This window comes from Mustelus asterias, chromosome 11 (assembly GCF_964213995.1).
Source record: "Mustelus asterias chromosome 11, sMusAst1.hap1.1, whole genome shotgun sequence".
NCBI classification, from domain to species: Eukaryota; Metazoa; Chordata; class Chondrichthyes; order Carcharhiniformes; family Triakidae; genus Mustelus; species Mustelus asterias.
In genome coordinates, this window is record NC_135811.1 from 91,004,723 (window position 1) to 91,148,901 (window position 144,179).

The 144,179-nt window shown below is 46.0% G+C and overlaps 5 protein-coding genes and 1 long non-coding RNA gene across 9 annotated transcripts in view; all 6 read left to right on the plus strand.

Annotated features, from left to right (window-relative positions):
* LOC144500967 (uncharacterized) overlaps positions 1 to 14,448 on the plus strand; it is a 40,276-nt gene extending 25,828 nt beyond the window's left edge. The window contains exon 3 of the long non-coding RNA XR_013499020.1: positions 13,869 to 14,448. This is a non-coding gene — a long non-coding RNA (uncharacterized LOC144500967). The remainder of the gene's footprint in view (positions 1 to 13,868) is intronic.
* LOC144500966 (galactoside alpha-(1,2)-fucosyltransferase 2-like) lies at positions 9,486 to 10,528 on the plus strand. Its single transcript, XM_078224466.1, has one exon. It carries the CDS (start codon positions 9,556 to 9,558, stop codon positions 10,468 to 10,470), a length of 915 nt encoding a protein of 304 aa, XP_078080592.1. The 5' UTR covers positions 9,486 to 9,555; the 3' UTR covers positions 10,471 to 10,528.
* A 7,681-nt stretch (positions 14,449 to 22,129) lies between the features above and the next one.
* On the plus strand, positions 22,130 to 31,415 carry LOC144500666 (galactoside alpha-(1,2)-fucosyltransferase 2-like). Its single transcript, XM_078223964.1, has 2 exons — positions 22,130 to 22,314; positions 27,039 to 31,415. Exon 2 carries the CDS (start codon positions 27,100 to 27,102, stop codon positions 28,168 to 28,170), a length of 1,071 nt encoding a protein of 356 aa, XP_078080090.1. The 5' UTR covers positions 22,130 to 22,314; positions 27,039 to 27,099; the 3' UTR covers positions 28,171 to 31,415.
* Positions 31,416 to 43,106: 11,691 nt separating this feature from the next.
* LOC144500660 (galactoside alpha-(1,2)-fucosyltransferase 2-like) lies at positions 43,107 to 49,576 on the plus strand. 2 transcript variants are annotated; one of them, XM_078223956.1, is made up of 2 exons: positions 43,107 to 43,243; positions 47,072 to 49,576. In XM_078223956.1, the coding sequence occupies exon 2, from the start codon at positions 47,133 to 47,135 to the stop codon at positions 48,198 to 48,200; it is 1,068 nt and encodes a 355-aa protein (XP_078080082.1). In that variant the 5' UTR covers positions 43,107 to 43,243; positions 47,072 to 47,132; the 3' UTR covers positions 48,201 to 49,576. The 2 variants fall into 2 exon arrangements, with proteins under 2 accessions (XP_078080082.1, XP_078080081.1); XM_078223955.1 differs by having other exon boundaries at positions 43,117 to 43,218; positions 47,072 to 48,260.
* On the plus strand, positions 43,164 to 99,075 carry LOC144500659 (galactoside alpha-(1,2)-fucosyltransferase 2-like). 2 transcript variants are annotated; one of them, XM_078223954.1, is made up of 3 exons: positions 43,164 to 43,243; positions 76,058 to 76,408; positions 96,571 to 99,075. In XM_078223954.1, the coding sequence occupies exon 3, from the start codon at positions 96,631 to 96,633 to the stop codon at positions 97,705 to 97,707; it is 1,077 nt and encodes a 358-aa protein (XP_078080080.1). In that variant the 5' UTR covers positions 43,164 to 43,243; positions 76,058 to 76,408; positions 96,571 to 96,630; the 3' UTR covers positions 97,708 to 99,075. The 2 variants fall into 2 exon arrangements, with proteins under 2 accessions (XP_078080080.1, XP_078080079.1); XM_078223953.1 differs by having other exon boundaries at positions 76,058 to 76,301.
* Positions 99,076 to 133,638: 34,563 nt separating this feature from the next.
* LOC144500661 (galactoside alpha-(1,2)-fucosyltransferase 2-like) overlaps positions 133,639 to 144,179 on the plus strand; it is a 16,472-nt gene continuing 5,931 nt past the window's right edge. For both annotated transcript variants that reach the window (XM_078223957.1, XM_078223958.1), the window contains exon 1: positions 133,639 to 133,785. The gene's annotated coding sequence lies outside the window, so the exon portion shown is untranslated. The remainder of the gene's footprint in view (positions 133,786 to 144,179) is intronic.

Sequence of the window (144,179 nt, forward strand, 5' to 3'; positions counted from 1 at the left end):
AACGCCTTTTATTGGAGCCCATTTTAAACAAGACCTGAAGAAAGTATGGCTGAAAGCACAGTGGATACTTTGAAACACAAAAATACATATTGTATCATTTAACTCAAAACTTGGAATAGAACTCAATTCATGTTAACAGATATAATTTTGTAAACTGGATCTCAGAAGCAGAGGATGGTCAAAATTGTGCTCAAGGCGAAAATACTTTTCTGCAGGTCTTCATAAATGTTGAGAGGCTTTACTGAGGTGACAGTGAAAGCAATGTAATCTTGAGTAATTTTAAGATGTTGCAGTTAAATAGTTTCAGTCAATGTAAGAGAATATGAAAGGTCACTGACAAGGTTAAAGATGGATTCCTTAATGATTAAAGCTGACTCTCAGCGTTTTATGTTAAAACAAAAGCAACTGTTGGCACTTTTTAAAAAAAAGTTACAAATATTTAAAAATAACCTAGCATCATCTATTGTGGGCACAAAGCAAATGACAGTGATGAATGAATATCAGTATGTATTATTGAAACCTTGTGTGGTTGATCACGCAAACGCTTCTCCAACTTAGCTTAATTAGATTTTAGATAAAGTACATAGCTTCCAATTTATATAATGGAAAGTGCCCAGAGAACATAGATTTCTCTAGAATTAAACTTACCTGAGGTGGTGGGTGAGGGGCTGGTGGAGGGTAATATTAGCAGCTGCTGTTTGGGACTACCATAATCCTCACTGCTCAGAGTCACTTGAGATTTTCTCTGGTTTCCCCTATGGGTTTTAAAAGGATCCTCCCTCTCTCTCCCTGGATCACTGACAGCCTGTTTGTTTCGCTTCTTCTTATTTTTAGATCTAGTTCTGAAGGCTACCGGACTAGTGTACCTTTCCGAGACAGGGCTTTCATTGGTAGGACGGCTTTTGGGTTCAACAGGGGGCTGTTGTGGTGTGTATTTAGGTGGGGTCGGAGTCTGCACGGTAGGGGTCTGAGTCTGAGCAGGGGCGGGTAGTCGGAGGGGAATAGGGCGGCGGGAGTTGAGACTGGGCTACAGATTGAGTCGGTATTGGTGGGTACGTTGATTGGGGTGGAACTGGGGGAGCAGTCGGGACCCGAGGCTGACTTCCCCAATCCTCCTCCTCTTGTTCATCCGTTTTGGTATTTTGGAGCAACATTGGCATGCCAGACATGTCAGGAGGTACCTCCGGTTTTTTATCTTTCCTTTGTTCGGCTTGCTGGTCTAATCCTTTATCTCGGTCTCATCTTCCCCTTTCCAATCTCTCTTGTTCTGCTCCATCTCTTTTGTTCCTCTCATACGTCTCACATTCCCACTTCAACATTTCCCAAGTTTTGGGCATTATCCTCCCCCAGTTGACCAGCTTTGATTTATCGGTTAATTCATCAGCTCTCTAATAGTGCTGACCCGATGGGACAAATGCCTTCTTCTGCACTGTAGGGATTCTAGGTCTAGTGCAGCCTGCTCTCTGGTTGGCACCTTACTTCCTAAGAAACTATTCAAAAAACATTCTATGGTTTTCTCATCTAGACTACTCGATGTTTCCAGTCTATATGTCGATTAAAATTCCCCATGGTTATTTTTGTGCTATTTTGGCAAGTTCCCATTATTTCTTCCTTTGTTTTCCCTCGACCCATGTGATATTGTTAGGTGGCCTGTACAGGATTCCCACTTCTTGCCATTATCATTTCTCATCTCTATTCCACATCCTTGTTTTCCGAATTTAGGCAATCCCTCTCTATTATGCTAATACCGTAATTAATTTACAGAATCACCCTCCATCTTTTTCTAACTTCATTTCCTTCCTAACTGTCATGAATATTCAGCTCCCAATCTATATCATCCTGCAACCAATGGGGGAATTTTCCCGTCCCGCCCGCCACGGGAATCATAGCTAAGATGGTCATAATCAGACCATGCTAAGATCCATTGACCAGAAATTCCTGCCTGACTTCAATGGACCTTTCCATGGTCCACCCCCCACCTGCTAGAATTCCAGTGGCGAGCGGAATGGGAGTATTCCAACCCAAATCTCTGTCATTGCTATTAGATTGTATTAATTTATTTCTCTTTGCTCTAACAGTTCTGTGATGTGCAGGTTAGGTGGATTAGCCATGGTAAATGTGCAGAGTTACTAGGCTAGGATGGGGGTTGGGCCTCGTGAGGATACTTTTTCAGAAGGTCAGTGCAGACCCAATGGGCTGAACGTCCTCCTGAAATGTAGGGATTCTGTGGTTCTTTGGTTCATCTGTTTCACTTTGAGTGCTACCTTTAGTTTTGTCCTTTTCTTATCTTCGTAACCTCGACCTTATTTACTCTTAGATTTGTATTATCTGTCCCTTTCTGTCACCTTATGGTTAGCCTTCCCATATTAATGCCTTTCTCTTTTGCCTTTTCACTACCCTTTGATTTACCACGTCTTTCCAAATTAGTTATCATGCTCCCCAATTTTTAGCTTAAAGCCCTCTGTACACCCCTAGTTATGCAGCTCACTCGAACATTGGTCCCAGCATGGTTCAGGTAACTAACTGGGACCCAGTTCCCCCACACCAATCTCTGAGCCACATGTTCATTTCTTTAATTTTAATTACCCAGTCAATTTGCACCTTTGACATTCTGCTGTTTAAGTTGGTGCTTGGATACACCTACCCTCTGTGCAGAACTCTTTCTTTGGTATCGACACAGATCATAATCACTGGATACTGCCCTGCCCTCAGCAAGTTCCTCTTCAGCCCAGAGCAAATATCCTGAACTGTGGCACAGTGCAGTGAACATAGGTAGCACAGTGGTGATGCGCGATAAATCACACGGGAGGCTGGATGTACCCGGGAAATAAAGGCTTTTATTACCAACAATAACGGAGCTACTATATACAATATACAATCCCAGACTAAAGGGTCACCAGGCAGAGCAGTGACCTTTATACCTCTCCCGGAAGGCGGAGCCAACTGGAGTGTACTATAGGACTATATTACCAGGTAGAACAGCCCAACCCTAAGGCCAACAGTAACATATCTACAGACTCATAGTGCTGGCCAAACCATGGCTCAGCACTCCTGGTGGTAACCAAAAATGGTTCACCACAAGTGGTTAGCACTGCTGCTTCACGGTAGCACAGTGGTTAGCACTGCTGCTTCACAGCTCCAGGGACCTGGGTTCGATTCCCGGCTTGGGTCACTGTCTGTGTGGAGTTTGCACATTCTCCTCGTGTCTGCGTGGGTTTCCTCCGGGTGGTCCGGTTTCCTCCCACAGTCCAAAGATGTGCGGGTTAGGTTGATTGGCCATGCTAAATTGCTCCTTAGTGTCCTGAGATGCGTAGTTAGAGGGATTAGTGGGTAAAATATATAGGGATATGGGGATAGGGCCTGGGTGGGATTGTGGTCGGTGCAGACTCGATGGGCCAAATGGCCTCTTTCTGTACTGTAGGGTTTCTATGATTCTATGTTAGCTTGCCAGACAGATACTCCCGAGTACAGAGAACAGTGTATATCCTGCTGACTGTGCGATCTCATGACCACATTTCTCATTGCTCCCCCATGTGAAAGGCATCCTTCGCCATGGTGCCATGGTCAGTCTGCTCATCCATCTTGCAGTCCTTCTCCTCATCCATAATGGGCAGAAGCATCCCGGACCTGCTGTGCAAAGTCAGGGGCTGACGTTCCTCCATCATTACATGCTGGCTCCCTTTACCTGCCTATGTGTCAGTCATATCCACCTGTCCCTGGCCATTGGCCAACGTTAAGGTTCTGTTTAATCTAAGGGGAATGACTGCCTCCTGAACAAAGTAGGATGTGGAGTGAATATGGTCTCCCCTGTTCTCCTTCTCCTTCTTCTTTGTCTCCTTTCTCTTTTGCCCAAAAGAGGGACTGGAGATCCAAGGAGGTAGATCGCTGCAGACATAGATACCCTCTCAGGCACTTACTGCAGAGACACCTGAACATAATCTCTGCATTAGGAGCATGCTGGCTTGCTTCAGAGTGTTGTATGTAGCCTCATGGCTCTCATTTAAGACCCCCTGACCTGATATGGGATGGGTGAAAAGGGTCATGGATCATGAATGGGGAGGGTACCCCTATCATTGAGCAGTCATCTGGTGGTGTGGCTGGAAGCCAAATCTGGTGGGTATTGCAGACTGTTGCAAGAGAAAAACATCATAGAATCATAAAATCCCTATAGTGCAGATTGAGGCCATTCGGACCTTTAAGCCTGCACCAGCAGCAATCCCACTCAGGCCCTATTCCCGTAACCCTACTTTCTTACCCTGCTAGTCCACCTGACACTAAGGGCAATTTAGCATGGCCAATCAACATAACTCGCACATCTTTGGACTGTGGGTGGAAAATGGAGCACTCGGAGGAAATCCACACAGACACGGGGAGAATGTGTAAACTCCATACAGTCACCCAAGGCCTGAATTGAACATTTAAATTTATTTATCAGTGTCAAAAGTAGGCTTACATTAACACTGCAAAGTTACTTCTACATTCAGATTTCCTGAACTTAGGTCATCCCTCTCTAGCTTACGTTTTAAGTTTACTTATTAGAGTCACAAGTTGGCTTGCACTAACACAGCAATGAAGCTACTGTGAAACTCACCGCGTCGCCATACTCCGGCACCTGTTCGGGTATATTGAGGGAGAATTTAGCATGAGCAATGCACTTAACAAGCATGTCTTTTGGACTGTGGGAGGAAACTGGAGCACCCGGAGAAAACCCATGCTGGCACAGGGAGAACGTGCAGACTCCACACAGTGACCCAAACTAGGAATCGAACCCGGGTCCCTGGCGCTGTGAGGCAGCAGTGCTAACCACTGTGCCACCATACTTTTCCTGGATATATCCACGATCCTGCCATCATGAATTTTACCAAAATGAATTTGCCAAAATGAATTTTTTGGTCTGGTTACTCACCAACTGCACATCAACAGACTGGTAGCTCTTGCAGTGGCAGTATCAGTCCAGTGAACATGGGGAGACCCTTAACGTCAACATATGTGTAGTGTCAGGATACACACTATTCTGACAAGCTCACATGCCCTTTCATCCTGGAGAGAAGAGGATAAATTCCCATCTATCCTCCTGGAGAAAATCCCTGTTACCAGAGCTATCAAATCTGGAACTGTGCAAGGCTGTGAGGTTCAGGTCATGTCACCTGCTAAACATATCGACAAAGTGGTTCTCCCCAAGTTTTCATGTGATAACTAGCATGATGTTAAATATTTGTATCTCATCTGTCCACTTGCCTTGTATCTTTTATGGGAGGAGATGGTCTAGTGGTATAATTGCTAGACTATTAATACAGAAATTCAACTAACTTTCTGAGGACCTGAGTTCAAATCCGCCACGGCAGTTGGTGGAATTTGAATTCAATGAAAATACCTGGAATTAAGAATCTATTGATGACCATGAAACCATTGCCGATTGTCAGAAAAACCCATCTAGTTCACTAATGTCCTTTAGGGAACAAAATCTGCTGTCCTTACCCAGTCTGGCCTACATGTGACTTCAGACCACAGCAATGTGGCTGTCTCTCAACTGCCCTGTGAAATGGCCCAGCAAGCCACTGAGATCGAGGGCAACTAGGGATGGGCAATAAATGCTGGCCCAGCCAGCGATGCCCATGTCCCACAAATGAATAAATAAAAACTATGTTGTTTTTGCCCTCTGTTTCATCAAAACTGAGTCCTATGCATTTCTCAAGAGTGATGTGCACATGCCGGCATTGAACAAAGGACAAAGAACAATACAGCACAGGAACAGGCCCTTCGGCCCTCCAAGCCCGTGCCGCTCCCTGGTCCAAACTAGACCATTCTTTTGTATCCCTCCATTCCCACTCCGTTCACATGGCTATCTAGATAAGTCTTAAATGTTCCCAGTGTGTCCGCCTCCACCACCTTGCCTGGCAGCGCATTCCAGGCCCCCACCACCCTCTGTGTAAAATATGTCCTTCTGATATCTGTGTTAAACCACCCCCCCCTCACCTTGAACCTATGACCCCCTGTGAACGTCACCACCGACCTGGGGAAAAGCTTCCCACCGTTCACCCTATCTATGCCTTTCATAATTTTATACACCTCTATTAAGTCTCCCCTCATCCTCCGACTTTCCAGGGAGAACAACCCCAGTTTACCCAATCTCACCTCATAACTAAGCCCCTCCATACCAGGCAACATCCTGGTAAACCTCCTCTGTACTCTCTCCAAAGCCTCCACGTCCTTCTGGTAGTGTGGCGACCAGAACAGGACGCAGTATTCCAAATGCGGCCGAACCAAAGTTCTATACATCTGTAACATCAGACCCCAACTTTTATACTCTATGCCCCGTCCTATAAAGGCAAGCATGCCATATGCCTTCTTCACCACCTTCTCCACCTGTGACGTCACCTTCAAGGATCTGTGGACTTGCACACCCAGGTCCCTCTGCGTGTCTACACCCTTTATGGTTCTGCCATTTATCGTATGGCTCCTCCCGACATTATTTCTACCAAAATGCATCACTTCACATTTATCAGGATTGAACTCCATCTGCCATTTCTTTGCCCAAATTTCCAGCCTATCTATATCCTTCTGTAGCCTCTGACAATGCTCCTCACTATCTGCAAATCCTGCCAATTTTGTGTCGTCCGCAAACTTACTGATCACCCCAGTTACACCTTCTTCCAGATCATTTATATAAATCACAAACAGCAGAGGTCCCAATACAGAGCCCTGCGGAACACCACTAGTCACAGGCCTCCAACCGGAAAAAGACCCTTCCACTACCACCCTCTGTCTTCTGTGACCAAGCCAGTTCTCCACCCATCTAGCCACCTCCCCCTTTATCCCATGAGATCCAACCTTTTGCGCCAGCCTACCATGAGGGACTTTGTCAAACGCTTTACTAAAGTCCATATAGACGACATCCACGGCCCTTCCCTCGTCAACCATTCTAGTCACTTCTTCACAAAACTCCACCAGGTTAGTGAGGCATGACCTCCCTCTCACAAAACCATGCTGACTATCGTTAATGAGTTTATTCCTTTCTAAATGCGCATACATCCTATCTCTAAGAATCTTCTCCAACAACTTCCCCACCACGGACGTCAAGCTCACCGACCTATAATTTCCCGGGTTATCCTTCCTACCCTTCTTAAATAACGGGACCACATTAGCTATCCTCCAATCTTCTGGGACCTCACCTGTGTCTAGTGACGAGACAAAGATTTGCGTCAGAGGCCCAACGATTTCATCTCTCGTCTCCCTGAGCAGCCTTGGATAGATTCCATCAGGCCCTGGGGATTTGTCAGTCTTTATATTCTCTAACAAACCTAACACTTCCTTCCTTGTAATGGAGATTTTCTCCAATGGTTCAACACTCCCCTCCGAGACACTCCCAGTCAACACATCCCTCTCCTTTGTGAATATCGACGCAAAGTATTCATTTAGGATCTCCCCTACTTCTTTGGGCTCCAAGCATAATTCCCCACTTTTGTACCTGAGAGGTCCAATTTTTTCCCTGACAACCCTTTTGTTCCTAATGTATGAATAAAATGCCTTGGGATTCTCCTTAATCCTGTCTGCCAAGGACTTTTTGCCCTTCTAATTCCCCGTTTGAGTTCTTTCCTACTTTCTTTGTACTCCTCCGGAGCTCCCTCCGTTTATAGCTGCTTGGACCTAACATACGCCTCTCTTTTCTTTTTGACCAGTCCCTCAATTTCCCTGGTTATCCACGGTTCTCGAATCCTACCCTCCCTATCCTTCTTTTTTACAGGCACATGCCTGTCCTGTAGCCCTAACAACAGTTCCTTAAAAGACTCCCACATGCCAGATGTGGATTTACCCTCAAACAGCCTCTCCCAATCAACAGCTGCCAATTTCTGCCTAATCCCACTAAAGTTAGCCTTCCCCCAATCCAACACCTTACTCTTGGGACACCACTCATCCTTTTCCATCACTATCCTAAAGCTAACAGAATTGTGGCCACTATTTGCCACATGTTCCCCTACCGAAACTTTGAAGACCTGACCTATCTACATATTGTTCCAAAGAACCCTCCTGTACACATTTTACGAATTCCTCCCCATTCAGAGTCCCAGCTCTCAGCGATTTCCAGTCTATACCAGGGAAATTGAAGTCTCCCACTACAACAACCCTATTTTAACTGCACCTATCCAGTATCTCCTGACATATCCGTTCTTCCACTTCCCTTGGGCTGTTGGGGGGCCTGTAGTACACCCCCAACATAGTGACTGCGCCCTTCCTGTTTCTAAGCTCCACCCAGAGTGACTCGTTACACGACCCCTCTGAATTGTGCTCCCTCTGCACCGCTGTAATATGCTCTCCAACTAATACTGCTACTCCCCCACCTCTTTTGGCCCCTCCTCTGTCTCGCCTAAAACACTTGTACCCCGGAATATTCAGTGCCAGTCCCGTCCCTCTTTCAACCAAGTCTCTGTCACCGCAACCACATCCAAATTCCTTGTGAGCATTAAGGCCCTAAGTTCGTCTGTCTTACCTGCTACGCTCCTTGCATTGAAGTATAAGCACTCCAGACCTCCAGGCCCAGTGAGGTCATCCTCCCCCAGAGTGCTCTTCTTCTTTGCCAGCCTTGTCCCAGCCCCAAGCTCGTCCCCAGCCTCTACACTTGTAGACCTAATATTTTGATCCCCACCCCCTGCCATACTAGTTTAAACCCCCCCGAACTGCACAAGCAAAACTCCTAGCCAGGATATTCGTGCCCTTCCAACTTAGTTGTGACCCGTCCTTCTTGTACAGGTGCCATCCGCTCCTGAAAACTTCCCATTGATCTAGGAAAATGATATGAAGCCCTCCCTCCTGGACCAGTCCTTTAGCCAAGCATTCAATTGTACTAACCCCCTATTCTTAGCCTCACTGGCACGAGGCATTGGGAGCAGCCCAGAGATGGCCACCCTGGAGGCCCTACTTTTTAGTCTATTTCCCAACTCCCTGAATTGCTCTCGTAGGATCCCCCTGCTCTTCCTATCTACGTCATTTGCACCAATTGGACTGGGGTGGGCACAGTAAGAAGTCTCACAATACCAGGTTAAAGTCCAACAGGTTTATTTGGTATCATGAGCTTTCAGAGCTCTGCTCCTTCATCAGGTGACTGGAGTGGAGTGGAGTAAGTGGGACTTACCTGGTCTGGCACCTGGTTAGCACAGCTCCTACTCACCTGATGAAGGAGAAGCACTCCGAAAGCTCACGATACCAAATAAACCTGCTGGACTTTAACCTGGTGTTGTGAGACTCCTTACTGTTTCTCATGAGTAGCTGTGTAAAAAGAAATAATCCAGCAGCAAATTTTGAAGATTTGTTTGTTATAATAATGAGATATTTCTGGACTTTCAGGAACCCTACCTGAATTGAGGAAATCCATCACAAGGTGAAGAGTCTGCGGAGATGATTCATTTAAACAAAATCTGTGTTTGGCCGAAGAAGAAAAAGCTGCTTCTTCTTCCACTATGGATCTGCTCAATATTATTTGTTGCCATATTCTACAGATTTCAGATAAGATATGCTATCATAACAGCCAGATATCTTCAGTTGTTTGAAAATATAACCATGACATTGCAATGTGAAACAGCGAAAGACTCTGAAAGGGTGAAGGTTTCTTCAAAGGGATTTTGGTCAATGAACTCGATTGGACGACTTGGCAACCAGATGGGGGAGTACGCAACATTGTACGCATTGGCAAAATTGAATGGGCACCAAGCGTACATCTTGCCCGCCATGGCCAATTACCTGTCTCCAATCTTCAAAATTACTCTTCCAACCCTCCATGACAGTGTGAGACATAGAATTAATTGGAAGAATTATGGTCTCAATGACTGGATGGAAGATCAGTACCGCAGTATCCCAGGAGATTATGTTATGCTCTCAGGATACCCGTGTTCCTGGACCTTCTATCATCACATCCGAGAAGAAATTCTCCGTGAGTTCACCTTTCATGCCTTCATCAAAGACCAGGCCAATGCATTCCTGAGACGCATTGGAGGGGAGCGAAAGAATGTGACATATGTTGGTGTGCATGTTCGAAGGGGAGATTACATACATGTCATGCCAGATGTGTGGAAAGGAGTCATAGCTGATAAGAAATATTTAGACACAGCAATGGCTTACTTCCGAAATAAATACAAAAACGTCATCTTTGCAGTGACAAGTAACGGAATGCATTGGTGTAAGCGGAACATCGATAATTCCAAAGGAGATGTTTTCTTTTCAGATGATCCAAAGCAATCCAGTCCGGCTAATGACTTTGCTATCCTTGCTCATTGTAACCACACTATAATGACAGTAGGGACATTTGGTTATTGGGCTGGTTACCTGGCAGGTGGGGAGACAATTTACCTCGCAAACTTCACTCTGCCAGAATCACCATTTCTAAAGTTATTTAAGTACGAAACGGCTTTCTTACCTCAGTGGATTGGAATTCCTGCTGACCTCTCACCTCTTCTGACCAAACAAACTTCAAATTAGCTCAAGAGCTACATGTCCTACAGTCTTCAAAGCTCATTAAATTTACATGGTTTCTTTTTGACTAATTTTTCAAAGTCCAGTTTCTGGAGAGTAACCAAGGCTAATTTCAGAAATTAAATGTCCAGAGTGTCCACTGGAAGTTCAATTATGGAGTGGCATGGTGGCTCCGTGGTTAGCACTGCTGCCTCACAGCACCAGGGACCTGGGTTCGATTCCTGGCTTGAGTCACAGTCTGTGTGGAGTTTGCACGTTCTCCCCGTTTCTGCGTTGGGTTTCCTCCGGGTGCACCTGTTTTCTGCCACAGTCCAAAGATGTGCAGGTTAGATGCATTGGCCATGCTAAATTCTCCCTCAGTATACCCGAACAGGCGCCGGAGTGTGGTGACTAGGGATTTTCACAGTAACTTCTTTGCAGTGTTAATGTAAGCCTACTTGTGACTAATAACAAACTTTACTTTATTTTTAAATTACTTTTTGCAGTACTTCTCTTGTCAAAGTTGGTGAATGAACAGCATTGAAGGGTTATCGAGTATCTAACTACAATATATAAAGTTCACATTTGACTGGACAGTACAGCAATGAAACGTACCGTCAAAAACATCTCTATGTTAAGGATTTTCTCTTCGAGGTACTGAATATAAATTTCACTTAATTGTTTGGTGTCAAGAAGGAGTTCGATATTGCACTTGGGGCTACAGGAGTGGAAGGACATGGGGGGAAAGCAGGAACAGGTTGGACGGTCAGCCATGTTCAAAATGAATGGCAGATCAGGCTTGAAGGGCCAAATGGCCTACTCCTGCTTCCATTTTCTTTATTTCTATGACTTCATTAATTTATTTCTGTTACATGTAAGAATGTGAGGTTGCCAAACCTAATTATCTCACCGTTATTATCAACAAGACAATATCTCCAGAATAGCACAACATGGTTCCCTCTGCTCTTTAATATAGAAATAATGCCAGTGATCGCAATATTTATTAATACAGAAGCAAAATACTGCAGATGCTGGATAATTGAAATTAAAACCCATAATGACTCAGGTGGCCCAACTGGAAAGGAACATATTTTATTACAGAATGCAAAGTAAAACCACTGCTGTGGTGTACATACACTAGTCCCTGCCTGGGACTACAGTTCAGCAGGCCCAGTCCTGGGCTTGCCTTATAAAAGGCTCAGGTAATGAGTTCCAACTGGACAGGCTACTGCCTGTTGCCAGGGGAACTCATACTTAATGAGCCCCACAGGGAGATCAATCAGTGATTCCACGATGAACCTTGTTGGGGGTTATCACAAAATGGCACGGTGGCACGGTGGTTAGCATTGCTGCATCACAGTGCCAGGAACCCAGGTTCAATTCCAGCCCTGGGTGACTGTCTGCGTGGGATTCCTCTCGGTTCTCCAGTTTCCTCCCACAATCCAAAGATGAACAGGTGAATTGGCCATGCTTAACTGCCCTTGAGTGTCCCAAGGTGCAGTTAGGGGGATTAGCCATGGTACATATGTGGGGTTATGAGAATGGAGTGGAGGAAAGGGCCTGGGTAATGTACTCTTTCAGGAAGAGTCTGTGTGGACTCAATGGGATGAAGGGCCTTCATCTGCAGTGTAGGGATTTGATAAAACTGAAAATGACACCAAGCCTACGATGACCAGCATTTTCTGTTTTTTATCATTTTTATGAACCTTTCCAATTGTGCCCTGAATTATCCGAAGCCTACAGCCTTCTCCTCCAACCCTTGGGTGGAGAACTGGCAGATGGATTATTAAACTGAATGGAATATTGGCCTTCAGATCTGTCACTGGCCGTAATAGATGGAAAACTAGAATACAAGAGGCTGGAAACCATGCAACATTTGCCAAAGTCTTAGTCTGACCACACTTGGAGCATTGAGTTTTGGGCACCTCACCTTATGAAGGGTATATTAACTTTGGGGCTGTGCAGTGTAGATTTGCTGAAATGCTATCTGGATCCACAAGTGTTAAATGACAAGGAGACACTGAACCATTGAAATGAGAAGATTAGGTGTTGATTTGACTGACATGTTCAGGATATGATGAGGAACTGATTGGGTTCCGTGAAAAATCATTTCTGCTGTTTGAGGAACCCAGGGCCTGGTGACTTAAGGTAAATGTTATCAGAACATCATAGAATCCTACAGTGTAGAAGGAGGCTATTCAGCCCATCGAGTCTGCACTGACCACAATCCCACCCAGGCCCCATCCCCATAACTCCATGCATTTACCCTGCTAATCCCCCTGACACTAAGGGGCAATTTACCCTGGCCAATCCACATAACCTGCACATCTTTGGACTGTGGGAGGAAACCGGAGCACCCGAAGGAAATCCACGCTGACGCAGGGAGAATGTGCAGATTCTGCACAGACAGTGACCCAAGGCCGGAATTGAACCCGAGTCCCCGGCTCTGTGAGGCAGCAGTACTAACCACTGTGCCACCGTGCCGTCCACCATATTAGAATCAAGGACAGGATTTTCCACTCAATCTTTCGCAAAATGGTGGCCGGCCATTGGCCAGTGGCAGAAACTTCTAGATCCTGCTGGCGTGAAGTGCCAGAGAATTCCAGCTGAGGTGTTTCAGGAGTGAAGTCAGGTAAAACCTCTCCGTGTAAAGGGTGGTACGGTTTTCGACATCTCTTATGCAAATGGTAGTTGTTGCTGTATTTACTTTTGTTTCGAATCAGAATTTGATGGATTTCTATTAAGCAAAGGAATATGGGATAAAGTCAGGTTTATGGGCCGGAATTTTAGCGCCTCAGCCGCCCCAAAATTGGGGCAATTTGATTTGATTTGATTTATTATTGTCACATGTATTAACATAAAGTGAAAAATATTATTTCTTGCGCGCTCTACAGACAAAACATACTGTTCATAGAGAAGGAAACAAGAGAGTGCAGAATGTAGTGTTACAGTCATAGCTAGGATGTAGAGAAAGATCAACTGAATGCAAGGTAGGTCCATTCAAAAGTCTGACAGCAGCAGGGAAGAAGCTGTTCTTGAGTCGGTTGATACGTGACCTCAGACTTTTGTATCTTTTTCCCGAAGGAAGAAGGTGGAAGAGAGAATGTCTGGTGTGCGTGGGGTCCTTAATTATGCCGCTGCTTTGCCAAGGCATTGGCAAGTGTATGAATTAGTTCACCAATCAGGTCTCAATGGATGGTGGAGCAAGCTGAAGGGACTAAACGTTCTCTCCTGTTCTTATTATGGAACTAAATAGAATTAAAGTTTGGGCTGTTCTTTTAATGGGCAGATGATTATTTTTTCCTCCAAAAAATCGGTATATCAGGTATAGAAAATGGAATAATAGTTTCAAAGGTGAATGTTGATCAAGAACACTGCTGTGATTTAACAATATCATGTATACATTACTGATATATTTGTCTTAGCATTGAGAAGAGAAACTCGGATGCTTCTGTAATCAGACGTTACAAGGAAGGAGTAGAACAAACGAGGCCTATTGAAGATATGGCGAGGCCAGGACGTTTCTGTCAATTCGATCTGAATGGTCATTTTCAAATTGACTTGTCAAATAGCTTTTACAAGTGTGGCAAGAATTCATGTACAATAAATGACAAGAAACAATATTCATTTTTGCCCCAGGTAATGACACTCGTACATGTAAAGCTCCTACCTCACAAACAACTGAAGAGAAAACATGAGACATCGATCCATAGTTGTTGTTAGATAATGGTAACATTTTTATTTGAATTAGTGCTGGCAAAAAGTCATTCACATTTCGACACCAACCTGCACATTGGGTTTGTACAGCCTTTATGTTCAATTGCTGATTGCTTAATAATGTTAAACTGTTTACTTCCAGTTTCTATAAATGAGCAGAGGTGTTATTTAAGTGATGTTCCATGAAAATTATTGAATGAACCGGTTGTAATGACCCAGGCTGGAGTGTGAAATTCAGATTTACGTGTAACTTAATTCATGAATTATTGGTAATGTTTTAAACTACTGGCACATGTTCTGTGATAATAATTTCCTATAAATAAATAAATCTCCAAATGAATATTAATGGATGTTAATAAAGTTTATTTAAGTCTACAAATATTCCTGTTGGTCCAGTGTATGGCACTGTCACAATTCTGGATTAACTTGAGAAGAAAGAACTCCTCGATGAATTCAGGAGGGTTTTGTCACAGCGGTTATGAATAGTTATAGGCTGCAGTTTAACAGGAATGTTTTGCGTGTTCTTTGGTGAAAAGGAAAACTTGGGAATCCACGTTACATTCCCCACAGGTCGAAATAATTATCCTTCTCAAATTCTCTTACCAGCAGCCAGTATTGAGGCAACAAATATTGTGTACTGTAAGAGCTCTCAACATGAGAGAATATTTTGTTCTCAAGCATGTATCAGTCTGCTTCTTGGGTTGGCCATTAGGTGGGTCACGATAAAAACATGCAGAGCCAGTTTAACAGAAAATAATTTCCGTTTATACATTCGATGCATCTGTTGACCAGAAACCTTTGGCTTGATTAATGTACACCACCTTAGATCAAGTTTTTGGTGAGCAGTGAAATGGGGCCAGTTAGTTACCCTCTCTGAGTTACCCTCTCAGATCCTATTGCATTCCCACTGTCCCCAATGTTAGCCTGCTCCTTTGAACAGGCCAATTAGACATCTGCTTGATGCCAATGTCCTTGCCAAGACCCTGGGGGGATTTCTCCCATCCCGCCCTCCATGGGAATCATAGCGGGTGGGGGGCGGACCAGACAAAGGCCCATTGACTTTGGGCGGGATTCTCCAGTTTTGGGGCAAGCGTGGCCGCAGAATCCCACCCCCTGTCTGCAAACTTTAGTGGCTTGGGAACAATAACAGTTTTTCTGTCAAGGTGATGGATCATGAGCCAAATTTTGAACTAATTCACAGGTTTAATAAATTGCTGGCCTTTATCTCAGAACACCCAAAGTGCTGCAGTTGTACAGCCGGAATTGAACCTGGGTCCCTGGCGCTATGAGGTAGCAGTGCTAACCACCATGCCACTGTGCTGCTCTTTAGTGCAACATAGAATTTGTTCACAATAAAATCTGGGGACACGTCTTGACCAGAATTGGCTAACCTTGCCCACAGCTGGGATTCTCCAGTCCCACTGCTGTGAATGGAGATTTGGCTGAACGCTAAATTCTCCGTTCTCGCTGGCAAGACTGGCTAATGGGACCGGAGACTTCAGCCAATTTCTGGCGCAGAGCTGATGACGCCTGAAATCCAGCAGCCGGAGATGCGCAGAGGCAGTGGCGCCCAGTAAGAAGCCACTACACGGCCTCTGCTTATGTCTCCAAGCCGGGAGAATCGCCCCCTACATCATTCATGAGTAAAATGTTAGAACCCCGAGACATTTGGTAAAACTCAATGTAATCAGGCAGAGTCAACATGGTTTTGTGAAAGGGAAATAATGTTTAGCCAAGTTATTGGACTTCTTTGGGGAAGTAACAAGTGCGGAGGGAGTACAACATCGGAAAATTCTGGTCCTTGTGTGCTTAATGATGGGAGAAATCCAATTTCAACATAAATTTGAGAAAGCTATGCCATCTCATCTGATCATAAAATTACTGCATGCAAACCGAGGCACCTTTGGAGTGTGGGACGAAACTGGAGCACCCGGAGGAAACTCACGCAAATATGAGGGAATGCGCAAACTCCACACAGTTGGTCACCTGAGTTCGGAATTGCACCCTGGTCCCTGGTGCTATGAGGTAGCAGTGCTAACCACTGTGCCACCATGCTGCTCCTTAGCACAACTTTCATATCTTGCCTGAAATAAGCAATTAATTTGAGTCAAATGTCGTTGCCGATTATGTATCTTCTTTTGTCAATTTAGTTTCAGAAGCTTTGCCAACGCTTAATTAGATTTGTGATATCATTGATCTCATGTTCTGGATGGGATGAAAAATGAATATGCTTTGTTAAAAGAGCTATGGCATCAGTGTGGGAAAATGTGGATGTAGCAGAGGGATCTTTGTCATATGTTTCTTTTTATCTTTGTTTTAAAGTGTAAAATACATATTGGTATCTCTCAGCATCTTACTTTAGCTGAATGGTTTACTCAGCCACTGATGCATGAAATATTTACAATGTTGCTCATAGCCATTGTTCGCTTTTCTGGAACTGAGCAGGACAATGGATTTCCGATTTCCTGGTTTCATGTCACCTTGGAAAGCAACTGAAGGACACGTGAAGAATTATTGAAATAATTGCGCGGTTAAAATTGAAATTGGTTGGGCTTCGGGCAAAATCCTTTCAGAAATTGATTCATTCCAACTGAGAGACAAACACGTCTTTCCAGTGTCTAGAATTTTATCCTTTAAGGTCTACTTTTCCATTACTAGACATATCTCTTCTTTAATGTGAAAACTGGCAGGAAAACAAGCAGGTCTATTATTTGTGCCTTGTGATGGTTTCTAGTTGACACCAACGAATGGAACGCATGCCTGCAGATGGAGAAAATTTAGTAAACATTCTTATAGTAATTATCATCTGGGTTTTAATAATATGTCTGCCAATTATTCTTTCCACAGTTCATGTTCTTATGCTTCATATTGTCAGAGGTTCATTGGTCAGAACTTTACTTTGCTTGGGGATTGACCTGGAAGTGCGTAACATTGTGCAATTAGACGTCAAAATTAGGACTCAGGCATGAGTCCCACTTTTTATTCATTTGTGGGATATGGACCTCGCTGGCTGGCCAGCATTTATTGCCCTTCCCTAATTGCCCTTGAACTGAGTGGCTTGCTAGGGCCATTTCAGAGGGCAGTTAAGAGTCAACCACATTGCTTGGCTCTGGAGTCACATGTAGGCCAGACCAAGTAAGGATGACAGATTTCCTTCCCTAAAGGACATTAGTGAACCAGATGGGTTTTCCCGACAATAGTTTCATGGTCATCAGTAGATTCTTAATTCCAGATTTTTAAAAAAATTCAAATTTCACCATCTGCCGTGGCAGGATTCGAACCTAGAACATTAGCTGAGTTCCTGGATTAATATTCTAGTGATAATACCACTCGGCCATCGCCTCCCCAGAATAGTTTGAAGTTTATTTATTAGTGTCACAAGTAGGCTTACATTAACACTGCAATGAAGTTACTGTGAAAATCCTCTAGTCACTATTTGAGGAAAAACATTTTCACCCAGAGGGTGGATGGGAATCTGGAACTCACTGACTGCCTGAAAGGGCGTCAGAGACAGGAACCCTCACAACATTTAAGAAGCATTTAGATGAGCACTTGAAATGCCATAGCGTACAAGGGTACGACCAAGTGCTGGAAAATGGGATCAGAATAGATAGGTGCTTGTTGGCTAGCACAGGCAAGGTTGGCTGAAGGGCCTCTCTGTTCAGAAATGTGTACAGAGTATGAATTTTAATCTGTGATGTTGATACAAAGTGGTAGCAGAAGATAAAAAGACATTTGCAAACGTACCGTGCATTGTAGCTCTCTCCCCTGTAGTTCAGGAGTTAATAAAAAGGAGCGATCATTTGGGCGGCACGGTAGCACAGTGGTTAGCACTACTGCTTCACAGCTCCAGGGACCTGGGTTCAATTCCTGGCTTGGGTCACTGTCTGTGTGGAGTTTGCACATTCTCCTTGTGTCTGTGTGGGTTTCCTCCGGGTGCTCCAGTTTCCTCCCACGGTCCAAAGATGTGTGGGTTAGGTTGATTGGCCATGCTAAAATTGCCCTTAGTGTCCTGAGATGCATAGGTTAGAGGGACTACCAGGTAAATATATGGGGGTAGGGCCTGGGTGGGATTGTGGTCAGTGCAGACTTGATGGGCCGAATGGTCTCTTTCTGTGCTGTAGAGTTTCTATGATCTATGATTTCCTTTTCAGTTTATTATCATATTTTTTTAAAAATCATCTATTTCCTATTCTATTCACAGCATGGTTGGTGTTTCAGTGTTTTGCTGTTGTTTTGCCTGTTCCACAAGCCGTCTCCCTTTGAATTTTATTTTGTGTCTACAGAATGAGAAGTTAATGAAGATGTTTGGGTTTGACATGTTTGACTTCATAACAAACCTTGGGGATTTTTGATCTGATGGTACCCTAATGTTTAGTTAAGTTCTTTTTTGTGTTCATGGCTCATGTCTCAAACAAATTGTGAACAGTATTTTGATTGCAGCTTTCTCTAAATAAAGCAAATTGGTCAAACTTTTTCATTGTACGAATGATGAGTCAGATTATGTGTGAATATACAGCATTCTACCCTTTCAACCTCTTGGGGTTTACCATTGACCAGCCATATAAATACTGTGGTTACAAAAGTGGGTCAGAAGCTGGGGATTCAATGGCAAATAACTCACATCCTGACTCCCCAAAGCCTGTGTATCATCTACAAGGCACAAGTCAGGAGTGTGATGGAATACTCTCCATTTGCCTGAATGAGTGCAGCTCCAACAACACTCAAGAAGCTTGATACCAATGCAACTTGCTTGGTTAACACCACATCCACAAACCAACACAGAGTGGCAGCAGTGTGTACCATCTACAAAGTACAGCAACTTACCAAGGTTCCTTAGACGGTACCTTCCAAGTCCACGACCACAACCATCTGGAAGGACAAAGGCAGCAGATACTTCCGAGCACCACTGCCTAGAAATTCCTCTCCAAACCACTCACCATCCTGATTTTGAAATGTATAGTCATTCCTTCAATTTCATTGTTTAAAAATATGGGAACACCCTACCTAATGATACTGTGGGTGTATGTACACCACATTGACTGCATTAGAGTCATAGAGGTTTACAGCATGGAAACAGGCTCTTCGGCCCAACTTGTCCATACTGCTCTTTTTTTTTAAACCCCTAAGCTAATCGCAATTGCCCGCATTTGGACCATATCCATCTATACCCATCTTATCCATGTAACTATCTAAATGCTTTTTAAAAGGCAAAATTGTACTCGCCTCTACTACTACCTCTGGCAGCTTGTTCCAGGCACTCACCACCCTCTGTGTGAAAAAATTGCCCCTCTGGACACTTTTGTATCTCTCCCCTCTCACCTTAAACCTATGCCCTCTAGTTTTAGACTCTCCTACTTTTGGGAAAAGATATTGACTATCTAACTGATCTGTGCCTCTCATTATTTTATAGACCTCTATAAGGTCACTCCTCAGCCTCCTAAGCTCCAGAAAAAAAAGTCCCAGTCTATCCAGCCTCTCCTTATAACCCAAACAATAAAATCCCGGTAGCATCCTAGTAAATCTTTTCTGCACTCTTTCTAGTTTAATAATATCCTTTTTATAATAGGGTGACCAGAACTGCACAGAGTATTCCAAGTGTGGCCTTACCAACGTCTTGTACAACTTCAACAAGACGTCCCAACTCCAAGCATGCCGACTGCATTAGTTCAAGAATGCAGCTCATCACCACCTTTTCAAGGGTAGTTAGGGATAGTCAATAAATGCTGGCCTAGTCAGCAATGCCCACATCCCATGAAAATATTAAAGACAAATTAATGGTAAGTAATATCCCTTGCTATGCTTGCTAAGCAATTGTATATGTCTTCAAAGTGAATGGAAAATCCACCTCAACGGTGAGGCTACTCTTGTGATTAACCGAATCAGTTGTGTTTCATTTGTTTGCAGTATCTATTGAATGATCACTGTTTAAACTGCCATATTACTGCAGTAACTCAATCCTTCAGATCTATTCATGTGTTATGTACTGGAGTTGAAGAAGATTTAATTGGTTTATTAATGAAGTCGACAGAGTTTCACTGTTGATTATTCTTACTTTGTGAAAAATTTGTTTATTTCTAATTTCACAAAAACAAATTATTGCCAAAAATTGTGTGTTTAAGTCACTTGCTCTGTCATTATTAGTTGGTAGAAGTTGAAAGAAATGGGAAACTGACAGCTGGATGTCTTCCTGTATCCCTGTCACTGGTAATTGGAGTGTGGGAGGTTTACGATGGGAGGTATTACAGCTGAATCACATCCTGTGCTCACCTGATGTTCATACACTTCAACATTACTGATAGGGAGCCCTGACCATTTTCCCTTCACAAACGCCAGCGTAAGGCCAGTCATTGGATTGCATTTCCCAAATCCTGGCTGAGACTACCGGACTCAGTATTTTGACTTGATTTAAGAAAGATCCAGCCTGTTTTCAGTGGCAGGAAAAATCTTTAACATCCTTCAGCTGTCATTTCCAATGCAGTCCTCAAGTGTTCCTCCCTTTGCTGGAGCAGGAAATTGTGCTTGTTTCCTGGCAAAGAAAATGGCCTGGATTTTGTTGTCGTAGAGTTATAGGGCGGCACTTTATAGCCTCGCTTGTCACGAAACCGTAAAACCCTGCCTGAGGTCAACGGACCTTTCTATTGTCCACCCCTCGCCCGCTACGATTCTGGGCAGGGCAGTAAAATTCCAACCATGGGGTCATAAGGGGGACTTTTCCCATCCCACCCACCACAGGAATTGTAGCAGGCGGGGGACGGACCATGCAAAGGTCCATTGACTCAGGTAGGATTTTCCAGTTTTGGGGCGAGCGCGATCGAAAAATCCCACCCATAGCATCATACAGTGCAGAAAAGGTCCTTTGGCCCACCACATCTGCACCGACAATATCTACCACTACAGGCACGCTAATCCCATTTTCCTGCACTTGCCCCATATCCTTGGATATTATGATATTTCAAGTGCTCATCCAAATATTTTTTAAAGGTTGTAAGGTTTCCGGCCTCCACTACCTTCCCCAGGCAGTGCATGCCAGATTCTCACCACCCTCTGAGTGAAAATGTTTTTTTTATCAAATCCCTTCCTCATATCAATGACAGCAGAACTACCAACAATTACAATCATTATTCCAGCAAATTTAGAATTTCGATTTGAGAGATCAGGCTCCTTCTAAGTTTGTGTAGTAAAGGTTCCCTCAGACTGCAATATCCCTGTGATCATGGACTGACAGGGACTTCCATTTGAACACTTTTGGGCTCGCTGTGGAATCATAGAATCATTGAATTCCCCATAGTGCAGAAGGAGGCCATTCGGCCCATCAAGTCTGCACCAACCACAATCCCACCCATGCCCTATTCCCGTAACCCCACGTATTTACCTTGCTAATCCCTCTGACACTGAGGGGCAATGTAGCATGGCCAATCAAATTAACCCACACATCTTTGGAGTGTGTGAGGAAACCGGAGCACCCGGAGGAAACCCGGGCAGACATGGTGAGAATGTACAAACTGTACACAGACAGTGACCCGAGGCTGGAATTGAACCTGGTCCCTGGTGCTGTGAGGCAGAGTGCTAACCACTGTGCCGCCCCAAAATAATTTGAATAAGAAACCTTATTCAAATCCTAGTTGAATCAGGTGTAACCGCGTTTTTGAAAGATGTAATAACTTCCCAATTATTGTGAAACATTATTGTGAAACACACTTGCTGGTGATGAAAAGCTCATTCATATTTGTGAAATATTAAATTTTCCACGATTAAAATTTTTAGAAGCACTTATGGTCTGTTTAGTTTAGCTTCTATCTGAGAATATTGATCTTGCCAACCTGAAAAGTTAGCTTGAAATTGCCTTTAAGTCCTTTCAACTTCCTGCTTTTACCTTGCAAAAACAATACTCCATGCTCATTGGCTGCCTACCTGCTTGCTGGTGTCTCTGTTGCTTCAAATTAAAGCATTTCCTTGAATTAGAGCCAGACTAAAGCTGCTGCCAGGGGAGGTAAAACCAGTTTTGTACATCTGGCTGGCGAAAAGCAGCAGTGGGTGAAAGAGGGAAGAGAAAACTCGCACTCGGAGACAATAAGGAACATCGGCAACGACAGAGAAAACCTGGAAAGGAAATTTAAGGAATGAAGGTGCGAAGAGAATAAAATAATTGAGGTGAGCAATGCTACAAATAGAAGTGAAGGAATAACATTAAGTTTTGAATGTGGGGAAAGAGGGAAAACATAACTTTTGCAATTCGCAGGCTTTGAGAAAATTAATGTGCTAAAAAAACATTTACTGCATTAAAGTTAAAGTTTATTTCTTAATGGCACAAGTTGGCTTACATTGACACTGCAATGAAGTTACTGTCAAAATCCCCTAGTCGCCACACCCCAGCACCTGTTCGGGTACACTGAGGGAGAATTTAGTATGGCCAATGCACCTAACCAGCACGTCTTTCAGACTGTGGGAGGAAACCGGAGCACCCGGAGGAAACCCACACAGATATGGGGGGAACGTGCAGACTTCGCACAGACAGTGACCCAAGCCAGGAATCAAACCGGGGTCCCTGGCGCTGTGAGATAGCAGTGCTAACCACTGTGCCACCGTAATTGCCAAAGTTGACATTAGTGCCTTAATTTTGATTGATCTATATTACACGGTTTCCAAATATATTGTCCTCCTCTCTTCCTACAGAACCATAGGATCCTTACAGTGCAGAAGGAGGTCATTCGGCCCATCAGGTTTGCACCAATTCTCTGAAAGAGCATCTTACCCAGGTCCCCGCACCGCACCTCACTCCTCTGCCGGGGAGAACATGCAAACTCCATGCACACAGTCACCCAAGGCCAGAATCTAACCTTGGTGTCTGGCGCTATGAGGCTGCAATGTTAACCACTGTGCCACTGTGCCACCCCAATAGCAACTCCTTATGCTGGAATTTGTTTGCATTACACCAATTAAGTTCAACGTATCTCTCCTTCGTAAGTACATATTACTCACACTCAGACTCTTATTTCCTTTTATTCTATTTTTAAATCTTTACTTTGTTGAGCTTCCCATTCTTCACTATTACCATTCAGGCACAACAATTGTTCAAAGAATGGGTTTGTCTGTTTAGACCAATTTATCAGATCTTACACTGACAAATTAACACTGCCAGAACCATTTTCCAACCACATTGGTTTGCTACCCGACACAGACTGAATCATTTTATAACTGCCCACATACAAAGCTCAAAGTTGCCAATAATCATAGAATTATAGAATCCCTACAGTACAGAATGAGGTCATTCGGCCCATCAAGTCTATACCGCCCACAATCCCACCCCGGCCCTATTCCCGTAACACTGCACATTTACTCTGTTAATCCCCCTGACATTAGGGTCAGTTTAGCATGACCAATCAACCTAACCCGCACATCTTTGGACTGTGGGAGGAAACTGGAACTCCTGGAGGAAACCCACGCAGACACGGGGAGACAGTGCAAACTCCACACAGGCAGTGACCTGAGGTCGGAATTGACCCGGGTCCCTGATGCTGTGAGGCAGCAGTGCTAACCACTGTGCCGCCTGACAATAATTTTACTCCTGAAGTTCTTTTTAATAATGAAGGTTCATTATGATTTAAGTGGTGGTTTTAGTGCGATGGTATTGCTCAATAGCAAAGAAGTCACACCAACGCTTTAAGCTGGAGATGGAAAGCAGCTTAAATCCAGGAATGTGTTAAGTGAGGGAATTTGGTGCAGTGAGAGGGATGGGGTGCTGTCCGACCTTTTACAGAAATGGAGTAACCTGAATGGAAACCGGAGACATTGCAACATGACTGCTGAATCGCAGAGGCATTTATAATGTATGCAGATAGACGGCTCACCAACATCTTATCAAGGAAATTAGGGATGGGTGATAAATACTGTGCCAACCAACAACACCTACATCCCTTGAATGAATAAAGAAGGCTAGACACATGCAGTTGATGTTCCGCAGCCTATACAGACAGATTCATCCTCAATCTTTCCCTTACCTATAACATTCGGAAGTGACATCACAATTGCTGGAGTTTAGAAGAATGACGGGTGGGGAGGGGGGGATCTCATGCAAATCCATTAAAATTCAAGCAGGATTCCTCAGAGTAAATGCAAGGAGGATGTTCCCGATGGTGGGGGTGTCCAAAACCAGGGGTCATAGTCTGAGGATACAGGGTGGAATGTTCAGGACAGAGATGAGGAGAAATTTCTTCACCCAGAGAGTGGTCAGCCCATGGAATTCACTACCTAATAAATTAATCGAGGCCAAAACATTCAAGGTTTTCAAGAAACAGTTAGATATAGCGCTTGAGTTGAAGGGGATCAAAGGATAATGGGGGGAAAGTGGGATCAGGCTGTTGAGTTGGATGGTCAGCCATGGTCAAAATGAACGGTGAAGTAGGCTTAAAGGGCCAAATGGCCTCCTCCTGCTCCTATTTCCTGCCATGGAGAGTCTGATATGGATGTACTATTTTGGATTGGTTGATCCATGTTGAAAATGAGGGAGTTCCTTTCAGCTAAAGCCAAGCCTCACAATATCCTCCTTATTGTTCTGACCAGCAGGGTGTGTATATACAAATATATGATAGATGAGCACAAGAATTAGGAGCAGGAATCTGCCACTCAGCCCCTCTAATGGCTCTGCCATTTCATTAGAGCATGCCTGACCTGCTTGCAACTTCCGCTCCTCATTTCTGCCTACCCCTGATAAATGTTCACCCCCTTGCTGATCAAGAATCTATCTATCTCTGCCTTAAAAATATTCAATGAGTATTCCAATGACTCATGACCCTTTGAGAGAACAAAAAGTCTCCTCATCCCTGTATTAAATGGGCGACTCCTTACAGCTTATTCTCCAGCTGTTCACACCCCGGTACTCAGCCAAATCTCCATTCACTGCAGCGGGACCTGAGAATCCAAGCCAAGGGCAAGGTCGGAGAATACACCCCTTATTTTTAAACAGTCACGTCCTGCACTAGATTCTCCACCAAGAGGAGAGATCCTTTCCACAACCACCCTATCAAACTATGATAGGAATGTTTATGTTTCATTCAAGCCCCCTCTCAACTCTGCCAAACTCCAGCAGATACAAGCCGAGGCTATCCAACCTTCCCTCATAAAACAAGCCATCCATACCAATACCCTATATCTTTGAAACATACCGCGCCGTACTTTTGTATTCAATTCCCCTTGCAATAAATGAAATGCTCCATTAGCTTTCCTAATTACTTGTTTTATCTGCATACTGATCATTTGCAATTCATGCACTAGGACATCCAGGTCCCTCTGCATCTTGAAGCTCGGCAATCTCTCATCATTTGATAATAAGCTTATTTTTCATTATTCCGACCAAAGTGGAAAAACTTCACATTTGTTCACATTATACTCTATTTGCTGAATCTTTGCCCACACACTTAACTTTTCTATATCCCTCTGTAGTCTCATTATATCCGCTTCAAAACTTACTTTCCTACCTTTTGTTGTGTCATCAGCAAATTGAGTAACAATACCATCAGTCCCTTCCTATAAGTAATTTATATAAATTATATAATACTAAGGCCCCAGCACTGATCTCTGTGGCACACCAATCATTAGATCCCACCACGATATACCCATTTGTGGCCACCCTCTGTTTCCAATCCAAGACCAATGCTCATTTTGTTAACTCTTTTCTTTTTGGAACAGCCATAGAAACTTTTACCACCTGTCACTATATTTCCAGCCTTCTTTCTCTCAGACTCTAATATTTATCTCATTAATATTTTAGTCATTCTTTGGTGTTTTTTATATTCTATCCAATCTTCTGGCCTGCACCCATCTTTGTGCAATTATTGCTTTTTCATAGAATAATAGAATTCCTACAGTGCAGAAAGAGGCCATTTGGCCTGTCAAGCCTGCACCAACAGCAATCCCACTCAGGCCCTCTCCCTGTAACCCCACATAATTACCCTGCTAATTCCCCTAACCTACACACCTTGGGACACTAAGGGACAATTTAGCATGGCCAATCAACCTAACCTGTACACCTTTGGACTGTGAGAGGAAACTGGAGCATCTGGAGGAAACCCACGGGGGGAATGTACAAACTCCATACAGACAGTGACCCGAGGGCGGAATCGAACTCGGGTCCCTGGTGCTGTGAGGCTGCAGTGCTAACTACTGTGCCACCGTGCTGCTCTGTTTATATTGGTGGGTATTGCAGACTGTAGCAAGCCAAAAGCTTTGTGGGTCGTGCCAGGATGGCGGGCATTCACCCACATGCAGTTCTTGGATTTGTCGATCAGCAGCTGCATGTCAACAGGCTGGTAGCTCTTGCCATGGCAGTATCAAAATCACATGTGTGCTCCATCGAGAAACCTGCCATTCTGGCGAGCTCACATGCCCTTTCACCCTGCTCTCCCCTCCTCATGGAGAATGGGATAAAGTTCCCCTCCTCTACTGTAGAATGTCTCTGTTACCAACTCACCAAATCTGGAACTGTGCAAGGCTGTGCGATTCAGTCCATGTCGCATGCTAAACATATCAACAAAGTAGCATGGTGGCACAGTGATTAGCACTGCTGCCTCACAGCGCCAGGGACCTGGGTTCGATTCCCAGCTTGGGTACCTGTCTGTGCGGCGTTTGCACTTTCTCCCTGTTCTCTGGTTTCCTGCCACAGACCAAAAGGTGTATTGGCCATGCTAAATTCTCCCTCAGTGTACCCGATGAGGCGCCGGAGTGTGGTGACGAGGGGATTTTCACAGTAACTTCATTGCAGTGTTTATGTATGCCTACTTGTGACACTAATAAATAAAAATAGTTCTAAATGTGATGCCAGTCATGATGTTAAATTTTCAATCCTCACCTGTCCCATGATGTTATATTGATACTTTCAGAAACTCTGCCTGAATTGAGGAAATCAGAATCGTAGAACCACAACGTGAAGAAGCTGCAGAGATGGTCCATTTAAGCAAAGTTTGTGCTTGGCGAAGCAAGAGATTGCTGGTGTTGTCCCTCTTTTTCTGTTCAATAATATTCGTTGCCATAATCTTCAGAGCTCAGTTAAGATATGGTGTGGCCAGCAAATACCTTCAGTTTATTCAAAACGTAACCATGACACTGCAATGTGAAACAGAGAAAGACTCTGAAAGTGTGAAGCCTCCTGCAAAGGGAATTTGGTCAATGAACTCGATTGGACGACTTGGCAACCAGATGGGGGAGTATGCAACATTGTACGCATTAGCAAAATTGAATGGGCGCCAAGCGTCCATCTTGCCTGCCATGGCCAATTACCTGTCTCCAATCTTCAAAATTACCCTACCAACCCTCCGTGACAGTGTGAGAAATAGGATTCATTGGCAGGGTTATGGTCTCCATGACTGGATGGAGGATCAGTACCGCAGTATCCCAGGAGATTATGTTATGCTCTCAGGATATCCGTGTTCCTGGACCTTTTATCATCACATCCGAGAAGAAATTCTCCGTGAGTTCACCTTTCATGACTTCATCAAAGACCAGGCCAATGCATTCCTTAGACGCATTGGAGGGGAGCGAAAGAATGTTACATATGTCGGTGTGCATGTTCGAAGGGGAGATTACATACATGTCATGCCAGATGTGTGGAAAGGAGTCATAGCTGATAAGAAATATTTAGACACTGCAATGGCTTACTTCCGAAATAAATACAAAAATGTTGTCTTTGCAGTGACGAGTAACGGGATGGATTGGAGTAAACAGAACATCAACAATTCCAAAGGAGACGTTTTCTTTTCAGATGATCCAAAGCAATCCAGTCCGGCTAATGACATTGCTATCCTTGCTCATTGTAACCACACTATAATGACAGTAGGGACATTTGGTTATTGGGCTGGTTACCTGGCAGGTGGGGAGACAATTTACCTCGCAAACTTCACTCTGCCAGAATCACCATTTCTAAAGTTATTTAAGTACGAAGCGGCTTTCTTACCTCAGTGGATTGGAATTCCTGCTGACCTCTCACCTCTTCTGCCCAAACAAACTTCAAATTAGCTCATTGGCTACATGTCCTACAGTCTTCAAAGCTCAGTTTGTGTTAAATTAATTTTCCAATCTTGAAAGTACTCTGGAGAGTAATGTATGCTAATTTGTGAAATGGAAGTGTCCAAAATGTCCACTGGAAGTTATGATTGAGGAAACCCTGTTGTAGCACCCCTACCACTTGACTAGAAGCTCTGGGTAGAAGTCTAATGTCAGGACTTGTTGGCCCATGGAAAGAGCGTTCAACACAGTTCAACGGGCTGATAATCAGGTAGGGAATCCTCCACCACTTTCCCCACAATTCCCCAAAATGTGTAAAAACAGTTTGGGGGGATCTTTCCCGTCCCACCCACCATGGGAATCGTAGCAGGTTGGGGGGCAGAGGGGGGGATCATGCAATGGTCCATTGACCTCGGGTGGAATTTTCCGCTTTTGGGACGAGAGCAGTCGGAAAATCCTGCTCTATGGGTGTAAAGATACGTGTGAGAGAGAGAGGCTGGAAGTTATATTGATTTTTAAAGTATTAGTTTTGTCAAAATCACTGCCAGACCCCCCTCAAACCCAAGCACGAAACCTTCCTCTTTCCAAATAATTTTTAAATGCTGTTGAATAGCACCCGATTAGCACTGCCAGTTATATTGGGCCAATGGAAACTGACTAATGTTCCCACTGGCAGCAGCACTTCGTATATTTATTGGAGAATCACAGTCATTATTCTATTTCTGTTATGTGTAAGAATGTGAGTCTGCCAAACGTAATTTTCTCACCATCATTATCAACAAGACAATGGCCGGAATTCTCTGACCGTGTCCGCAGCTGGGGGTGGCACAGTGGTTGCCACTGCTGCCTCACAGTGCCAGAAACCCAGGTTCAATTCCAGCCTTGGGTGACTGTCTGTGTGGAGTTTGCACATTCTCCTCGTGTCTGCGTGGGTTTCCTCCAGGTGCTCCGGTTTCCTCCCACAGTCCGAAGATGTGCGGGTTAGGTGCATTGGCCGTGCTAAATTGCCCCTTAGTGTCAGGGTAAATATGTGGGGTTGCAAGGATAGGGCCTGGGTGGGATTGTTGTCGGTGTAATCTCGATGGGCCAAATGGCGTCCTTCTGCACTATAGGGATTCTATGATTCTCTGATTCTCCAGTCCCGCTGCTATGAATGATAGATTTGGCTAAGCGCCCAATTCTCCACACTCAATGGCAGAGTGTACGACATCGGATAATCCAGAATAGTACAGCATGTTTTCCATGCCCTTTGATAGAGAAAGAACATTTGTGATCACAATATCTATTAATACGGAAACAAAATACTGCGGATGCTGGAAATCTGACATTCAAACAGAAAATGTCACTGAACCTGTTACGTTTTCAGTTTTTATAATGTTTATTAACATTTATGATTTTTAAAATCTGTTTACGGGATACTGGCATTGTTGGCTGGGCCAGCATTTATTGCTCATCCCCAGTTGCCCTTGGAGGCCATTTGAGAGTCAACCACATTGCTGTGCCTCTGGAGTCACATGTAGGCCAGACCAGGTAAGGATGGCAGATTTCCTTCCCTAAAGGACATTGGTGAACCAGATGGGCTTTTATTACAATTGACAATGGTTTCATCAATAAACTTTTAATTCCAAATTTATGGAATTCAAAGTTCACCGTCTGCCATGGTGGGATTTAAACCTGGGTCCCCAGATCTTGTCCTGGATCTCTGAATTTCTGGACTAATGATAATACCACTGCGCCACCACCTGCCTGATTGTATCCTGAAGTATCCAAATCTCACAACCTTGCAACAATTCACTTCATCTTTGTCATCTGGGCGGGAAACAGGAAGAGCAGATTATTAAGCTGAATGGAATGCTTGCCTTCAGAACTGCTAATGCATCACTGACCTGAAATTAAAAATAAACTAGAATACAATGGGTTTAAAGTCATGCTACAGATGCACTAAGCCCTTGTTAGATCATACTTGGAGCACTGTGTTGAGTTCTGGACACCTCATCTTTTAAGGATTTGGAGGGAGTGCAGAGTAGATTTACCAGTCTTCTATCTGGACTAATTGGGGGCACAATGGCACAGTGGTTAGCGCTGCTGCCTCATAGCACCAGGGACCCGGGTTCGGTTCCCAGCTAGGGTCGCTATCTGTGTGGAGTTTGCACATCCTTCCCGTGACTGCGTGGCTTTCCTCTGGGTGCTCAGCAGTCCTCCCACGAGTCTGAAAGGCGTGCTGGTGAGGTGCATTGGCCATGCTAAATTCTCCCTTGGTGTACCCGTACAGAGTGTGGTGGCTAGGGGATTTTCACAGTAACTTCATTGCAGTGTTACATAAGCTTATTTGTGGAACTAATAAATAAATTAAAAATAAAACTCCCAAGGGGAGATTGAAGAAACGGGGGCATTGTATAACCTAGAATTGAGTAAGGGGCGGTTTGAATTAAGTTTTCAGGATAACGTGGGTAACTGGGTTGAGAGAGAAACTATTTGTGCTTGATGAATCTAGGGCCAGGGGGACATAACCTTAATGTTAGAACCAGATATTTCAGGGGTGAAGTTAAGAAAAACTCTATATGTAAAGGGTGGTAAGGGTTTGGAACTTTCTTATGCAAACGGTAGTTGTTGCTGGGTTTACTTTCATTTTAAATCAGAGTTTGATGGGTTTCTGTTAAGCAAATGAATATGGAGCAAAGTCAGGTTGACGGAACTAATTTACAAACCGGGTCTCATCGGATAGTTCACTGAACAATTTCTCCCGTTCCAGCTATGGAACTAAATAGGAATAACATTTGGGCTGTTTCTATAATGGGCAGGTGATTCCTCCCCGCCTCCGCACAGGTCGAGTAAAGCTCCGATCACACAAACAACTGAAGAGAAAACTTGAGACATTGAACCACAGTTGTTTCTAGGTAATGACAACATTTTTGTTTTAATTATCGTTGGCAAAAATCGCTCATGGTTGGACATCCCCACCTGCACATGAAGTTTGTTCTTCCATTAACCGCAGTCTTAATGTTCAATAGTGCCCGGCACAATTGCTGATTGCTTAATAATGCTGAACTGTTTATTTTCTGTTTCGATAAATGAGCAGAGGTGTTATTTCAAAATGTTCCATGAAAATTATTGAATGAACCAGTTGTAATGACCCAGGCTGGAATATGAAATTCAGACCTACGTGCAATTTAATTCATGAACTATCACTAACGTTTTAAATTACTGGCACATGTTCTGTGGAAATAATTTGCTATGAATAAATACATTTCTGATTGAATATTAATGGATACTAATAATGTTTAATTAAGTCTACAACTATTCCTGTCGGGGTGCATGACTCTGTCACAGTTCCAGGTTGACTTGAGAAGAACTCCCCGCTGAATTCAGGAGGGTATTTTCACAGCGATTACGAATAGTGACAGGCTGGAGTTTAACAGGAACATTGTGAAGGTTCTTTGGTGAAAATGGCAACTTGGGAATCCAATTCCCACATGTCAAAATAATTATCCTCCTCCAATTCTCTTACCAGCAGCCAATATAAGGGTGGTAAATATAAGTCATCTCAACATTAGAGGTTAGGGACCAAAATCTCCCAAGCACCACCCCCCCCCCCCCTCCCCCCGCCCCACCGGTTCAATGGCGGGTTTGAGGAGAATTGGGCGGGAGTTTTACACCGGCATGAGTTTCCCTACAGGCTCTTCCACTGATGCCCACCATGGCGAATTGAGAAATCTGCTGGGGGCCAGCGTGAAATCATTTGCATTCCCCTAATTGGATGCCAATAAAGACCCAAATACCCACGCCTGATTCCCCGTGACACCAGTGGGAAAACACGCGCAAAACACATTTGGAACAACGTGGCGTGCAGATGCCAGGAGCTGCCTTCCGGGTTCAGGATGGAAGCCAACGGCAACCCCGGTATTCCACAGCAGTGGGTGAAGGGGTGCATCTACAGATGGGCCTTACAGATTTGGTGTCCTGGACGGGGTCCATTTTCCATCTTCAGAATATGCCTGGAGATCTGTCTTCTGTTTCAGGAGGTCGAGCCCTGTACTGTAAGGCGGCAGGGTGGCACAGTGGTTAGCACCGCTGCCTCACAGCTCCAGGGACTTGGGTTCGATTCCCGGCTTGGGTCACTGTCTGTGTGGAGTTGCACATTCTCCCCGTGTCAGCATAGGTCTCCTCCAGGTGCTCCGGTTTCCTCCCACAGTCCAAAGATGTGCAAGTTAGGTGGATTGGCCATGCTAAATTACCCCTTAGTGTCCCGGGATGCGTAGGTCAGAGGGATTAGTGGGGTAAATATGTGGGACAACTGGGATAGGGTCTAGGTGAGGTTGTTGTCAGTGCAGACTCGATGGACTGAATAGACTCCTTCTGCACTGTAGGTATTCTATGAAGGATTCTAAGATGGATTCTAAGATCCCCGAAATCCATATTTATTTTCAGAAGGTCCAACGTCTTCATTCGAGCGTGGGTCAGTGATATTAGGTGCCTTTTCAATATGGCACCCGGATTGGATGGCAAACCACACGCCATCGGGTCTGGCCCATCATGGAGTACAGTGCCAAACAGGTGGCATGGTGACACAGTGGTTAGCACTGCTGCCTCACAGCGCCAGGGACCCAGGTTTGATTCCTGGCTTGAGTCACTCTGTGTGTGGAGTTTGCACATTCTCCGTGTGTCTGCATGGGTTTCCTCCAGGTGCTCCGGTTTCCTCCCATGGTTCGAAAGATGTGCTGGTTAGGTGCATTGGCCACACTAAGTTCCCCCTCAGTGTACCCGAACAGGCGCCGGAGTGTGGCAACTAGGGGATTTTCACAGTATCTTCATTGCAGTGTTAATGTAAGCCTACTCGTGATACTAATAAATAAACTTTACTTTAACACTCAGTGGCACAATTATTGAGGTCGGGGCTGGAAGATTTGGTACGCTTCCCTACCATCCTTTGCAGGGAGAAACATTCCAGGTTCCTAAATCTGCCACAGGACTTAATCCCCAGATAGAGAAATTCTGAACAATATTTTGTTCCCAGGCATTTATCAGTCTGACTTCTTGGATTGGTCATTGGTTGAGTTTTGCATGTTTGGATGAAAGCATACAAACATGTAGAACCGGTTGATCGAAAAATCCTCTCTGTTGATATATGCAACTCGATTGCGGAACAAAAATGTAGGGCATGACTTTAACTCCCACCACCTGGTGGGAATCAAATGTTTGTCGACAGTTAAAATTAGATCAATCAGTTATCCTTTCTGACCCTGCTGCATTCCCGTTGTCCCCAAAGTGAACCCCCTCTTCTGAACAGGCAAACAAGACACCCATATGATGCCAATGTTCTTGTCAAGACTTATTCTGCAAAATTGAGTCAGATAGTTTCTCCGCCATGCCAAAATTCTAGAAGGTGGACCATGAGCCAAAATCTGAAATTGTACGCAGGTTCAGGACATAACCAAAGGCACAATAAATTGCTGGCCTTTAATCTCAGGGTTGCCAAAATAATGCAGTTGAGACTCAGCAGTCTCATCGCGCCACACAAATGCCAGGCAATGACCATTACCAATAAGAGGCACTCTAACCACCGCCCCTTCACATTCAATAGTGTTACTATCACTGAATCCCATACTGTCAACATCCTTGGGGTTACCATTGACCCGAAACTCAACTGGATTTACCACATAAACACAGTGGTTACAAGAGTATGTATGGCATAAATATGTAAGGATATGGGGATAGGGCCTGGGTGGGATTGTGGTCGGTGCAGACTCGATGGGCCGAATGGCCTCTTTCTGTGCTGTAGGGTTTCTAAGATTCTAAGATTCTAAGTAGGTCAGAAGCTAGAAATACTGCGGTGAGTAACTCACCTCCTGACTCCCCAAAGCCTATCCACCATCTACAAGGCGCAGGTCAGGAGTGTGATGGAATACTCCCCACTTGCCGGGATGGGTGCAGCTCCAACAACAGTCAAGAAGCTTTGCACCATCCAGGACAAAGCAGCCCACTTGATTGGCACCACATCCACAAACATTTACTCCCTCCACCACCGACGCTCAGTAGCAGCAGTGCACACTATCTATAAGATGTACTGCAACAATTCACCAAAGATCCTTAGATAGCACCTTCCAAACCCACAACCGCTTCCATCTAGAAGGACAAGGACAGCAGATACATGGGAAGACCACCACCTGCAATTCCCCTCCAAGCCACTCACCACCCTGACCTGGAAATATATCACTGTTCCTTCGCAGTCGCTGGGTCAAAATCCTGGAATTCCCTCCCTAACGGCATTGTGGGTCAACCCGCAGAACATGGACTGCAGCGATTCAAGAAGGCGGCTCACCACCTCCTTCTCAAGGGCAACAAAGGATGGGCAATAAATGCTGGCCCAGCCAGCGATGCCTGTGTCTCACGAATGAATTAAAAAAAAGATGGTGTTTCCCATCATTTCTGGCTGTGGCCAATATCAAATTAAATGTCAAATTTCTCAATTCTCTAATTCCAAAGATGTTGATGTTGTTTCATTTTTTATGACATTTCAGATTGTATCTTAATCCCGCGCTTGTGCAATCAATCTTCATTTTGCTTTCTGTCCAATTTTTAAAATGTGAATTACATTGCAGGCTTATATTTTTTTATTTGTCCTTGGGATCTGGGTGACACTGGCTGGGGCAGCATTTATTGTCCATCTCTAATTGTCCTTGAACTGCGTGACTTATTAGGGCATTTCAGAGGGCATTTTAAGAATCAACCACATTGCTGTGGCTCTGGAGTTATGAAGGCCAGACTAGGTAGAACAACAGATTTCCTTCCCTAAAGGGACATTGCTGAACCAGATGGGTTTTTCCAACAATCGACATTAGTCATCATTTAGACTTTTAATTGCAGATTTTTATTGAATTCAAATTTTACCATCTGCATTGATGGGATTTGAACCTGGGTCCCCAGAACATTGCCCTTTGGATTATTAGTCTTTCCCTGCATTGCTGTCTGTGAGAATTCATCCATGTGATTTGCTCTTTAGCCTGTTTGACGACATAATGGGTGTGATTTTCCTGGCCCGCCGCACTGCTCGAGCAGTGCAGTGGGTGGGGAAATGTCAGGGAGGGGCCTATAACCGGAGTTACAGAGTTAGGTCCAGCCGATCGTGACTTTCCCAAGTCATTTTTTTAAGATGTAATCATCATTGGGAGATTGGCGCATGCCCAGTGGCCCACTCAGCACACTGATACTAGCCTCCCGGGCGGGATTTGGCTCCACTCCCCCTTTACTAATGTAATTTTGCACTGGCGTGACGCAGTAGTGGATGGCCTGCTGGGATTCCGGTGGACATCTGTTTTAATCAGCATTCATGAGGTCCCAATAAATGCAAATAAATGCAAATGCCGTTCATAACAACTCCAAGTAGGGGTGGCACAGTGGCTAGCACTGCTGCCTCACTGCACCAGGGACCCAGGTTGGATTCCCAGCTTGGGTCACTCTCTATGTGGAGTTTGCGCGTTATCCCCGTGTCTGCATGGGTTTTCTCTGGGCGCTCCGATTTCCTCCCACAGTCCAAAGATGTGTGGGTTAGGTGGATTGACCCCTTAGTGTCAGGGGGCTAGCCAGGGTAAATACATGGGGTTATGGGGATAGGGCATGGATGAGATTGTGGTCGGTGCAGACTCGATGGGCCAATTGGCCTCCCTTTGCACTGTATGGTTCTATGATTCTATGATAACACCAGTCAGGGTGGGAAGACCGACCTACCATTGGCCGAATTGCATCGTGGTCTGACATTGATGGCTTTCTGATTTTCTGGCTCCGTTTGTGACTGGGAAAGTCATGATCGGTTGGACATAACTCTGTGGGGGGAATTTTACCATTTTGAGCCTAAGTACTGAATCTGGGCGTCAAATAGATCCACGCCTGGAATCCTCTTTGCAGCGCGCCCATATGCGTTTTGCCGGCTCCGGCCCGATCCGTGCCGTGGGCGGGGCTTAGCGCTGGCGGACCGATTGGAGCTCTGAACTGCGCATGCGTAGTTCGAAAAAAATCTGACAGAGTGCGCCCGGGCTTGAGCATAAATGCAGAAAGCGGAGACAGCGGCTCTCTGACGTTCATGCTCTGGTCAGGGGGGTGAGGGGGGGACGGGGGGGGGGCACGGTGGGAGGGGAGGGGGTGTGACCGATCATCCCCTGGGGGGTGAGGGGAGGGTGTGTGATCGATCATCCCCTGGGGGGGCAGGGGGGGAGGAGGGGAGGGGGTGTGAAGGCGCATCCTCTGGTCGGGGGGGAGTCGGCTGCCAGTCTGCGGCCGATGCCTCCTGCTGGAGTGGACATGCGGCCATGCCATCCCACAAAACCTTCAGGATGAAGCGATTCCTCGCTAAGAAAATGAAACAGAACCGGCCGATTCCACAGTGGCTAATTCCACAGTGTAAAGGCATGCACCATCACTGGTACACTACCAGCCGCAGCCATCTCTCCCGCTCTCTTGCCCCTGCAGGGAAGATTAATCTGTGGCTGGTAGTGTGCCAGTGATGGTGCCAGGAGGCATCAGCTGCAGACTGGCAGCCGACACCCCCCCCCCCCCAACCAGAGGATGAAACGCCACACCCCCTCTCCTCCTCCCCCAGGGGATGAAACGTCACACCCCCTCTCCTCCTCCCCCAGGGGATGAAACGCCACACCCCCTCTCCTCCTCCCCCAGGGGATGAAACGTCACACCCCCTCTCCCCCACCCCCCCGAAAGGATGAGAAGTCACACCCCCTCCCCTCCCACCCCCCCCCCCCCCCCGAGAGGGTGAGATGTCACACACCCTCTCCTCCTCCCACCGCCCTCCCACCCCGACCAGAGAATGACCTGGGTCAGGGAGCCGTTGCAGTCTCTGACCCCACTCTTCGGAGGCTGCAGCGGCGACTTCAGACTTTCATTTTGCAGGTCGGTAACAGCACGGACGCGGATCGGGCCAGAAGACGGTAAAGTGGGATTTGGCGGTAGAGTTGGGCGCGCGGTTCATTTAGTCGATTTAAATGCATGCAAAAGCATCTAAATTGTCGGGCCGCCCGATTTGGGTGCGTGCCGGACCCGCGCCCGAATCGGGTGTCGGTAAAGCCGCGATCTGCTCGGATTCGGGTGCAGATCGCGTTAAAGGTCCGATGCCCAACTTTACTGCGGGCGCGAAGTTTTGGTAAAATCAGGCCCTGTAACTCCGGTTATCGGCCCCTCGCTGACATTTCCCGGCCCATTGTACTACTCGAGCAGTGCAGTGGGCTGGGAAAATCGCACCCATTATGTCGTCAAACAGGCTAAAGAGCAAATCACATGGATGAATTCTCACAGACAGCAATGCAGGGAAAGACTAATAATCCAAAGGGTAATGCTCTGGGGATCCAGGTTTAAATCCTATCAACGCAGATGGTGAAATTTGAATTGAGTAAAAATCTGGAATTAAAAGTTGTTAAATGCTAGGATATTCCAAAATCCAGAAGGGAACTTGGGAATGCCTGCTCTCAACTGTAATTTGCGCTCTGGTATAATGTGAGGAAAGATGTGAAAACCAATGAAGAATGCCCCAGATTCTTTTGTGATGATTTTAAACAAAATAAATGTCTATTGAATCGTAAAACACACGAGAAAATAAACTAAAAATACACTGAACTACATTAGTAGCTATCCACAATGTACTTAAATTTAACCAGTTTCAAAGGAGGGATTTTCCACTTCCTTTTTAGGTGAGCAGGAAGACCGGAGAATCCAATGGGATCCCTAAAACGGCTTTTACACTGGCTCAATTTCCCATTGAGATTTTCTCCACTCTGCCAATGACATAATGGGAGTCCCACCACGAAAGATTGGGAACTTCATTAACATGCATTAACATAGAGTGGGCCTCCCTGCTGTATCGTCCCCTCTTGTAGGGAATTTGCCCCTCCCCCTGCCAGCATGATGTCACATTGGCGGGGTCTACAACAGGTCTTGACAATGGAGAGCTGGCGAACAGAACATGCCGGGGGGCGCACAGGTATGTACAACCATGGGGGAGACACTCATGCCTGAATAGTACTCTGGCAGTGCCAGGAGGAAGCAGCAGGGAGTAGTGCCCTGTGGTGGGGGGCTCTTTTCCTGCCCAAGGTAACACTGAGAAAATTGAAAAATTCCGCCCTAGGTTCTCTACCCCTGCCACGTCACAATGTTACGCTGTACCCCAGGATTGGACTGATCAACTGGCTGAATAGAAACAAGTGGGGTAGCATGGTGGCACAGTGGTTAGCACTGCTGCCTCACATCACCAGGGACCCGGGTTCGATTCCCAGCTTGGGTCACTGTCTGTGTGTAGTTTGCACATTCTCCGCGTGTCTGCGTGGGTTTCCTCCGGGTTTTCCAATTTCCTCCCACAGTCCAAAGATGTGTGGGGTGGGTGGATTGGCCATGATAAATTGCCCCTTAGTATCAGGGGGACTAGCTAGAGTAAATGCATGGGTTTATGGGGATAGGGCCTGGGGGGATTGTGGTCGGTGCAGACTTGATGGGCCGAATGGCCTCCTTCTGCACTGTAGGATACTCTGATTCTATGAAGTCCCAAAATTATCATCAGCATCTTTAGCAATATTGCTTCCTGATGGCCAATTGCATAAACCTCTCTCTTAATCAGTGGGTTCATTTAATTTGGACACCCAAAATATTCACATTGATTACTTTAAATGTAGATCAAAGTGTCTGACTTTTCACTCCATCCTTCGGGTGAAATTAGAGATATCAGTTAGTGACTAGTTATTTTAATCAATGATTCAGAGCTCTATATTACAAATGCTGAATATAGTTTTTCTATGACGGGGATTCTGTCATTTTGAACAATTATAGGGTCCAATTCTCCCATTGCGGCCACAACCTTTCTGGTGGGTCGGGTCAGGAGATGGCGTGTCGGCCATTTCGCGGGTTCCCTACGAGCTTTTACGACCCTCGTGCATCTCCCAACCAGAAGAAAATGGTGCTTCCAGGAACGCACAGAAATCCGGCAGCAAGTGAAATAAGTCATTTGAATATGTTTAACATATATTTTAATTGTGTGTTAAATGCGATTATCAGGCCTGGCACAGAACTTGCCGGGCCCGATAGCATCTCCCACCCTGCCAGGAGTACTTCATTCCGGCGGGATTTAGAATGCCTCCTCACGTTCGGGGAACTAGCGGGAGACCCCGCCGGAGTGCCCCCCCCCCCCCCAAGAGGGGTCAGGCAGCAGGGGTGGTGCCCCCTGGGCACTGCCCAAGGGGCAAAGTGCCCATGTCCACCGGGCATCGGGCAGTGCCAAGGGCGCGGGGCCTATTGTGGGCGAGACCTAGGGAGTGATTGGTGGGGATGGGGTCCCGCTGCCACTCTGCATTGGGATCGGTCTGGGCTGGAGGGAGGTCAGCGATTGGGGCGGGCTGGTGTGGGGGTGGTTTGCCGGGAGGGCCTGCCTCCTGGGGGAGGGTCTGACCCTGGGGAGGAGGGTGTAGAGACGCAGAGGGACCTGGGTGTGCAAGTCCACAGATCTTTGAAGGTGACGTCACAGGTGGAGAAGGTGGTGAAGAAGGCATATGGCATGCTTGCCTTTATAGGACGGGGCATAGAGTATAAAAGTTGGGGTCTGATGTTGCAGATGTATAGAACATTGGTTCGGCCGCATTTGGAATACTGCGTCCAGTTCTGGTCGCCACACTACCAGAAGGACGTGGAGGCTTTGGAGAGAGTACAGAGGAGGTTTACCAGGATGTTGCCTGGTATGGAGGGGCTTGGTTATGAGGAGAGATTGGGGAAACTGGGGTTGTTCTCCTTGGAAAGACGGAGGATGAGGGGAGACTTAATAGAGGTGTATAAAATTATGAAAGGCATAGATAGGGTGAACGGTGGGAAGCTTTTCCCCGGGTCGGTGGTGACGTTCACGAGGGGTCATAGGTTCAAGGTGAAGGGGGGGAGGTTTAACACAGATATCAGAAGGACATATTTCACACAGAGGGTCGTGGGGGCCTGGAATGTGTTGCCGGGCAAGGTGGTGGAGGCGGACACACTGGGAACGTTTAAGACTTATCTAGACAGCTATATGAACGGAGTGGGAATGGAGGGATACAAAAGAGTGATCTAGTTTGGACCAGGGAGCGGCGCGGGCTAATTGTTCCTGGTTTCTCGTTTCAAGGCTTCATTCTACGATCATCTTGCTGGTGCCAGTACAGAGTGATACTGCGGATAGTTGGGAACCTGTCTCGGGGGCAGGGGATTCATATGGTGTTCGTGGAAGTGGAAATGACTAGGGTTGGGAAGCATTTTCCGATCGGGGCCATTGTGATCTCCTGGACTCGTTTCGATCGCCTCAGGGGGTCGGAGAGGAATTTCCCAGATTTTTTTTTCCCCATATTGGCCCTGGGGTTTTTCACTCTGGGTTTTCGCCTCTCCCTGGAGATCACATGGTCTGGAATGGGGGGGTGGGGGTAAGTTAATAGGTTGTAATGAACAAAGCATCGTAGCTGTGAGGGACAGCTCGGTGGATAGGATATTGGTATGTAGATAGGCTGGAAAATTGGGTGGGGATCCTGGATTCAGGATTCAATCCTGGACTGGGGAGCGGCGCGGGCTTGGAGGGCCGAAGGGCCTGTTCCTGTGCTGTATTGTTCTTTGTTCTTTGTTCTATACCCATTATGAGCGATTTCCAGTTCTCTCTGGAATTTACGCCCCTGCCAGTGATCCTGTGCATGGAGAATCTGGACTCAAGATTCCATGATGTGGAGATGCCGGCGTTGGACTGGGGTAAACACAGTAAGAGTTTTAACAACACCAGGTTAAAGTCCAACAGGTTTATTTGGTAGCAAATGCCATTAGCTTTCGGAACGCTGCTCCTTCGTCAGATGGAATGGAAATCTGCCACTCCATCTGACGAAGGAGCAGCGCTCCGAAAGCTAATGGCATTTGCTACCAAATAAACATGTTAGACTTTAACCTGGTGTTGTTAAAACTCTTGCTCAAGCTTCCAGACATCATATCTCTTTAACATATTAAAAATATTCAAGTAAAGACACGTTCATTAGTTTGTGAGATAGATGCATGAAATAAAATTGTGACTATATATTTTACTTCGCCTCAATCTATGATTTTTACCTTTACCTAAAACAATTTACAGTTCAATAATGGTTTACGTGGAAACTGGAGTTGGTGCACCTCATGCAGCCAGCGGGACCTTATGGCCCAGTTGTTGTCAACAGGGTTTCCCATTGAATGCACCCCTCACCACCAAGAAATACACAGCTGAGCTGCGCCATTGGCGGGATCCGGGTGACGTAACTGCCAGCAAGATTTTGGCGAATGGTTAAAAAGCACATCAGAGACTCGGAATCCTGTGGCAAATAACTCACCTCCAATGCTTTTCCATAATCTTCAAGACACAAGTCAGGAGTGTGATGAAATACCCTCCATTTGCCTGGATGAATGCAGTTCCAACAACACTCAAGAGGCTTAATGCCATCCAGTACAAAGCATCACATCCGCAAACAATCACTCCCTCCACCACCGACGCACAGTGGCAGCAATGCGTACCATCTGCAGGATGCATTGCAGGAATGCTCCAAAGGCTCCTTAGAGAGCATCTTCCAAAGTCATGACCTCTGTCATCTAGAAGGGCAAGGGCAGCAGACACTTGGGAACACCACTATCTGGAAATTCTTCTCCAATGCACTCGCCATCCTGATTTGGAAATTTATCGCGATTCCTTCACCGTCACTGGGTAAAAATCCAGGAACTCCCTCCCTAACAGCACTGTTTTTATATACATATATATATATATATACACCACAGCGGCTGCAATGGTCCAAGAATGCACCTCATGACCACCTTACAATCAAGGATGGGCAATAGATGGACGCATCCCATGAATGAATAAAAAAGTTGTAAGTAATGTTATTTGCTGTACTCACTAAACAATAATATATCTTTCTTGAGGAAAGAAAATCCACTTTGTCTGTAAAGTTGCTGCTGTTATTTATCTACAATCAGATTTTTTAATATATATTTGGAATATCTATTGAATGATCACTGTTTAAACTGCAATATTACTGTTGTAACCCAACACTTCTCTGATATTCCCAGGTCTACTCACGTGTTAGGTACTGGAGTTGAAAGTAGATTTAATTGGTATACTAATGAGGTCGACAGAGTTTCACTGTTTTACAGAAGGGCCATTATATTATTCTTCCTGGGTGAAATATTTGTGCATTTCTAATGTTAAAATCATTTTAAAGAAACAAATTATTGCCAAGAATTGTGTGTTTAATTCACTTGCTCTATTAATCCCCAACTCTTCCTCTCTTTGCTGGAGCAGAAAACTGCACTTCTTTCTTGACAAAGAAAATGGCCTGGATTCTGTTGTGGTAAGAAGAGTGAAACGGCCAACAACCACCATCATTCTTCCAGCAAATTTAGAATTTCTATTTGAGAGATCAGGCCCCTTTTAAAGTTGTTGTGCAGTAAAGGTTCCGTCAGGCTGCAATATCCCTGCGATCAGGCACTGATAGGAATTTCCACTTGAACGCTTTTGGGCTCGCTGTAGACACCTTATTCAAATCCTAGTTAAATCAGGTGAAACTGCGTTTTTGAAAGATGTAATAACTTCACAATTATTGTGAAACACACTTACTGGTAATGAAAAGCTCATTTCATATTTGTGAGGTGTCAAATTTTTCGTGATTAAAATTTTTAGAAGCATTCACGGTTTGTTTAGTTTAGCTTCTATCTGAGAATAGTCCTGCATTGATTGTGCCAACCTGAAAAGTTAGTTTGAAATTGGCTTCAAGCCTTTTAACTTCCTGCTTTTACCTTGCAAAAAACAACACTCCATGCTCATTGGCTGCCAACCTGCTTGCTGGTGTCTCTGTTGCTTCAAATTAAAGCATTTCCTTGAATTTGAGCCACACTAAGACTAAAGCTGCTGCCAGTGTAGGTAAAACCAGTTTCATACATCTGGCTGGCGAAAAGCAGCAGTGGAGTCAAACAGGGAAAGAAAAACTCTCAGACGGAGATGATAAGGAACATTGACAAAGGCAGAGAAAACCTGGGAAGGAAATCAAAGGAATGAAGGTGAAAAGAGGATAACGTAATTGAGGTGAGTAACGCTGCAAATACAAGTGAAGGAATAACAAAGTTTTGAATGTGGGTAAAGAGGGAAAATATAACTTTTGCAATTCGCAGGCTTTGAGAAAATCAATGTGCTAAAAAAAAATTACTGCATTAATCGCCAAAGTTGACTTTAGTGCGCTAATTTCGATTGATCAATTTTTGACATTTTAAAATTTCGTACTTCACTTTATTGTTAACATATGCCTTCTGCTGGCACATGTTTGCAATGCAGTAACCTTGCTCAATGTATTTCTCCTTCCTAACTTCATTTCACTCATGCTCATTTTTATTTGATTTTCTTGTTCTCTATTTCTAAATCCTTACTTTGTGGCACAATTCTCACCATTACTAGTCAGGGACAACGACTGTTCAAAAGATGGCTTGGTCTTTTCAGGCAAAGGCGTTGGTTTCATTTCTGAGGGATTAACAGCGCCAGAAGCATTTTCCAAACAAATGAGTTTGTTCTTCTACACAGGCTGTGTCAATTTATAATCGCCTACATACGAGTTCAAGGCTCAAAGTTGCCAATGATTTTACTTCTTAGCTTTGTTGTAATAAAGCAGGATCTTTATGATTTCAGTGGTGGTTTTTGTGTGATGGGATTGTTTTACAGCAAGTAAGTGGCACAACGCTGTGAGATAGAGTACAGCGAGACCAAATGCTTAAATCCAGAAGCTAACTTAGTGAGGGAATCTTCTGTTGTGAGCGAGGAGGTGCTGTCTGGTCTATTACAGAAAAAGAGTGGTCTGTGAGGGAGCGGGAAACTTTGTGATGTGAGTACTGAATCGCAGGGTCAGCTATAGAAACGTAGAAACATTGACAGTAAAAGCAGGAGAAGGCCATTCGGTCCTTTAAGCCTGCTCATGGCCTATCATCAAAATCCTGATCCTGTCTTCCCCCTCATATCCCTTGATCCCTTTAGGCCACAGGGTGGGATTTTACTGCCTTGCTCGTCCCGAAATAATAAAATCCTGCCCGAGGTCAACGGACCTTCCCACTCTTCTCTCCTTCAAACTGAATGTAAAATTCATCATATCATGATTGCTCCTACCAAGAGGTGCCTTCACTGTGAGATCATGAATTAATCCGATCTCATTGCACAATATTAGGTTTAGTATAGCCTACTCTCTGGTTGTTACTAGAGTGTGCTGCTCCGAGAATCTCTTCAGAAAGCATCTCATGAATTTTTTATCTAGATTACCTTTCCCCATCTGATTTTTCCACTCTATATGAAGGTTAAAATCCCCCAGGATTATCACCGCACCTTTTTGACAAATTTCCATTATTTCTTCCTTTATTCCCAGTCGTACCATGTGCTTACTGTTAGGGTGACTATGCACTACTCTCACAAGTGACCTCTTGCCTGGATCATTTCTCATATCTATCTAAACTGCTTCAGAATGCTGGTTTTCCGAACATAGTAAGAAGTTTAACAACACCAGGTTAAAGTCCAACAGGTTTATTTGGTAGCAAAAGCCACACTCCATGCAAAAGCTGTTACTCCATGGTAGCTCCATGCTACCATGCTCCATGCTACTCCATGGTAGCAAAAGCTTTTGCTACCAAATAAACCTGTTGGACTTTAACCTGGTGTTGTTAAACTTCTTACTGTGTTTACCCCAGTCCAATGCCGGCATCTCCACATCATGATTTCCGAACATAGGCCATTCCTGTCTATTATGTTAATATACAGATTCCCACCCCTGCACCATGTCTTAACTTCCTATCGATCTTAAATGTCACATACCCTTCAATATTCAAGCCCCAATCTATGTCACCTGGCAGCCATTTCTCTGTCATGGTTATCAGATTGTCCTTATTCATTTCTATTTGCTTTGGCATTCCATCTGTTTTATTTTGATTTCTATGTACATTCAGCCTTTAGTTTTGTCCTTTTATTACTTTTGTAACCTTTAGCCTTATCTGCTGAATTATTCTTGGATTTGTATTATCTGTCCCCTCATGCCACCTCCTGCTTTTCCTTACTAATATTAACACCCTTCTCTCTTGCTTTGTCTCAGCACCATTTGATTTACCACATCTTCCTACATTTGATCCCTCGCCCCCTCTATTTCTTTATAAAACCCCATCTATATTCCTAGTTATGTGACTCACTCGTACACTGGTCACAGCACACTTCAAATGTAAACCGTCACAATGGCCCAGCCCCACATTCCCCACCACTAGTGCCAGTGCTGAACAGGAGCCCACATTCGCCGCACCAGACTTTAAGCCATGCAGATCTCTCTAATTTTATATACTCCATGCCAATTGGCATGTGGCTCAGGTACAAATCCAGAGATTACTACCTTTGAGGTTCTGCTTTTTAATTTAGTTCCTCGTTTGTCACACTCGCTACGTCAAATCTCTTTCCTATTTACAGCTGTGGTGTTAGCACCAAAATGGACCACAACAACTGGATTCTCTGTCGTCCACTGCAAGTTCCTCACCAGCCCTGAGCAGATGTCTGGCACCCGGCAGGTGACATAGCCATCTGGAGACTTGCTCTTTGCTGTGGAGAACTGTGTCAATTCCTGCTGACTATGCTGTCTTCTGTCACTCTCACATTCCTCTTCACCCTCCCGGCTTGAATGGCCTCTTTGCCAATATTGCCGTTCATCCAATATGCAGTCCGTTTCCTCATCCGCACAGGTAGCAAGCACTTTGTACCTGTTGGACAAAGTCAGAGATTGAGCTCTTCCCTCAATACCCCTTTGCCAGCCTGACTCATAGTAACGGAGCGGCATGGTGACGCAGTGGTTAGCACTGCTGCCTCACAGCGCCAGGGACCCAGGTTCAATTCCGGCTTCAGGTCACTGTCTGTGCGGAATTTGCACGTTCTCCCCGTGGTTTCCTCCGGGTGCTCCGGTTTTCTCCCACAGTCCAAGATGTGTGGGTTAGGTTGATTGGCCATGCTAAATTGACCCTAGTGTCAGGGGATTACTAGGGTAAATGTGCAAGGTTACGGGAATAGGGCCTGGGTGGGATTGTGGTCGGTACAGACCTGATGGGCCGAATGGCCTCCTTCTGTAATGTAGGAATTCTATGAACCATTGACCAATTCTAAAGTTTTGCCTAATCTAAAGGGACAATTGCTCCCTGGAACAAAGAGAAATATGTGGTGCATCCAGCCTCCCCTTTCCTCCTTCTGCTTCTTTTTTTACCTTCCTTTTTTGCCAAGAGGAAGTGATTGGGCCACCATAGTTTCAAAGCAAGCAGCACATTGAAAACATGGAGACGCTCTTGGTTCTTTATTGCAGAGAGACCCCAGCAAAATCTCTGCTTTGGGAGCATAACGGTTTGCTCCATAGTATTGCAAGTACCTCCATGGATCTCATTGCTGGCCCTCTGGCCTCACATGGGAGGAGGGAGGGGGAGGGGTTGAAAGGACTATGAGTGGGGAGGGTACACCTGTCATTCTGCAGTGATTTGGTAGTGTGGCTGGGAGGCCTGAAGGTGGTGGGTATTGCAGACTCTTGCAAGATAAAAACAATGTGAGTGCTGCCAGGATAGTGGGCATTCACCAAGATGCAGTTCTTGGTATTGTTTCTCACCAACTGCACATCAACAGACTGCAGGCTCTTGCCATGGTGATATCAGTCCTATTAACATAGAGAGGCCCTCAATGACCCTATTCTGGTGGGCTCACATGCTCTTTCAGCCTGGTCTTGCCTCCTCAGGGAAAAGTGGATTAATACCACTCTCTCCTGATGCCAAATCTGGAACTATGCGAGGCTGTGTTACTCAGTTCATGTCAGGCGCTAATCATATCAACAAAATAATACCCATTTGTCCTATGTATATATACTTTCAGAAACTCCATCTGAATTGAAGAAATCAGAATCAAAGGATCACAACGTGAAGAATTTGTGGAGATGGCTCAATTAAGCAAAGTTTGCCTTTGGAAAAGCAAGAAAGTGTTGTCCTTTTCACTGTTCTGTTCAATAACATTAGCTGCCATAATCTACAGATATCAGTCAAAATACGGTATAACAGCCAGGTATCTTCAATTTTTTGAAAATGTAAACATGACATTGCAATGTGAAACAGCGAATGAGTCTAAAAGGGTGAGGAATTCGTTGACAGGAATTTGGACATTTAAATCTGATGGGCGACTTGGCAACCAGATGGGGGAGTACGCAACACTGTACGCATTGGCAAAATTGAATGGGCACCAAGCATACATCTTGCCTGCCATGTTCAATTACCTGGCCCCAATTTTCAAAATTACCCTTCCAACCCTCCATGATGATGTGAGAAACAGAATAGCATGGAATGAATATCATCTCAATGACTGGATGGAGGATCAGTACCTCAATATTCCAGGAGATTGTGTTTTGCTCTCAGGATACCCGTGTTCCTGGACCTTGTATCATCACATCCGAGAAGAAATTCTCCGTGAGTTCACCTTTCATGCCTTCATCAAAGACCAGGCCAATGCATTCCTGAGACGCATTGGAGGGGAGCGAAAGAATGTGACATATGTCGGTGTGCATGTTCGAAGGGGAGATTACATACATGTCATGCCAGATATGTGGAAAGGAGTCATAGCTGATAAGAAATATTTAGACACAGCAATGGCTTACTTCCGAAATAAATACAAAAATGTTGTCTTTGCAGTGACGAGTAACGGGATGGATTGGTGTAAACAGAACATTGATAATTCCAAAGGAGATGTTTTCTTTTCAGATGATCCAAAGCAATCCAGCCCGGCTAATGACATTGCTATCCTTGCTCATTGTAACCACACTATAATGACAGTAGGGACATTTGGTTATTGGGCTGGTTACCTGGCAGGTGGGGAGACAATTTACCTCACAAACTTCACTCTGCCAGAATCACCATTTCTAAAGATATTTAAGTACGAAGCGGCTTTCTTACCTCAGTGGATTGGAATTCCTGCTGACCTCTCACCTCTTCTGCCCAAACAAACTTCAAATTAGCTCAAGAGCTACAAGTCCTATAGTCTTCAAAGCTCATTCATTTTATATGGTTTGTGTTTAATTACTTTGCCAATCCCGAAAATACCAAAGTTAACTCCTGGAGAGTAACCAAGGTTAAGTTCAGAAATCAAAGCGTCCAAAATGTCCACTGGAAGTTGCACTAAATTTTGCACTAATTCTCTTGCCTGGTATATATTGTTCAGTTGCAATTCTGCTTGTGGGGTTAATGAACGAACAGCATTTCATGATATGTAGTTCATATTTGACTAGACAATACAGCAGTGGAATGTACAGTCAAACACATTTGGATGTTAAGGATGTTCTCTTCAGGAAAGAGAATGCAAATTTAACTCCATTGTCAAATGACATTATCTCCAGAATAGGACAAGTAAGGTTCTGCACACTATTATGGAAAGAATGGTTCAAATCACAATATTTATTCACGCAATGTTAAAATACTGCAGGTGCTGGAGTTCTGAAATTAAACCAGAAAATGTTACCGAACCTTCTCTGTCCAGCATTTTCTGATTTTATAACCTAGATGTGGAGATGCCGGCGTGGGACTGGGCTGGGCACAATCAGTTAAAGTCCAGCAGGTTTATCTGGAATCACGAGCTTTTGGAGTGCTGTTCCTTCCTCAGGTGAGTCTCACACACTTGGGGAAGGAGCAGCTCCAGAAGCTCATGATTCCAAATATACCTGTTGGACTTTAAACTGGTGTTGTGGGACTTCTTAATGATTTTATAACAGTTAGGAAATTTTCCTATTGAGTTCTTAATTATCGAAAACATACAGCTTAGCACCAATTCACTTGTAGAGAAATTACTTCACCTTTGTCACTCGGATGGAAAACTGGCAGGGTGGATTATTAACCTGTATGGAATGCTGGCTTTCAGATCTGTGAATGCAACACATTGCCTTATTATCTAGAAAACTAGAATTCAAGGGATTTGAAGTCATGCTCCAGCTATGCAAATCCGAGGCCAGAAATTACAGGGCCCATTCACCGTGAGAGGGCAATAATAGGATTTGCGCCAGGGAAATTTCAGAATGAGATCTTTCCTAACCCCCCTCGCCCACCCCAGTGATGACACCATCATGCCCCAATGAGGTCATGAACCTGATTACCATCAATTTAAATAGATTTAACACCTTATCTTCCGGGTTCGTCAGATGCTCCGTGATATCATGTAGGCGGGAATCATTACTGCTCTCCAGCAGTCAAGATGACAGTGCCGGGGGGGCGGATTCCAGTGCAGGTGTGTGGTCAGGGACATGGCAGGACAGTGCCCTGGACTACCACCTGGCATCTTGGCAGTGCCAACCTGGCAGTGCCATCTAGTAGTGCCAGGTTGGCCATGGCATGGGGCAGGACCTGGGGGCAAGGCAATTACTGGGTTGGGGGGGGTGGGGGGGAGTGGAATCTGCCAGAGAATATTAATGGTGGAAGGGAGATTGTTGGGAAACATTGATGCGGGGGTTGGGGGTCCAAGGGCGTCCTGTCTGTTAAAGTTGAGATTGGGGCTTCTTTTAAAAGGGGCACCCCGATTTCTGTGGAGCTGGCTTCACCCCTCAGGCATGATGGCACAAAACACGGCCCCCTTTTTTTTGACAAAGTGTCAGAAGAATTGGAGATCAAACCTGACCATTTCTCAGGGAAGAAACATGCCGGTTTTCATCAGAGTCTGACACTCTGCCATTTTTAGGCAAATTTCTGCCTCTAGTCTGACCACACTTGGAGCACTGTGGTTATTCCTGGGCACCACATCTTATGAGGAATGTATTCACCTTGGAGGAAGTGCAGAGCAGATTTACTAGAATGCTCACTGGACTCCCAAGGGGAGACTGAGCACATGAGGGTGATGTACCCTAGAACTGAGAAGATTAAGGGGATATTTGATTTTAGTGTTCAGGATATTATGGGTAGCTGATTGGGTTTAGAGAGAAAATATTTCTGCTGTTTGAAGGGACATGGCTTAAATATTCGAACCAGTTATTTCTGGGGGGATGTTAGGAAAAACCTATACATGTAAAGAATAGGATAGGCTTGGAACTCGCTTCAGCAAATGGTAGTTGGGGCTGGGTATATTTGCAATTTAAATCTGATTTTGATGGATTTCTGTTAAGCAAATGTATTAAGGGATAAGGGGCAAAGTCAGGTTTATGGAATTAGTTCAAAAATCAGCTCTTATTGGATGGTGGAACAAGCTCGAGGGATTAAATGGTTTTCTCCTGTTTCTATATTCCTGTTATGGAACTAATTAGAAATAAAGATTGGGCTGTTTCTATAATGCATGGATAATTTTCCTTCCAAAATCGGTTTATCAGGTATAGAAAGTGAATCATATTTTCAAAAATCAACATTGACCAAGACCACAAACAAAATCTAAATACTGCAGATGCTGGAAATCTGAAACGGAACCAGAAAATGCTGGAGAAGCTCAGCAGGTCCGGCAGCATCTGTGGAGATACAGTAAGTAGTCTCACATCTCACCTGATGAAGGAGCGGCGCTCCGAAAGCTCGTGCTACCAAATAAACCTATTGGACTTTAACCTGGTGTTGTGAGACTATCTACTGTGCCCACCTCTGTCCAATGCCGGCAACTCCACATCTGTGGGGTAGAAATAGAATTAACGTTTTCAGTCCGTATGACTCTCCTTGTTTAAGATCACTGTCCAATAATTGCAGGTGGTGAAATCTAAAGCTAATCTTTACCCTCAGCAGTTTCATTCACAAGAAGCCCAGCAGCATGACAGACTCATCAGGTTTCTTCCACTGTGACTTTGTATAGGTGTCATTGCTGGTACCTTGGCACACTTGTGCACTCTGCTTCAACAATATCAGGTGTACAATAATTATATATTCGTCCTATCATTGAGACGAGGAACCCGGAAGATTCTGTGATCAGATGTTACAAAGGAGGAGTGGCACAAATGAAGCCCATTGAGGATACGGGTAGCTCATGATTTTTCTGTCCATTCGATCTGAACAGTGATTTTAAAATTGACTTATGTAACAGCTTTTTAAATATGTTCAGTTATACGAACATGACAAGAATTGACAGATGAAAAGTAACCAAAGAGACCATCAAGGCTTTTGTCACAAATAATTACTGTCGTACAAGTAAAGCTTCCGTCACACAAACAGCTGAAGATAAAATTTGACACAGTGATCCACAGTAGTTTTTATAACGGTAACATTTTAATTTTAATTAGCATTGGCAAAAATCCCTCATGGTTGGACAATCACCTGCATATTAGGTTTGTGCTTTCATCAATTGCAGACTTTATGTTCAATAACATAATGTCTGGTACAATTTCTGATTGATTAATAATGTTCAATCGTTTATTTACTGCTTCTATAAGTGTGCAAAGATGTTATTTAAATAATGTTCCATGAAAATTATTGAATGAACCGGTTGTAATGATCCAGGGTGGAATGTGAAATTCAGACCTACGTGCAATTTAATTCATAAATTATTGGTAATGTTTTAAATTACTGGCAGATGTTCTGTGGAGATCACTTCCTAGAAAGAAATAACTTTCTGTTTGAATATGTTACCTGTTATTCAATTGTACAACTATTCCTGCTTGCATGTGTGACACTGTCACAGTTCTTGATTGATTTGAGAAGAACTCGTCGATGAATTCGGGAGGGTATTGTCACAGCGATTATGAATAGTGACAGGCTGCAGTTTAACAGGAACATTGTGAAGATTCTTTGTTGAAAATGACAACTTGGGAATCCACATTACAATCCCCACATGATGAAATAAATATGTTTCTCAAATTCTCTCACCAGCAGCCAATATTGAGGCAACAAATGTTGTTCAGTAAGAGCTCTCAACATTAGACAATATTTTGCTCCCCAGCATTTATCAACCTGGCTTCTTGGATCGGTCATTGGTTGAGTCATGATCATACAATCCCTGCAGTGCAGAAGGAGGCCATTCAGCCCTTTGAGCCTGCACCAACAGCAATCCCACCCAGGCCCTTTCCCGTGATCCCACGTATTTCATAGAATCAAAGAATCCCTACAGTGCAGAAGGAGGCCATTCAGTCCATCTAGTCTACACTGACCACAATTCCACCCAGGCCCTATACTCTTGACCCCTGCTAGAACTCCTCACACTATAGGGCAATTTACCATGGCCGACCAACCAAACCTGCACATCTTTGGACAGTGGAAAGAAACCAGAGCACCTGGAGGCAACCCACGCAGACACGGGAGAATGTGCAAACTCCACACAGACAGTCACCCGAGGCTGGATTCGAACCCAGGTCACTGGTGCTTTGAGGCAGTAGTGCTAACCACTGTGCCACGGTGCTGCCCATGAAAACATGCAGAAGCTGTCAACCTAAAAATTTTCTCTGTTTACACATGCAAGTCAACTGTTGAACAAAATATCCCCTGGGAGTCCCAAAAGAGCTTCTATGCTGACGTGTTTCCGCAATTGATTCCCACTCACCCTCCCCCACTACCCCGCCAATGACGTAACAGGTATCCAGGCGTTGAATGTCAGGATCTTATTCGAATACATTTAAATATCATTATTAGGCCTTTTGGCCTGAAAATCTCCCCATGTTATTTATTTTTTTATTCATTCGTGGGACATGGGCGTCGCTGGCTGGCCAGCATTTATTGCCCATCCCTAGTTGCCCTTGAGAAGTTGGTGGTGAGCTGCCATCTTGAATCGCTGCAGTCTACATGCTGTGAGTTGACCCACAATGCTGTTAGGGAGGGAATTCCAGGATTTTGACCCAGCGACTGCGAAGGAACGGCCGATATATTTCTGAAGTGGGGCAATAAGATTAGTGAGATATTTCAGATCAGTACACATTAAGGCACGGACAGAACTAGCAGCATTCAGTTAAATGACTTTACAATAAACAAACCAGAAGCAATTTACACATATGAGATGCAGAGATTGATTCAAATAAGTGATTGTGATCGCAAAATATAAATGCTGAGATTTTTAATGTATTATTACTGATTTTAAGGAGTATTGTTCACTTTGGTGAAAAAGCATTTTACCACAAGGCATCCTGGTAAAAGTCATTAGGGTGAAGCCATACTTAAATAGAATATTTGAACCTTGGAAATATACAAGTCTTATCAGTTAAAGTTTCGGATGGGAAAACAGTTAGAACACTTAATCACATTTGATGAATAGGACTCATTCACGGTCCAGAAACGATGGACTGGTGCCCAGATGTGATGTCACGAGTTTGTTTGGTTGGACAGTAGACTTTAAGGGAACCTGTGAGAATGTTAATTTGAACTCTGGGCTGAGCGTCTTCGGTTTCTAGGCAACCAGGATGTGAGGATCAGCCATGACAGGAGTTAGCTTCCGGATTTCACGGACTAATAAAATACCATTATGTTGAGGAGTGGAATGCAATTGGCCAGAGGTATTTGACAGGCATCACTCTTGATTTATGTATTTTGAAGATGATTGATTTAAAGTTATTGTAAGGCAGGAATGATTGATAAGAAAAATCTGTAATTGATTTGTTTATTGATTATATTGTTAGAATCATTGGAGAGGTTTTAATGCTCTATGTCAGAGCTGATTCACCTTTTTTGATGATTTCCCAGTGGCCGCTGGTTTAATAAAGTTATGTCTTTATACAGAAAACGCTGACATCGTGAGACTGAGTTTTCTTGACAGTCCTGGTCACTGCAGGGTACCCTACCAACAATTTCCAAGTCAGGATGGTGAGTGGCTTGGAGGGAACTTGCTGATAGTGGTAATAGTTCCCCTCCAAGCCACTCACTGTTCATTGTCCATTGTTAAATTTTCCATTGACATTGGCATGAGGGCATGCTGACTGAATCAGGAAATGGCCCCCACAGTGTAGAAGCAGAACCCACTGGAGGAACATGGGTGAATACAGCTCCCAAAGGGAAGAGGGTCAAGTCCGTGCACTGCTCCCTGACATTGCTCGGGCACTGCATGCTCCCACACCATCCCCCCCGTCCCCCACTCCCTGGGACCTGCCATCTGGCACTATGCAATGCCGTGGCAATGCCCGGGCAGTGCTGAGGGAGGAGATGAAGTTTCATGGGGTACGACCTGGGGGAGGGTTGCTCATACTTGGGGGAGTGGTTGAGTGTGTGTGGAGGAGGGTTCTGTGTGAGTGAGGCAGTTCCATGGTGAGGTGGAAGGAGTCCTGTAGTTAGGATGATATCCCAAAGATGTGCTGGGGAATCCCTCTCAGAAATTCCCAGGTAGGTATTTGCAATTGTCCAGAAGTGTTAACATCCCTGGGCAAATGCACTGAACCGAGACCTATCTGAAAAAGTGAGTTAAAATATTCATTTTGGAAGGTTCCACCAGGGTTACGCGAATAGAAACAGGAGAATTAAAACATCTTCTAACTTCTGCATAATGATTTTAGTTACCCCGACTCAATGACTTTCCTGCTACCATCAATCGTTTGAGTTGATCTTTCCCTACACCCTAACTATGACTGTAACACTACATTCTGGACTCTCTCCTTTCCTTCTCTATGAACAGTATGCTTAGTCTGTATAGCCCCTGCAAGAAACAATACTTTTCACTGTATACTAATACATGTGACAATAATAAAGCAAATCAAATCAAATCAGGCTGACCCAGCATGGGACACTTCCCACATCCGCGATCTGGCTGGACCCCAATCCCACCCCACTCCCTCAATATGGCTAGACCCTCCCCACTCCCCCGACATGATGCCCACCACCCATCCCCCCACTGCCAATCACCCCCATCTCCCTCAATGTCTGACCCCCCAACACCCCAGTTGCCCAGACCAACACCCTTGACATGGCCTGACCTCCTGACCCTGCTGGGCCCCTCCAACCTGACCCAACCCCACACCCTCCCATGTCCAAAGCTCTCCTCCTGATATTTCAGCACCCACCATCCTCCTGCTAAGTTCTGATACCCTCTCCCCGCTCCCCCCCTCCACCAATGTCCAAATCCTCCACAATGTATGATCCCCTCCACCCCGCATCTAACCCCCCACCAACACAGCCTTCCCTTCCCCACCAAAAACCACAACCCCTCCCAGTGTCCGACCCCCACCCCTCCAATGCCCAATTCCCCCAATGACTTACCCCTCCCCGATGCCTAACCCCCTGCCAATGTTTTACCCCTGATGTCTGACCCCCACTTCCCAGATGTCCAAACGGTCACTAGCCCACTCACTCCCACCACCACTGATATCCGATCGCCCATGCTATCCAAGTCCTCCTTACTTACCTGAGACACTTACCCTCTACCTGGCCTGCCATTGTCAATCGGACCATTAAGTTTACCTGCTTTACGGCAGCTCATGTTGTAAAAAGAGGGCATGTCCCCCTTCACTCCGACTCTCTCAGACTTTGACACTGGACCTCTTGGATATCCGAACTACCTGGATCTCACCCAGCCTTACACAGGCCAGAGAGATACGCAGGCAATTTGGTGCAGGTAAGTGGGTACGGAATGGTCTGACACTGATTACTCCAAGGAAGTTCATTCATAGAATCATAGAATCCCTACAGTGCAGAAAGAGTCCATCGGGCCCATCGAGCCTGCACCGACAACAATCCCGCCCAGTCCCTATCCCCATAACCCCACGTATTCACCCTGCTAATCCCCCTGACACTAAGGGGCAATTTATCATGGCCAATCAACCTAACCGGCAAATCTTTGGAGCGTGAGAGGAAACCGGAGCACCCGGAGTAAACCCACGCAGACACAGGGCGGCTCCGCACAGACAGTGATCCGAGACTAGAATCGAACCCAGGTCCCTGGCGCTGTGAGGCAGCAGTGCTAACCACTGTGTCACCATGCTGAGTGATGCATAAGCAACAAAAGCTGTGTGGTTCAATGTGGATTGTGCGGAATGTCTTTTGATGTTCATGTACATTTGTTCGTATGTTTGTTAAATTCTCTAATCCACCTGTGTGTACGGAAATACGCCTTGCTATCACTCTGTAGCTCACTTTAAGTCAACAGCTTACCCAGTCAATGACGCATGATGCACTTATAGGGCCCCATTTTACCATTTTCATTCTAAGTGCTGAATTTGGGCGTAATGCAAGTCCGACTTGGAGATCTGCTTTCCGGCGCCCCCATACGCACTCAGCCATCTCCAGTCCCATTCGCGCTGTGGGCGGGGCTTAGCGTGGCCGAAACGATCAGAGCTCTGAACTGCGCATGCGCAGTTAGAAAAAAAATTGAAAAAGCGCGCCCGTGTCAGATCGCTCCCGGGCCGCAGAAAGCGGAGAAAGCGGCCCGGGAGCGAAAATCGGGAGCGAGGGTGCACTCACACATCACTGACCCCCTTATCCACCCCCCCACTACCCACACATATCGCTGCCCCTCTTATCCACCCCCCCCCACTACCCACACACATCACTGTCCCCCTTATCCATCCCCCCACTACCCAGACCGATTACTGTCCCCCTTATGCACCCCCCCACTACCCACACACATCGCTGCCCCCCTTATCCACCCCCCACTACCCACACACATCACTGTCCCCCTTATCCACCCCCCACTACCCAGACCGATCGCCACCCCTGCCCCGTCCCCTCCCCACCGATCGCCCGCAGAGTGGCAGCAGACCCCCCTGCCCCCCCACCAGAGATCCATCTGCCCCCCCACCAGAGATCCATCTGACCCCCCCACCACAGATCCATCTGCCCCCCCCACCACCAGAGATCCATCTGCCCCCCCCACCAGAGATCCATCTGCCCCCCCCCGTCACCAGTGAGCGATCGGGCCTCCCCCCCTAGAGATACATCTTACCCGCCTCCTCCTCCTCCCCCCCCCAACCAGACAACGATCTGGCTTCACTCCCCTCCTCCCCCCGCAACCAGAGAATGATCTGACCCGCCTCCCACCTCCCCCCCCACCACTGATCTGAGTCAGGGAGCCATTGGAAATACTGAACACGCTCTTCAGAAGCTGGAGCATCCGTTTCAGACTTTTATTTAGCAGGTCCATTACGGCGCGGTTGCGGATTGGCAAACGCGGTGGTAAAGGGGGAAATGCTGATAAAGTTGGGCGGGCAGTTCATTAATTCAATCTAAATGTATGCAAACACATTTAAATCGTTGTTGCGCCCGTTTTGGACACGAATCGAATTGCTGCCCTTCCCGGGTTTCGGTAAAGTGGCAATCTGCGCGGATGCAGGTGCGGATCGCGATAATGGCCTCTCACCCGACTTTACCACGTTTTCGCGCCCAAAAACGGGTGCGACGCAATGGTAAAATTGGGCCCATAATGTTACTCAGAACCATTGTTCTCCTCATTGGAACTGGGCAGGATCCTGGTTTCATGTCACATTGAAAGCAATTGAAGGACATTTGAAAAATTATTGGCGCAGCTGTGTTATAAAAAGTAATGTTGGTTGGGCTTTAGGCAAAATCCTTTTATAAACTGGTCCATTCCAAAGTCAAACAAATAGGCCAGGGTCTAGAATTTAACCCTTTAAGATCCACATATCCATCAATAGACATGAGGCAAAATTGACACAAAACATGTAGATCTGTTCTTTGGCCATCATTTTCCTCTCCTGCCTGCGACGGGTGTCATGGCAGGTGGGAGCAGAAAATATCACGAGAGTGTAAAAATCTCTTCTGTGTTGGCGGGAAATCTGGGTCCTGTTGTCTACTCTGGCCTTCAATGGCGGAACTCCTTTCCCCACTCACATTTAATACAATTAAATGTGATGAATACTCATTATAAAGCATGCTTGCCCATGCTGGGTCAAGAGGTCACATCAGCATCTCATTGGACCAATACGTTTCATAAACAACAGATCCCTGGTGATCGCCACTGCATGTGGCATCTCAACTCTGTGCCAAGCTTCATAGGTCGCACCATATCACCCTCAGCGGGGTATCACAGCAAAGCTTGATTTACTAGAATAGCAGTAAGGCGGGGCAAGTGCCGTAGGGCAAGGCTTCCATGAGGAAAGGGGCAAAATGGCAAAGGATGCAGTCTGACACATGGCGATGAGGGGGGGGGGGGGGGCGAGTGGTGGGGAAGCATCCCCTGGGCCAGAATGGGGGAAGAGTGTCTCAGAGAGGATCATAAGTGAGCTGGGGCCAGAATTGGAAGATAGCAGAGTGATAAGGTACTTAACTTTACCGCACTAAACTTGCAAGGAGTTTGTCTGTCCTCAGTAAGGGAGGGGGCGGGCATGTAAGTAGAATGTCATTCATACCCAACAGGTTGTGTGCAGGACCTGGTCATTGTAATGGGTTCCACAGTGCAGCAGGTTTCTGGCTCATGAATAAGCCATACTTGGCACACTCACAGTCAAGGTAGATTGTAGATGGTTAAAAAGAATTGTAGGGACATTCAAATGTTTCTTCATGGGCTCAGAAGATCAACATGCAATAGGGTTAAAGAAAGGGTGGGGAAAATTGCCAATGGGGCATAGGCACATCTGCCCCAATGCATTCAAAGGGTTGCACAGGATATCCTGTGCAATTGGCGTCCCATCAGCCCTTGCTTGCTCTGGCCAGGATTTTTACATTTGAAATATATTTATAGCCTTCTTGAAACTATTCAATGATTCAGACTTCACCGCACTATGGAGCAGCGAGTTCCAAAAATTCACCACCCTCTGTGAGAAGTAGTTCCTCCTCATCTCAGTTTTAAATGATTTGGAAGAAAATGTAGGTGGTCTGATTAGTCAATTTGCAGATGATACAAAAATTGGGGGAGCAACAGATAGTGAGGAGGATTGTCAAAGGATCGAAATTGGCTGGAGACCTGGGCTGAAAGATGGCAGATGGAATTTGAGCCGGACAAATGTGAGGTGATGTGATTTGGAAGGTCTACTGCAGAAGGAAAGTATACAATAAATGGTAGAGCCCTTAGATATATTAGCACACAGAGGGATCCAGGCGTGCAGATCCACAGTTCCCTGAAGCTGGCAGCTCAGGTGGGCAAGGTGGTCAAGAAGGCGCATGGCATTGACTGGGGCATTGAGTATCAGAATTGGAAAATCATGTAGTAGCTGTATAAGACTTTGGTTAGGCCGTATTTGGAGTATTGTGTACAATTCTGGTCGCCATACTACGGGAAGGATGTTGATGCATTTGAAAGAGTGCAGAAGGGAGTCACAGGATGTTGCCTGGTTTGGAGGGTATGGACCATGAAGAAATTTTGAACAAATTTGGATTGTTTTCATTGGAGCATTAGAGGATGAGGGGGGAACCTGATAGAGGTTTACAAGATTGACAGGCTTGGATAGAGTGGATAGTCAGCGTCTTTTTCCCAGGATCAAAGGGTCAATTACTCAGGGGCATAGGTTGAAAATGAGAGGGGAAAGTTTAAAAGAGATGTAAGGGGCAAGTTTTTCAGACAGAGGGTGGTGAATGCCTGGAACGTGCTGCCAGAGGAGGTGGTGGAAGCAGATTCTATAACAACGTTCAAGAGGCATCTGGATAGATACATGAATAGGCAGGGAATAGAGGGATATGGACCACGTAGAGGCAAGGAAATATTAGATTAGAGAGGTATCTGCGTCGGCACAGACTTGGTGGGCCGAAGGACCTGTTCCTGTGCTGCACTATTCTTTGTTCTTTGTTCTAAGACCCATGCTCTCTTCACTGCATGATCAGGTGGAAACTGAATTTAGAAGGTTAGGAGATTTGGGCGTTATCAGACCTGTGCAGAGGGGCAACTCCCATTGAGCCCATACTTAAGCTAGAAAAGATTGCACAAATATGTGGGGACTATGAAATAACAGTTAATCAGATGGCAAAGTTAAACAAATATCCCATATTTAAAATAGAAGACCTTGATGCCAAGCTAGCTGGAGATCTAACTTACATTCAGTTAGACTTGAGTCATGTGTACCAGCTGCTGGGACCAGCAGTCCTGATGGACTGTCTGCATTAAACATAATACATTCAACAACAAAAGAATAGGAAAGTTTGCAATCGTTTTGATACTTATCAACTGACAATATCAATATTCTCTTTTATATCTCCCATCCCCTGGTCAATATTAAAAAAGATAAAAATTAATTTACAGAACTGTGCCATGATTACATCATCTTAAATTTCAAGTCTTGAGTTTGACAATCTGTCTTGGGATTTGATTGTTGGTTCTTATGTTCTGTTGACTGCAGTTCTCCGGATATCTTTCTATAAATTCTGTAAAACAAACAAAGTGCCCTGAGGCAATATCACATTAACTAAATCATGTCTATTTCTTCTATTGCCCAGTGTCATAATCTGGCCTAACCTAATGACTCATCTGCACACCCAAATGAATCCTATTATTCAAAAGCTACAAAAGCTATGATGACTTCCTGTTCTACAAGTTTATCCACTCTCTGGGATAATTTCATTATTGCTGGAGTGCTCATTAAGATATGGTTTCAACTGTGTCCAATGACACCATCGTGGACTGTACTTCTCATCAATTAGGGCACATTTGTCGTGTGAAAACTACACTAAAAGGCCCCCTCCATCGGACTCCTAGCCCTTTTTTATCTGTCAAGAATTTCACCATTACTTTATCTCCTGGTTTAGGTCATTTAGGAGTGTCTTCCTCTGCTAATTTTATCCAATCTCTGTGCTGTTATTGAGTGTTTTTTGAGAGAATTATACGGTCTACTAAATCTCTCATACACTTAAACACTGCATCTCTGCCAACTTCAAGTTCTCTTCCCCCTGTTATTACATCCTCGGGAGGTACATTGCCCTACCAGTCATCAATTCAAAAGGGGTCAATCCTGTTCCTTGGGATGGAGTGGCTCTCTGCCACAATAATATTGCAGGCAAAGCCTATACCCAATTGTTACCTTCTTCTAGAATGGCCATGGCTAAACTATTCTTCAGTGTTCGATTCATTTGTACTACCATTCCTGAGCTCTGTGGGTGGTATAAACCTTTGTTTTATCCCTAACATTCAACAAACTTCTCTCAAAACTCTTCCTGTGAAATGAGTTCCTTGGTCAGAGTCTAACTGAAGAGGCATTCCCCATCTAGGTATTACGTCATTGGCCAATATCAAAGCTTCAACTTTGGCTGTGGAGTCTTTACAGGGGAATGCTTCAACCCATCGAATAAACTGATCAATAATGACTAAACTATAGGTCTTCTCTTTCACTCTAGGTGGTGGTCCTGTGAAATCCATCTGCAGATATTCCCATGGGCTTGGGTCTCGGCTGGTTCCCCACTTTACCCTTGCAATTATGACATGGTTCCACTAGGGTGCATTGTAAAGATCTTTAACCCGAATTCTGCTATCATTTCCCTCATTCCTTTCCAGCACCAACCATTTCAAAATAAATTGACCATCTTATCTCTGCTTGCATGGGTTAATCCATGGTACACTGTTATTAAAGTTTATTGTACAGCTTCTGGTGCTATTATTTTCCCTTCTCTCCTCCATACGCCACCTTGACCTTTTTGCCCCCCCTTGTTTTTCCCACTTCTCTTCCTCTAATGCTTGTTCCTGTACTTGCTTCACATCAATGTCTGTATTATCACTAACTTGTAATGCTGTTTGTGTTCCTTTTCAATTTTGTTCTTGCAAGTGTTTTGCTGACCTGTTGGCTTGACTTTTTCCTTTCTGAGCTTGACTCTTAATTTTCTTGTGTGCCTGTACTTTGATTACTGCTGCTTCTAAGGGAATATGGGCTGCTTGGATTAGATCTTTAATTAAATTTGCATGCTGTACATGTCCTCCATTTGAAGTAGTGAAACCTTGTCTGTTCCCCAAGCTGTCATATAGTCATGAATTACCCCAAAAGCATATCGACTGTCTGTATAGATATTAACTCATTTTCTAAAGCTTTAGTTAAAGCTAACATAGAAACATAGAAGATAGGAGCAGGATGAAGCCATTCAGCCTTTCGAGCCTGCTCCGCCATTCGTTATGATCATGGCTGATCGTCCAACTTAATAGCCTGATCCTGCTCTCTCCCCATAACCTTTGATCCCATTCATCCCAAGTGCTATATCTAGCCACTTCTTGAATACATTCAACGTTTTGTCATCAACTACTTTGTGACAAATCACTGGACTGTTATGGAACCCTTGTGGCAGATGGATCCAAGTGTATTGCTGATTCTCAAATGTAAATACAAACTTATACTGACGTTCCTCAGCTGCAGGAGTTAACCAAAATCCATCAGCTATGTCTAATACTGTAAATATCAACTGCTAATACTGTAAATATCAACTGCTCTATTCCAATTGTGTTCAAGGTGCTAGCAGGATTTGCCACAATGGGGTGCTCTCAAGTCACGTAGCGATTCAGAGCTGTATAATTGATAGTTAACCAATAACTGCCATCCGGCTTCCTTACTGGCCAAACAGGTGAATTAGTCTCAGAAGGGATTTTGGTTACTACTTGTTGTTTTTCTAAATCTGCAATGATGTTTTTAATTGCCTCCATCGCTTCTGGTTTTAGAGAATGTTACCTATGTGGAGGATGAGCTTCCCTGGGAATCATTATTGGAAGGACATCTAAATACCCACAATCTTGTTTGTATTTGGCCCAAACCTAGGGGTATTGTACAGCCAAATTTGCCCATATTGTTTCACTTTCCCAATTTTGTCGAGTGTCGCTATTCTAGAGATTTTGCAACCTTTCTTTTGACCCCATCGATTTTGCTTGTACGACCTACATCATCTTATGTCAGTTGTCTTGGTGTCGATTATAGCTCCCAATTGTTCTATCAGGTCTATCCCTAAAGTATTCCCTTCCTCTGTTGAATATATCCAAATCTGGATCTGTTCCTCTTTACCCTCAAGCTCCAGTATAATAGGTTCACGTAATAACGTGGTCTTAATCCCCCCAGTCACTCCTTGCAACTTTATGGTCTGATTTGTTGTTGGCAAATTTAAGTCTGTTACAGATATAGATGCCTTGGTGTCTATCAACATGATGCAGGGTTGGCCTCCTAACACTGCTTCTACATACATTCGGGGATTTCTATCTGTAGTCTCAAGAGCTGCTAATTGTCATTTCTGATCCAACAACTTCTGCAATTCGGCTGCTGTCATCTGAAATATTGGCTGTGGCTATTGCTGCATTCCTATGGGGTTTGGGGTTGTACTTCAAGGGGTGAATTTGCCCTGTTGGCATCCTGTCTTTCTCTGCCCCCTCCTTTCACCCAACAATTTTTCATATCAGGCTGGCACTGCAAGGCTGGCAATGCCTAGGGGGGGCATCCTCCTTTACCTCCGGCCCTCTGGGGGGGCCTTCATGGCACCCCCCCTTCACACCAGTGGGGTTGGGCTGCCAGCTCACTGTTATTGGGGAGCTGCTGTAAACCCCGTTGGGGTGAAAGGAGAGTGAGAGAGGCAGGTGGGCCCAAAGACCGTCAGTCCCGGGCCTGCTAATGATATTAAAATTCTCAGTAAAATCCAGCACAGAGCTGATGATGCCTGAATTCCGGCAGCCGCAGAAACATGCAGAGGCTGTGGCGCCCAGCGGGGAAGCTGGCCACACAGCCTCTGCTTCTGTCTGCTGGCCAGCTACACTTCTCTAGCGCCTAAAATCTCCCCCGTTGAAGCTGAGAAGGAATGAAAGTGGCGGCTATTAAAGTTGCCTTCTCATGCTATTTGTTCATTGAATTTGCCTCGCCAAAGATTTATAAGGGTGAGATTTTTGAGCCCTTCCTACTGCCGGGATCTTCCGCCCCTGCCGAAAGTGACCCCCGCCACGCCAGGAGCCTGATGGCGGAGTGGATGAGCCACGCACAATGCCATAGGCATTGACGGGACTGGAAAATCTTACCAGCAGCCAGCGGCAAGCTGCCTCCACTGCTGAAAAACATACCACCGGGCGGGGGGACTGGATAATCCTGCCCTGAGTTGATAGACATACTGCATGGGATGATACTGAGGTGTTGGAATTGGTACATGTTGATCATTGTGAGGTTTCAGCTCCAAGTTGTTTTCAGAGTTCAAAATTACAAGCCAATCCGACTATAAATGTGTTTGCTGCAATTAATTTAGAGGTTAATAATTGTGGATAAATGTATTGCATTCTGTGACAGGTCAAGAATATCCCATTTTGGTTCCCGGTGTGAATCCCGATTCTTCAGTATATAACCCTGTATTCAAGAGGAAATAAGAAGGGAAAATGAAGAGTGGTGGAAAAACCCATGTGGGAGGGATTACTGATACCATCTCCTCATGATTCATATGGTTATTAAATTCATGGCCTCAGGTTTTGGAACGCCTTATCTTAAAGAAGGAATAAATATAATTGATTAAGTTTATTGAGCATCAGGCAGGCATCGAGGCAGGCATGGCAAAAACTTCAAGGAGGAACTGTCTAGTCAGTGGTGATATTGAGTTGGTGACTCATAGAGGAGCTGTGCACTTTGCTGAAGGCTCCCTTCACTTGTTTTCCTTCGAGTTGTTTTGACATTTTCCTTGCGTCTGCTCTTCAATTGTCTTTGATACTGACAAGGATGTGGATTTCGCATTGCCACCGCCACCCAATTTCCAACAGAAATCTGTACAGGTGTGGCTCGCTCGGCAACACTCTGGGTCACTATTCCTGGGTTCGCTGAGGGAGCATGCACTGTCAGAGGTGCCTTCTTTTGGGTGGGGTGTTGGAAACCGAGGTCGCATCTGCTGGTAAAAAAGCTTATGGTGAATGTGTTTAAGGCCCTTGGTTTAGAGGTTGGTTTGGAAGTGTGGGTAAGCGTGTTGTGTTTTGTGTTACAGGGATGACACAGGAATGTTTTGGTGCAGGTTTGGGGGGCCGAAGCTGTAACTTTCTTTGTTCTTTGAATATCCCGGTTCAGTTCTTGGCTTTTCCATTAAATACCCCTTTATTCAGGAGAAAATACAGAAAGGAAATAAAAAATGGCAGCAAAAAAACAATGTGGGATAAATTCATGGCACCATTTATTCACAGTTCATACTTCTGGCTTTAAATTTAGGAACATCCTATACTAATCTTAAAAATGTATAAATATGAACTTTTTTTTCAGTCTTGTAGCTCTCAAGATTCAGAGCATTAACCAGGCTGGGATAAAGCGTGAGGAAAAACTGTCTGGTTTTGGTGATATTGTGGCAGAATGGTGGCACAGTGCTTAGCACTGCTGCCTCACAGCACCAGGGACACAGGTTCGATTCCCGGCTTGGGTCACTGTCTGTGTGGAGTTTGCATATTCTCTCCGTGTCTGTGTGGGTTTCCTCCGGGCACTCAGGTTTCCTCCCATAGTCTAAAGATGTGCTGATTAGGTGAATTGGCCATGATAAATTCTCCCTCAGTGTATCCGAACAGATGCTGGAGTGTGGCGACTAGGGGATTTTCACAGTAACCTCACTGCAGTGTTAATGTAAGCCAACTTGTGACTAATAAATAAACTTTATTGAGTTGGTGCAGTGTGAAGGTACTCTGTCGAGAGCCCACTTTGTTCTTTTTTGATGGTATTGTTGTTGAAATTATCTTTGCGGTGTATTACAATGATTTTTAAAAACATTTGAAAAGTCCTCTTTTGAAAAAGTTGCATACACCTAAAAAGGTGTGGTTGGGCTATAACATTACCACTGGTTTTATGAATAGAAACCTGTTCAGGTGTGGCTCAGGTAGCATTCTCATCTCTGAATTGTATCTTGCTGATATCAAATCCTATTCCAGGTCTTCATCGAATCATAGGGCGCCCATTGAATTTGCACCGACTTTCCGACAGATCATCTCACCCAGGCCCTATCCTTGAACCCCATTTATTTACCCCACTAATCCCTCTAACCTACACATCTTGGCAAATGTAGCATGGCTAATCGACCTAACCTGCACACCTTTGGACACTAAGAGGCAATTTACCATGGCTAATCCACCCAACCTTCATATCTTTGGACACTAAGAGGCAATTTAGCAAGGCGAATCCACCTAACCTTTGGAGTGTGGGAGGAAACTGGAGCACCTGGAGGGAACCCACGCAGACACGGGGAGAATGTGCAAACTCCACACAGACAGTGACCCGAGCCTGGAATGGAACCTGGGTCCCTGGCGCAGTGAGGCAGCAATGCTGTGCCACTGTGCCACCGTGCCGCCCACACTTGAGCACTGAAAACCAAGGCCGATGCGCCAGTGCGGTGCAGAGGGAGCACAGCACAATTGGAGGTGCAGGACAAAATTTTATCACCCCGCTTGTGTGCGAGAGGGGTGGAACTCAAAAAGGTCCATTGACATCGGGAGGGATTTTACGGTTTCGGGACGAGCGAGACTGTGAAATCCGACCCACAGTCTTTTGAATGCGACATTAAAACCAAGGCCCCTTTTGTCTGCTCAGGTAGGTATAATCAAGATCCTATCGCACTATTGCGAAAGAGAGCAGGGAGTTATCCCTGGCATGCTGTTCAATGTTTAGCCCTCAATCAAAATCACAAAAAAACAATTATCTGGTCATTGCATCGGTGTGAACCATATTCATACATGTTGGCAGCACATGGATTTTATTCTGTAACGCCGACACAACAAAAGCAACGGCAGAGGAAGAAATATACTGAGCCATAACTACCGTGAGTGGCAACCCAGATGGATAAAACAGTAATTTATTTATTAGTGTCACAAGTAAGGCTTACATTAACACTGCAATGAAGTTACTGTGAAATTCCCCTAGCCGCCAAACTCTGGCGCCTGTTTGAGTCGATGCACCTAACCAGCACGTCTTCCAGATTGTGGGAGGAAACTGGAGCACCCGGAGGAAACCCACGCAGGCATAGGGACATAAGAATCCTGGTGCTTTCCCTTCTGGGAATCATGGTCAGATGCTACTCTTCTCCTAGCTGCTTACCCTGTAATGCAGCGGCACCTTTCTTGCCTGACCCTCTGCCTTGGGCTGCATTAGAAAAGTGCAGCGGGTTCCGAAGGCCTTGTGTTGAGGGCAGCGGAGTCGGAGGAAAGCAATACGCGGTTCCCTTTCGTTACAGCACTGGCTGCTGTAGAGCAGGTTGCTGTAAAGGTACCAGTCACTTTGAGATGCCAGGGAGAAGGTTAATGTGGAAGGTTTTGGAGGGATGGCAGGCTTGGTAGGTTGGGTCAGGTGGTTGGTGGGGGTGTTTGGAGGGGTAGGGTGGTTGAGGGCTCAGGTCAGTGGGGGGTGGTCAATGGCGGGATGGTGGGTGGGCAGTTGAGGTTTAAAGGTGTAGTCAGGGGGAAGGCTGCAGTCAGGGCGTGGGGAGGCTAGTCAGGTCGTGATGATAGGCGGTGGGGTGGAGATGTAGTTGGAGGATGGGGAGGGTAGTCATGGGGTTAGAGGGTAGTTGGGGGTTGGTGGGGCTAGTCGGAATGGGGGTCTAGACTGAGGGAAAGGCAGCAGTCAGGAGAGAGGATCGAATCATAGAATCATTGAATCCCTACAGTGCAGAAGGAGGCCATTCAGCCCATCGAGCCTGCACCAACAACAATCCCACCCAGGCCCTATCCCTGTAGCTCCATATATTTATCCTACTAATCCCCCTTACACATATGGACAATTTATCATGGCCCGCACATCTTTTGATTGTGGGAGGAAACCGGAGTACCTGGAGGAAACCCACGTAGACACGGGGAGAATGTGCAAACTCCACACAGACAGTGACCCAAGCTGGGAATTGAACCAGGGTCTCTGGCGCTGAGGAGTCTGGATATAGTGGAGGTGGGGAGGGCAGTCAGGGGGTCGGTGGGGGGAATCGGAAGTGGGGGAGTGCCATGGAGGGTCGCGGGGTAACCAAGGAGGTAGGGGGTTGTTGGAGAAGTGCCTATGCAGGGTTGCAGCGTCAGGTGATTAGTGCGGCGGGGGGGAGGAGGGGGGTAATCCGGGGCTCCTGTGGTTGGTAGGGGGTGGGGTGGGGTGGGGTGAATCCTGTCGGGGAGTGGGGGCGGGGGTGGGCTGGATGGGTCACTAAGAAATGTTTTAAATTCTTCTCATGTTTTCTGGGGAACGATTACTGTGGGACATACAAAGTTGTCTGAAATCTATAATGTAAATCAGTGTTTTGTACGGTTCCCATTGCAAGGCAATTGCCCAACAGAAGTTCGAACTTTCCAGCCCAGTGGGGGCTTCTGGAGTAGGGGTTGCAGTTATAATGCCCCAGAACTCTGAGACTGGGCAAATATTTATTCATGTGCTTTACATTATAGTTCTTACACTAGTAGAAAGATGCTCCATCAGTCAGTGTTGTCATCAAGAAATGTTTTCGAACCCCTAAGCACCAAAGTCCCTGATTGGCCTGTTATAGACATAACTGATGTCGCCATGGAAGCATGTAGTAATGAACTGCTGTGCTAGAAGTAGTACCTGTTATTGCAAGTTCTCTTAATGTTAATCTTGTGAAAACATCTCAAACTACAGAATTACATTATCCAGAAGAAATAGAAACCCCCTCCAAGGGCAGAATTTTACCAGCACGTCCGCCCAAGGTTCGTACGATCCCACCCGAGGCCAGCGGAAAATTCCGTTCTCTGAGCCTCGCCCGCCCCCAGAATCGGAGCGGGCGTGCCGGTAAAATTCCAGCCAAAGACTCCATTTATAATTGTCCAACTCAAGTATATGACGTCTAGTTAGAATTTAAGACGGGGTAAGTTAGTTATTGAAGATTGTATAAAGGAGTTAAAGGGAGAGGGATGTGGTGATTGTCCATTTAAGGGGAACACGGCAGAGTAAGAACCACCTGGCCTGGGTGACCAACCAGCACCCAGAATGGGGGATCACCCCCGCGGAGTTCTCTTAGGCAAAAGCATTCAAGAACTAGGAGCAGACATGCTGCTGCTCCTGTAGATCCTTGTAAGTCGTCCTTGCTTGGACAAAAGTATTGGGTCGGATTTTCCAGCCCTTGCTGCGAACAGGATTTTCCAATCCCACCTACGGTGACCCCCTGCGTTGGGGTCCCCAGCGGCAGGACGGGGGAGCCATGCAAAATGCCGTAGGGATCAGCAGGACTGGAAGATCCCATAGGCAGCCAGCGGTGAGCCATCTCCACCACCGGAAAGCACATCATGGGGGAATGGGTAATGGGGAGGGACAGCCGTCCCACATATTGATTCTACAAATGGTCATGGGTGCACAAAATCGTAGGCACAGTCATTACTCCCTGATAAGGATGAGCACAGAGGTGGGTAGGCATGTGAGTATTGTCGTTTTCTAACTCCATCTTTAGAGTATCAAGTGGGTCATTTCCCCAGGAAGTGCTGGCTTCTGATCCACATTTGAACTTGACATTGGCATCCTGAAGCCTCTCTCCTGAACTTCTAAAGTAGAGCAGGGGGTCCTGTGTAGGGGTCTTTATATGAATAGGGTTAAGCAGCAAACATCAAGGGATAAAGTCTCCGCTTTGAGTGTCATAGAATACAGTCATAGAATCCCTACAGTGCAGAAGGAGGCCTTTCGGCCCATCGAGTCTGCACCGACCACAATCCCACTCAGGCCCTATGTAACTGCACATATTTACCCTGCTAATTCCCCTGACACTAGGGTCAATTTAGCATGGCCAATCCACCTAACCCGCACATCTTTGGACTGTGGGAGGAAACTGGAGCACCCGCAGGAAACCCACGCAGACACGGGGAGAATGTGCAAACTCCACACAGACAGTGACCCAAGGCCGGAATTGAACCCGAGTCCCTGGTGCTGTGAGGCAGCAGTGCTAACCATTGTGCCACCCTGCCGCCCCATATTGTGTATGAGTTGGTTAGGCACCAAATCTCTACCGAAAAGTGATTTGCAGAATGACTAAGATTTGGGGAGCTAGACAAATCAGGAAGCAGGTGATAAACTCTGGGGAGGTGTTAAAAAATATCACACAAATTGTCCAGGGGACGCAAGCAGTTGGACACGGCCACTTCAGTTTGCTGGCAGATTTAAGGCAGATTGACTGGGGTCAGCCCAAATTTTGCAGTTGGGCTCCAGGCTTCACAAGGAAATAGTTTGACAGCCTGAAGGTGGTCTCCCATTATCAGTCTAGAGAGACAGCGCCCCAGGCAGGCTCCCTGCTTTCCTGACCTGCAGTTGGAGCTGCAGGCCAGCCTGCGGGAAGGGTTATCCTCACCTCCCGCCACACTGCTGGGACAATGCTGAAGACAGCTTTGGGGTGCACTCGCCCTCATCCACCTGAAAAAACAGCCTACTGCTTCTTCAGTGCTGGGAAAGTCTCCTATTGGCCCTCCAGCTTTTATCAGAGTGCCCCCATCATCATTACTTAGATGCAGGGCTGTTCACTGTCCATTAATTGGCAAAACTGGAAAAGCACTGTCAGATAATACTCTGTAAATTTCTGACCCACATTTGAACTTGACCTTGGGGTCCTGAAGCCTCTCTCCTAAGCTTCTAAAGCAGAACAGGAAGTCCTGTGTAGGAGTCTTTCCATCTGCACAGAATGGGGTTAAGCAGCAAACATCAAGGGTCAAAGCTTCCACTTTGAGTGTGATCAGGAAATTGTGCCCATATTGTGTATGAGTTGGTTAGGCACCAAATTTCTACCTAAAGATTATTTGCAGAATGACTAAGATTGTGAGAGTCGGCCAGATCAGGAAGTAGGTGATCAACCTGTAGCGGGATCCCCTTTTTAACTCCACTCGTGGGCTTATCTCAGGTTTGGTTCTCCGTTACCCAAACCCCACCAATGCCCGAGTGATTCTCTCTCTCGCCGATGGAACAACGGCCACCTTGCGCCTACTTCACTAGAGTAGCGCTCCCAAGAGAGAGAAAAGGAAACTGCTGCCTATCCACTACCTGGCAGCCTTTCCTGAGTGGGCGGTTTCGAAGCGCCCAGGGTACCCTCAGTTCTAGACTCCGGAATTATGTTAAGGGATATTTAATAATGTGACTTGGTCAGAGATCATTGGTGAGAAATTGAAAAGATCAAAACTGACTCCAATGGAAGTCAAAGATATATATATATATATTTATTAAAACATCAAGGTCAAGATCACCAAACACCAGGAAAACAACACACAATGTCTTATGCTCTATAAGACTATAGCTATGGAAGGAATACTAAAACGGACACAACGAGAATGCTTACTTTACACAAGTTTACCAGTGTCTTAAACTATGAAAGGTGCATGCAAAAGGCCCCCCCTTTCCTCAAAGCCTCATCCACTATGATGATCTCGGGAACTTCGCGAATTACCGGAGGATACTCACATTCCTAGTTTAAATTGCTCAGTGGGCTTCGGGCTGCGTGCTGGAGACGAACGAGAGGCAGCCAGGAACAGGAGAAGAGAGTGGAGAGTAGAGAGAGTTGCCATGCTGGTCCGAAGAGAAAAGGAGAGAGAACCAGAGCTTGCTTGTCCCTTTTTAAAACCTGAACCAGTGATTCTCTCACACAAAACAGTTTCTGATCATTGATAGTTTCGATTGACTGGGACAAAAAGGGCCGGAACTGTTGGGACCGCCCTTAATTGACATTTTAATGTCTTTTAAATGTTCTCTGAGTCATCCTGATTGGAATCCCATCAGCGAGCTGAGTCATTGATGTTGTCTGTGGATGGAATGATCTCTGTTCTCATTGTCTTGCTGCTGGGCTATTTACTCCTTGTCTGCTGGCCATGGTTTCTCCTTTGTTTCCTGTTGATTAGATTATCCCTGTCTCGACCTTCTCATTATTCCCAGCCTCTTGCATATTCATGTGGCTGTAAAGGTTCCTGACAGCCAGTCGGCCATTTTCCTTATCCCTGGGTTTTTTAATCATGGAGGATTTGCCCTAAACTTACAAACCCTGGGCAGGTATTTAAAAATATCACACAAATCAGTTCAAATGTTATTCTGCTGGCAAACATCCTGGTGCAAGACACAATCCATAAATGTGTACACAATCAAACTGGTACATATTCCCATCAAACATGCAAATTTTTATTTGTTTTAGCACTGACGTCTCACAGCACCAGGGTTCGATTCCCGGCTTGGGTCACGTCTGTGTGGAGTCTGCCAGTTCTCCCCGTATCTGCGTGCGTTTCCTCCGGGTGCTCCCACAGTCTGAACGGTGTGCTAGTTAGGGGCACTGGCAAAGTTAAAATTGTCCCTCAGTGTACCCGAACAGGCGCCGGAGTGTGGTGACTTGGGGATTTTCACTAACTTCATTGCAATGTTAATGTAAGCCTACTTGCGACACTAATAAATAATAAAAAAAAAATGAGAAGATCGAGATGAATTAATACATCGTGATTGTGCCAATGTAATCACCTTTCTTCCTTATTTAGGGCATCAAACTGGTTTCGGTATTAGGTCCAGGAGCTTGATAACACTCTCCTGCTGCTGACATCTTCCTTTATATTCAGCCATGTGTTCTTGCTTTCACTGACAAGTATCTTCCTTCCTTGAATAGGGAATGGTATCCCCACACAGGCTGTTGGAACCCCCAATATCATATCTTAGAATCTTAGACTCTTAGAAACCCTACAGCACAGAAAGAGGCCATTTGGTCCATCGAGTCTGCACCGACCACAATCCCACCCAGACCCTACCCCCATTTCCCTACATATTTTACCCACTAATCCCTCTAACCTATGCATCCCAGGACACTAAGCGCAATTTTAGCATGGCCAATCAACCTAACCCGCACATCTTTGGACTGTGGGAGGAAACCGGAGCACCCGGGGGCAGGGAATTCATATGGTGTTCGTGGAAGTGGAAATGACTAGGGTTGGGAAGCATTTTCCGATCAGGGCCAGTGTGATCTCCTGGACTCGTTTCGATCGCCTCAGGGGGTCGGAGAGGAATTTCCCAGATTTTTTTTCCCCATATTGGCCCTGGGGTTTTCACTCTGGGTTTTCGCCTCTCCCTGGAGATCACATGGTCTGGAATGGGGGGGTGGGGGTGAGTTAATAGGTTGTGATGAACAAAGCATCGTACCTGTGAGGGACAGCTCGGTGGATAGGATATTGGTATGTAGATAGGCTGGAAAATTGGGCGGGGATCCTGGATTCAGGATTCAATCCTGGACCGGGGAGCGGCGCGGGCTTGGAGGGCCGAAGGGCCTGTTCCTGTGCTGTATTGTTCTTTGTTCTTTGTTCACCCGGAGGAAACCTATCAAAGAGGTAATCACTAAAGCAAGCTCCAACCTTTACCCTTTCTGTCACTTCCTTGTGTTCTGCTCCTAACTCTAAAATCCATCAGATTTCCTATTTGCAATCTCCCCATAGATATCGGAGTGGCAATCAGCCCATATGGGTTGTCACCACCCCCACTCAACCTAATAAATCAGCAACCTAGAACGGGTCAAATAATGAATTAGCATTGATAAGTGAGTTGGAAATTTTTCTACTATTAATTTTCATTCGCATCTTGGATATCTGATTTAGCTAATTGCCTGTGTGCAATTTAATCGTGGACCCAATACCGAAAGCAGTTTCATGATCTAAATAATTAGGAAAGGTCAGTACAGTGGCACAATCGGGGTGTATTCATCATCCCGATTCTCTCACTCTGCTAATTATTAAACTTACTCCAGCACATAACTCCTCACACCACTTACCTTGCAGGCATTCCTATCCTGTTCTTTTTATGCACTTCCTCACATCCACATCTGGCACCGCCCCGCACCGCCCGACCCCCTGGGGGGGGCCAATTGTCTCCCCTTCAGTCCGGCGGGGTCTCCTGCTCGTTCCCCGAACATGGAGAGCTAGTCTGAATCCTGCCAGAATGAAGTACTCCTGGTGGGGTGGGAGATTCAATCGGAACCAGTAAGTTCCCGATAATTACATTCAAACTAAATTTAAAACATATTAAAAACAGATTCAAATTACTTATCTGCCTTCTCGCCGATTTCCGGCGTGGTCTGGCCTGCGACTGTTCGCCAGCTCTGGGAGATGCGCATGCGTTCCCGGCACATGCACAAATCCCGGAACAAGGCTGGCGACGCATATCTCCCACCGCGACCTGCCAGAAAAGTTGCGGGTCGGAATGGGAGAATCGCGGCCGCTAGTTCTAATTTCCATAATTCTGCAGAACAATAGAACGCATTCATTTTTGCTCATTTTCCTGTTGGACTGGGTCAAAATCCTGCAAATCCTCACAAAACACAATTTATTTATTAGTGTCACAAGTAGGCTTGTATTAACACTGAAATGAAGCTACTGTGAAAATCACCTAATCACCACACTCTGTTTGGGTACACTAAGGGAGAATTTAGCATGGCCAATGCACCTAACCAGCACGTCTTTCAGACAGTGGGAGGAAATCAGAGCACCCGGAGGAAACTCACACAGACACAGGGAGAATGTGCAAACTCCACACAGAAAGTACCCCCAGCCGGGAATTGAACCCAGGTCCCTGTGTTGTGAGGCAGCAGTGCTAACCACTGTGCTGAACTGTAGCTGCATCTTTACCACATGGACCACAGTGAGTATCAGGGAGGTGCTGCACTCCCTTTACAGGGCAACATGAATGCCACCCTCGCCAGCATCCCCCATCACCTACAGCTTGAGAATGAACTAAGTTTAAAAAGTGGTTATTATATTTTTGTGGCTTTAAATTTCAGGTCATGTGACTGGTTTTGCCGTCTGCTTCTCAGTAAACCTGGGGGCTTTATCATTAGAGATGAAAGGAAGGTTTAGATTGCTTTACTGAGAAGAAAGTGCAGGATATTTACACTTGGAGGCAATGGCAGCAGTCTCTGCGCTCCAATGAGTACATTTTGAGATTCCAGTGAGGCGTGAAAGGTACTGGATTGTAAATAGTTGTGATGTAAGCAGCTTAAAGGGCATCGAGATCAAAGATAGCAAATTTTGCATTTCTGCTTAGTCACAGGTTTGTGCGTTTCACGTTGTCATGGAGGGTAGGACAGAGGAAGCCATTTTTGAGTTCAGGTTACAGGTTTCTCTACAAATTCATGAATATCACAGGCAGACAGCAGAGGTTCTACGCGGTCAGCAAGGAGAAGCTGCTTGACTTTGCGAGCTATCACTGCCAGATATGGGAGGAGAAGGTCTCCAGCTGAAGAGGCATAATCTGTGGAACCTTCCCTGGAAGATTGGTCCTGACATGGTAACAGGGAGGCTGAACCATTGGAAAGGCTTTCTTGCCAGTGGTGGATTTAAGAAACTGTGAAAATTGAAGGAAGAAACCGGACACGTTCACTCAAAATTACTACTCAGTGAAATTATACAACCAGAGAACAATAGAAAGGTCTCAGAAGCACAGAAGGAGGCCATTCAACCCATCTTGTCCATGCTGGCCCAGTGATACCCAGGTGCCCTTTCTATTCCCACCTTCCTGCACCCGACCCATAACCCTGTCGCTTACAGCACTTAAGGTGCAGATCCAGGTACTTTTTAAAAGAGTTTAGGGTCTCTCCCTCCACTACCAATTCCAGCGAATTCCAGACACCCATCACCCTTGACATAAAAAAGTTCTTCTTCATGTCCCCTCTGCACCTACTGCCACTTATCTTGAATCTATGTCTTCTGGTTCTAGAATTTCCAGCAAGGGAAACAATTTTATCCTGTCCACTCTATCTCTTCCCTTCATACTTTTGTACACCTCTATCAAGTCACTCCTCAACCTCTTTTGTTCCAAAAAAAAAACCTCAACTTTTCCAATCTCTCCTCATAATTACTCTACTAACCCTGGAAACATTCTTGTAAACTTCCTCTGCACTCTCTCCAGAGCAATTACATCTTTCCTGTATTATGGTGACCAGAACTGCACACAATGCACCAGTTGTGGCCTCACCAGTGTTTTATATTATGGGAACACATTGGATGGTAGGAGCAACTGTCAACTGCTTGCTGTAAGGACTGTGGGAAGTGTGATACGTATGAACATTCCTCTCTCTAATTTAAATTACACATTGCCTACAAAAAGAAAATAGGGTTTAGTCAATGTGCTTTTAGCTATTTGTTGCAATAAAAGTTATAAACCGTGAAACCTTGACATGACTTTCTTTTGAATTTTAACAGGAAGTTTGAATTTCTATTACAAGAGCAGACGTTTCTATGGAGATCATTTACAAAAGCAAGATTTGACTTGGCAACGATCCAACCTTTTCCATCAAAATATGCAGCAAATGTCATTCTGGTCTCAGCCCATATATAAAGTCACGATCAGTCAAACGACATCATAACTCTCATAGAAGATAGTGCAATTCAAGAGAAACGAAGTGCAGCTTGCACTGGGGCAGGATCTGCAGTGGATTGGAATTCAGTAGGGAAAACTAGGAGGTGCAAACAATAAAGAGAAAAGGCAAAGACAAAGAAAAGATGGGAAGCAACTGAACAAAATCATGGTGTGAAGAGAATAAAGCAATTGGGGTGAGCAATGTTAAAAATAGAAGTAGAGGAGTTTCGAATGATGGGAAAGAGGGAAAGAATAACTTCTGCAATTTGTAAGCTTTAAGGAAATAAATGTGCTAAAAGTTTAATTCAATAAGCCCCAGCATTGACATTTAAACACTGGAGTGCCCCTGTTTTGATTGATCTTTATTAAGCTTTTCTTGAATTGAAAGATCTTCACTTTATCCAGCAGCAAGTTTCCTTTTTTTTATTGTCACTGATTTCCTTCCGCTGGGACATGTTCACTCTGCACCAACTGTGCGCAATGGACTTCTCCGCCCTAACTTCATATCACACATGCTGACCCTTTTACTTCTGTATGTCGCAAGATACAACCCTTACCACTCACATGATAGTTCTTGTCGATCCTGCCTTTCTGCATTTTTCACAGCTGTTTCTCCTCATTTAATAACCTGTGCGATTAACCTGTATGATTTATCGGTGTAAATGCTACTTGCAGGCTGTAGCTTACTGTAAAGCAGTAAAATGAGATCGGTACATTAACTCCGGAAGGTGCTTAGCTGATCATGAGAGTAGCACAAGCTGCTATGTGTAGCTCCATCCCAAAAACAATGGGGCAATTTTAACCCCCCCTCCCCCCTCACTTCCTTGCAGGTGGAGACAGAAATGGGAGCAATGGTAATGGATTTGGGGACAGCATGTGTAATTCCTTTCCAATCTGCTTGACTGCAGTTTTATATTAAAAGGGCGGCATGGTGGCACAGTGGTTAGCGTTGCTGCCTCACAGCGCCAGGGACCCGGGTTCAACTCCCGGATTGGGTCACTGTCTGTGTGGAATTTGCACTTTCTTCCCATGTCTGCGTGAATTTCCTCCGGGTGCTCTGGTTTCCTCCCACAGTCCGAAAGACGTGCTAGTTAGGTGCATTGGGCGTGGTAACTTCTCCCTCAGTGTACCCGAACAGGCGCCAGACTGTGGCGACTAGGGGATTTTCACAGTAACTTCATTGCAGTGTTAATGTAGAACATAGAACTTAGAACATAGAAAAGCTACAGCACAAACAGGCCCTTCGGCCCACAAGTTGTGCCGAACATGTCCCTACCTACTAGGCTTACCTATAACCCTCTATCTTACTAACTTCCATGAACTTATCCAAAAGTCTCTTAAAAGACTCTATCGAATCTGCCTCCACCACCACTACTGGCAGCCGATTCCACGCACCCACCACCCTCTGAGTGAAAAACTAACATCTCCTCTGTACCTACTCCCCAGCACCCTAAACCTGTGACCTCTTGTGGCAACCATTTCAGCCCTGGGTAAAAGCCTCTGAGAATCCACTCTATCAATACCTCTCAACATTTTATACACCTCTATCAGGTCACCTCTCATCCTTCGCTTCTCCAAGGAGAAAAGACCTAGCTCTCTCAAGCTATCCTCATAAGGCATGCCACCTAATCCAGGCAACATCCTTATAAATCTCCTCTGCACCCTTTCTATGGCTTCCACATTCTTTCTGTAATGAGGCGACCAGAACTGGGCACAGTACTCCAGGTGGGGTCTGACCAGGGTCCTATACAGCTGCAGCATTATCTCCCGATTTCTAAACTCAATTCCTCTATTAATGAAGGCCAGTATTCCATACGCCTTCTTAACCACAGCCTCTACCTACGACACTGCTTTGAGCGTCTATGAACCCGGACCCCAAGATCCTTCTGATCTTCCACACTGCCAAGTGTCTTACCCTTAATATTATATTCTTTCATCCTATTCGATCTGCCAAAATGAACCACCACACACTTATCTGGGTTGATGTAAGCCTACTTGTGACTAATAAATTAACTTTAACTTTAAATTACAGGTGACAAGGACACTTTTGAACCCTGGGGCCAGCGAGATGGACTGGGCTGGTCTTTTGGATTGTTTTGATTCCAACGTTCCTCTGCTATTTACCCCACTGAACGGCACATCAGTTACTTGCTCAATATGCTGTCATAATAAGAACATAAGAACATAAGAACCAGGAGCAGGAGTAGGCCATCTGGCCCCTCGAGCCTGCTCCGCCATTCAATAAGATCATGGCTGATCTTTTCGTGGACTCAGCTCCACTTACCCGCCCGCTCGCCATAACCCTTAATTCCTTTACTGTTCAAAAATTTATCTTTCCTTAACTTAAAAACATTCAATGAGGTAGCCTCAACTGCTTCACTGGGCAGGGAATTCCACAGATTCACAGATGGCCTACTCCTGCTCCTGGTTCTTATGTTCTTATGTTCTTATGACGACAGCATATTGAGCAAGTAACTGATGTGCTGTTCAGTGGGGTAAATAGCAGAGGAACATTGGAATCAAAACAATCCAAAAGACCAGCCCAGTCCATCTCGCTGGCCCCCAGGTTCAAAAGTGTCCTTGTCACAACTTCTTTGTGTGAAGAAGTTCCTCCTCAACTCAGTCCTAAATCTGCTTCCCCTTATTTTGAGGCTATGCCCCCTAGTTCTAGTTTCATCCGCCAGTGGAAACAACTTCCCTGCTTCTATCTTATCTATTCCCTTCATAACCTTATATGTTTCTATAAGATGTATCGTGACTGATGTCACAGGTGTGGTGGTAGTACGTGAGCTGCTATTGACCTCACTACAGGCCACACCCACATAGTACTGCCAATGATCATTATTTCTTCTTTTCAAACACTGCTCCGTGCTTCTGCTCACTGCTTCCTCCCCCATTGCTGCTCCACCACTCGATCAGAGACCTGGCAAACTGCTTATTTAAAGAATGGAACCGTCTTTTTAGATCAAGGTATTGGATTCTGTACTGAAAATCCAACACCACTACAACCATTCTCCAAACAGTTTAGTATTGCTGGCGTAAAGAGGCTGTGTAATTTTATAGTTGCCTTTGTGCAGATCTAAAGCTCACAGTTGAAATAATTTTATTCCTTAGTTTATTTATGTGAAAGCCACACATTTGGTCAAATAAGGGAATTGCTTAAGAGCAAGCAAGGCTCACTAAGTTGTACACTGAGGATTGAGTGCAAGTGAGACCAAATGCCGAAACCCTGGGCATTTGGTACAGTAACGGAGGTACTATATGGCTTATACGAAGGAAAGGTTGCTCCGAAGGGAAGCCAAAGACATTGCGATCTGAAGATCTGAAGCTCGGATACGTGTGTAGGTAGGTGACTGGTGAGATTAAAGTCTTTTCCTCTACCTTGGAGGGGTCATTTAAATCAGTTGTATGGTGATATAAATATTATAACTACAGCGTAACCAGTTAAACTCCATAACATAGTTGCAGGTAATCGTTGAGAGCTATTCTAAACCTGAAATATAATGAGTTAAATTAAAAATAATGACAGTGCAGGTGATGTGTTGTAAGAGTGGCATGTTGGAACTGGTGGATAGTTATGTGATCTCCAGTACTCGGATCTGCAGAATGCCTGCAGCTGACGATGTTTGGCTCAGAGTTGAATGGGTGGAGTCTGAGCTTCAGGCACTGTGGTGCACTCAAGAGGATGAAAGTTACCCAGGCCTTTTGTTTGAGGAGGCAGTCACACCCCTGAAGCTGGATACTTCAGATTTAGTGATCAGGTCCAGAAGGCTGTCACTGCAAGAGAAGTAGGTATGGGGGTTCAGAAGGTAACAACAGAGGAGCCTCAGCCCTTGTAATTGTCCAACAGGTTTGATGTTCTTGCAATGTGTGTAGAACAGGAAGGATGAGCAAACTGATGTAGAAACATAAAAACACAGAAAACAGGAGCAAGAGGAGGTCCTTGGTCCTTTGAACCATTCATTATGATCAGGGCTGATCATCCGACTCAATAGCCTGATCCCACTTTCCCCCTTTATCTTTTAATCCCCTTCACCTCAAATGCTATATTTAACTGCTTCTTGAAAACAGTCAATGTTTTGGCCTCAATTGCTTTCTGTGATAGAGAATTCCATAGGCTGGCCACTCTCTGGGTAAAGAAATTTCTCCTCATCTCTGTCCTAAACGTTCTACCCTTTATCCTCAGACTGTGACCTCTCCACCATCAGGAATATTCTTCTTATATCTACCCTGTCTAGTCCTGTTAGAAGTTGATTGATTTCTATGAGATCTCCCCCCACCCCACCCCACCCCGCCTCATTCTCCTGAACTCCAGTGAATATAACCCGAACCGACTCAGTCTCTCCTCATACGCCAGTCTCGCCATTCCAGGAATCAGTCTTGTAAACCTTCTTTTGATTTAATTTGATTTATTATTGTCACATGTATTATCATACAGTGAAAAGTATTGTTTCTTGCGCGCTATACAGTCAAAACATATCGTTCATAAAGAAGGAAACAAGAGAGTGCAGAAAGTAGTATTACAGTCATAGCTAGGGTGTAGAGAAAAATCAACTTAATGTGAGGTAGGTCCATTCAAAAGTCACAGCAGCAGGGAAGAAGCTGTTCTTGAGTCGGTTGGTAAGTGACCTCAGACTTCTGTATCTTTTTCCCGGCGGAAGAAGGTGGAAGAGAGAATGTCCGGGGGTGCGTGGGGTCCTTAATTATGCTAGCTGCTTTGCTGAGGCAGCGGGAAGTGTAGACAGAGTCAATGGATGGGAGGCTGGTTTGCATGATGGATTAGGCTACATTCACGACCTTTTGTAGTTCCTTGCGGTTTTGAGCAGAGCAGGTGCCATACCAAGCTGTGATACAACCAGAAAAATGCTTTCTATGGTGCATCTGTAAAAATTGATCAGAGTCGTGGCTGACATGCTAAATTTTCTTAGTCTTCTGAGAAAATAGAGGTGTTGGTGGGCTTTCTTAACTATAGTGTCGGCATGGGGGGACCAGGACTGGTTGTTGGTGATCTGGACTCCTAAAAACTTGAAGCTCTCAACCCTTTCTACTTTGTCCCCATTGATGTAGACAGGGGCATGCTCTCCTTTACGCTTCCTGAAGTTGATGACAATCTCCTTCATTTTGTTGACATTGAGGGAGAGATTATTGTTGCCGCACCAGTTCACCAGATTCTCTATCTCATGCCTGTATCCTGTCTCACCATTGTTTGAGATCCGACCCACTACGGTGGTGTCGTCAGCAAACTTGGAAATCGAATTGGAGGGGAATTTGGCCACACAGTCATAGGTGTATAAGGAGTATAGTAGGGGGCTGGGAACACAGCCTTGTGGGGCACCGGTGTTGAGGATGATCGTGGAGGAGGTGTTGTTGCCTGTCCTTACTGATTGTGGTCTGTGACTTAGGAAGTTCAGGATCCAGCCACAGAGGGGGGTGCTGAGGCCCAGGCCACGGAGTTTGGAGATGAGTTCCGTGGTAATAATAGTGTTGAAGGCTGAGCTGTAGTCAATAAATAGAAGTCTAATATAGATGTCCTTGTTACCTAGGTGTTGCAGGGTTGCGTGCAGGGCAAGGGAGATGGCGTCTGCTGTGGACCTGTTGCAGCAGTAGGCAAACTGTAGTGGATCCAGGTAGTCCGGGAGGCTGGAATTGATTCGTGCCATGACCAGCCTTTCGAAGCACTTCATAATGATGGATGTCAGAGCCACCAGCCAAGAGTCATTAAGGCACGCTGCCTGGTTTTCCTTAGGTACCGGGATGATGGTCATCTTCTTGAAGCAGATAGGGACCTCAACTTATTGTAGAGAGAGGTTGAAGATGTGTGTGAATACCCCCGCCAGCTGATCTGCGCAGGATCTGAGTGCTTGTCCGGGTACCCCATCTGGGCCAATCGCTTTCCGTGGGTTTCTCTGCACTTTCGTGGGTTTTCTGCGCTTTCTCTGCACTCCCTCGCGAGCAAGGACATTCTTCCCCAAATCAGGAGACCAAAACTGCATACAATATTCCAGGTGTGGCCTCACCAAGGCCCTGTATAATTGCATCTAGACATCCCTGCTCCTGTACTCGAATCCTCTCTCTATGAAGGCGAACATACCATTTGCCTTTATTACTGCTTTCCGTACCTGCATGTTTGACCATAGCATCATGGTGCATTGAATTGGGGAGAATAAAAATGAATTTAGTAGTAATAGAGGCAATATAATTAGAGGGAGAGACATTGTTCTCTGCAGCCAAGGCCATCTGTCCTGAAGGTGTTACAATTCCAGTTGGTATTACAACTGGAAGGGATTGTCCCAGAATGGGACCCTGGCTCAGAAGGCTGTGGGGGGATCTTGCCAGCTCGTCACGCAGGTCGATTGGTGTGGCGAGATGGTACGATCTTGCAACAGGGGAGAAACTGGGTTTGCGTTCGGTTTCTTGCCTCTGGCGATATTACCGGCCTTGTTCTGCTGACATAACCAGGGCAGGAGGCTGATTTAAATATATATGATATAATTTTAATATTATTAGTGAGACCGAGACGTAATCGTCTGGTCTCACTTGCCTTAGCAACCTCGCCGGTGGAGGTTCCCACCAGCGAGGATCACGTATGATCCCCAACAATGGGGACCTGATGTGCTGGCCTTTCCGGTGGGACTGGAGGCCATTGAGATGCCCCGGGTCAACAGGGCAGGGATGGGCATTGCCCCTTGGCAATGCCAGCCTGGAACCCTGGTACTGCCCTCCGGGCACCTTAGCACTGCACACTGGGCATCGGGCAGTGCCAAGGAGTGGGTTCTAAGGGGAAGGGCATGGCCTAAGGGAAGGACACGGCCTGAAGGGGGTGGGACCTGATGGCTAGGCAGGGCATGGGGTGTTCCATAGGGGCTTCTTACTCTGCATCGGGGATCGCTGGGGTGGCGCTCGGGCAGTGGGGAGTAGGGATGGTGATTGGCTAGTGGGGGAGTTGGGGGCAGCGATCAGGGGCGGCCATGATTGGGGGTGATCGGGGGTTGTGGTGTGATGTCCAGGGAGGGGCATTTCAGGGGGGAAGTGACAATTTCCCTGGACATAGTACACTGGAAGATTGGGTCATATGCACAATAGTGCCCTCTAGCAGTCTGCAGCCAGCTTCCCAGCATGAAAAGACTCCATCTACTCCCCCTATTGGCGGGAATCACACTGTTCCTCATTCTCTTTTCTAACTGCCATAAGATAGTGTCTGGGAGCTCACCCAAAAATTGGGCATCATTCTGTCCTGTTTTCACACTTGTTCAGCTCTTAGAATATTTTTGGTAAGATTGCCCCCCATAACTTTTACTTTTTTCAGAAAATGTGGATGAATAGTGTCACAGAGCTGCCAATTAGCTTTTAACAACAAAAACATTCATTGAACACAAAAGGCCTGACTTTAAGATGATGCTTCCTCCTACTCATCTTCACAAATGTGCACAGATTATAGCAATAACACAGATAGATTACAAAATACATCTTGTGCAATAATGTTTTTGTTAATTAAATAGTCCTCGCAAGCCAACAGGCTAATTATGGTCAGGCACACCCAACGCTGAAACCAAGTGGGAGATGTCACCCAATTGAACTCTGCGGATTTCTCTTCAAGATCCCCCCCAGATGTTTTTCATCTGAGTGTTTCCAAACTTTACTCTCAAATAAACGTGCTTTAGAATCTTCTTACAAACAAGGCTTTCTCTCAGCTCTTTTAGCAAGGATCCACCTCCAGGATTTCCAACTCCCTTTCAGTATTCTTTCATCTTGAATTGCCACATGTGGACATACACACAAATCTCTCAAGTACTCAAGTCTTCAGCAGAATACTATTGCCCCAAAGAATAGAAATAAGAACAGTAAACTGTCCAATTGCTTTGGCTTGGCTCTAGCCAACCTCAACATCTCTTCTCTTCCCAGTTCTGTTTTTAACCTCAGTGAGTAGGACCCTGCTCAAATTCCAGTTTCTGTTTCCCTTTTTACTTCAATCTTCATGGAAACCTTTCCTTTTATTGCCTAGTTTCTGCAACTTGCGTTTTTTCCCATTACTCCAATGTATGGCTGTCCTGCTTCCAGCAGCACTGAGAGCTGTTCACTCTAGTTTCTTAGCCTCAACTGCTCTTAAGTTCAGTTAAACACAATTACAAAGTCTATTTTATCTAAAATGGCCCCTGGTTGCTAAGCAACATCTCATTCTTTTCCAAACTCGTGTTTATCTTTCGTGTCATAAATTGTCCCAGCACTATGTAGGCATAGTTTGAACTGAAACCAAGAAAAACCTTTTGATGGACATGAATCTAACTAGTGTTTTATCCTTTCTTGCACAGAAACATTAAATTAAACCCACTCATATCTATACCTTATTTCTAATATCCATCAATACAAACGTAGATAACTAACCAGAAGGATGTGGATGCTTTGGAGAGGGTGCAAAGAAGGTTTACCAGGATGTTGCCTGGTCTGGAGAGTTTTAGGTATAAGGGGAGGTTGGGTAAATTTGGATTGTTTTCACTCGAACCTCTGAGGCTGAGGGGTGACCTGATGGAGGTCTACTCGGAGGCATTGGTAGGGTAGGTAGTCAGAGGCTTTTTCACAGGGTGGAAAGGTCAAGTACAAAAGGGCACAGGTTCAAGGTGAGAGAGGGAAAGTTTAGGGGAGATGTGCAGGGAAACTTCTTCACACAGAGGGTGGTGGGTGCCTGGAATGCACTGCCAGTGGAGGTAGTGGAAGCAGGAACGTTAGCAATGTTCAAGGTGTATCTTGATAGTCATGTGAATGGGAGGCGAACAGAGGAGTAAAAACCATGTATGAGTGTTAATTTGTGGGTCTAAATAAGGATTAGGAATTGACGCAGGCTTGGTGGGTCGAAGGGCCTGTTCCTGTGCTGTGCTGTTCTTTAATACTACTTCTTTTTCCCAACAAAGGTGATGTTGCTTAAGAACATATCCTCAAGGTTGGAGAGTAAATTGCAATGGGAGGATAAGAATCCAGTTGGCATTGTGGGCACCAATGACATAGGTAGGATTAAGACAGAAGCTCTGCCAAGTGAGTATGAGAAGCTGGGGTCTGAATTAAAAAGCATAACCACAAAAGTAATAATCCATGGATTACAACCTGAACCACAAGTAGATAAGTGTTGAGTTGATAAGATCAGGGAGTTGAATGTGTGGCTCGAAGATTGGCATGGGAGAAGTGGATTTCAATTCATGGGACTCTGGCACCAGGACTAAAGAAAGTGGGAGCTGTACCATGGGGAGGGTCTTCACCTGAAATACACTGGGGTTAGTGTCCTGATGAATCGTGTACCCAGGGCAATGGAGAGGGCTTTAAATGAAATAGTGGGGGGATGACAAGGAAAGCTTGTGGTATTGAGCCTATCTCTTGGCCAGCATACCAGTTCAAGTCCCAGTTCAGGAATTGGTGGACGTGGAAGGTGCGTTCTTAATGTGGTGAAGGGGGCTGATTTTCAACCTGCAAATCCCTCCAACATGTCTGATTGAAAGCGGTAAAAAGCAGGAGAGTTTCCTGGTGGGCCATACTCCTCAGACATTCATTGAGAATCAGTGATTGATGATTGTCCTCTTTGAGGCACCTTGCAGCACTCCAGGCATACTGCCATATGGCACTGAGGTTTGCAGAGCTGCTCCTGCCCCTTCACGGCTGCCACACGCAGCGAGGTGCTGCTGTGATGCTTGAAAGGACTGCGCATCGTCTACTTGCTTCACTGTGCATGCTGGTGAAGTTCTTAACAAAATGATCACACGCTCCAGAGGCTGCCTGGCCTTCCAATGATGAGGCCATTGGCAGACGAGATTATGACTACTCATTCTGAGGTTGATGTCCTTCATTAAGATGCTGGGAATAGTAAAGAAGGCTGTAATGTTGAGGCAGGATGGAGGGCACAGGTGAAAGAAGCTGATATGAGTTAGTCACCATCATCGACCTGGAACCTGATGGCAATAAGGGCCTCATGAACACTGCTGCTGTGGTCAGCTATGGCCTCGTTCTCTGAGGCCTCAACATCCTCACCTTCATTGAGGTCAAGTGTCTCGACATTCTCCGCATTGGAGGAGACGTACAGCTCCTCCATCTCTCCATCTGGCAGCTCATTCTCCACCTCCTTTGGAGCACCAGGTTCTGTGCAAACCACAATGATGCGGGACACCCTTGGGGGACAGTAATGGAAACTCTTGACTGGTTCAGGCATCTGAAAGGCAGCCTCAGCGTGCCAATGGTCTGCTCAATCAAGGAACGTGTCACGAATTGGGGTGCATTGTATCCCTCCTCTGAAGCAGCCTGTGGCTACCAAATGTGCATCACTCACCACATCAATGCGCCAACTGTGAATGCTGTGAGAGTCCTCAAAGATCCGTGGCACCTGCGAGTGTAAGTTATGCAAATTCCCAGGATATCTCATGCAGATCTCCCTAATCTGTTTCCGGTGGTCACAGATCGGCTGAATATTGAGAGAGTGAAAGCTTTTTCCATTGATGAATCATTGTCACTGTTGTCAGGGTTATCTTGGCAACAGTGCCAGATGCATGGAGTCGGTGGCATCTTGCAGCTGTGGGGAGTTGGGGATCGCTGCAAATCCCCCTGCTCTGGAAGCCTGGCTGACAATCCAGGGAGAGCTGGCTGTAATTGTGTGCCTTACTGAAAAGGCCATTCGTCACTTCTCGGAAGCATTTTTTTGTGATATTCTGCAGAAGTCTCCAGTGGGATTAGCCACTGACAAAAAGGTTACGTGCAGCAGTTACCTTTAGAGCCACTGGCAAAGCGTGGCCTCCCAGGCCGTGCCACATCAGGTCCTCCTGACAAATTTGGCAGAAACGTTGACAATTGAAGGTGTCTTTGGCACTGTCATGTGCAAGTGTAAGAGGCCTCTTTGGTCTATCCTAGGTTACGCCTAATGTCTCCATGGAATTGGTCTCTCCGCCTCAGCACCTGGGTCTTGATGGGATGCTGCTGGTCCATGTTCATCAGGGAGAGAATCTTTGCGTCGCCCACCTGACAGTGATGTGCCCTTCTTCTCCACTAATTACATGAGAGCCATGAAAAAACCTGCTGCCTCCAATGCACACTCTCCTCATGTCTGCGGAAAAATTCATCAAAGACATGAACGTCCGTTACTCTGAATGATCACCTTGCATTGCCAAGCTGGGGAATCACGGTGAGGCTCTTGGGCTGCATTCCATCCCCAGATTCTCCCTTGCAGCTTTAGCACAGCCTTAAACATCACTGGAAGCAGAAAGCAGTCCCTTCAACCCACTGCGCCCCCTCCGCCCCCCCGCCATCATCCCCCTCCTCCCACCCTGCAATCCCTGTACAACTCCCCCACACCATTCAACCCAGGTTAAATCTCACGGGATCCAGGTGAGGTAGCCAAATGGATACAAAATTGGCTTGATGACAGTAGACAGAGGGTGGTTGTAGAGGGTTGTTTTTCAAACAGGAGGCCTGTGACCAGCGGTGTGCCTCAAGGATCGGTCTGGATCCACTGTTATTTGTCATTTATATTAATGATTTGGATGAGAATTTAGGAGGCATGGTTAGTAAGTTTGCAGATGACACCAAGATTGGTGGCATAGCGGACAGTGAAGAAGGTTATCTAGGATTGCAACGGGATCTTGCTCAATTGGGCCAATGGGCTGACGAATGGCAGATGGAGCTTAATTTAGATAAATACGAGGTGATGCATTTGGTCGATCGAACCAGGATAGGACTCACCCAGTTAATGGTAGGGTGTTGGGGAGTTACAGAACAAAGAGATCTGGGGGTACATGTTCATAGCTCATTGAAAATGGAGTCACAGGTGGGCAGAGTGGTGAAGAAAGTATTTGGCATGCTTGGTTTCATTGGTTAGAACATTGGATACAGGAGTTGGGATGTCCTGTTGAAGTTGTACAAGACATTGATAAGGCCACACTTGGAATACTTTGTACAGTTTTGGTCACCCTATTATAGAAAGGATATTATTAAACTAGAAAAAGTGCAGAAAAGATTTACTAGGATGCTACTGGGACTTGATGGTTTGAGTTATAAGGAGAGGCTGGATAGACTGAGACATTTTTCTCTGGAGCGTAGAAGGCTGAGGTGTGATCTTATAGAGGTCTATAAAATAATGAGGGGCATAGATCAGTTAGATAGTCAATATCTTTTCCCAAAGGTAGGGGAGTCTAAAACTAGAGGGCATAGGTTTAAGGCGAGAGGGGAGAGATACAAAAGGTCCAGAGGGGCAATTTTTTCACACAGAGGGTGGTGAGTATCTGGAACAAGCTGCCAGAGGTAGTAGTAGAGGCGGGTACAATTTTGTCTTTTAAAAAGCATTTAGACAGTTACATGGGTAAGATGGGTATAGAGGGATATGGGCCAAAATTGGGACTAGCTTCGGGGGTTAAAAAAAGGGGTGACATGGACAAGTTGGGCCGTAGGGCCTGTTTCCATGCTGTAAACCTCTATGACTCTATGACTCAGTCCCCCAACGCCCCAGGTGTGACAGTGTATTCATAATGTGGTTTGGATCTGGATGGGTGCAGCCAGGTGCGATTAACCTCAGGCAGGGCACAGGCAGACTGCCTTCTAGAACCCAGACTTGCACTAATGTAAGTGTGGTGAACCATCGTTGGTTCACCACTGGGGGTTGTTATTATGTTACTGTTGGGCTAGGGTGTTATTACTGTGGGGGTTGTACTATGTTGTTGGGTTAGGGTGTTTACCTGTTATAAGTGTTATCATGGCACATTCCAGTGGGGTCCCGCCTCCGGTGGCAGGGTATAAGACCCCCTGCTCCGGCAGGACCCCTTCAGTCTGAACTGGTGTATTCGTGTTAGTAGTTTCATTGTTACTGTATTAAAGCCTTCAATACTAAAGCCTTGATTCCAGGTGCTCATTGACGCGCATCAATTTAATACAGTAAACAGAGAGTATGGAACAGATCCTAAAACCGGATCGTCTGACACTGGACCCACGTGCGGTCGGTGCAGCTAACACATTCGAACATTGGTGGAAGTGCTTCGAGGACTACCTGGCAGCCTCGGTAGCTATCACTACGGACAGTGATAGACTCCAGGTCCTCCACGCGAGGGTAAGCGACACGATTTACCTAGCCATTCGTGCAGCTCCCACTTACCAGGGTGCCGTCGAGCTCCTAAAGAATAGGTACATTACGCCACCCAACGAGATACATGCTCGTTACCTCCTCGCTACACGACGTCGGCAGTCGGGCGAAACCATAGAGGATTACGCCAATGAGCTCCTGCAGCTTGCCAGGGGTTGCGACTGTAAGGACGTCTCCGCCGAGCAGTACATGTACGACCTCGCCCGAGACGCGTTCGTAGCAGGGGTAGGGTCCTCGTACATCAGGCTTAAATTACTAGAAAAGGGAAAACTCAACTTGACCCAGGCAATGGGGATGGCCGTGAGGTTGGAGGCGGCGTCGAAGAGCTTGGCGCTGTACCCCGAGGACCACGTGCAGTCAACGTGGTTGGAGCAAGCTCTGCTCCCTCCTCGCCCCGCGAACCCGCGCTCCCAGATCGATTCGACGACGGCGGCAGCTCCAGGTGGCCAGCGATGCTATTTTTGCGGTGGGGCCAAGCATCCACGGCAACAGTGTCCGGCAAGAACGGCAATCTGCAGCCAGTGCGGTAAAAAAGGCCACTACGGCAAAGTCTGCAGGTCCAAACCTAAAAACGGCAGTGCAGCTTGTAACCCTCCAGAACGGAGACCATCTCTTTCGGCGCCGCAGTACCCACGAGGTCCGACCACGTGCGATCTCAGGACGGCGCCATCGTGGCAAACAGAGGAGGAGGAAGACCACCAGGAGTCGCTGCGCTTGGCGCCCTCGCCCACGTGCGATTCATGGGGGCGGCCATCATGGTCCACGACGACTAGGAGCGACCAGCAGGGGTCCTCAGCATCCACATCGGCAGCATGCAGCTGCGACCAGCAGGGGTCCTCAGCATCCACATCGGCAGCATGCAGTGACGCCCAGGGGCCAACGGTGGCGTCGATCTCTCTGGATCAGACCAGGCATTACAGACTGGAACATTCCATGATGGAGGTAAAGGTTAGTGGCAGAACTGTGAATTGTCTGTTTGACAGTGGGAGCACCGAAAGTTTCATACACCCTGAAACTGCTAAAAGGTGTGGACTCCGGGTTCTCCCTGCCAAACAGACAATTTCCATGGCATCACAGTCCCGGTCTGTACCGATCCAAGGACGATGTATGGTAACTCTTGAGGTACAGGGCACAGTTTACGAGCAATACAGGCTCCTTGTGCTACCTCACCTTTGCGCGCCAATTCTCCTCGGACTAAACTTTATGGTCCACATGAAGAGTGTGATCCTACAGTACGGTGGGCCACTCCCTTCACTGGCAGTAGGGAACCAGCCGCAGCCTCCAAATTGCCCAAAGCGCCCCGCGTGCAATCTATCCACCCTGAAGATCACGACACCATCCCTTTTTAAAAATCTGGTACCTGGCTGCAAGCCCATCGCTACTAAAAGTAGGCGTTACAGCGCTGAGGACCGGATCTTTATTAGATCTGAGGTTCAGCGGCTCCTCAAGGAAGGGATCATACAGGCCAGTGCTAGTCCGTGGAGAGCGCAGGTCGTGGTAGTCAAAAGCGGAAACAAACCTCGGATGGTCATCGACTATAGTCAGACCATTAATAGATACACACAGCTGGATGCATATCCTCTCCCGCGCATTTCTGATATGGTCAATCAGATTGCGCAGTACCGAGTGTTTTCTACCATAGACCTTAAGTCCGCCTACCATCAACTCCCCATCCGCCCAGAGGACCGACAATATACGGCCTTTGAGGCGGATGGTCGTCTATACCAATTCCTCAGGGTTCCATTTGGTGTCACCAATGGGGTCTCGGTCTTCCAGCGTGCTATGGACCGAATGGTGGACCAGAACGGGTTGCGGGCTACCTTCCCGTACCTGGATAACGTCACCATCTGCGGCCATGACCAGCAGGACCACGACACGAATCTCCAACACTTTCTGCGCACTGCATCTCGCCTGAATCTGACCTATAACAGGGAGAAGTGCGTATTCCGTACGCGTAAGTTAGCCATCCTCGGATACGTGGTGGAAAACGGGGTCATTGGCCCTGATCCAGACCGTATGCGCCCACTCACTGAACTTCCCTTGCCCGCTAGCACGAAAGCACTGAGGAGATGCCTCGGGTTCTTTTCGTATTATGCACAGTGGGTCCCCAACTACGCGGACAAAGCTCGTCCGCTCATTAAGTCCACGACCTTCCCACTTACGCCGGAGGCCCAATTGGCCTTCAAGGTTTTGAAAAGCGACATCTCGAAAGCCACGATGCACGCGGTGGATGAATCCATCCCTTTCCAGGTGGAGAGTGATGCATCTGACTTCGCCCTAGCCGCCACACTAAACCAGGCAGGCCCGTCGCGTTTTTTTCCCGCACCCTTCAAGGCCCAGAGATTCGGCACTCAGCGGTGGAAAAGGAGGCTCAGGCCATTGTGGAGGCAGTCAGACACTGGCGCCATTACCTGGCAGGTAAGCGGTTCACCCTGATCACGGATCAACGATCCGTGGCGTTTATGTTCAGTAACACGCAGAGGGGCAAGATCAAGAACGATAAGATCTTGCGGTGGAGAATTGAGCTCTCCACCTATAATTACGATATTATGTATCGTCCAGGGAAGCTCAATGAGCCCTCGGATGCCCTCTCGCGCGGAACATGCGCCATCATGCAGGAGGACCGCTTGAAGGCTCTCCACAATGATCTGTGTCATCCTGGAGTCACCAGACTCTACCACTTCATCAAAGCCCGCAACCTGCCCTACTCGGTGGAGGATGTCAGGTCAGTCACTAGAAGCTGTCGGATTTGCGCAGAATGCAAACCACACTTTTATCGACCAGACCGGGCACATTTGGTCAAGGCCACTCGCCCTTTTGAGAGGCTGAGTGTGGATTTTAAGGGCCCCCTTCCCTCAACGGACCGGAATGTCTATTTTCTCAATATAATAGACGAATATTCCCGGTTTCCGTTTGTTTTCCCCTGTGCGGACACGTCAACTGCCACCGTCATCAAGGTTTTCAGTGAACTTTTTACCCTGTTCGGGTACCCCTGCTACATTCATAGCGACAGGGGCTCGTCGTTCATGAGCAACGACTTGAGGCAATTCCTGCTCTCATTCGGGATTGCCTCTAGTAGAACCACGAGCTACAACCCTAGGGGTAACGGACAGGTGGAAAGGGAGAATGCTACAGTCTGGAAGGCTGTCCTACTGGCACTGAAATCCAGGGGCCTTCCAGTCTCCCGTTGGCAGGAGGTCCTTCCAAATGCGCTCCATGCTATCCGCTCCCTCCTGTGTACGGCAACCAATGCTACTCCCCACGAGAGGATGTTCTCATTCCCTCGGAAGTCGTCCTCGGGGACCTCATTGCCAGCCTGGTTGACGTACCCAGGACCCGTCCTTCTGCGGCACCATGTGAGGGCTCGCAGGTCCGACCCCTTGGTCGAACCGATCCAACTCCTCCACGCCAACCCTCAGTATGCCTATGTGGCATATCCTGACGGGCGAGAGGACACTGTCTCCATTAGAGACCTGGCGCCCGCAGGGGACGTAGCAACCCCTGTCGCTCCTATTCCCCCAGTCACAAATCCACTACTCCTCATTACTTCCCCAGACGTGGCGCGGTCAGCACCGGGACCAGTGCATAACACTTTTACTCCCATGTACAGCTTGCCTGAGACTCGGAGATCGGCGCCACCATCATCATCACCACCACCACTACCACCAAACGTTCCAGGGTCCCCTGCACCATCGCCTCACCAGGGCCGGCCGGCCCGGGAGTCCTTGAGGGGACAGCCAGATGTTACTTTGAGAGAGCCACCACAAGCACCTGCTCCGTTTTCGCAACCGGTGTTGAAGAGATCGGCACCTGCTCCGGTTTCGCAACCGGTGTTGAGGAGATCGCAGCGTCGGTGCGGTCCTCCAGACCGTCTGGACTTGTGAATCCTGTTATTTTTTTTGTTATTGTCTGTTTTCGTCCACCCCGCCACCTTTTGTTCCTAAAGGAGGGGTGAATGTGGTGAACCATCGTTGGTTCACCACTGGGGGTTGTTATTATGTTACTGTTGGGCTAGGGTGTTATTACTGTGGGGGTTGTACTATGTTGTTGGGTTAGGGTGTTTACCTGTTATAAGTGTTATCATGGCACATTCCAGTGGGGCCCCGCCTCCGGTGGCAGGGTATAAGACCCCCTGCTCCGGCAGGACCCCTTCAGTCTGAACTGGTGTATTCGTGTTAGTAGTTTCATTGTTACTGTATTAAAGCCTTCAATACTAAAGCCTTGATTCCAGGTGCTCATTGACGCGCATCAGTAAGTAATTGTTAAAGTGTGGACAGTCTGAACCTCTCAGCTGTAATGTGTCTTTGGTGCATTTTGCATATGTATTTTAGCCGTCCCCTCTTTGCAGTTGGATCTTTCTGAACTTTGCACGTCCATAGGAAAGGGACAAGTAGTTATTCATATCCATGCAATATTTGGCCCCAAGCCTTTATGGAAATGATGCTGTTCTCCTTCTGCTATAAGATTGGATTCCAACCCCACCACAGCTGATGGGTGGTATTAGAACTCAATTAAAAAATTTGAAATTAGAAGTCGGAAAAGCCCATCTGGTTCACTAATGCCCTTGAGGAAAATAAATCTGCCATCCTTACCTGATGTGGCCTAAATGCAATGTGATTGATTCCTTAACTTCCCCCTGAAATGTCCTAGCAAGCCATTCAATTCAACAACTGCTGGCCCAGTCAGCAACACCGACGAAAGAATAAAGAAAACTCCCGCTCCCATCACTTTCCAAACTGTTACCCTCCCTCCAATCACTCATCTTGAAATATTTTCTCCGGATGTCACCATGCCCCACGTCAACCTCACCCCAACCCTCCTTGAGGCCTTATGCACAGTAACCTACCAAGACCACCACATAAGACCATCGCGTGCCCCACTCTTACTTACCACTTGCCCATTTACAAAGCTGCAGTTGCCTATCCGGACTGTGATTGTGTCATCTGCTGCCCAGTACCAAGTCACCGACTCTCTAGGACATAGGTGTTAGGGACTCTTCACCACTGACACAGAATAGACAGGCCCTCCCTCTCTCTGCAGCCAAGACATGAGCGTCAGTCATAACCTTATAGCATGCTGCGCACGGCCCAAGGACAACCTCTAACCTATCCCCCCCTTCTTCCTTTCACATCTAGCCAGTCATGAGTCTCTGTTCATCCATTCCTTCCTAGTCTCCAGTAGCCAACGCACTACCCCCACCAGTCGATTGTGTGCCTTACACCCTCCCACTTTCCTTTGCCTCTATCTCATCTCACAATCACCCTGACCCCAATATCCCCTCTCCACCCGAGCCCCTTGCAAGTCAAGCGTTTGCCTTCCAGCCCTTTCCTTCCTGCTGGTCTTGCCCGAACAGTCTTGGCATAAGGCAAGAGGAGCCAAAAGGCATGATAGTGAAAGGTAAGTGCTTGCTGCACGCACAGACCTCAAAGTCATGAGTAAAGTGCAATTGTCAGGTACGCATTACTTATATCCGACCATGATTCACGCCAGTCTAATTAGCCACTGGGGTGACCATTAGATTTGGAGTGGGAGCATGATTCTCGTGAGCTGGGTGCAAAGGACATTCATGAGATGCAAATGTGGTTCCAGATGTGGCATGCGGGAAACCAGACCCTCCATGAAAGGAGTGAGTGGAAATTTGGAATCTGTTTTTGCAGTGGCGGGAAACTGACTTTGGGCCTGCCTGCCATGATGCCTGCCACTGGTGGGACAAAGAAATCCCAACCACCAGCTGTGACCAACACAAGAAATTGAGGACGCATCAAATTTGAAGGAAATTATGTTCAGTGCTTTAAATTTTACTGGTAGGTCAGAGGATTTGGGAATATTTTAGGACCCAGAAGCGATGACTCAACTAATAAAAAAGCGAGAAGATGGAGTATGAGAGAAAACTAACAAGAAATTTAAAATCAGACCCCACAAATGGCTCTTGTCATGGCAGTCTTGGGGCAGCACAGTGACACAATGGTTACATGGCTGTCTCACAGCGCCAGGGACCCGGGTTCAATTCCAGCCTCAGTCTGTGTGGAGTTTGGCCTGTTGTCAACACGGATTTCCTCCGGGTGCTCCAGTTTCCTCCCACACTCCAGAGATGTGTGGGTTAGGTTGATTGGCCATGCTAAATTGCCCCTTAGTGTCATGGGGATTAGCAGGGAAAATGGGGGATAGGGCTTGGGTGGGATTGTTGTCGGTGCAGGCTCGATGGGCCGAATGACCTCCTTCTGAACTTTAGGGAGCCTATGATTCTATAAATATGGAGAGGCCCTCAAAGCCACAGGTGTACACCATTGGGAGAACCATTTTTCTGGCAAGTTCACATTCGCATTTATCCTGGTCTTCTATACTGCCCCGCTCCCACCTCCATCCGACCTCCCTCGCCGCCGCTCCCCCCCCGCCTTAGGGAGAAGAGGCTAAAGTCCCTTCTCTTCTTGTAGAATACCTTTGTTGCTGAATTTATCAAATTGGATCTGTACAAAATTGTGCAATTTAGCCCATTTCATATGCTAAACATATCAACAAAGTAGTTCTGTGCCATTTTATTATTCATTCAGGGGATGTAGGTGTTTTTGGTTCGGCCAACATTTTTGCCCATCCCTAATTGCCCTTGAATGAGTGGCTTGCCAGGATATTTGGCGACCGCATTGCTGTGGATCTGCAGTCACAAATAGGCCAGACCAGGTAAGATCAGTAGATTTCCTTCCCTAAAGGGACAATAGATGGCTGTTTACAACAATCGAGAATGTTTTCATGGTCACAAGTGTGACCAATCATGATGCTAAATTGTCATCACCCGTTTCAACTATTACTTTATATCTGTTTCCATTAAGTTGTTATGCCCGCAATTAAATCAATAATGTATTACTAGAAAGAAATTATCTATCAGCAGTACTGAAGATTTCGGTGGCACAGTGGTTAGCACTTGCTGCCTCACAGTGCCAGGGACCCAGGTTCAATTCCAGCCTGGGGTGACTGCGTGGAGTTTTCACGTTCTCGCCGTTTCTGCAGATGCTCCGGTTACCTCCCATAGTACAAAGATGTGCGGGGTTATGTTGATCGGTCTTGCTAAATTGCCCCTTAGTGTCAGGGGGATTAGAAGGGTAAATGCATGGGGTTATGGGGATGGGGCCCGGGTGGGGTTGTGGTCGGTGCAGTGTTGATGGGCCAAATGGCCTCCTTCTGTACTGTAGGGAGCCTATGATTCTATGATTCGTCCACCATGCATGATTTTATAATAATGGACCATTTCCAAACTTTCAGAAACTTCGCCCGAACTGAGGAAATCAGAGTCATAGAACACAACGTGAAGGAGCTGCGGAGATGGCTCATTCAAGCAAACTCTTTTCTTGGCAAAACAAGAAAATGCTGCTGCTCTTTTCACTATTGTTCTGTTCAATAACATTAACTGCCATAATCTACAGATCTCAGTTAAGATATGATATAATTACAGCGAGATCTCTTCAGTTTTTTGAAAATATAACCATGAAGCTGAAAAATGAAAGAAAGGAAGAAGCTGAAAGGGCCAAGGCTTCTAGAAAAGGATTTTGGTCAATGAACTCGATTGGACGACTTGGCAACCAGATGGGGGAGTACGCAACATTGTACGCATTGGCAAAATTGAATGGGCACCAAGCGTACATCTTGCCTGCCATGGCCAATTACCTGTCTCCAATCTTCAAAATTACCCTACCAACCCTCCATGATGAAGTGAGAAACAAAATAGCATGGAAAGGATATGGTCTCAATGACTGGATGGAGGATCAGTACCACAGTATCCCAGGAGATTATGTTATGCTCTCAGGATACCCGTGTTCTTGGACCTTTTATCATCACATCCGAGAAGAAATTCTCCGTGAGTTCACCTTTCATGACTTCATCAAAGACCAGGCCAATGCATTCCTGAGACGCATTGGAGGGGAGCGAAAGAATGTGACATATGTCGGTGTGCATGTTCGAAGGGGAGATTACGTACATGTCATGCCAGATGTGTGGAAAGGAGTCATAGCTGATAAGGAATATTTAGACACAGCAATGGCTTACTTCCGAAATAAATACAAAAACGTCGTCTTTGCAGTGACGAGTAACGGGATGGATTGGAGTAAACAGAACATTGATAATTCCAAAGGAGATGTTTTCTTTTCAGATGATCCAAAGCAATCCAGTACGGCGAATGACATTGCTATCCTTGCTCATTGTAACCACACTATAATGACAGTAGGGACATTTGGTTATTGGGCTGGTTACCTGGCAGGTGGGGAGACAATTTACCTCACAAACTTCACTCTGCCAGAATCGCCATTTCTAAAGTTATTTAAGTACGAAGCGGCTTTCTTACCTCAGTGGATTGGAATTCCTGCTGACCTCTCACCTCTTCTGCCCAAACAAACTTCAAATTAATTCAATGGCTACATGTGCTAAAATCTTCGAAGTTCATTCATTCCAACTTCAATTGCTTTTTCAATCTCCAAAATACCAAAATGAGGTTCTGGAGCATTATCTAGGTGTCCAGAGTGGCCACTGGAAGTTAAATTTATTTATTTTTAAAGTACTGATCTTGTCAAAGTCATTGTTTAATATATTTTAGTGTCTTGCAGTTATGTTGCTGAGGTTCATGAATGAAGGGGTTCATGATATATACTTCACATTCAACAATACAACATTGCAGTGTACAGTCAAAAACATCTTAGGTTAAAGATGGTCTCTTTGAGGAAACAGGTGTAAATTTAACTTCATTGTCTTTATTTTTTATTTTTATATGTGAGAATGTGAGACTGCCAACCATAATAACTCACCGCAGCAATCTCCAAAATAGCACAAAATGGGAACTTTGGTATAGAAAGAATGCTTCATACCACAATATTTATTAATACATAATGAACATTCTGTAGGTGTTGGAAATCTGAGATAAAATTAGTGTTGTTAAACAGCATGTCCTGCATTTTCTGCTTTTATATTTTTTTGATGAGCATTTTCTCTCGTATCCTGAATTATTTGAAACCTCCAGCCCAAATATTATTCACTCCTAAAGAAATTATTTAATCTTCATCGCTTGGGTGGAGAACCGGCAGAATGAATGATTAACCTGAATGGAATGATGGCATTCTGTCAATGCAACACTGGCCTTAACGTCTCAAAAACTAGAGCACAAGGGGTTTGGAATCATGCTACAACTACACAAAGTACTTGTTAGACCACACTGAGAGCACTGTGACTTGTTCTGGTCTCCACATCTTGTGAAGAGCATATTAACATTGGAGGGAGTGCAGAGTGGATTTTCTTGAATATCACTTGAACTCCCAAGCATTAAATTACACAGAGCGACTGAACAAAGGTTGTATACTTAGGATTCAGAAGATACAGAGGTGATTTGATTGAAGTCTTCAAGATGTTCTGGGGAACTGATCAGGAAAAGAGAGAACTAATCTTGAGAAACTGGGGAAACTAAAATTTGGGAATATATTCGAGGAGTGGGATTTTCTGGCCTCACTCATCCCAAAACTGTAAAATCCCACCCGAGGTCAATGGACCTTTCCATGTTCCACCCCTCGCCTACTCCGATTCCCGTGGTGGATGGGAAGGTAAAATTCTGGCCTAGGTGTCTCAGCAATGAAGCAAGGTAAAATTTCTAAAGGCAAAGGGTGGTAAAGGGTTGAAATTCTCTTCCACAATTGGCAGTTGATACTGGATTAACTTTAATTTTAAATCAGAGCTTAATTGATTTCTGTTTAAGCTATTAAGACATAGAAGAATCATAGAATCCTTACAGTGCAGAAGGAGGCCATTTGGCCCATCGAGCCTGCACCGACAATGATCCCACCCAGGCCCTATCCCTGTAACCTCATATAATTGCCCTGCTAATCCCCCTGACACCAATGGACAATTTATCATGGCCAATCAACCTAATCCGCACATCTTTGGACTGTGGGGAGAAACCCAAAGGAAACCCACACAGACACAGGGAGAACGTGCAAACTCCACACAGACAGTGACTCAAGCTGGGAATTGAACCCGGGTCCCTGGTGCTGTGGGGCAGCAATACCTCACCGTGCCGCAGATTTATGGAATTAGTTCACAGGTCTGTTCTCCGAATGGTGGAGCAGGCTCGATGGGCGAAATGACTTTCTCCTGTTTCCATGTTTCTGTTATGGAAATAAATCTAAATAAAGATTGGGGCTGTTTCTGTAATCGGTAAATGATTCCCCCCGCCCCAATAATTGTTAAAAACCCTGTTTAGAAATGCAATAATATTTTCTAAATCAATGTTGATCAAGAACACAGTTGCAAGTCAACAATCTCATGTTACATCAATCATATAGTTGTAACTTCATTGAGCAGAAGCTTTGTGCTGATTCTGTAATCAGATATGACAACCAATAACACACATGAAGCACGTTGGGGACATGTGTAGCCAGTTTTTGTGTCATTTTTCTTTTCCAAATTGTCATTTTATAATTGGTTCGTCTGATAGGTTTTAAATCTATTTAGATATGTGACACTGAATATTTTTTGTCACAGGACGGCATGGTGGCACAGTGGTTAGCACTGCTGCCTCACAGCTTCAGGGACTTGGGTTCGATTCCCGGCTCGGGTTACTGGCTGTGTGGAGTTTGCACATTCTCCCCATGTCTGCGTGGGGTTTCCTCCGGGTGCTCCAGTTTCCTCCCACAGTCCAAAGATGTGCGGGTTAGGTTGATTGGTCGTGCTAAATTGCCCCTTAGTGTCCTGGGATTCATAGGTTAGAGCAATTAGTGGGGTAAATATGTGGAGTTATGGGGATAGGGCCTGGATGGGATTGTTGTCGGTGCAGACTCAATGGACTGAATGGCCTCCTTCTGGACTGTAGAGATTCCATGAAATACTTATAATACAAGTTAAGCTCTGATCACACAAGCAACTGGAAGGAAAACCAGAGACATTGATCCACCGATGCTGTTTTATGATGGTAACATTTTTTATTATAATTAGTACTGGCAGAATTCGCTCACATTTAGAACCCACCCGGCACATTCAGTTTTTGCTTTCATTTATTGCAGCCTTTAAGTTCAATGATAAAATGTCTGGCACAATTGCTGTTTTGTGAACAACATTAAACTGTTTATTTTCTGTTTCTATAAATGACCAAAGCTGTTATTTAAATAGTGTTCCATGAAAATTATTGAATTAACCAGTTTGTAATAATGTGAGTGGAATGCAAATTTTTTTTATGTGTCACTCAATTCCTGGATTATTGGTAATATTTTAAATTACTGGCGCATTTTCCGTGGAAATCATCTCTTGTGAATAAATACATTTCAGAATGGCTATTAATGGATACTAATAACTTTTACTGAAGTATACAAGTATTCCTGCTTGAGTGTGTGACACAGTTCTTAAAGTAAAGCAAGGTTTATATATTAGTCACAAGTAAGACTTACATTAACACTGTAATGAAGTTACTGCGAAATTCCCCTAGTAGCCACACTCCGGTGCCTGTTCGGGTCAATGCACCGAACCAGCACGTCTTTCAGACTGTGGGAAGAAACCAGAGCACCCAGAGGAAACCCACGCAGACACGGGGAGAACATGCAAACTCCACACGGAAAGTCACCCGAGACCAGAATCGAACCCGGGTCCCTGGCGTTGTGAGGCAGCAGTGCTAACCACTGTGCCACCGTGTCGCCCCTTGATAGAATGACAATAACTCCTCGATGAATTCAGGATGGTATTATCACAGTGATTACAAATAGTGACAGGCTGGAGTTCAACAGGAACATCGTACAGTTTATTTGCTGAAAATGGCAACCTGGGAATCCATGTTACAATCTCCATATGTAGAAATAATGAAGCTTCTCAAATTCTCTTACCAGCGGCCAATATTGAGGCAATAAATGTTGGACAGTAAGAGCTCTCAACATCACAGATAATATTTAGCTCCCAATCATTTAGCAAACTGGCCTCTTGGAATTTTCATTGCCGCGTCTCAATGGAAACATGCAAAACCGGTCGACAGAAAAGTTTGCATCATTTATATATATTCAAATTATAGATAGAACAGTACAGCACAGAACAGGCCCTTCGGCCCACGATGTTGTGCCGAGCTTTATCTGAAACCAAGATCAAGCTATCCCACTCCTTATCATCCTGGTGTGCTCCATGTGCCTATCCAATAACCGCTTAAATGTTCCTAAAGTGTCTGACTCCACTATCACTGCAGGCAGTCCATTCCACACCCCAACCACTCTCTGCATAAAGAACCTACCTCTGATATCCTTCCTATATCTCCCACCACGAACCCTCTATTTATGCCCCCTTGTAATAGCTCCATCCACCCGAGGAAATAGTCTTTGAACGTTCACTCTATATATCCCCTTCACCATTTTATAAACCTCTATTAAGTCTCCCCTCAGCCTCCTCCGCTCCAGAGAGAACAGCCCTAGCTCCCTCAACCTCTCCTCATAAGACCTACCCTAATCAACTGCTAATCTGAAAACCCAGGGCTTGATTTGGACTCCCGACACTGGCTGAGAATCAAGTGTTTGGCGATGGTTAAAATGAGGCCAATCAGTAACCCTCTCTGACCGTATTGCATTCCCACAGCCCCCAAAGTTAACTTGCTCCTCTGAATGGGAAAGCAGGACACCTGTATGAACATAGGAATTAGGAGCAGAAGTAGGCAAATTCAACCCTTCAAGTCTGCTCTGCGCCATTCAATTAGATCAGTTTTTAGTTTAATTATTTGTCACAAGTAGGCTTACACTAATACTACAATTAAGTTACTGTGAAAATCCTCTAGTCGCCACACTCCGGCGCCTGTTCAGGTACACTGAGGGAGAATTTAGCGTGGCCATTTCACCTAACCTGCACATCTTTGGACTGTGGGAAGAAACCGGAGCAAAACCACGCAGACACAGGGAGAATGTGCAAATTCCACAATGACAGTGACCCAAGCTAGGAATTGAACCCTGATCCCTGCCGCTGTGAGACAGCAGTGCTAACCACTGTGCCACCGTGCCTGATCTCTTCCTGGTCTGAAATCCACCTCCCTACCTGTTCCCCATAATCCCTTTAACCCATTTTTAAAATCAGAAATATATCTATCTCCTTCTTGAAACTATTTAATGATTTAGACCCCACCATGCTATGGGGCAGCGAGTTCCACAAGTTCACTACCCTCTGCGGGAAGTAGTTCCTCCTCCTCTCAGTTGTTATGGCTGAAGATTGTTATGAAGACCTGTTTAAAAATGTAGCTGGAGGTCTGAGCAGGAGAGCAATGACAGTTTCTCCAACATGCAAACCATTCTCGGAGATGGGTTGAGGGTCAAAATCTAATCTAGTTCACAAGTTCGAAACAGTAACCAAGAAGGGCCAATAAATTGCTGGCCTTTCTCTCAAGGAACGTGACAAGAATATTTCAGTTCTGTAGATGCTTTGGATTACTGAACAAACTCACTGACCCTGAAAGTCCAGTTTTATCTTTGTGTAACACCAACATTCTCCTTTCTCAAATTCCCCAGATTTTTAATTTTTTTGAATGTTTACAATTCTTCAGGAGTCGACTTAATCCAATCTGGGTATTTGCTTTCAGTGCAGAGCAATTATTAAAATGTGAGTTATAATCCAGGCTCTTTACTTCCTGCGTTGCTGTCTGTGAGAATTCAGCAATGTGATTTGCTGCTTTGCCTGTTTGATGACATAAATGTTCCTGGACACCAGACATCTTCTATCGCTACCGGCAGAATTAGATTAACATCAGGAAAGACTCAGGGCGGGATCTTCCGGCCACGCTCGCCCCAAGAGCGGAAAATCCCGCCCAAGGTCAATGGACTTTGCATGGTCCGCACACCCGCCACCACCGCTCCCCCCCACTCCCCCCCCCCCCCCCCCCCCGCAACCGCCCGCTACGATTCCCATGGAGGGCGGGGCGGGAAAATTCCACCCTAAATCTTTGTGGCAAGCTTTCTTCACGGTCAGCAGCAAGCACAAGTCACTTGACAACAAAAACCAGGCATTAATGAATTTGTCAACATCAATAGCAATTGCTGCAGAAGGCATAGAAAGTGTATGGTTATATTCACTCGCCAGAACTTTAGTCACTACATGCAGTTCATACAACAACATACACAGTGGGATTCTCCGGCCTTTCTTTCACCTTTGGCCAGAGTCAAGATCTTCCGGTCCCACCGTCGTCAATGAGGTTTTCCGTTGAACCCAACCTGTGCTGCCAGGAAACACGTGGTTGGTGTGCGCCATCAGCGAGACCAGAATGTTCCGCCAGCATGAAGAGCCAAAAGATCACACCCACAGTGTAAAAAAAAATTCAAACATAGGCCCAGTTTTTCTCCCCTGAACCAGGTGTGGAGAGTGCAAATTCCTGCCTCTGTGAACCTTCCCTTTAAAAATAGCGGTTCTCATTTCCCTTCTCATGGGGGATTGGGCTGGATTCGAAGTCAAGCCCACCAAACCCCGGTATGGACGTGTATGTTGTTGAGCGTGGAACTGAGCGCCAACTCATGCCAACCCATACCTTCTTAAGTCCATTGGTCATATAGTTTAGGTGAGAGATATTATGCTCCCAAAGCAGGCCCCCTTTTTCCAGGTCAGTCAGGGTAGATGCACCAGAGGAGACAGACAAAGTGCTTCAATGATATGCTGAAAGCCAACTTGAAATGTGACATTGATATCAACTGTAGGAAATTGGGGTCTTTGATAAACTGGTATTTTCTGCATTGTACAGAATTCTCATGAGCTTTGTTAATTCAGCACTGATTCCCTCTCTTTGCAAAGGACATTTCTAATCAGGCAACAAATCCCAGCTGATTTTATAACTGGACAGGACGATCCCAGAATGGGACCCTGGCTCAATAGGCTAACTTTTCTTAATAAAATGTGGAGGAACAGAGTCAAAGGACTGCTAATTAGTTTTAACAAGAAAACGAATACACTTATGAGACATGTAAAATTGGATTGCGATATGGTGCAACACTCCTTTACTGCCCCACCTAGCTTCACAGACACACACAGACCTAAAGATTAACATGGATTACAAAATACATGCGAATTTCTCCCATTTTCACTCTCGTTTGGGATTTAGAACATTTTTGGTAAGATCGTCCCTTATTGGTGGAATTTTATCTAAGCAAAGGCTGATGACTGGTAGAAAATGCGATGGTGAGTTTTGCGCCGTGTTGCATGGCCCTTAGGCAAAAGGATTTTAGGTCACGGCACTCGTGCCAGCTCCGTGGTGGGTGACCTCTAATTTGCTCACTCTGCCATCTCCTCAGCTCTTAAATGACAGGGGTTCTCCATATAGAGGCCATCCCAGAGCTCACCAGCCATTTCTCCTTGGCCATCAGCAACTGATGGCTGCAAGAAAAGCTGTACTCCCTCAAGGGGTGCAGTGGAGGCGCAGCACAACGGCCTCTACCCATGCCTAGGGAGACCATTGAGTTGGGACAACAGCCCAGCATGCGGGCATTGACAGCTGTGGTCAGTGCAAACACATTGCAGAGGAGGACAGGCATCCAGTGCCATGAAAGAGGGAATGATCTCCTCCATTCTGCCAGGGTAAGTCACTCTTGTCATCACTCTCAACTCACACGCCCAGCACACATCCACTGGGGTCTCACTCAGTGCCACCTCACAGGACACGATCACAGAGGCAAGTGAGCCCAGACAATTCTGTCCCGGGTTCACTAATTCTATTCAAATCAGATTTAACGTATATTTGAATATTATAATTACTGCCGCCAATGATGGTGTGGGGTCTGATGCCTGTTGGGGGCACAGGGGGAGGTGGGAGAGGGTAGCAGGAGGTCTCCCACACACATCTTCATCTTCTCTGCGGGTTGGCTCCTCATCACCTCGCTGCTCCATCCGCACATGCCAGGCATCCTCACCATCTGCCCTGGCACATGCCCTTTTAACACTCTCTCCATCTGTTTATTATGCAGGACAAGCTGGCACATAATAGAAAGAGAGATCCCAGATGGGCAGAGGTTTGCCATAGGTGCAAATCCCCATAGACATTGCAGAAAGGAGTCTAAGTTGGCCAGGGAGGAAGTCAACTGCTCCTTGTGCCAATGGTGATGTGGTGATAAACCAAGTGAGAATCCAGCACAGCACCATCTACCATATAAAACTAATGGGAGTCATATCTCCTGGACCTGAAGGGCCCCATTTATGCACAATGTTGCCTTGCTTCCCCTGCAGGCACACCAGGAGAGCAGCCCATTAACCAGGGAGCTCATTAACCAGGTCCATGACAGCTCTGAGAGCAGCGCACATGATATCTCTGACATAGAGATTGGGAACCCGCCATCACACTTCCGTATCCACAGCAGGTGGAGGCAGGGACGCAGTCTGCTGTGTCCCAGTCTGATGATGAGCCTCTGGACCCGGCCGTGCTTCAGTTGCTGGAGATCCAAAGGCAAAATCGGAAACATCAGGGAGGGATGTCAGCTATACTCGGATTGCAAGGCAGAATGGAGGAGTCCTACCGCTTTCTGTCCCAGGAGAGAGCAGGCCACACTCATTTCCACCATCTGGCCATCACCACTGCCTCATGGTCCTCATTTTGACAGATGTACCATAGAAATCATGCTTTCTGGATGTATCGCAGCTTGGTATGGCTCCTGCTCTGGCCATAGGCCACACAGCAGGATTCAAAAATAGGCTGTGATTCTCCAAGTCTTGGATCTCCAGAGGACACCTGTCAAGGTCATCACAGAAAACAGGGCGTAGCAGGCAGCAGGCTGCCTCCGCCTCTGCTGTGGATGCGCTAAAATGTGTTTTTTTATTTTATTCATTTACAGGATGTCAGCGTCGCTGGCTGGGTCAGCATTTATTGCCCATTCCTAACTGACCTCCATTTCAGAGGGGCCTTTGAGAGTCAACCACATTGCTGTGGCTCTGGAGTCACATGTAGGTTAGAAACCAGGTAAGGACGGCAGATTTCCTTCCCCAAAGGACATTAGTGAACCAGATGGGTTTTTACGACAATCAACAATGGTTTCATGGACATCATTAGACTTTTAATCCCAGATTTTTATTGAATTTAAATTTCACCATCTGTCATGGTGGCAGGGTTAGAAAGGTTAAGAGGGTCTAGCTGCACAATATGGGCCGGGATGTTCAGCACTTGTACATCACGTTCACCGCTTTAAATAAACTCTCACTTATTACACTCCATCTTCTGATGAGATGTCTTCCTGTAGTTAGCGCTCAGTCAACAGGATTTCATTAAAAGGCACAGTGGTTAGCACTGCTGCCTCAAAGCGCCAGGGTCCCAAGTTCGATTCCCAGCTCGGGTCACTGTCTGAGCAGAGTCTGCACGTTCTCCCTGTATCTGTGTGGGTTTCCTCCGGGTACTCCGAACCCCTCCCACAGTCCGAAGGACGTGCTGGTTAGGTGCATTGACAATGCTAAATTCTCCCTCAGTGTACCCAAACAGGCACTGGAGTGTGGCGACTAGGGGACTTTCACAGTAACTTCATTGCAGTGTTAATGTAAGTCTACTTGTGACTAATAAATAAACTTTAACTTTAAAAAGAGCCTCTTCCAGCTGTTTTCTGCTACATTGCCAGCACATTGGTGGCATCACCTTTCAGTGACTGAACGCATCATTAGTTTTGCCTGTTTCTTCGGGATATGAGGACGTCTCCCACAACGTTCAGGATTATCCTCACTCATCCTGATCATTATCATTGTATGCTCTTGCCACATGTAGTCCTGCTGAACGCCCCCAAATTCCATTAGCTTCAACCTCCAGTGACACTGAACCTCAAGGGTTCAGATCATCGAGGACAACCTTAGATCAGAAGAGGTGAAACTCTCCACACGACATTGCCATGACATGGCCCTGGTCATTCAGGCTAAGTGAGCTGCCATCAGCCATCAGGGGCAGGATTTTCTGGCTGTGCTCGTCCCAAAACTGGAAAATCCCACCTGGAGTCAACAGACCTTTGCATGGTCTGCCCAGCCCCCCCCCCCGCCCCCCCTCCCCCCCCCCGCCCCCCCTGCCCCCACCCCCCCCCCCCCACCCCCACCCCCCCCATGATTCCGGCGGCGGGTGGGACGGGAAAATTCCCTCACAGGAGTCAAACATTCGAAGAAGTTCTTTGAGAGTCGAAGCACTGCTCCCACTGCAAGTTATCATCAACCCCCTGCAATGTAGGGACTATGGGCATCTGCTCCCTCCTCACGACACAATCCTTATTATAAGACCATAAGAAATAGGAGCAAAATTAAGCCACTCGGCCCATCGAGTCTGCTCCACCATTCACTCATGACTGATATTTTTCTCATCCCCATTCTGCTGCCTTTTCTCCATAGCCCCTGATCTCCTTATTACTCAAGAACCTATCTATCTCTGTCTTAAAGACACTCAATGACCTGGCCTCCACAGCCTTCTGTGGTAAAGAGTTCCACAGATTCACCACTCTCTGGCTGAAGAAATTCCTCCTCATCTCTGTTTTAGAGGATCATCCCTTTAGCCTGAGGTTGCGCTGTCTGGTTCTAGTTTTCCCTACTAGTGGAAGCATCCTCTCCACGTCCACTCTATCCAGGCCTCGCAGTATCTGGTAAATTTCAATAAACTCCCCCCTCATCCTTCTAAACTCCAATGACTCCAGAATCCTCAACCATTCCTCATCAGTGAGGGTGCGAGCTACCAGCAGTCACACAGGAGAACATTGCTCATAGAAGGGGCATGAGGATGATGGATGTTTTCAATGGTTGGCCTCATCACCAAGAATCAGGTGGCAATGAGTGCTTGCTGAGCTCATCTTCCCCATCTGGCCGTGGCCGCTGCCTCACGGTCAACATCCTCTCTTTTACGATCTCCTCTTTTTTACAAATGCACCATAGAAAGCATCCTTTCCGGATGTATCGCAGCTTGGTATGGCTCCTGCTCTGACAACAGATCACAGGGTGCAAAAATGGGCTGCAGAGAAACCATAGCAGTCATTGAATCTGGAGGTCAGTGTTGCCAAAGGTTAGCTACTGAGCAGCAATCAGTGACAATCACACACATTGTCGTGTATTAGTGGGCATAATTGGGTGAGCAGTCAGATTGCTCAATGTTAATTGAGTTGTAGATGAATGATCTCAGCAGCAATTGAATGTTCATTACTGACAAGGGCAAGTCTACTGGTGAGACATGTCAGCAATGAGCCTGCAGACCAGCCACCACCCCAACAGTAGAATGGATCCTTCAGTCCATGAAGACTTGCCACCCACCCATCGTCGTTGCCTAGGCTTCCCTTCCTCGTGTAAGAACTTGCAAGAATGCCGTGGTCCAGGAGCAGAAGGCACCCTCAGGAACGATGATTTTAGCACTTGGCTGTCTTCCCCTTTCTGGCCCCGAATCTTTCTCCCACTGGCACCGAGTCTTCACACTTCAACCCCAGCCTTTGTCTCTTTAGCCCCAGGGCCTTTGCTGTTGCAGTCCTGAGTCCTCTCCCTTCAACCCAGGGTCTGTACCTCTCAGCCCCCAGGCCTTTTCCCCTCAACACAGGACCTTTGGCTGTAGCCCTGGGACCTTTGCCACTCAACTCCGGGGCCTTTGCCCCGCTAACCACAGGTCTCTCCATGGTTGCCCCCTCCTTCCCCCCGGTTTATCCCTGGTATTGTCCGGTTTATCCCAGGTACCTCCAAGTCTTTTCCTTGTGCCCTCAAATCCTCTCCAGGTGCCCACGCAGCCTCTCCAGGAATCCTCATAACCTGTCCAGGTACTTGTGATGTCTCTACCAGTAGTCTTGAGGCTCTCCCCAGTACCTTCTCACCCCTCTGAAAAAGTGGTACCACCTTGCGAGCTTTCTGCTCACCTCCGAACTCCCCTCAGCAGTCAGCCCGCCTGGTGCACACTTTTAAAAGCAGTCGTGACTCACGCCATCATGACATCCTGCCTGCGGGCGGGGAGTTTTGGACGGGGGCTGGGGACAATTCCACCACGGAGGCCCGATAATTCGGCACAAATGTATTGAAATGAGGTACCCAGTGTGGCATGGTGGAAGCACCACTGATGAAGGGGGGGGCGGAGGAGGTGACTGTGGCAAGTTTTCCCATGGCATCGAACATGATTTGGGCGTCTCACAAAACCTTCTGCTCTCGTTGCTAAACCCGCCCGAAAAAACACAGAAGTGGAAAATCCCAGCCTACATACTTCAGTGAGAATGAGTTGGAGGTTTTGAATCAGAACGGAAAATTCTGTTGCAATGCGGTCAGTGTAAACGCTAGTGTGGATTTCTTAGCTGAAAGCTTACTCCCCCGACCTTAATTCCCCATGGAGCAAAAACATGTTGAAGCTTTTGCTTATCTGTGACAACTCACCTCATTAATTTCTAATTACAGTTGAGAGAGGTGCGTGAAGAAACAATAACCATGATCGCTCAATTTATTTTGCTTTTATGCTTTGTTCAAAATGTACGATCTACTCTGCTCTATGTTTAGTTGATTGAATATTGATCTCAGGTCAGGATTAATAAGGTTGAGGTGTGAAAATTGAAATTTGGCCGGAATTCTCCGGCCATTCATGGTGGCAGAGCATCCCCACCATTTCCCGCCGGCGTGGGGTGACAACAATGGGAATTCCCATTGACAGCGGCGGGACTGAAGAATCCCGCCGCTAGCAAACAACACGCCACCTCCTGCCGGCGGGAAACACGCGGCCAGGGAATCTCACCCATAGGCCGGAACACTACCACCTCATCCGCCACGGAGTTGGTGCAAGCATTGGGTCCGACACCGGAAATTTCCGTTGACCTTGGGCAGGAATTTCCGGTCTCGCCCGAGCAAGGCTGTAAAATCCTACCCATGATCTCTGGCCAGGATGAATTCCGAATTATTATTTTAACATATGGCTTAATTCTGGGTAATAAGGCCTGCTCATATTCAATGTGTAAATTGACACTGGAGAAACAAAGGGATTATGAAAACAAAAGTGCAGGCCAATCTGACATTTGGGAAAGTTAAAAAAAGACCTCATTCAATCAAGGTTCTCTGAGGAGAAGGAAATCTGTGCGTTTTGTTAAGGGGCTTTGAATTAAATAAAGTTAAATCAAACAGTTTCTGATTTCTCTGTTGTTCAAAAGAATAGTTCAAACTCATGGCTTGTGCAATGTCTTTGTTCTGCTTAGTTTATAAAAACATATGGGACTGAGGTAAAAAAAAACCTACGGAATTTCATTGCAATAACTGGTGACCAGGGGTGAACAATAATTGAGGTTTATTGATAACACTTAGCAGCTCTTACATGCTGTGTGCCTGCCGCACTCTGGGGAGATTTTGCACTCTCCAGACATGTAGCCCCATTTTGTATCCATGTCATCCCAGCGCCTACAATTGTTCCATCAATCTGAGTGCCGCCCACCTTCTTGCATACATGCAGAATTTTGTCCAGGCAAGTGATGTCGTTGTTCAATACTGCAAGAGGAACAAGAATTTTCAGCAACAACAGGGTTTTAGACACTTCAAAGCCACCAAGCCTTTGATTTCATGATAAAGGAAATTGAGGATCTGATCTGATTAAAATGAAAAGGGAGGCGTACGTTAAGTCCAGGCAACTGAAAACAGATGGAGCTCTGGAGGAATACAGAGAGAGCAGGAAATAATTCAAACGGGGAGTTAGAAGGGCAAAAAGAAGTCACGAGATGTTCTTGGCAGGCAGGATTAAGGAGAATCCTAAGGCATTCTATTCATACGTTAGGAACAAAAGAGTTGTCAGGGAGAAAATCGGACCTCTCAGGGACAAAGGAGGGGAATTATGCTTAGAACCCAAGGGAATAGGGGAGATCCTAAATGAATACTTTGCATCGGTATTCACGAAGGAGAGGGGCGTGTTAACCGGGAGTGTCTCAGAGGGAGGTGTTGACCCGTTAGAGAAAATCTCCATTACAAGAAAGGAAGTGTTAGGTTTTTTAGGGAACATTAAAACTGACAAAGCCCCAGGGCCTGATGGCATCTATCCTCGACTGCTCAGGGAGACGAGAGATGAAATTGCTGGGCCTCTGACGGAAATCTTTGTCGCTTCTTTGGACACGGGTGAGGTCCCTGAGGATTGGAGGATAGCGAATGTGGTCCCGTTGTTTAAGAAGGGTACCAGGGATAACCCAGGAAATTATAGGCCGGTGAGCTTGACGTCCGTGGTAGGGAAGTTGTTGGAGAGGATTCTTAGAGACAGGATGTATGTGCATTTAGAACGGAACAATCTCATTAGTGACAGACAGCATGGTTTTGTAAGAGGGAGGTCGTGCCTTACAAATTTGGTGGAGTCTTTTGAGGAAGTGACAAAAACGGTTGATGAAGGAAGGGCCGTGGATGTCGTCTATATGGATTTCAGTAAGGCATTTGACAAAGTCCCACATGGCAGGTTGGTTAAGAAGGTTAAGGCTCATGGGATACAAGGAGAAGTGGCTAGATGGGTGGAGAACTGGCTTGGCCAGAGGAGACAGAGGGTAGTGGTCGAAGGGTATTTTTCCGGCTGGAGGTCTGTGACCAGAGGTGTTCCGCAGGGCTCTGTACTGGGACCTCTGCTATTTGTGATATATATAAATGATTTGGAAGAAGGTGTAACTGGTGTAATCAGCAAGTTTGCGGATGACACGAAGATGGCTGGACTTGCGGATAGCGAAGAGCATTGTCGGGCAATACAGCAGGATATAAATAGGCTGGAAAATTGGGCGGAGAGGTGGCAGATGGAGTTTAATCTGGATAAATGCGAAGTGATGCATTTTGGAAGAAATAATATAGGGAGGAGTTATACAATAAATGGCAGAGTCATCAGGAGTATAGAAACACAGAGGGACCTAGGTGTGCAAGTCCACAAATCCTTGAAGGTGGCAACACAGGTGGAGAAGGTGGTGAAGAAGGCATATGGTATGCTTGCCTTTATAGGACGGGGTATAGAGTATAAAAGCTGGAGTCTGATGATGCAGCTGTATAGAATGCTGGTTAGGCCACATTTGGAGTACTGCGTCCAGTTCTGGTCGCCGCACTACCAGAACGACGTGGAGGCGTTAGAGAGAGTGCAGAGAAGGTTTACCAGGATGTTGCCTGGTATGGAGGGTCTTAGCTATGAGGAGAGATTGGGTAGACTGGGGTTGTTCTCCTTGGAAAGACGGAGAATGAGGGGAGATCTAATAGAGGTGTACAAGATTATGAAGGGTATAGATAGGGTGAACAGTGGGAAGCTTTTCCCCAGGTCGGAGGTGACGATCACGAGGGGTCACGGGCTCAAGCTGAGAGGGGCGAAGTATAACTCAGATATCAGAGGGACGTTTTTTACACAGAGGGTGGTGGGGGCCTGGAATGCGCTGCCAAGTAGGGTGGTGGAGGCAGGCACGCTGACATCGTTTAAGACTTACCTGGATAGTCACATGAGCAGCCTGGGAATGGAGGGATACAAACGATTGGTCTAGTTGGACCAAGGAGCGGCACAGGCTTGGAGGGCCGAAGGGCCTGTTTCCTGTGCTGTACTGTTCTTTGTTCTTTGTTGTTGTTAAAGCTAAACAGCAAAAGATAACCGATAACCTTGCTGAAGAGGACACAAATGTAGAAATGCTTAGTAATTCTGCCACGTTGCACAGATTCCTGACCTTTGCCTAGTTAAATATTGGAAAAGATTGCCAGAATTTTTCGCCTCACCCGCCCGAGGCTCGTAAGATCCTATGAAGGCCAACAGAGAATGCTGTTCTGCGGGCCTCACCACCCCACCCCACCCCCGCCCGATTCTGGGGCCAGCGAGACAGTGAAATTCCAGCCCATCTTTCTATATGAAGAACACTGGCAGAGGTCAGGAATGTTAACAGAAACAGTTGTGCTTCTTTTGGGTTATAAACAAGTGCAAATCCACAGAGTTGCCAGCTTTAGTGTAACTCGAATTCAATCATGTTAACTTCATTAATATAGCTGCAATTCACTTTCCCCCTGCAGTGGGCAGTGCCAAGGTGCCCACTGGGCATTGCTCAGGTACCAGGCTGGCAGTGCCAAGGTACCAGGCTGGCATACCAGGATGGCACTGCCCAAGGGGCACCCCCGTTGCCGCGGCCTCCCGGGGGGCCTCAATGGCCTCCGGTTTCACCGGCGAGGCCAACACGACTGTTCCCCGTTCATGGGGAGCAGGTGCTTTCCTCGCCAGAGGGAACCTCTCCCAGTGAGGCCATAAAGGCAAGTGAGCCCAGACCACTGAGCGCTGGGCTCGCTAAGCGGATGTAAATTAACATTATAATTTATTCATATAAATTATTCAGCCCCTCGCCCATTTCCAGCAAGAGGCTGGCCTCGTCAGAAATCCGGCTGTCATAAAATCGCGAGAGCAGAGAAATCAGGCGTGATCCTTGTTTCTTGGCGCGCGCGCGATTTTACTGCCTCTCTCCGTCCATTGATGGGTGGGGCAAACCGGTAAAATTCTGCCCAACATGTTTGAATTAGAGTTACGTTAATTAAGTTGACATAATTGAATTAAATTAAACATAGATAAATAAACATAGAAAATAGATGCAGGAGTAGGCCGTTCGGCCCTTTGAGCCTGTCCCACCATTCAATATGATCATGGCTGATCATGCACTTTCAGTATCTCACTCCTGTTTTCTCTCCATACCCCCTGATTCCTTTAGCCACAAGGGCCAAGTCCAGCTCCCCCTTGAAGATGTTAAACAAACTGGCCCCAACAGCTTTCTTTGGTAGAGAATTCCACAGGTTCACAGCTCTCTGAGTGAAGAAGTTCTTCCTCATCTCAGTCCTAAATGGCTTACCCCTTATTCTTAGACTGTGACTCCTAGTTCTGGACTTCACCAACATTGGGAACATTCTTCCTGCATCTAGCCTGTCCAGTCCCATCAGGGTTTCATATGTTTCTATGAGATCGCCTCTCATTCTTCTAAATTCCAGTGAGTACAAGCCCAGTTGATCCAATCTCTCTTCATATGTCAGTCCTACCATTCCAGGAATCAGCCTAGTGAACCTTCGCTGGACTCCCTCAATAGCAAGAATGTCCTTCCTCAGACTAGGAGACCAAAACTGCACACAATACTCAAGGTGTGGCCTCACCAAGGCCCTGTATAACTGCAGCAAGACATCTTTACACCTATACTCAAATCCTTTTGCTATGAAGGCCAATATTACTTTCCTCACTGCCTGCTGTACCTGCATGCCAACCTTCAGCGACTGTTCCACCATGACACTCTGGTCACGTTGCACTTCCCCTTTTCCTAAACTGCCATCAATCAGATAATAATTTTTCTTCCTGTTTTTGCCACCGAAGTGCATAACCTTACATTTATCCACATTTGCCAAGTATTTGCCCACTCAGCCAGCCAGCCTAAGTCACCCTGCTGCACCTTAGCATCCTCCTCACAGCGCACATTGCCACCCAGTTTAGTATTGTCTGCAAATTTGGAGATATTGCATTCAATTCCTTCATCCAAATCATTAATGTATATTGTGAATAGTTGGGGTCCCAGCACTGAACCCTGCGGTACCCCACTAGTCACTGCCTGCCACTCTGAAAAGGACCCATTTATTCCCACTCTCTGCTTCCTGTCTGCCAGCCAGTTTTCTATCCATGTCACTATATAACCCTCAATACCATGAGCTTTAATTTTGCCAAACTCTTGTGTGGGATCTTGTCAAAGCCCTTTGACAGTCCAGATACACAACATCCACTGGTTCAGCCTTGTTCACTCGATTGGTCACATCCTCAAAAAATGCCAGAAGATTTGGCAAGTACGACTTCCTTTTAGTGAATCCATGCTGATTTGGACCGATCCTGTCACCACTTTCCAAATGCTCAGTTATTGCATCCTTAATAATTCACTCCACCATTTTCCCCACCACCGATATCAAACTAACTAGTCTTCTTGGTTTTCTCTCTCCTTTTTTAAAAAAGTGTGGTTACATTAACTACCCTCCAATCCACTGGAACTCTTCCAGAGTTATAGAATGCTGGAAAATGAGCACCAATGTGTCCACTATTTCGAGGACCATTTCCTTGAGTACTCTGGGATGCAGAGCATCAAGCCCTGGGGATTTATCGGGTTTTAAAATCCCAGCAATTTTCCCAATACAGTTTCCTAACTAATAAGTATTTATTTTAGTTCCTCCTTCATACTAGACCCTCTGTCCCCTAGTATTTCTGGAAGATTATTTGTGTCCTCCTTAGTGAAGACCAAAGTATTTGTTCAGCTGGTCTACCATCTCTTTGTTGCCCATTTTGAATTCACCTGATTCTAACTGTAAGGGACCTACATTTGACTTCACCAGTCTTTTTCTCTTTACACATCTATAGAAGCTTTTGCAGTCAGTTTTTATGTTTTCTGCAAGTCTGTTCTCGTATTCTATTTTCCCCTTCTGAATTAAACCCTTTGTCCTCCTCTACTGGATTAAAATTTCTCCCAGTCCTCAGGTTTGCTGCTTTTTCTGGCCAATTTATATGCCTCCTGTTTGACTTTAACACTATCCCTGATTTCCCTTGTTACACAGTAAGACGTTTAACAACACCAGGTTAAAGTCCAACAGGTTTATTTGGTAGCAAAAGCCACAAGCTTTCGGAGTCTTAAGCTTCTTCTTCAGGTGAGTGGGAATTCTGTTCACAAACAGGGCATATAAAGACGCAAACTCAATTCACAGAATAATGGTTGGAATGCGAATACTTACACCTAATCAAGTCTTAAAGGTACAAACAATGTGAGTGGAGAGAGCATTAAGACAGGTTAAAGAGATGTGTATTGTCTCCAGACAGGACAGCCAGTGAGACTCTGCAAGTCCAGGAAAGCTGTGGGGATTACAGATAGTGTGACATGAACCCAATATCCCGGTTGAGGCCGTCCTCATGTGTGCGGAACTTGGCTATCAGTTTCTGCTCAGCGACTCTGCGCCGTCGTGTGTCGTGAAGGACGCCTTGGAGAATGCTTACCTGAAGATCAGAGGCCGAATGCCCGTGACCGCTGAAGTGCTCCCCAACAGGAAGAGAACAGTCTTGCCTGGTGATTGTCGAGCGGTGTTCATTCATCCGTTGTTGCAGCGTCTGCATGGTTTCCCCAATGTACCATGCCTTGGCATGTCCGCAGCAAACTACCCAGCCTTCAGGAGAACAGTAACCACGACACCACACAACCCTGCCACAGCAACCTCTGCAAGACGTGATGGATCATCGACACAGATGCCATCATCTCACGTGAGAACACCATCCACCAGGTACATGGTACATACTCTTGCAACTCGGCCAACATTGTTTACCTGATACGCTGCAGGAAAGGATGTCCCGAGGCATGGTACATTGGGGAAACCATGCAGACGCTGCGACAACGGATGAATGAACACCGCTCGACAATCGCCAGGCAAGACTGTTCTCTTCCTGTTGGGGAGCACTTCAGCGGTCACGGGCATTCGGCCTCTGATATTCGGGTAAGCATTCTCCAAGGCGGCCTTCACGACACACGACGGCGCAGAGTCGCTGAGCAGAAACTGATAGCCAAGTTCCGCACACATGAGGACGGCCTCAACCGGGATATTGGGTTCATGTCACACTATCTGTAATCCCCACAGCTTTCCTGGACTGCAGAGTCTCACTGGCTGTCCTGTCTGGAGACAAGACACATCTCTTTAACCTGTCTTAATGCTCTCTCCACTCACATTGTTTTGTACCTTTAAGACTTGATTAGTTGTAAGTATTCGCATTCCAACCATTATTCTGTAAATTGAGTTTGTGTCTTTATATGCCCTGTTTGTGAACAGAATTCCCACTCACCTGAAGAAGGAGCTTAAGGCTCCAAAAGCTTGTGGCTTTTGCTACTAAATAAACCTGTTGGACTTTAACCTGGTGTTGTTAAACTTCTTACTTTGTTTACCCCAGTCCAACGCCGGCATCTCCACATCATTCCCTTGTTAGCCATGGATGAGCCATCTTCCCTATTTTACTCTTACGTCAGACAGGGATGTACAGTTGTTGAAGTTCATGCATGTGTTCTTTAAATTCTGCCATTGCCAATCCACTGTCAACTTCTCAAGTACCCTTTGCCAGTTTATCCCAGCCAATGCACGTCTCATACCATCAAAATTAGCTTTCCTCAGGTTTAGGACCCTAATCTCAGACTTAACTGTGTCACTCTCCATCGTAATGAAGAACTCTACCATACTATGGTCACTCTTCTCCAAAGGCTCTCACACCACAAGTTTGCTAATTAATCCTCTCTCATTACACAATACCAGTTTAGGATGGCCTGCTCTGTAGTTGGTTCCTCAACATATTCGTCGAGAAAACCATTCCTTGTACATTCAAAGGAATCCTCCTCCATCATATTGCTGCTAGTTTGGTGTGCCCAATCAATATGTAGATTGAAGTCACCCATAATAACTGCTGTACCCTTATGGTACGCATCTCTAATTTCCTGCTTAATGCCATCCCCAATCTCACGACTTCTGTTTGGTGGTCTGTACACAACTCCCACTAGCGGTTTTTGTCCTTTGGCGTTCCGTAGCTCCACCCATACAGATTCCACATTGTCCAGGCTAATGTCCTTCCTTACTATTGCATTAATCTCCTATTTAACCAGCAACGTACCCCCCCCCCCTCCCCCTTCCTTTCCGTCTATCTTTCCTGAATATTGAATATCCCTGGATGTTGAGTTCCCATCTCTGGTCATCCTGCAGCCAGGTCTCCGTGATCCCAATTACATCATATCCATTAATGACCGCCTGCGCAGATAATTCATCCACATTATTACAAACGCTCCTTGTATTGAGACACAGAGCCTTCAGGCTTGTTTTTTTGGCACTTGTGCCCTCTTAGAATTATGATGTGATATGGCCCTTTTTGATTTTTGTCTTTGGCTTCTCTGCCTTCCTCTTTTCCCCTTCCTGCCTTTTGTTTCTGTCCCCATTTTACTGCCCTCTGACTTCCTGCATCAGTCCCCATCTCCCTGCCACATTAGTTTAAACCCTCCCCACCAGCACTAGCAAACACTCCTCCTAGGACATTGGTTTCAGTCCTGCCCAGGTGCAGACTATCCAATTTGTACTGGTCCCACCTCCCCCTGAACCAGTTCCAGTGTCCCAGGAATTTGAATCCCTCCCTCTTGCACCATCCCTCAAGCCACATATTCATCTTAGCTATCCTGACATTCTTCCTCTGACCAGAAGGTGGCACTGAACAAAGAACAAAGAACAAAGAACAATACAGCACAGGAACAGGCCCTTCGGCCCTCCAAGCCCGCGCCGCTCCCCCGTCCAGGATTGAATCCTGAATCCAGGATCCCCGCCCAATTTTCCAGCCTATCTACCTACCAATATCCTATCCACCGAGCTGTCCCTCACAGCTACGATGCTTTGTTCATCACAACCTATTAACTCACCCCCACCCCCCCATTCCAGACCATGTGATCTCCAGGGAGAGGCGAAAACCCAGAGTGAAAACCTCAGGGCCAATATGGGGAAAAAAAATCTGGGAAATTCCTCTCCGACCCCCTGAGGCGATCGAAACGAGTCCAGGAGATCACACTGGCCCTGATCGGAAAATGCTTCCCAACCCTAGTCATTTCCACTTCCCTCACTGGTAGCAATCCTGAGATTACTACCTTTGAGGTCCTACTTTTTAATTTAACTCTTCACTCCCTAAATTCAGCTTGTAGGACATCATCCCATTTTCTATCTACATCGTTGGTGCCTACAGCCAACAGACAGTTGGCTGTTCACCCTCCCCCTTCAGAATGTCCTGCAACCGCTCCAAGACATCCTTGACCCTTGCATCTGGGAGGCAACATATCCTAGAGTCTCGTTTGCATCCGCAGAAACGCGTGTCTATTCCCCTTACAATTGAATCCCCTATCACTATAGCTCTGCAATTCTTTTTCCTGCCCTCCTGTGCAGCAGAGCCAGCCACGGTGCCATGAACCTGGCTGCTGCCATCTTCCCCTGGTGAGCCACCTCCCCCAACAGTATCCAAAATAGTATATCTATTGTGGAGGGAGATGACCACAGGGGACCCCTACACTGCCTTCCTACTCTTCCTCACCCATTCCCATTGGTCCCTATCTCCCTCAGTAAATTTAATCTGCGGTCTGACCAATTGACTGAACATGCTATCTATGGCTTCCTCAGCATCGCGGATGCTCCAAAGTGAATCCGTCTGCAGCTCCAGAGCTATTAAGTGGTCTAACAGGAGCTGCAGTTGGACAGACTTCCTGCATGTGAAGGAACCAGGGACACTGGAAAGGTCCCTGAATTCCCACATCGCCCAACAGGAGTATGACAGGGGTCTGGAATCTCCTGCCATGATTTAACCCTGAAGTTAACTTACCATAACAACTACAATGCCAACAGAAAAAAAGAACAGAGAAACTACTGTCCAGTCACGAGCCAATCACTTACCTGCTGGCTGTGACGTCATGGTTTGATTTCTTTCTACCTCTCACTTGCCCTCGAGTCTCCCTCGCAGGTCTGTCTCTCTGCTCCTCCTGAAAGTGAGCACCTTTTCCCTTCAGCAACGAATTCCCAAATTTCCGATACCCTCACTCTGGCTAAATCTCACTCAGGCTTATAACTCAATGCATAAAGCAAGATGATTACTGTTGTTAATTAAGGTTAATTATGTCTGTCCCAGGACATCCCTCTTCCTCAGGGTAGTGTCCCGGGCACAACTGCTGCTCCATCAGTGACTTCCCTTCCATCATGGGGTCTGAAGTGGAGATGTCCATAGATAAATGCCTGATTTGTGGAAGAAGTCACAACTTCTCAGATGCTGAGCCAGTCAATGTCCTTCTAAAGCAAGACATGGAAAACATTCAGGCTTGTGCTGATAAATGGTAAGATATATTCACCCATCTCAATTTCCAGAAAAAACATCTTTAACAATGGAGAAACTCTCCATCTTCCCTGGCATATAATGAGACACCACCTTCCCCACTATCAACTTGCAGATAGGTACCAATGAGCAGGACCTGCCACATAAATATGGTGGCTACAAGATCAGTTGGAAACTGGAAATTCTGCAGTGAGTAACTCACCTTCAGACTCTGCCAAAGCCTGTCCACCATCGACAAGACACTAGACATGTGTGTGAGGGGAACTCGCTATCTTCCTGTATGAGCGCAGCTGCAACATCCTGCAAGAAGTTTGACACCATCTTGGATAAAGCAGAGCATTTGCTTGGCATCCCATCCACCACCTTCAGCATTCCTTTCTGCCCCCACCAACGCAGATTGGCAGTAGTGGGTGTCACATTCAATACACATTTCAACAACTCATCATGGCACATTTCAAAGCACATTCCATATGCACGGCATCTACTACCTCATACTGCAAGAGCAAGAGGGACATGGGATCACCATCACCCAAAAGTCTCGCTGGCATCTCCAAACACCACCTTGACTTGAAACTCCAACCTTGCCCCTTCAGACACTGGAACCTCCATCCTCATATCTTGGATGCACCCACATTGGATGGAAGACAACCGTTCTAAACGGCTTAAGGGATGTTTAAGGTTGGGAAATAAGTTCTGGACTAGGCCAAGTCCAATGAAGAATATAATACATCCAGTATGTTGTATAGAGGGTAGGAATGCAAAAATATCCTCAATATCCACATATTCCTCTTGTATCTTCTGAGGGAAAATGGTGCAAGACATCAAACCTGATGACAATTGTAAATCAAACAGAACAGTCTACATCTGCACTAATTTAATTTTCACTTCCTTTGTGAGGAATCTTCTCTTCTGTTTTTTTTCAAATGATTTTTGTGCGCAATGTATAGTCTGCATGTATTGATCTAACAGTTAACTGCAGTGTGCATGGGCAATCCTTGTGTCAGGTCTCTTTTAAGTTAAAAAAAAACTTTTCATTATTGATTATTTATGCGGAAGCCATTATATTTATTTTATGCAATATCTGGTACTTCTAAGCCTCCACAGTAACATTGGTATAAGGTGAACTGTTTAAATATGTTCAATGTTACACACTAAAATTGATCTTTAATAATAGGCCTGTGTTACATTCTATTCAAAATATGGACAATTGTATAACATCAATCTTCTCTTTGTCCTTTCTTTGTTCACAAAGATTTCAAGAACATAAAATCTGTAAACATTACTCCAGGTCATTTTATGTCACATGTTGGCATAATTCCCTCTCTAGCGTAAACAAATATTTCAGCACATTCTTCAGCTCCTTTCTGAATTTCCTGTGTCAGTGATCGATAGATAGAAGTGATTGTGCAGGAGCTAAGAAGCTGCAGCATGAACCCAACTTGTTGGTTAGAATAGAATAGAATCATAGAATCCTACAGTGCAAACTCCACACAGAGGGTGGCCCAAGCCGGGAATCGAACCAGGTCTTTGGCGCTGTGAGGTAGCAGTCCTAAACACTGTGCCACTGTGGTGCCCCTGAAAAGCTCTGCTAGCCTGGCATTGAGAGAGGTCGGATTGCTGAAATATTTCTCTGAGAATTCAAAGTTTGCTGCAGGCGCGCTAATAAATTCAAAAGATATGTCATCCATAATGGTATGAAATTGGCAGAAACACTTAAAAGCAAAACTGCCAACATTTTCATATTCACCATTTCTCTGGAGCCCCGACGGACCTGATTTGCTGCAACAATATATCTGACCATCAGAACGTTTAACAACAAATCAGCAATAACAATGTTGTCCATCCATTCAATCTCACTCCAGTAGAGGGAGTTAGATAATCAGCTGGTGGAACACAATCTCATTGTACGCGTCAATTACAAAGAGAGGTTCATTCAGGAAATCACACGAAACACACCTCACACATATCACCAAAATAACTGTGTCAGTTACAACTGCTGTTTTCTCCACACAGAATTTGGATTGCAGATTCTAAATTTTAAGATTTAAGTTTTAAGTTTAAGTTTAGTTATTCGTGTCGCAAGCAGGCTTGCATTAACGCTGCAGTGAGGTTACGTGAAAATCCCCCAGTTGCCACACTCTGGCGCCTGTTCGGGTGCGCTGAGGGAGAATTGTTGATGTCAGAAATAATGGGGGCCATTCTCCCATCGAGACCCGCAAATGGTCTGGTGGGTCCGATCCAGAGAATCGTGTGTCGGCCATTTCGCGGGATTCGCGCGTGCATGATCAACATGATCAACATCCCATGATCAACACATGCGTGTCTCCCAGAGCCAGGGAACAGTCGCAGTCGGGACTGCGCTGGAAACCAGCGGGAAGCGATTATAATCTGTTTGAAATATATTTTAAATGTAGTTTAAATGTCATTATTGGACCTGGCAAGTTCCGTGCCGGGCCCGATAGCATCTCCCACCCCGTCAGGAGTACTTCATGCCGGCAGGATTTAGAGTAGCTCCCCACGTTCGGGGAGCTAGCGGGAGACCCCGTCAGAGTGAAGGGTGGGCAATCAGGGTCCCCCAGGGGGTTGAGCGGTGGGAGGTTGTGCCACCTGGGCATGGGCACCCTGACAGTGCCAGCCTGTGCCCCCTAGCACTGCCCCAGGGGCAAGATGCAATATCGAGGGGGCACCCTGGCACTACCCATTGGGCATCGAGCAGTGCCAAGAAGGCGGAGCCGTTTGTGGGCAATTGGTGGGGTAGGGGGTCCCGCTGCCACACTGCATGGGGATCAGGCGGGGTTGGAGGGAGGCCAGCGATCGGGGCAGGCTGGTGGGGGGGGGGTGGGGGTGCTCTGCCGGGGAAGCCTGCCTTCCATCAAGGGGTCTGCCTCCATGTGGGGGGAGTTGGCCTGCCGGTGGGGGGGTTAACGGTGGCGGGGGGGGCCTGCTGTGGTGAGAGGGGTTGGGGCGTCGCCACTGTGGGGGGGGGGGGGGGTTGAACATCGGGGCGCTCCGGGACGGGGTTGCAGTTGGGGCTGGCCCGGGAGTTGTCGTGGAGGCCGCGATTGGGCCAAGAAGATGGACAGGAGGGGCAGCACTGCAGTGGTCCTGGTGATCGAGCTGGCCAGGAAATGATGGGATTGACAGATTGGGGTCACTACGCATGCGCAGAGTTCCGGAGCTGTCAGACTCCAGCGCGAATAGGCCCCGCGCCCCATGTTTTTAATCTGATTCACGATTGTGACCTCTGCATTACACAGAGTGGGGAGATTCAGGTCTGAAGTTGCACTGAAAAAACAGTTGTGATCTAGAACATTTATCTGCCAATTCAGCACTTTTGGGAGAATCGCCGCCGGTGGCTTTGAGGCACATTGGAGCATTAATTCTGGAGGTTTTTATATGGGGAACACTCAATTCTCCTTCATCTTCTGCCATGGATGCCAATAATAAATAGCATCCTCTTAGGAAATGCTCAGTGCAGTGAGCACAGCGCTGTGTCTTTATGTTGAATATTGATCTGCATAGCACCAAGGCGCTCTGCAATCAATCAATTTATCACCAGTTAGATAATATGCTTTTTTTCCCCCTTCCTGACAACATTTACTATTTGGGATTTTCCCATATTATTTTCATTTTCCATGTCTGTACCTAGTCACCTCAGCTGCTTGTATTTGTTGGAAGCTCTGTGTGTGTGCGTCCCAGCTTTCCCTCTGCCGATCATTATCTCGTAAGTAGGTTTGAGGGAAAATGCCACACTAGAAGTGTCACTCACATTTGTTGAGAAATAAATTAGGCCATTTCCAATGGCTTTCCGCGAATGTTAACATTTTGTTTCATTAATTGCAGCTCTTTTGTCCATAGAACATAGAGCATTACAGCGCAGTACAGGCCCTTCGGCCCTCGATGTTGCGCCGACCAGTGAAACCAATCTAAAGCCCATCTAACCTACACTATTCCAATATCATCCATACGTTTATCCAATGACCATTTAAATGCCCTTAATGTTGGCGAGTCCACTACTGCTGCAGGCAGGGCATTCTACGCCCTTACTACTCTCTGAGTGAAGAACCTACCTCTAACATCTGTCCTATATCTATCACCCCTCAATTTAAAGCTATGCCCCCTCGTGCTAGCCATCACCATCCGAGGAAAAAGGCTCTCACTATCCACCCTGTCTAATCCTCTGATCATCTTGTATGCCTCCATTAAGTCACCTATTAACCTTGTTCTCTCTAACGAAAACAACCTCAAGTCCCTCAGCCTTTCCTCATAAGACCTTCCCACCATACCAGGCAACATCCTGGTAAATCTCCACTGCACCCTTTCCAATGCTTCCACATCCTTCCTATAATGCGGCGACCAGAACTGTACGCAATACTCCAAGTGCGGCCGCACCAGAGTTTTGAACAGCTGCATCATGATCTCCTGGCTCCGAAACTCAATCCCTCTACCAATAAAAGCGAACACTCCGTACGCCTTCTTAACAACCCTATCAACCTGGGTGCCAACTTTCAGGGATCTATGCACATGGACACCGAGATCTCTCTGTTCATCCACACTACCAAGTATCTTACCATTAGCCCAGTACTCTGTAATCCTGTTACTCCTTCCAAAGTGAATCACCTCACACTTTTCCGCATTGAACTCCATTTGCCACCCCTCAGCCCAGCTCTGCAGCTTATCTATGTCCCTCTGTAACCTGCAACAACCTTCCGCACTGTCCACAACTCCACCGACTTTAGTGTCATCCACAAATTTACTAACCCATCCTTCTACGTCCTCATCCAGGTCATTAATAAAAATGACAAACAGCAGTAGCCCCAAAACAGATCCTTGCGGTACACCACTAGTAACTGAACTCCAGGATGAACATTTCCCATCAACCACCACCCTCTGTTTTCTTACAGCTAGCCAATTCCTGAGGTGGATGGGGGCAAGGCAGTGGACGTGGTATATATGGATTTTAGTAAGGCGTTTGATAAGGTTCACCATGGTAGGCTTCTGCAGAAAATGCAGATGTATGGGATTGGGGGTGATCTAGGAAATTGGATCAGGAATTGGCTAGCGGATAGGAAACAGAGGGTGGTGGTTGATAGTAAATATTCATCATGGAGTGCGGTTACAAGTGGTGTACCTCAGGGATCTGTTTTGGGGCCACTGCTGTTTGTAATATTTATTAATGATCTGGATGAGGGTATAGTTGGGTGGATTAGCAAATTTGCTGATGACACCAAAGTCGGTGGTGTGGTAGACAGTGAGGAAGGGTGTCGTAGTTTGCAGGAAGACTTAGACAGGTTGCAAAGTTGGGCCGAGAGGTGGCGGATGGAGTTTAATGCGGAGAAGTGTGAGGTAATTCACTTTGGTAGGAATAACAGAAGTGTTGAGTATAGGGCTAACGGGAGGACTTTGAATAGTGTGGAGGAGCAGAGGGATCTAGGTGTATGTGTGCATAGATCCCTGAAAGTTGGGAATCAAGTAGATAAGGTTGTTAAGAAGGCATATGGTGTCTTGGCGTTTATTGGTAGGGGGATTGAATTTAGGAGTCGTAGCGTTATGTTGCAACTGTACACAACTCTGGTGCGGCCGCACTTGGAGTACTGTGTGCAGTTCTGGTCCCCACATTACAGGAAGGATGTGGAGGCTTTGGAGAGGGTGCAGAGGAGGTTTACCAGGATGTTGCCTGGTATGGAGGGGAGATCCTATGAGGAGAGGCTGAGGGATTTGGGATTGTTTTCGCTGGAAAGGCGGCGGCTAAGAGGGGATCTTATTGAAACATATAAGATGATTAGAGGTTTAGATAGGGTGGATAGTGATAGCCTTTTTCCTCTGATGGAGAAATCCAGCACGAGGGGGCATGGCTTTAAATTGAGGGGGGGTAGTTATAGAACCGATGTCAGGGGTAGGTTCTTTACCCAGAGGGTGGTGAGGGATTGGAATGCCCTGCCAGCATCAGTAGTAAATGCGCCTAGTTTGGGGGCGTTTAAGAGATCCGTAGATAGGTTCATGGACGAAAAGAAATTGGTTTAGGTTGGAGGGTCACAGTTTTTTTTTTTTAACTGGTCGGTGCAACATCGTGGGCCGAAGGGCCTGTTCTGCGCTGTAATGTTCTATGTTCTATGTTCTATGTTCAAACCGCTAACTCACCCTCAATCCCATGCCTCCGTATCTTCTGCAATAGCTTACCGTGGGGAACCTTATCAAACGCTTTACTGAAATCCATATACACCACATCAACTGCTTTACCCTCATCCACCTCTTTGGTCACCTTCTCAAAGAACTCAATAAGGTTTGTGAGGCACGACCTACCCTTCACAAAACCGTGTTGACTATCCCTAATCAAATTATTCCTTTCTAGATGATTATAAATCCTATCTCTTATAATCCTTTCCAAAACTTTGCCCACAACAGAAGTAAGGCTCACTGGTCTATAATTACTAGGTTTGTCTCTACTCCTCTTCTTGAACAAGGGGACAACATTTGCTATCCTCCAGTCTTCTGGCACTATTCCTGTAGACAATGACGACATAAAGATCAAAGCCAAAGGCTCTGCAATCTCCTCTCTAGCCTCCCAGAGAATCCTAGAATAAATCCCATCCGGCCCAGGGGACTTATCTATTTTCACACTTTCCAGAATTGCTAACACCTCCTCCTTATGAACCTCAATCCCGTCTAGTCCAATAGCCTGTATCTCAGTATACTCCTCGACAACATTGTCTTTTTCCTGCGTGAATACTGACGAAAAATATTCATTTAGTGCCTCTCCTATCTCTTCAGGCTCCACACACAACTTCCCACTACTGTCCTTGACTGGCCCTAATCTTACCCTAGTCATTCTTTTATTCCTGACATACCTATAGAAAGCTTTAAGGTTTTCCTTAATCCTAACTGCCAAAGACTTCTCATGTCCCCTCCTGGTTCTTCTTAACTCTTTCTTTAGGTCCTTCCTGGCTAACTTGTAACTCTCAAGCAACCTAACTGAGCCTTCACATCTCATCTTTACATAAGTCTCCTTCTTCCTCTTCACAAGTGATTCAACGTCTTTTGTAAACCACGGTTCCCTCGTTCAACCACTTCCTCCCTGCCTAACAGGTACATACTTATCAAGGACACGCAGTAGCTGTTGCTTGAACAAGCTCCACATTACAATTGTGCCCATCCTCTGCAGTTTCCTGCCCCAACCTATGCAACCTAAATCTCGCCTAATCGCATCATAATTTCCTTTCTCCCAGCTATAACTCTTGCCCTTCGGTATATACCTATCCCTTTCCATCGCTAAAGTAAACGTAACCGAATTGTGGTCACTATCACCAAAGTGCTCACCTACCTCCAAATCTAACACCTGGTCTGGTTCATTACCCAGTACCAAATCCAATGTGGCCTCGCCTCTTGTTGGCCTATCTACGTACTGTGTCAGGAAACCCTCCTGCACACATTGGACAAAAGCTGACCCCTCTAAAGTACTCAAACTATAGCTTTTCCAGTCAATATTTGCAAAGTTAAAGTCCCCCATAACAACTACCCTGTTACTTTCACTCCTATCCAGAATCATCTTTGCAATCCTTTCCTCTACATCTCTGGAACTTTTCGGAGGCCTGTAGAAAACTCCCAACAGGGTGACCTCTCCTTTCCTGTTTCTAACCTCAGCCCATACTACCTCAGAAGACGAATCCTCATCAAACGTCCTTTCTGCCACCATAATGCTGTCCTTGACTAACAATGCCACACCTCCACCTCTTTTACCACCTTTCCTGCTCTTACTGAAACATCTAAACCCCGGAACCTGCAACAACCATCCCTGTCCCTGCTCTATCCATGTCTCCGAGATGGCCACAACATCGAAGTCCCAGGTACCAACACATGCTGCAAGTTCACCTACCTTATTCCGGATGCTCCTGGCATTGAAGTAGACACACTTCAAACCACCTTCCTGCCTGCCAGTACACTCCCGCGACGTTGAGACCTTATCCGTGACCTCACTACTCTCAACCTCCTGCACACCGGAGCTACAATTCAGGTTCCCATTAAACTGAATTAGTTTAAACCCTCCCGAAGAGCATTAGCAAATTTCCCCCCCCAGGATATTGGTACCCCTCTGGTCCAGGTGAAGACCATCCCGTTTGTCGAGGTCCCACCTACCCCAGAATGAGCCCCAATTGTCCAGGTATCTGAATCCCTCCCTCCTGCATCATCCCTGTCGCCACGTGTTCAATTGCTCTCTCTCCCTATTCCTCTCCTCGCTATCATGTGGCACGGGTAACAAACCAGAGATAACAACTCTGTTTGTTCTAGCCTTAAGCTTCCACCCTAACTCCCTGAATTTCTGCCTTACATCCCTATCCCTTTTCCTGCCAATGTCTTGGGTGCCTATGTGAACCACGACTTGGGGCTGGTCCCCCTCCCCCTTAAGGATCCCAAAAACACGATCCGAGACATCACGGACTCTGGCACCTGGGAGACAACACACCAGCCGCGAGTCTCTCTCGTTCCCACAGAATCTCCTATCTATCCCCCTAACTATGGAGTCCCCAATAACTAATGTTCTACTCATCTCCCCCCTTCCTTTCTGAGCAACAAGGACAGACTCTGTCCCAGAGACCTGTACCCCATGGCATGCCCCTGTTAATCCCCCCCCGCCCCCCCAACAGTATCCAAAACAGAATACTTGTTATACAGAGGAACAGGGGATCCAGTGGATCGCTGCTCTGACTGCTTCTTACCCCTTCTAACCGTCACCCACGTATCATTTCTAGGACTAGCTACCTCCCTGTAGCTTCTATCTATAGCTGCCTCTGCCTCCCAAATGATCCTGAGTTCATCCAGTTCCAGCTCCAGATCCCTAACATGGTCTTCAAGGAGCTGGAATTGGGTGCACTTCCTGCAGGTGTACTCAGCCGGAACACTGGTGTCCCTCACCTTAAACTTCCCACAGGAGGAATATTGCACTGCCTGCACTGACATCCCTGCTAACTTCCCTTGCTAAGAAACGAAAGAGAGAAAAAAAAGCTTACCTGCTCTGACTCTGAGTCTTTTTTTTTAGGTTAGAGGAGGGGGGAGGGTGGGAGACTCTACATGTGTAGAGTCTCGGGTTTCCTCCCCGTTCAAATTTATTGGGCAAAAAACCTTCCCAGGCCTCTCTGCAGCCTACTTCTGGTTTCTCATTTCCTGTTGTACTAGAAACAAAAACTCCAACAAAAAATAATGTAAAAATCAAAGTCTCGTACCTTCAGCTCTTCTCACTTGAATCGCTCCCTCTCCGCTTGCTCCGGTGTAATAACGAGGTGGAAACCTCGGAGGTAAGTCCTGTTAAAAAGAAACATCTAAGCTTCAGTTCCCTGTGTAAGCCTAGCTCCACCTAGTCACCTGATTCCCCTGTCACTCAACCTGATCAAGTCCTACTCTGCAAAACCCTGGGGAAATACACACAAAACAGCAGAAATGTATCAGTTCAGAGTGAAACAAATATTAAAGCAATTAGGAACAATGATGCTGATGTAGGAACAATAGAAGATTCCCATTACAGACCCAAAGGCACCAGATAGAACAGACTGCTAAACAATCCTGCACAAGACACGGGACTCAAATACATTTCTTAAAGGCGCAGTGTCGTTACACCAAAGCCGGCTCCAAAGATGAATGGAAGGTCAGTGTTTGATAAATCTAATTCAACCTGCCCCCTCCCCTTTCCGACTGGCCAGGACTTCATGGGGACTCATCTGCTCTTTGTCTCTAGATCTGCTTCTTAAGCAAAAAGGTAAGAAAGGTTTTATTACTTAGTTACCATAGAAAGCATTCTTTCTGGTCGTATCAGAGCTTGGTATGGTTCCTGCTCTACCCAAGACCACAAGAAACTACAAAACGCCGTGAATGTAGCCCAATCCATCATGCAAGCCAGTCTCCCATCCACTAAACTCAGTCTACACCTCCCGCTGCCTTGGCAAAGCAGCCAGCATAATTAAGGACCCCATGCACCCCGGACATTCTCTCTTCCACCTTCTTCCATCGGGAAAAAGATACAAAAGTCACGGACCAACTGACTCAAGAACAGCTTCTTCCCTGCTGCCGTCAGACTTTTGAATGGACCTGCCTTGCATTAAGTTGATCTTTCTCAGCACCCCAGCTATGACTGTAACACTACATTCTGCTCTCTCTCGTTTCCTTCTCTATGAATGATATGCTTTGTTTGGATAGCGTGCAAGAAACAATACTTTTCACTGTATGTTAATACATGTGACAATAATAAATCAAATCAAATCAAATCAAATCCTGCTTATTGACACTTTTTAATGGTCATTTTTATTAACTACTCATTTTAAAAAATGACTTAAAGTGATTAATTTATTGTTTTGACTTGGAGTTTGATGCTCAGCAAGTTGCTTATGTTTTCCTCATTCCATTATCTTTTTTTTTGAGATTCATGTTTAATGTTGTGACAAACCAGATCTCAGGCAGTTGTTGCTGGGAGGCTCACAAAGTGATTGATTTTTGGAGAGCTGACAAAGAAGGTTACTCTTGCTCCAATGGAGAAAGGGAAGCATTGGAAATCCTCTGCATACCTATGCAGAGGGGAACAGGAGTCAGTTGTGCAGATCATGCACCTGTTTCTCTCTCCACACATGCTGCCTGGCCTGTTGAATATTTCCAGCACTTTTTGTTTTATGATTTCCAGCGTCTGCGGCACTTTGCTCTCCTATTACATGCTCGGTGTTGGGCACTTGTAAGTATCCATTTAAAATGATTAAATATTTATCATTCGATGCAAAGTGTAAGTTTCCAGTTAACAAAGCCCACTGGTGTGGATAGAAATAGCAGTTGATTGCAATCGAATAGGTTGGTTCGTACTAATTAACTGGAAAGTTTTGCCATTTTTGTTGGTGCTAGATATTGTGAAGCTCTGGGTTCAAAGAAGCAGGGCTGGTTCAATAATATGGATGACCAAGTTGTGTGCAATAGTCTGACAAAGCTGTGTTTGTAAAATGTATCAGACTGTGATCTGAGCTTTGGGTGGATTGTATAAATAGAGGCACAAAGTACAAAAGCCAAGAATTTGACTCCACCCAGGTAGTGGTTCTAAATTCTGGGCATTCGAATGCTGTAAGGGGGAGGATTGAAGGAGGAGGGAAGAAGGCAAGGGCAGGGCGGATGTAGTAAGCAGCTGGTAACCAGAGAAGCAATAGAACCTCAGATTTCTCTCCATGCCCCTAAGCATGTTTTCCTGGTGCGTTAATGGCATCTTGGTGTACAGAAAATCCACCTAAGTGATTGTGCAATATTTATATGTAGATGAAAGTCTTCAACACAGCAGCTATGCTTATAGTGCTCTTGATAAATTGGATTTGACCTTTTCTGATCATTTATCCCTCTCAACAGTGGAACTCTCTGTCTGTGCCTGAGAAGGTAAGAGCTGAAACTGCGTTAGGGGAGGCAGTAGTGTAGTGGTATTAGCACTGGGCTAGTATTCCCGAGACCTAGGGTAATGCCCTCGGGATCCAGTTTTGAATCTCGCCGGGGCAGATGGTGAAATGTGAATTCAATAAAAATCTGGAATTTAAAAAAAAGTCTAATGCATACAGAGATTGTCATAAAAACCCATCTGGTTCACTCATGCCCTAATGCGAAGGAAATCTGCTAACCTTACCTGGTTTGGTCTACATGTGAATCCAGACACACAGCAATATGGTTAACCCTTAAAAATGCCCTCTGAAATGGCCCTAACAAGTCACTCAATTCAAGGGTAATTTGAGATGGGTCGGTTAGCTCCATTTCCTGGATGGCTGCTTTGTGATGTGGAGTGACACCAACAGTGTGGGTTCAATTCCCACACCGGCTGAGCCTTTTTAAGTTTATTTATAAGTGTCACAAGTAGGCTTACATTAACACTGCAACGAAGTTACTGTGAAAATCCGCTCGGCACCACACTTCAGCATCTTTTCAGGGACATTGAGGGAGAATTTAGCATGGCCAATGCACCAAACTAACACGTCTTTCAGACTGTGTGAGGAAACCGGAGCAGCCAAAGTAAACCCACGCAGACACGGGGAGAACATGCAGACTCCGCACAGACAGTGACAAAGCCGAGAATTGAACCTGGGTCCCTGGTGCTGTGAGGCAACGTTGCTAACCACTGTGCCACTATGCCACCCCTCAGGTTACTCATAAAAGCCTCGCATTCGCAACCTTGCCCCTCACCTGAGGTGTGGTGATCCTCAGGCTAAAGTCACCACCAGTCAACTCTCCACCTCAAAGGATAGAGCAGCCTATGGTCATCTGAGTCTATGGTGACATTACCTTTAATTAGGGATGGACAATTAATGCTGGCCCAGCCAGTGATGCCCACATCCCATAAATGAATTTTTTTAAAAAATCCTTCACCAACCCAGGTTGCTAGTTGTGATGCATTTCACAAAGGGTTAGGTTGATTGGCCATGCTAAAATTGCCCCTTAGTGTCCGGAGATGCATAGGTTAGAGGGATTAGTGGGTAGAATATGTAGGGATATGGGGGTAGGGCCTGGGTGGGATTGTGGTCGGTGCAGACTCGATGGGCTGAATGGCCTCTTTCTGTACTGTAGGGTTTCTATGATTTCTATGAAACCTTGACCGAGAGCATTGGCCTCAGTATAATGATTTACTAAAGGAAGATCTAGCCTGGGCAACACAGTGGTTAGCACTGCTGCCTCACAGTGCCAGGGATCCAGGTTCAATTCCAGACTCGGGTGACTGTGTGGAGTCTCCATGTTGTTCCTGTGTCTGCGTGGGTTTCCTCTGGGTGCTCTTGTTTCCTCCCATAGTCCAAAGATCTGCAAGTTAGATTGATTGGCCATGCTAAAATTGACCCTTCGTGTCCCAAGATGTGTAGGTTAGGGGAATTAGCAGGGTAAATACGTGGGGTTACAGGGATAGGAGCTGGGTGGGTTTGTCATTGGTGCAGGCTTGATGGGCCGAATGGCCTCCTTTTGCACTGTAGTGATTCTATGATTCTGTTTGCACTAGGAGGGAAACATGTGTATCAGCCTTCATTTTCAATACAGCCCCCAGCTATTCCTGTCCTTGCTTGAGTGGGAAATTATGCATGAATGCTGAATGCTGACAAAGAAAGCAGCCTGGATTTTGTCGTGGCGATGACAGTGAAGCTGCCAAATGTTTACAGCTCTTAATACCACTGAAACAGTTAACAAGTTTGCATTTTTGACAGAAATACGGAAGTTTTTTGTACATTTGTTCAGGCTCGTTCACAGGTTGCACAGTAAAGGTTACCACAGACCAAAATTTCCTCTGCAAAGTCTCAAACCGACAAGAACTTCTACTCAAAAACTTTAAGCATAGATGTAAAAACTCTGTTCAAGGCTAATGGGCTTTTCAGTTGCGTTCTAATCTTGCAATTATGGGTTGCAAGTTTTTTTAATTTTAAGTTTCTCTGTTAAAAAATAACTTCCTGGTTTTGCCATGTGGGTACTTATTAAGCTGATTGGTTGCGCACCAGCTTCATGCATGTCAACATCACTGCACAGCAAATAACCGGCACCAGGTTAACGTCACAGCCCGAGAAGGCAAAAACCAGTATTGTACGTCTTGCAACAGCTGAACAGCATCAGAGTGAAATAGGGGGGAGAAGATAAACTTATGAGACAGGGACAATAAAAGTCAGCGGTCAAGATGGAGAACAGAGTGGAGGAAGATGAACGGAATGAAGCAGCATGAAGTAATTGAGGTGAGCAACATTCAAAGTGAAGTGAGCAAACGGAAAAGTTTAGAATGCGGGGAAACAGGAAATAACTTCTGCAATTCGTGGGAGTTTCAGAAGGTAAAAATAAATATGAATGCTTTGATCTCCAAAGTTGACGCTCTAAGTTTGATTCAACTGTATTTGGCTTTTCTTTAATTGAAGGATTATCCTTCACTTTACCCAGCACCAAGTCTAATTTTTTCGTGGCCCCTTCACAGCGATGGTTTCTACCTTTGCTCAGTGCATTTCTCCTTCCTGACTCATGTGGGCTCAGTCTTTTATTACCACGATTTCAGTTGACACACCTTTGAGTTGTTTCACCAGAGTTCAGAATGTGTTAGCAGGATACAACCTCTTGGCAGACATCTTACCCGTGTGCTGTGAGCGACAATCTAGGGGGCAGAATTCTCCCCGAAAAATTCTAAGTGTTAAATTCGCTGGAAAACTGGAGTAATTCACTATGTTTTTTTCTCAGTGCGTGTTCAGACTTGAATCTCCCACACTTTGTGCACTGCAGAGGCCACTGGCGTGAATATCATTAGCTTTCAGAGGGCGGGGCCTATTCCCACTTGTGAGGCTGAAGTCAGCAGGCCTCTGCACATGTGCAGTGGCCCCAAACTGTCAGCCCCCCTTCTTCCGGCCAGCCCGGGACCCCTGCAGTGCTGCCCCTCCCAAACCTCTCCCCCCTCCCCCCCACACCCTCCCACGGCCCGATCGCGGTCCCCCCCCCCCGATCATACCTGAGCCACCCCCCCCCCCACCCCCGTCCTGTGCCCAGATTTCCGCCCACCCCCCACCCCCAGCAGAACCCCCCCCCCAAAACCCTCAGCAGACCACCCCACCCCCCTCCCCCGCCGCCAGATCCCCCACCCCCTCCTCCACATACCCCCCACTCACCCAGGAGACCTCCCTCACCCCCTCGGTACACCCACAGCAGCCCTTCCCGATTGCTGATCTCCCTCCTGCCCCCATTGATCCCAATGCAGAGTGGCAGTGGGACCCCCCTCCCCCCACCCCCACCGATATCCCTCTAGGCCCTGGCCCCCATATGTCTGCCCTGGTGGGCAGTGCCAAAGTGTCCCCTGTGCATGGGCACTTTGCCCCCGGGCAGTGCTGTGGGCACAAACTGGCATTGTCAGGGTGCCCATGCCCAGGGGGCACACCCACAACCGGCTGACTCTGGGGAGCCCCGATTGCCCTCCTTTCACTCCAGCGGGGTCAGGCTGCTAGTTCCCCGGAAGTGGGGAGTTACTCTAAACCCCACTGGAGTGAAACACTCTGGGGTGGTGGGAGAGGTTAGCGGGCCCGGAGAATTCAGTCCTAACCCCGCCTCCCTGTCGATTTTCGGCACGGAGCTGACTGCGACGGAAATCCAGCGACGGGAGACACCAATGGGATGTGAATGCTCGCGGCAATCCTGCAAATCGCCCTCTGTTTGATTCTCCTGGCTCACTATGTTAATGTTTTAGTGCAGTGGGATGGGAGAATCGCCCCCAGAGTTTCTGCATTTCTCAGAGATTTATTTTTTCCTTAAATTAGTTATTAAAAAAAGTTTGTTCAGAATTTTTTCTCAGTCCAAATAGTAAATCGATATATTTCCCTATTTATAAAAATTACGACAGTAGACATTGTTTCCCAGGAAGGAGCTCCCTGACAATGAAGACATCCTGTTGTGGGAAAATTGCCACTTCGGAGTCAGACTTGCAGGTTTCAACAATACAGTTTTATTTAATGAAGCTTCGTGGAGAAAAGGCACTGGCACTCCTCAGTACATTAGGCAGCTACCTTCTCTCAATGCTACAATAGGAGTGGTTCATTTTTGTACTTTTCAGACAATGGATAGTCCGGACATTAGCCATTTAACACATCATTATAGCTGAGTAGGATCGATAGTTTAACACATTGTTACAGCCAGACATATACAGACATTGGCTTTTAACATCGCATTGTTTCATAGAATGGGTACATTTTCCCTATCAATGACTGAGTTTCGGTCTATACATACAGTAACTAATTTTCCTGCATTTATGTATTCCCGTTCCTGTTTGTGGCTAACCTCTTTATCAGTCCTTATTGTCCTAGATCTGTCCTTATCTTAAAAGTGCCTCAAGCCCTGGCTGGCTTCCTGCAGGATCTGATTCCTGCATGTTTAACTTTAAATAACTGTCTGTCCTGTATGTTTCAATTTCAAGTAGCTGGCTGCACTAAAAGTTAGTGCCTGTTTAATGTCTCTTTCCCAGGTGACTGTTTATGTGCCAGGCAACCATTTTATGTGTTATGTCCCCATCTTTATGTTTTTCCCCACTTCACTCCCCACTTTTGGTCAGGATTATGACTTTAATAATCCCTAGACCAACAATTATACATTCACATATATAAGTCAATCTTCTTCTTTCCTCCTTCGTTTCTTCCGATGTCTTCGGGGATCACCATCATGGGTTCTTCCTCGATGGATACACCGGCTCCTGGCACAATTCTTGCTGTTGGACTTTAACCTGGTGTTGTTAAACTTCTTACTGTGTTTACCCCAGTCCAACGCCGGCATCTCCACATCACAATTCTTGTCACCATAATCTTGCAGCAGACTTTTAGGCATCCAACAATTAGATGACAGACAATTACAATTGAAATTAGTATGACCAATCCATGTAATAAGTAAGATTCCCAGGACCCCCCTACTAGCCATTCCAGCCAGTTACTTCCTTTCTTCGGTCCCTGTCTGAAGCTATCAAGTTGTTCTCTGATGTTGTTGATGACCTGTGTAATGTTATAAGACTCGTCTGTGACATGGGTTAGGCATTTATTGCCTATAATTGTACACACTCCCCCTTGTTGTGCTAACTGATAGTCCACTGCATATCATGTCTGCTGTGCATATAACCTCAGTTCAGCCATTTCTTGGTTAACAGCCTCCAGTGCTTTTGAAGTGCTGTTTCCCAGGACTGTTAGTCCACAAACAATATGATTCCTATTTTTTGCACTAATCACTCCTGCTCCCCTCCCAGAGATAAGGCTCCAAGGAACCCATATCCCAGTGAGGATCCCATTGTGCCCGGGGTTCCCAATCAGCGCAGAATCCTTTGCTGATAGCCCGAGTTACTATTCTCCTCCGAATATGCCCCCTCTGAGGGCATGGAACAGTCAGTGGTTCTATTGTCCCTACTGCAAAACGGTTTGGGAGGTTTGGTGTTTCTGTCATGTAAGTACCATTGAAGAGGAACACATATCACTTCTTAGCCCAGTAACATTTAGTGTCTTGATTATGAGTTTGTTCATATTGCCAATTGTTCGGTTTACTTGACTCCCCGTTTGATCCCACCACCTGGTAAGTATCAAATGGGTATGTCCATTTGGCTGAGCTTACATGAGTTCCATTGCATTGTCCACAAATGAGCTGTCTTCCCGCGGTTATATTCAGACATTTCTGTTCATCACAAGTGCAAGTAAACTGTCCCTTATTAACCCGACAATGTTGACGGACACACTGCGTCTGTACGCAGGAATCATTCTTAGGGACCCAGGCATAGGCACATCCCCATCCCCATCCCTGCCCCGTAAAACAAAGCGGATAGCTTGCAGTATCTGGACAAGCTTTTCCTCCCACCTGTTGGAACCCCCTGCACAGGGGTTTACAAGTCCCACACATCTCCCCTGTATACCTCTTTTATATTTGCCAATTTGTCCCTTACAGGGTGCATCTGATGTATCTACTGTATATAAGTCATGAGGGGTCCACCCAGGGGTGGCTACAAATAGGGCTTCTACCGATTGTGCTAATGGGTAACATACAGTTCAATTCCCGTGTAAATGTATGTGGGCTTTGTAAAACAAGTTATCCTCACAAGTTATCCAGTTAAATTTACAGTTGCGACAACACAAAGTAGTACAGTTACATACGCGAGTACGTACATATTCGCAATGATCAAATATCAAACCTAACACTATAATTTATATAATCTTTACAAGTTATATTATCTATTAACCCGCCCGCGCCAGTTGTTCTTGCTTGCAGTCTTTGCCTGTGTTGAGGAAAGCAGTTCTGTTAGTTCATTAATTCACTTACTCATTTGTTCCCTTGTGTAATTTTAGCTGTGTCCAATGTTTCCATACACCTTTCCCTCTTATGTCGATATAGGCACAGGTGTCTCCACTAATTATAACTTCATATGGCCCATTCCATTTTGGTGCAAACCCTGGTTTGTCAGGTAGTGCTTTCACTAGGACACGACTTCCCGCTGTTGGGACGTCAGGGAGCATTTCAAGCTCTCTCTCTGCGTCTTTTATTTCCTGATTGTCTTTTACCAATTTGCGCAACCCTTTGAGTTGGGTGCTTAGTTCCAAAACATATCTTCTGATTTTATCTTTTAGTGGATCTACATCGGTCCCACCTGTTATGATGCTTTCTGGTAATTGCATCGCTCGTCCTGTCATTAGTTCATCAGGGGTTAATCCGGTTGTCCGGTTTGTGGTAGCTCTTAATCTCATTAGTATAGTGGGCAATACCTCTGTCCACATTTTCCCCGATGTTTGTATGGCTTTACCTAGTGCGTTTTTAGAAACATAGCAACATAGAAAAGCTACAGCACAATACAGGCCCTTCAGCCCACAAAGTTGTGCCGAACATGTCCCTACCTTAGCGATTACTAGGCTTACCTATAACCCTCTATCTTACTAAGTTCCATGTACTTATCTAAAAGTCTCTTAAAAGACCCTATCGAATCCGCCTCCACCACCGTTGCTGGCAGCCCATTCCACGCACCCACCACCCTCTGAGTGAAAAACTTACCCCTGACATCTCCTCTGTACCTACTCCCCAGCACCTTAACGGTTGCAAAACTAGAATAGGGAAACTTACAAGTCACCTCGAAACTAATAAGTGGGCCACAGTCACCACCAGAAATTGGGAATTAGAGACAGGAGGGTTCGGAGCCATCTGTGCTTCCGTCTCCGGAGTATGGGCTAAAACAAAGTTAGATACCAGTTTTCCGACCGTCCTGTCTTGGCCAGATTAATCCTCCCTTTCCACTGTCTATCAGAATCTCATATTCTTTCATCAGATCATTTCCCATTATTGCACCCTCGTTATTTTTGCACGCATAAAACCTCATTGGTATATACAGATTATTTATCTCTACTAACGTGGTCTCGCTCAGGTAGGCGGGTGTTTTGTTCCCTCCTACCCCGGTCAGGTAAATCATTTTATTTGTAGTGGGTAAGGTTAGGTCGGTGACAGATATGGATGCTCCTGTGTCCACTAGCATCTCACATTGCCTGCCCCCTACTAGTGCTGACACGTAAATCCTTCCCTCCTTCTTACCCTTGTGAATGGGGGCTGCAGACCGTCAATCTTGCTGATCCCAGAGGTCCTGTGGTTCCTCCGGTTCTGCTGTGGTCGTGGATCGTGTCGGGGGTCTCCCATGCTTATTCCAACACATTGCTTCTGTGTGTCCATATTTATTACAGTGGCTGCAATGTTTCCCACTGTTCCCAAATCTGTTCCCTTTCCGTGGAGTCCCGCAATCCCTCGCAAAGTGTCCTTGCCGTCTACAATTGTGGCAAGTCAGTTTAGACTTTGTTCCATTCCCGTTACTGTAGGCTGCTACTCTTTGTAGCCTTGTTCTTGCCTGGGATTTCTCTTCTCTCAGTACGCCGCTAGCCCACTCTACCAACTTGGGACATAATCACTCCCATTTTTAGGATGACCTGGTGAGCGCTAGAGAGTCCATCCTTAAAAGCCTGGATGAACGCTCGATCCCCTCAACCTGGGTTCCCTTGTCCTGAGCACTCTTGATATACCTGGCACAAGGGTTCCCCATATTCAGAAGCTCCTTCCCCTTTTAACTGTTTGGTTGTGGTAATTCTGCTCCAGTTAGTGGGAGCATTCCCAAATACCCTCTGAATCTCTGCTTTAAACTGGGTGAAGGGTGCCTGTTGGGCATCTATCTCTGATTTTAGGGCGACTGCATGTGTCCACCGTCCCCCACTATAATCCTGTGCTGGAGGAGCGGCAGGTCCACCTGCTGCCTGCCTCCACATATCCGCAGGACAGGCTGCCCTGACCAGCAGGTGTACGTCTCTCAGGTGTAATAGGTGTCTGATTCTTCCCAGAATTTGGTGTTTGCGCTTCTAGGTTGTAATTTACTCAGGGAGGCCATTATTTGCTGTCTCCCACCTGGGGTGAAGGGTTTATAATTTGCCTTTGGCTGCACATCTGTTCCCTCTCAGGTTACTGGTGCTAAGTTGTGTTCTAGCGCTTCCCACTCCTCTGGAGGAGCGGTTGGTCCCCGTTGTGTGGACTCATAAGGTGGTAGAGGAACAGTTTCCCCTCTCAATTGCTTTTCTTCTAATACCTGGTTTTGTTTCTCCAGTTCCCTCACTCGGGATTCTAATTCTCTAATCCTTTCTTTATCTTCACTCCACTTTTTAGTAGAGGCGACTACTTGCTCAATTAGACCAGCTAACTGATGTATTAACAATACTCCTATCTTCTTTGTCTTGTTTCTCTTTTCTTTATCTATCCACTTTCTCTGCTGCTCTAAGGTCTGAGAAGTATCCCAGCCATCCTTTTGCATCCTCTTTATTAATGCTTCCCTGTCTGTCATGTACACTTCAATGAGAGAACCTGCAGATCCTCCCTTTACTTCATTATCTGCCATTTCGCAGACTTCACTACCCCCGGTCACTATTACTACTCTAGCACCGTGTTTCACTACCGTCTCAGGGTTTCAATTTATACTCACGGCTTCCACTATTACCACCTCGGCAATGTGCTTCTCCACCAGAGTCCGGCTCTGGGTCAGAGTTGATCAGCCCCTTTTCCGCCCCGCTTTTACAACATTGACAGTCCAGACCCAACTTTACAAACTTTCATGCAATCAGATGGCAACTCTGCATTTGTTCGCCACGACAGAGTTTGATGTTAACCGACCTCTGCCACTTGTGCTTCACAATCCTAAGTGCCCTTGGTGTCTCTTTGCCCACTTCAATTCCTGACCATCGCATGGGGGATTTCCCCTCTTAACAACCGGTCTAAGGCTGGGTTTTTGAGACAGGCACTATCTTGTCCTCTTGTCGGTCAGCACAAGCAACAGTTACTTATCATTATCAGCAGTTAGTACTTATCACTATATCATATACAACAATACTTATTTCTAAAAATACCCCTTAAGTTTAACCCCTTTCAAACTGTATTCTTGACCCTGTCTGACTCCCACAGATTCAATGATCTCTACCCCGGCTTTCCGATCGTGGCCAATCGATCGGAACTTTACCAGCTTACCAGCAATAGGATCCTAGCTGACTACACCAATTGTTGTGGGAAAATTGCCACTTCGGAGTCAGACTTGGAGGTTTCAACAATACAGTTTTATTTAACGAAGCTTGATGGAGAAAAGGCACTGGCACTCCTCAGTACAATAGGCAGCCACCTTCTCTCAATGATACAATAGGTTCATTTTTATACTTTTCAGACAATGGATTGTCCGGACATTAGCCATTTAACACATCGTTATAGGTGAGTAGGTTTAACAGTTTAACACATCATCACAGCCTGGCATATACAGACATTGGCTTTTAACATTGCATTGTTTCATAGAATGAATACATTTTCCCTATCAATGACTTAGTTCCGGTCTATACATACAGTAATTGATTTCCTGCATTATTCCCGTTCCCGTTTGTGGCTCACCTCTTTATCAGTCCTTACTGTCCTAAATCTGTCCTTATCTTAAAAGTGCCTCAAGCCCTGGCTGGCTTCCTGCAGGATCTGATTAACATAGAACATCGAACAGTACAGCACAGTACAGGCCCTTCGGCCTGTACTTCGGCCCATGATTCCTGCATGTTTAACTTTAAATAACTGTCTGTCCTGTATGTTTTAATTTCAAGTAGCTGTCTGCACTAAAAGTTAGTGCCTGTTTAATGTCTCTTTCCCAGGTGACTGTTTATGTGCCAGGCAACCATTTTATGTGTTATGTACCCACCTTCATGTTTTCCCCCACTTCACATCCCAAAACATGTGTAGGCCCAACTCTAAAACAATGGGACAATTTTAACACTCTTGCTGGATTATTGGGAACAGTTAGAATTGGTTGGGATTGTTTGAATGGGTTTGGGCATGATGTATTTGTGAGTCCCTGAATTGACTGCAATTTTAAATTACACATGACTCAGTTCTGGGATCAGTGATTGATTATTGTTACATGTGTTGGGATACAATGAAATGTATTGTTTCTTGTGCGCGATACAAACAAAGCATACCATTCATAGAGTACATGGGGAGGAGAGGAGAGGGTGCAGAATGTAGTGTTACCGTCAAAACTAGGGTGTGGAGAAAGATCAATTGAATATCAGGTAGGTCCATTCAAAAGTCTGATGGCAACAGGGGAGAAGCTGTTCTTGAGTTGGTCGGTATGTGATCTCAGACTTTTATATCTTTTTCCCCATGGAAGAAGGTGGAAGAGAGAATATCTGGGCTATGTGAGGCTCTTGATTACACTGGCTGCTTTTCCAAGGCAGCGGAAAGTGTGGACAGAGTCAATGGATGGGAGGCTGGTTTGTGTGATGGACTGGGCTACCTTCACAACACTTCGTAGTTTTTTGTGGTCTTGGTCAGGAGCCATACCAAGCTGCGATACATCCAGAAAGGATGCTTTCTATGGTGCATCTGCAAAAATTGGTGAGAGTTATAGTGGACATGCTGAATTTCCTTAACTTCCTGAGAAAGTAGAAGCATTGGTGGGCTTTCCTAACTGTCACGTGGTGTGGAGAGACCAGGACAGATTGTTGGTGATCTGAACACCTAGAAACATGAAGCTCTCAACCATTTCCACTTCATCCCCATTAATGTAGACAAGGGCATGCCCTCCGCTACCTTTCCTGAAGTCAATTACTATCTCCTTCATTATACTGACATTGAAGGAGAGACTATTGTCATCACACCATTTCACCAGGTCCTCTATCCCTTTCTTGTACTCCGCCTCATCATTGTTTGAGATCGCACGCACTACGGTGGTGTCATCAGCAAACTGTGGGAGGACTGTGGGAGGAAACCAGAACACATGAAGGAAACCCATGCAGACATGAGGAGAATGTACAAACGCCACACAGGCAGTCACCCAAGACTGGAATTGAACCCAGGTCCCTGGTATTGTGAAGCAGCAATGCTAACCACTGTGCCATTGTGCCACCCTAACCTGCTGCCACACATTTCAAGATGATGTTGTCCAAGGTCCAGAGCTGATCCAGGGGGGTGTACAAAGCCCCTTGCATTAGTAGGTGTCAGCTATTCTGCAGCCATTGGGGTCGCAACAGGTCAGGAAAGGCCACCTGAAAGACTGGCGCAAGGGTGATGGATCTCTTTTTTTGTGTCAGTTTTCTACGTTGTCGTGTTAAGTTTTTTGTTATTGTTTTATTGAGTGGTGTAGGCTAAAAGGACATGGTCATAGGGAGTCTGATATGAATGTACTGTAATAGAATGGTGAATCCATGTTGGGAGTGAGAATGTACCTTTTAGCTAAGCAAGGTGCTCCCTCTTGTGCTGTATAGCAATGCACGTGGTGCAGATGGTCTCCCACACCTTTTTCTCTTACTCCCAAAATAGCCTGAAAATCCGAGGAGGTAGTGATTAGACAAGGTTATACAGGATGTAACGTGCTCTCAAGCATGTACAGCAGAGAGCCCATCTCAGAATCTGTGTTGGGGGAACAAGATGGCTTCCTCTGTGGTTTTGCATGTGGCCTCATGATTTTTTTTTTACATGTGGGCATCTCTGTCTAGGCCAGCATTTGTTGTCCATCCCAAATTGCCCTACAGAAGGTAGTGGTGAGCAGCCTTCTTGGACCACTATGGTCCGTGTGGTGTAGGTGCATCCACAGTGCTGTTAGAAAGGGTGTTCCAAGATTTTGACTTGAAGGAATGGTGATATAATTCCAAGTCAGGATGGCGTGTGGCTTGGAGAGGAACTTGGAGAGATGATGGTGTTCCCATGCATTTGATGCCCTTGTCCTACGAGGTGGTAGAAGTTGTTGGTTTGGAAGATGCTGCCTAAGGAGCCTTTGTGAGCTTCTGCAATGCATCTTGTCCTGTACACCAGTGGTGAAGGGAGTGGGGAAGATGACGAATGGGGTGACCATTAGTGGGTTGTTTGGTCCAGGATGTTGTTGAGCTTCTTGAGTATTGTTGGAGCTACACTTATCTAGGCAAGTAGAGACTATTCCATCGCATTCCTGTCTTGTGCCTTGTAGATGGTGGACAGGCTTTCAGGAGTCAGGAGGTGAATTGCTTTCACCAGAATTCCCAGTTTCTGACCTGTTCTTGTAGCCACAGTATTTATATGGCTAGTCCAGTTCAATTTCTGGTCAATGGTAACGCTCAGACTG

Excerpts from the sequence above, each read along its gene's own strand:
- LOC144500659 (XM_078223954.1), top strand. The coding sequence starts at position 96,631 with ATGGCTCATTCAAGCAAACTCTTTTCTTGGCAAAACAAGAAAATGCTG.
- LOC144500660 (XM_078223956.1), top strand. The coding sequence starts at position 47,133 with ATGGCTCAATTAAGCAAAGTTTGCCTTTGGAAAAGCAAGAAAGTGTTG.
- LOC144500666 (XM_078223964.1), top strand. The coding sequence starts at position 27,100 with ATGGTCCATTTAAGCAAAGTTTGTGCTTGGCGAAGCAAGAGATTGCTG.
- LOC144500966 (XM_078224466.1), top strand. The coding sequence starts at position 9,556 with ATGACATTGCAATGTGAAACAGCGAAAGACTCTGAAAGGGTGAAGGTT.